The sequence below is a fragment of the Alosa alosa genome, chromosome 19 (genome assembly GCF_017589495.1).
Source record: "Alosa alosa isolate M-15738 ecotype Scorff River chromosome 19, AALO_Geno_1.1, whole genome shotgun sequence".
Lineage (NCBI taxonomy): Eukaryota > Metazoa > Chordata > Actinopteri > Clupeiformes > Clupeidae > Alosa > Alosa alosa.
The window spans coordinates 13,674,714-13,818,892 of NC_063207.1; the positions used below are offsets into that span (position 1 = coordinate 13,674,714).

The window sequence follows — 144,179 nt, forward strand, 5'->3', positions numbered from 1 at the left end:
CTAGAATTGTTGAGAGAATTGCTTTAAAAAGCTTAAACTGTTTACCATGTTGTTAGTCGCTTTGGTTAAAAATGCGTCAGCCAAATGTAATGTAATGTAATACAAAAAACACAACTCAACTCTCAGGGCTTGGTCAAAGTCTGGGTTCCATGTGTTTGGTAGTGCTTCACACCCACCAACGATGATATGCATAGTGGATTCAACGCAATTAGTGCAATTACCATGATGCTTCCGGCTATGCCGTGTCACTGACAGGGAGTAGATGACCTTGGAAGGTTAATACTTTATCCCATTAAACCAAGAGCAGCAAGCTGCATTAGCTGCAGACACAGCCGTCCCTCAGAGCTGAACACCAACATGGTGAGGAAACAATGAGTGCTAAAGTCAATTTGGGTCTTACCACAGGAACGACCTGTGAACCACGTGGAGGAATACGTCACCGTAGAGCAGCCATTAATTAGAGTATATCGTGCTAGAAATGATCTCACATACTACTTTAACAGTGAGTTCACATCTGACCATGCCAACAGAGGCATAACGATAGACATCCGATAGGACACCCAATAGTCTAGACTGACCATCCACCACTGACCAACCGTTTGAACCCTCTTCGTGTCCCCTCATGGCATCTCCCAGCCCACACAGGCCAGACATCACAGAGGTCCAAACATTTTGGCCGATGAGCACACAACAGGCATCTCGAAGATTATCCAGGGACAGGACTCCACATCAGTTAAATTTCAGCCATTTCAGTCCAACTGAACTGTTTGAGGGGCAGGCGTGGCCTAATGGTTAGCGCTTCGGACTTGTAACTGGAGGGTTGCCGGTTCGAACCCCGACCATTAGGCACGGCTGAAGTCTGCTCCCCGAGCGCCGCTGTTGTTGCAGGCAGCTCACTGCGCCGGGATTAGTGTGTGCTTCACCTCACTGTGTGTTCACTGTGTGCTGAGTGTGTTTCACTAATTCACGGATTGGGATAAATGCAGAGACCAAATTTCCCTCACGGGATCAAAAGAGTATATATACTTATACTTATAACTCTATCCAAGACCATTTTGTCTCTGACTAAGATATCCTCTAGAAGTACAGATATACTCACTCATATGGGTCACAGGACACGGGCTAGTCAGGAAAATGATTACTGCCATTACTGATTACTGTTGTTATGGACACATAACAATTCCAAACAAATATTTTTGCTCTCTGGAAAGGTCTTGACAGATTTTGATGTGAAATTCAAGGGCATAGATTGCATTCTGCATAGAAGAAATCACATTGAAACAACAAACAAATCTCAGACAAGATGACCACATCATTTCACTATGGTTGTAACATCACTAAAATTATGAATGTATGTGTTAAACTTATGTAGACTTACTCACACGTGGTTTTTACAAACACCCTAAAACATTTTCAGTTAAAAAGACTAAACTCACTGACATAATGGATCAGGTAAATATTAAATATTATGGCACATATAGGGCACAATCTAAAACATTATTTTGAAAAATAAAACCTTAATTTTTTTTCAACATTTCACAAAGGACCCCTCCCCTCCCTCAAAACAACCAGATATGCCAAGTATACCACAGATATAAGTTAACATATATAACAATTGTCATCATATAAAAAAAAAACTCTCTTTGTATAGAAATCTTCAATAAATATGCCATTTTCCTTTCTGTACATGTTTATCTTGGCTAGAAGTTACTAGCTCTCTGTGCTGTTTAAAAAAGCACAGCAGAAATCACTTCACTCTAATTGTTTTTCGTCCCTTTTTGATCTCCAAATCAGCCTTTTCATTTAATTAGCTGATCCTGTGTGTGTGTGTGTGTGTGTGTGTGTGTGTGTGTGTGTGTGTGTGTATGCGACCTGGCACTCTTACACACTGCCAAGGTGAAAGGATGGCACTGTGACAACTTGCCTCTGCAATGCCACGCGTGCAACAGCAGACCGTTAGCATGCTGCTGGGCACAGACACACATGTATACTCATGTACACATAGGCGCATAAACGCAACCCCGTAGCAGAACACACACAGACACGTTTCCCTGATGAAGTCACTGTTGGAGTGGTCTGGCCTGATATTATTAGCTCTATTATTTCCACCATGGGCTGAATGGTTACTACGGCGATGTTGTACTGTTGTACGAATAACGGCACACCAATACAGAATTGTGGGTACGGTTGTGACAGTACCTTTGTGTCCCTCAGTTGAGCTGCTATGAACTAGCAAGTACCTTAAAAAAATCCGATTGCAGGACACACTGGGTCAGCTGCCTGTCCCTTGCGTACCACAGCACACTCATCTCCTTTGTTCCTCACTCAGACTACACCATGATGAACTGTTGCTGTATTCTGAACTAGTTTTGGTCTTTGATTTGTCACCGTCTTTCCTCAACCTGAATGGCTGACAATAAATGCGTGCTAGATGAAGTAACCAATCAGCGAACAGCTACACACCTCTACCTTAAGGTAAACCAAACGGAGCCAAGGAGAACAGTGCCACGCAGTTTGATTCTGTGGCAACCTGCTTGGAACCATTCAGTCTGCTGGTGGAAAACGAGCCTATTGCTAAAGGTGAACGAAGCGTGGGAGACTCCGGCTCCTGGCATGCATTTGACCTGTGTGATGTGTTTTGCTTTTTGTTTTTTTGTTTTGTTTGTTTGTTTGTTTTTTTGTTTGTATTTTTGCAGGGAGGCGTGTGCATGTTCATGCATGCTGGCTGAAGGCGACAGCGCATGCAGTCGAGGTTTCTACTATGGAGGTTAAGGATGGTGGGGCCAGGCGGTCAGTCCCCAGGGAGGACACCCCCCATCTGAGGGAAAAGAAAAAGCCCTGCTGTGGTCACCAGAACCCATGCTGGAAGACCTCGCTCAGAGCGGTGTAGGCTGGTGAGATCCTCGCCCATCCTCCTCCTCCTCGTCTTCCTCCTCCAGCCCTTTCCCCCCCGCCACCTTCTCCTCCTCGGGGCAGAGAGCCAGCGACGTGCTGGTGGAGGGGCGCGGCGCGGACTCCGCTGCCCCGTCGGCGAGCCCCATGGCGGGGGAGAGCTTGTCGTGGGACTGCGAGGAGGAGGAGGAGGAGTGCGTGCTCTCGCTGGAGCTGCTCCGCGTGTCCGTGCTTGTGCTGGTCTTCTTCATCTTCCGTCGCTTGGCCAGCGGCGCTTTGTCCACCGTCTGCAGCCGGAAGCCCTGGCGCTTCACCTTGTTGAAGGCCTGAGGGAGACGCCAAGCACATGGGTCAGACACACGTCAGGGCGGACTGGACACATTGACAGTGTCTAAATGGCTAAGTGACAGTCTCTAAATGGTCTTCTTGAAACAAAATAATTCATAATTGGCTAATTCTGGCTCGTAATTTCATAAACAACTTGGCCGTGATGCTGATCTATCCTCAAGAGAAAGTAAACAGTCACCGTTTCCCAAAGTCAAGGAAGCATAATCAACGGCGGCCTTTTCAAAGATGCTACGTCATTGAACTCAGCCGAAGTACTGTTCCAATGTCAAGCATCCATCAAATTCTACCAAGGACGAAGTACTTTGTTTTTCCAAATTTTCGAGGATGCATGTGTGTATCCTCAGTGTGCTGGGAACACCCACAATCCTGTGCACACATTTATTAGAGGATTTAAGATCTGTACTAAACAAGGCAGGTCACTATGTATTTAAATGTAAACATTGTCTTTATTGTCACGATGTCAAATAGCCTAAATGAAGTATAGGCCCAGGTCATTTTGACAACTTTGAACTCTCACACCGTAATCGTGTAAAGAAGGCATTAAGGAAGGGTATTTATACCTTTTCCAATGAGAGCGATTGAAAGCTAATCAGTAAATCAGCTTAATGGTTGCTGCTCTGTAAATTGTTTTAGCAAACAAAAAAACAAAAAGAAACGAAAAGAAACGAAAACGTTTTTCAAAAAGAAGGCGGCAGGAGGCATGATTTTCAATGATGCACACCTGCAGCTTCCTACACACTCGCTAGTCTGTTCCATTGTGTGTTTTTCGAATGCTAAGAAGAAGCCTTGTCTCGTCTTTGAAGGACTTGACTCGGAAGGGCTCAGCTCTACCAAGCATGAATCCTCAAGGATCCTCGACTTTGAGAAACAGCCAGTGACATATTTGTTTTCATTCCATCCATGTCTGGTCCTGTTCCCTCATCTCACATCCTCCCTCTGCCTTCCAGCCCCCTTTCTACCCTACACGGTAAACATAAACGGCTCCACAAACTAATACCAATTCCTCCAGGAATTTGTGAGCTTGCAACAACAAAAAAATTCAAAGATTTCCCACAATTGTTCTACATTATTACAGTAATATTTCCACAATAAAAGTCATGGAATTTCTGTATTACTTTTTACGTTTACTTTATGTTACGTTTTTATTATCAAAATTTCTTTATCAAGAGTTTTTTTTTTTTCTTGACCAAAATCCAGGTGGGATGGTTTTATGGCATTTTCCCAGAACTCCACACCCTCCACTCCCCAATCCCTCCACCTCACACCCTTCTGCCCCTCCCTCTGCAGCCCCCTCGCTCCCTTACGTTGAAGGTGGCTTTAACACAGGTGTGCACCGAGGCGGTGGACGAGCCCAGGATGTCCGGCGTCATGAGGGGGTTGGACGAGAGCTGGCTGTCGTCCTGCAGCCAGGCGTTGTAGCGCAGACCGCACATCTTTATCCGCTTGTTTGGGTCCACCGTCAGGAGCTCTACACACACACACACACACACACACACACACGCAAACACACATTAACACACTTGCACACAATAAGATTACAGTGGTTCCTTGAAAAACCAGTTCTGTGTGTGTGGTTGTGTGTGAGAGATCATGTTCCACGATCCAGAAATAGCATGCTCAACATTCAATGTGAGAACAGATGATTACATCAGTCTCTCTGAAGAGCTCGGTGCTTTCCCAGACAGTCCAGGTCTACCCCTCACCTTGGATCAGGTCCTTGGCCTGCTGGGAGACACTCTTCCAGGCCTCCCCCTCGAAAGAGAAGTCGCCCTGCTTAATCTTCCTCATGATCTCCTCGGCGCTCGTGTGGGTCAAGCTCTTCTCCTGGCATTGGAAGGGCACCTGGCCCGACAGCATGGTGTACTGGAACACACACACACACACACACACAACACACACACACACACACACACACACACACACACACACACACAGGAGTGTAAGAGAAGACTGTTTATTCAGGCACATTGGCAACATCGTAGTATAATCTCTCAGGGTTTACTAGGTAGCTCACAATGCCTCACAGCCAAGTCACATGCTCTCAGACCTAGATTCTGCACACAAATAAGCAATAAGACAAATCACATCACGTATGCTCCAGCCTACTGCTGCCGCCTTGACCCAGTAACTTGGAACATCACTTCATGTTCCCTGGCAGAGGCGAATTTGCACACACTGTTCTCGTCAACCCTGTTGCTTGAGGGGGAGTAGTCACACTGCAGGTTTACTCCTGTACACCCCGCACATCACATCTCTTAATACCCCTTGATTAGCGAGGTGTGTTAGAATTACCTGAACACTGCAGCCGTACCAGACAAAGCTGGGAAGACTTTACGCAAATGACCAGCACGGCCAGTTTTAAGTGACCGTCACCGTTTTGGGAGAGTGATGCACATGTCATAATGCTCATCATGTCGGGGCCTACACAGAGCACATTGTTCCCCTGTGTCCAAATCTAAACCAGTAGCACCAGACAAACAAGTTCCCCCAGTCTGGAGAAACCCTTCACAGGGCACAGCAGCGTTCGCTCCACTGCGTCCTCAGCAGGAGTGCTCCTTTAGTCACCCATGGCCATTACTGTGATTTATTTTCATGAAAAACACTTATATGTACTGTACAAACATGTTTATTTCCTGGGCCAGCTAGTAATTTTTGATTTCCTTCTCAGCAAATTTTGTTCATTGAGTCTGCTCTTTGAGCGGGCATTTGCCATGAATTGTCATTGCTCACGACGGTTACGCTCTGTGAACAGAGCATGTTTGTCATCTCCGGCTAACTCCACTGGGCCCGAATGAGTCTGGCCAACACCATCATCATTTGCACATGAATAACAAAACCAATAATAATAGCCGTCCCTCACAGAGGCAATTTAGCATTCTCGCTGAGGTCTGAGCCAGCCCAATGGCCCTTCTGTCTGAGGAGCCATTTCAGAAAACATGAAATGGCTCAACTAAAGAGGGTGAGTGGGGAAGTGGAGGCAGGGCAGAGAGACCGCATGTGTAGAGTGACTGAGTATGTGTGTGTGTGTGTGAGTGTGTGAGTATGTGTGTGTGTGCGTGTGTGTGTGTGTGTGTGTGTGTGTGTGTGTGTGTGTGTGTGTGTGCTGTGTGTGCTGTGTGTGCTGTGTGTGCTGTGTGTGTGTGCTGTGTGTAGTTTGAAAAGTGTGAGTGTGCGCAGTGTCTGTGTATATAGTATGAAAAGTGTGTGTGTGTGTGTGTGTGTGCTGTGTGTGTGCTCTGTGTAGTTTGAAAAGTGTGAGTGTGCGCAGTGTCTGTGTATATAGTATGAAAAGTGTGTGTGTGTGTGTGTGTGTGTGTGTGTGTGTGTGTGTGTGTGTGTGTGTGTGTGTGTACACAGTGTGTTCAGGCTGAAAGCCCCTGTGGGGAAGACTGTCCCATGAGAGGAGCGCTCCTACTGCCACCTCATAAAACTGGACAGACTAACTGTGGTCACCGGGTCATGCTTTGTCAAATACATGTTGGACACTCTCTCTGTCTTTCTGTCTCTCTTCTCTCCTCTTCTCTCCTCTTTGCTATTCTATTCACACACTTCCCTCATATTCCTTTAAAACATGTCCCTAGATAGTGGTCCATCTCACACACACACACACACACACACACACACACACACACACACACACACAGTGTGTGTGTGTGACCTGTGGTGTGTGCATCTCCCCGAGGGCAGGGGAGGAGCAGCGCTGTTGTGCGTTCTGTGCTGCACTGGCTTGCGTGCTCTGATGTGATGCTCTCAGACAGACAAGCCTGAAGCAGAGGCACAGAAGAGGACGCAGCTCAACATGCAGGATTAGTCAAGCAGATCACACCCACACACGGGAACACACTCCCACACACTCCCACACAATCTCTCTCTCTCTCCCTCTCCCTTCGTGTGGGAGAGGGCCCCTGTCCCGTTGGCCTGGCTGTGGGGGCCAGAGGCCCCTGCTGTCTGGCTCGCTCTGGAGCTTCACTCCCTGAGGGTCCTGCTGGAGCCCAGTGCTCCCAGCCAGCCTGCTATCAGGGGCGCCAGCACGCAGGCCTGGGGGTTGACCTGGAGGGTCAGGGCCTCTTGGAGGGACAGGAGATCTCAGATCTACTATGTGGATGCATGAGTGCAAAGCCAGCTAGACCCCATCTAGACTCTAGTACAGGTCAAGTGGAAGTAAATATGGTACACACAAGCGCACACAGAAAGAACCACACACACACACACACACACACACACACACACACACTTTCCCACACAAAATGGCTCAAAAAGGCCTACCATATCCATCCAACTACAAGTATTGCTTAAAAAAATTGATCCCTAAATTGATCATAACAACTTTGCATGGGTGAAAGCATCTGCTATTCCATGGGCTACATTTAGACATTTTGTTAGACATTTTCTAATCATTCTATTCAGCCTGATGGACTGTCAACCAAAGACTCAAACTCGCATGTTAGAAACTTGCATGTTAGAAGCATCTTCAGAAGTGGCTAGAACATTTCCAATTGTGACAGTTAAAGCTGCAGTTGGCAAGATTTTTTAAATCATATTTACTGAAACCGACACTATGCTCCGACAGAACAACATAAATCAGCCGGTTTTAGAAAAAAACCCGCACTCCACCTAGAGCCTGTTATTTGTTTTGAAAAAATCCACAGCTCCTGGTTCTTCTGGTCCAATCAGAACAGGGCTGTGTGAGATCTGACTATCAATCACAGCCTGGTGCAGTCTGGCAGACTGGATTTGGCGAGCACAAACTCGATGAGAGGGTGCTCGGTGGTAGTGGGGGAGGGGCATGAGAGTTGTAAACTTTAAAAATTTTGGCTAAGTCCCCTCAATCTGTCAGACTTGCCAACTGCAGCTTTAAGGAACACCCTGACCACACCAGACAAAAGCAAACTATAAGCTGATACAGAGATGAAAAGTGCAATCCCTGATTGGTCAACTGCCAGAGGAGGCATTATATTATTTAAAGGTGCAGTCAGGGATTGCACAGGAAGTCGTGTTTGTTTGTGTTTATGTTTATATCTAAATTTATTAGCAGACGCTTTTGTGCAAAAAAACGTACATTTTAACCAAGGACCAAACGATACACGCCAGAGAGGTAGCTCACCCCTACCTTCAGTATTCCCAGAGAAATTCCATGAAGGGTTACGTTTTTGTTTGGGGGACAGGCTGCCCCCACTTTGCTTGTTTCCAGTATTTGGAGCCTGGGCTGCCTACAGAGACCTGATATTTTTACAGTGTGCTCACAAAATGGGCAGCTAGCGGTCGTGAGAAGATGATTACTGAATGTGACAAAAAAAAAATTGTATGGGCTTGAAATCGCGTAAAAAAAAACCTGACTACACCTTTAACTTGGAGCATCATTTACATCAAAGGGGCATCTGCAGATTGTGCAACAGACCGCGCCCGTGTCCTGTCCCACAAACACGCTACTGTGATCTATGGCCATACTGGCGTCCTTTCACTAGGCCTCTGTGACGTTGATCAAACATTTAGAGCGGATGTTAGGGGGCACTAACTTTATTTAAAAGTAATTGTTTTGCCATTATTCATTACTTCCCTTCCTTTTTCCCCCTCATTCCAACACACATCCAGGGATTTATCAAACTTCTTTGGAATTAAAATGGCATGTAGTCCTTTATAGCAGGGGAGTTAACTTCACCACAGCACAATGGAAATTCACTTTTCCTCATAACTGGGACTAACTGTACTAAGGTTTGAAACAACAGGTCAGTAATGTGATGTAAAATCTCTATAACATATGTTTATCCAAAATATAAACAGGTGAATGGGAGTTCATAACTTCTCAAGTAGTAATAGCAAACTGCAGTGAATCACTACCTGAACAGATAGAAAATGAGACCTACTTATGGTACCTTTGGCTGTCCAATTTTGCGCGCAAACACACACACACACACACACACACACACACACACACACACACACACACAGACACAGGATGAGACACCAGACACACAGATGACAAACCCCTAGGGCTCACCAGGATGACCCCTAGGCTCCAGAGGTCGCAGGACTCATCATAGCCATCGTAGGTGAGGATCTCAGGCGCGGCGTACTGCAGGGTGAAGCAGGGCGTCTTCAGCAGCTGGTTGTCAGGGGGCTTGAGCCGGCGAAGCCAAAGTCGATCACCTTGATCTCCGAGTGTTCACCATCATCCGTGAACAGCAGGTTCTGTGAGCAGGAGCGAAATGGGTCACGATCAGAGGTGGCTCAACTGGATCATGTACAAGTGATATAAATACATTTGCCATGCATGCATGTTTGTGCAACGGATATCCAAGTTGTTGTGTGTGTGTGTGTGTGTGTGTGTGTGTGTGTGAACATGGTGGAAATACACTAACATACAGTATGTGTACGCAACAGCACGACATGAACGGGAGTGCGGAACATGCGAGATGTGTAATCATCCATGTGAACACAGATGAAGTGTTTCTCCATTCGTCTCGCTTTGTAAGGGGCATGTGACTGCTTCTGTGTGTGTGTATGTGTGTGTGTGTGTGTGTGTGTGTGTGTGTGTGTGTGTGTGTGTGTGTGTGTGTGTGTGTGTGTGGGGACCTAAAGGTAAAAATGAATACCAATTGCAGAAATCGTCATTGTCGTGGCAGGTATAACTAGATGTACCGCATAGCGGTACAAAATATGACCGCCGCTCAGTCTTGTACATCCATTCCGCGAAAATAAATCACACTTCAATTTGTCTCCATATTTTACTCCATCCCCCACTCTTGAAACTTTTGTGTATGCTTGTTTGGCATGCCTGAGTGTGTGTGTGCGGCTGCACAGAAAGTAGCCTACTGGTGCTGAAAAGGTGAATAGATTGTAGAATAGCCAAAGAAGATGTAGCATTGTTATAAAACCTTTAAAATCTCTAAACAATCACAAGTAGGGCAGTTCATCACAGTTCGTCCATTGCAACTGGATTGATGAAAGGTCACTTACACCTGTAGGCTACATTGTATTTGGGAAAAGCAAAAGGTATCAGCATAATGTTATTTATTTATTTTTTATGTATTTATAAAAAAACATCTCTGTCAGTTCCATGTCGTTTTCAACAGCTATCAAAAACAAAGGTCATTTTTTTGGATGGATGGATTTTTTTGAATGTTTCTTCTTCTACATAAGATTTTAGTCATCTTTAGTTCATGTAATAATTTTATTGTCAATGCACAAATTAAGTAACAGTAGTCTGAAACGAAATGCTGTTTTACATATAACCAGTGGTGCAAATAACTGACATGTCCAAATGGGCCTTGATGAAATGCGCGCCGCTAGACTGTTCATACACATTTTAACGGGCCAAAGTTGAAGAGCTGTTGTCCGTTATTGTTCGTGCAAATATAGGCTGATTCATGTTCCCTTGCATTGTGTAACTGAGGTCCATGGCTAGTCTGGCTTTCATCAGACCAAGCTCAATCTTTTAAGAAATCAAAAATAAATAGTAGGCAGATCAGGTGGGTTCACCCAGCCTAGTCCATAGGCACCCGACATTGTTTAATTTTCAGATTGAGATATACACGCTCTGGCTATTCTAAATGCAAAAATGCATCAGGGAGTTATGACAAAACTGTAACTAACAAACTAGATCCTAATAGAAAGCTGTTAGCTCCCCTAAGCTACAGGTAGGATTATAAGGTAGGCCTATTTACAACATAAATTGTCAATAGGCTATGCTGGCTTACACAAATAAAATCTCATTTGAAACCAATGGCTTACTTAATTTACAGTATCAAGCAGACTTAAACTGCCATATCATATGAAAGTTGTAATAACATTCACGATTCCATGAGTCAAGGAAAGCCTTAATGAAGTAGCCACTTCTAAATGGGACCCACTACAATGTAGTTAAGGTGTGTTGCTAAAGCAGCCATAATGAAATGAAGGTGTCATTGTTTGATACTTCACAACGTGCTTTTTAATTTCACAGACTACAACTACCAAGCTGGAATCAAAGCATCGATTCCCCTCTCACACCCTGCACGCACTGAAAAACAAAAATAAACAGGCGCCTCAGTCTCAATGCATGTATAGGCAAAACTGTATCAGACCGGGTGAAACGTTGGTAAATCTTCCATTGCACAGAATGATTTTGTAGCACGTGCAATAAATGACAGTCGAAAGATACAAACAGTGCTGCTATCAATTTGCTTGGAATAACCGCATTTATAGTTTTCTACAAATGCAATCAATCAAATGGGCCTCCATCACTCAACCAACGCTTAACGGTAACATTACCTAGGTCCTTATTGATATTACAAGATTAACGCATCTGCAGTAAAACCAAGCATGTCCGATAAACATCCTCAGATTTATTTCGCTTCAAGAAGAAATGGGAATTACACTTCATGTGAACATCGCCCTGTCCTTATTAGATGTTCGCTGTGTAAATTACAGTCCTTGTAGGAAGTGTCCATTGTTTTTCCAACCCACTTTTAACTTCCAACAAAATTACGCCTCTCACTGCAACGATGTCATCTAGTGGACAAACACTACTTATCGCCAATACTGAAAATGCAGCCATGATGATGATGATGATGAAGAATATTTATTTTGGCTTTCTTTTGATCCTACTGAATTTGTAATTATGTATCGGGCCGCTCTAATACCAATAGTATGTGGGTGCCTGTGTGTGTGCATGTTTATATGTGTGCACCGCCATTTACAGGCCAATGAGTGTACAGTCACTAAATGTACACATAACCTAATTTTTTAGACCCCCATGGATGAAATTCTACTTAAACTTGGCATACCCCCCAGACCCCCAGAGAATGCCAGGTCAATCATACACATAAAATTTGGTGCAGTTCTGAACATCTTAACTGAAGATAGGGCTATTAAAGCAGAATAATATGGCATTTTCATTTTTACCAGGGGTTGGGTGCAAATCACAAATGAGTGATTATGAGCCAGGTTGATGTGGGCCCTTGAGACCAACATACCATAAAAAAAGATTCACAGAGAACTGTGTCTGCCCTACCCTCCTTTCGGGGTCCAGTCCAGCGGGGGCTGCAGATCAAAACGAAAAAATGACGGTTCCATGCTATCCATGTGGGGTACATGCCCACCAAGTTTTGTGTACCCCGGTCTTTCAGTGTCCCGAATCTTTGTTGGTGTACGCCACTAAATGTACACATAAATTATTTTATTGTAAGGCCCCCATGACCGAAAGTACACAAAACTTGGCATGCATTCAGAGGGTGTCATAATGATCCTACACTTTTAATTTCGTGCAGTTTTGACCTTGTCAGCCAGAGATATTGTAATGAAAACACCTAATTTTTTGCTTTTTAATTTTTAACTAGGTGGCGCTATACATGAAATAAGTGGTAATGGGATGGGTTGACATGCCCCTTAAGACCAACAAACAAAAAAAGGTGGACCTCCTAGGCCCTACGGTTCTTGAGATATTCACAGAAAACTGTCTCCGCCACCTACAGGCCAGTTGGTGTATAGTAACATAAATTAATTTATTGTGTGGCCCCCCATGAACGGAATTCCACAAAACTTGGCGTGCATACAGAGGGCGTCATAATGATCCTACACTTCCAATTTCGTGCAGTTTTGACTATGTTAGGTCACAGATACCTTCAATTACAACACCTCATTTTTACTTTTTTTGTGTTTAACTAGGTGGCTTATACATGAAATGAGTGGTTATGGAATGGGTTGACATGGCCCCTTGAGATCAACATTAAAAAAAAAAATGGTCCTCCTAAACCCTACGGTTTTTGAGATATTCACAGAAAACTGTGTCTGCCCTACCTCCTTTCGGGGTCCAGTCCAGCGAGGGGATACAAAATCAAAACGAAAACAATGGTTCCATGCTATCCATGTGGGGTTACATGCCCACCAAGTTTCGCGGTACCGGGAATCATTGGACGGAAATTTGGGCATGCGAAAAAAAAAAAAAAAAAAAAAAAAAAAAAAAAATCTGACTAAACCTATATGACCTATACGCTTCGCTGAGCACTCATAAATAATGAGGCCTATGGGTTTAGCTGAAATAATTACTTTTCGGTGCAGTTTGTTTATTCGCATGTACCGTTAAACAGAATTATGGAAAAACTACTGGCTCTACAACCATGAAATATAGTTTCAATGTTTGACAGAGGTGGTGTGTGTGTGTGTGTGTGTGTGTGTGTGTGTGTGTGTGTATATATATATTTTATCACCTCAGGCTTGAGGTCTCGGTGCACCACGCCGACGTCGTGCATGTGGCTGACGGCGGACACCAGGCGCCTCATGATGCGGCTGGCCTCCGTCTCGCTGAAGTGCTGCTTCTGCCGAATGCGCTCCAGCAATTCCCCTCCCCGCAGCAGCTCCAACACCAGGTACGTATGCAGCTGGAGAAATCAGCACACACACACACACACACACACACACACACACACACACACACACACACACACACACACACACACACACACATTCACATGCACACACAGGCAGGCAGATGTATGCACACGCACACAGATAAACACACAAAGACAGACAGACAGACGCACACACACACACACACACACACACACATAAAGACAGACAGACAGACAGACAGACACACACACAGAAGGTTTTAGCAGGTTTCCTAACCCAATATTGAAATTCAAAAAGATTGAAATCCTGCCTCCATATGCTCAAAACATGATCACAAAAGCACATAACCATTAAAAGACTACATGAGAAACACTAAAAAGAAAAAGGTAAAGGAACAAATAGACAGTTAAGAGACACATAAGAGACATTAGTCTGGTCTTTACTGCCTCCTGGCAACAATCACTCACAACCCACCCCTGTGCGTCCAGATTTCAAGCCACATAGACCTTAGGCTGCATCACATCACAAGGCAAAAGAGATGCAATTTGGGTAATTGGACTATATAGGCTACATTACTCAAAGAAATGGTGGTGATAATGTTAACATGCATCGGCCAAAACACACCGAGTACTGATGACCTAATTTAAGAGGCACAATCTGACGGTCCCAGTCTCCATCTCTCTCTGAACACAATGGATGCCTTCCAGCCCAGTCTTCCAGAACAGTCTTTCAAGTGCCTTCCCAGGTCTGAACACAGATTCAACCCATGTCAATTAAGAGGGCAATTAACCGCAATAAACACGCGAATAAATAAATAAATAAATAAATAAATAAATAAATAAATAGGAATGTAGGGCACCTCAAAAGGAAAAGGAAAAGGTTTTGATTTCTCTGACTGTGCCCTAGATTGGTACACCACATAAGTAAGCCTGTGGCGCTGTTTGTGTGTGTGTGTGTGTGTGTGTGTGTGTGCGTGTGTGTGTGTGCACATGTGTGTGCGTGTGTGTGTGTGCCTATGTGTGTGCCTGTAACAGTAGAGGGTACAGGGGAGATTGGCCTCCATGCACTACAATAAAATTCTATGGAGGGTTAAAAAAAATAACTCTAATACATACACCACTAACACAGACACAGAGGGTTTTGGACTGCAAAAACTGCACTAGTGAGGCACTCGATTTAAAATGTGCATCTTTCAAACCGGTCTGATCATTAGAAGGAGCATCTGACACAAAATCTGTTTTTCAAGGGCACTTTTTCCAAACGCCTAAACAGTGTGGACCATTAACAAGAGACACTGTAAGCAAGCCATTGATAACATACTGTTTGCTTGACCACAGTGAATGGCATGAAGAGGAAAGGGAGTGCTAAAAAGGAAAAACATGAAACCTCACCTGGTCATGGTAAATTTCATGCAGCTTAACGATGTTCGGATGCCCATCGCACAATTTCAGAGCTGCCATCTCCTTCTGCGACTGGGCCTCCATCCTTCAGAAAAACATTTTTTTTTAAAAATTTAAATGATTTAAGAATAATTAAAAATAAAATAATAATATTTGTCAATTATTGTCACTGTTTATAACTATTATTATTATATTGCACATCTATAATAAGTTATTTATCTTTAGTGTTGAACTTGTGCAAAAATCAAGCCGAGTCTCTCAACACTGGCAAAAGTGGACTGTTATTACAACAGAACCTGTCCTGCAGGCTTGACCTGTGCGGTCTAGTCTTTATTGAAGCTGCCATCACCTCTTACTGACGATCTTGACGGCGTAGCTTTGCCCCGTCTTCTTGTGGGTGCACCGCCTGCAGATGGAGAAGCTGCCTTCGCCCAGAGCTGACTCCTTCAGGTCCACCTCATAGTTTAGGTAGAACGGCGAGTCCTGGCCAAAACAGTGAGACAGGGCGTTGTAAAAGGTTTTAGTACATATGCACGCATAAAACTGCACATCCAGAGAAATAATCAAAAGACCCCACGCACCATGGCTTCAAATAACTGATCAAGCTGACATCAACAAATATCCCTAAGGCCTGTAGACTGTTGTGAACAAACAAACACACAAACAAGGCTTTTGACCTTTATCGCCATTGCCCCTGTGTGCTGCCTTCAGACTCTATCTGTCTCAATCAGACACTTTAAGATTCATCCCCACACGCTGACACTTCCCCAGAGAGAAGTCAGAGTGAAAGTATCATCTGCTTCCTTCCTCTTGAGACTACTGAAGAGAACATTTACATTTATTCATTTAGAAGACGCTTCTATCCAAAGCATATTGTCATTTATATTGTCCTTACATATGTCAATTATAGGGCCACTGTCCCCAGAGTAACTCAGGGTTAAGTGCCTTGCTCAAGGTGGAAGACGGGTATTGAACCCACAACTTTAAAAGGTTACTGCATGCTAGCCCAGCTCCTTAACCACTACGCTACCACCACCCCACCGGAGTCTGACTCAGTAGTCTGGGTGCAGGTTCAGAAGGTCTTTTGCTCACCATCCAAGCTGATGGACCACAGTGTGGTGAGAAATGGATAGGCAGAGAGATATTCGGTTTGTACAAGATGGGCGAATGGGAGGAGGGGACACAGAGGCGGATAAAGAAATAGGAATGGATGGATAGAAATGGGTGGATGGATAGAAGAAGAAAGAACTAAAGGTAGAGACGGATTGTTGGTTGAGTGAGTGAAAGACAGGAGATGGCGTGTGCGGGTCACCTTAATCATGGCGCTGCGGGCCACAGCAGCCGAGCCCGGCCTGTCCGCTCCTCCTCCACACAGCTGGATAGGGTCGTCCATCACCACGTTCCTCTTGAACAGGATGGAGGGACTCATGAACGAGTAGCCCTGGAAACACACACACACACACACACACACACACACACACACACACACACACACACACACACACACACACACACAGCATTATCAAAACGTTCTCAGGTGTGAATGTTAACTGTACACATCTCATTTAACTCCCATAACAAATCTATGAGTGTTTTACGAGTGACTATACCAAGGAATGCAACAATAAAAAACCTGCTATAAAAGAGAGTAGCTGACATAAAGGAGAAATTCTGCCAGCATCATTAACACATTACTGCAAGGGCTCCAGCAACTACAAGGCTTTCATCGAGACCGCCTCTCCCTAGAGAAAAGCATAATGCCTCCCAGTTGCGGCTTCAAAGTCTCTGGTGACTATGTGGCTGCCAGTATGCCTCAACCACTTCCTCTCCTCGTTTCAGCTCACTGCCATGCTCATCACTGATACCATCTACATCTCTAAAACCATACCAACGACATCTCTGAAGGGAGCAAAAAAAAAAAAAAAAGACATTAGAGGATTTAAGGCTAGCAGATTGACCATTTTAGCATCTAATGAGGGCATCTCCTTCAGACTCTATGGGCATGGGTGACCGGTCTTCCAGTGACTGCATCTCAGCCCTGAAGAGTGTGTGTTGACAAATCGGGAGAGTTGTGGGGACACATCTGCTGTCTTCACACATTTGTGTCATCGCACGCTTCCCACAATGGCGTCCATTTTTATTTCCTCGCAGCGTCTTGCACTCAGCCAGCCCCGCCGTCTATTTTTGGCTACGGGGAGAGACTCTGAGGTGGTATTAATTCTACTCTCACTCTCACACACACACACAGACACACACACACACACACACACACACACAGACACACACACACAGCTGTGACTAACTACAGAGAAATGGAAGAGACGGCTGGCCGGAAGGATGGAGCAATGAAAGCGCTCTTAATTGCTAAGCTGCGGCATGTGATTGCGGCGCTTCACAGATGACATCTTGGTCTTATAATGTGACTTCATTTAGTTTGCGTATGCGTATACGGCAGGCGACTGGGTACACATTAGATAAATATATGTGGAGGAGAAAAGAGAAGGACTGACACGACACAAACACTAAGGCAATAATCACAGGCATCATGCGCACACACAAAAAAACCTGCCCCAGGCAAATTAAAAGGAGAAGTAAGAAATTAAGTAGAGGTAAATAAATAAATAATTAATTAAAGAAATGGCTAAAAATGCTCACAGGTTTTTTAAAATGAAGACAAAAAGCCAGACGAGGCGTGAGATGAAGTTGGCAATCAGAGGTTTTCAGACGTGGTTACGCGAACCTCTCATTTTGAAGTGCTGTGCGCGCCACGCTGTAATGGGGGTGGGTGGTGGGGAGGGGGGTGTGCTGCGGGTTATTGAGGAGGCGGCTGGAGCATCCAGAAGGCAATCACGCGCCCGGTGGCCCATTCAGGCTCCGCCACCTCCACCGCCACGCACATCAGCTGGCTCAGGAGTGCCAGGGGCCACACTCCAGCAGCTCAAAAGGCTCCTCCAGAAAGGCCACTCCCTCGCCCATTCACCACTGGTGCTCCTCACCCTCCAGGCAGGCAGGCAGACGGGCAGGCGGCTTGGTGGGTGGGTGGATGGCTGGAAGGCTGGCGAGCGTGGCTGTAATTACATGCTAACTTTACCAGCACCCCGCGGCTCGTCTGATTTGAAGGGAGGGGGGTGGGGTGGGGTGGGGTGGGGGTCTACCTGGCCTTGACTCCGGCTAGACGGGGAGCCCAGACAGTCCAGCCAATTACAGTGCTTGTTCTTCATCAAACAGCAGTAGTAGCAGCAGAATTATCATCATCATCATCATCATCATCCTCATCACTGTTGTTTTCGTCAGCTTCAATCATCATGTCCATCAAAAGAATGAATGCAGATCGATGGAGAGATTTAAACCGCTGGCCTTCAAAACACCTCCATTAGAGGGAGAGGGAATTTGGGGGAGTGATGATACCTGCTACAACCAGCTATCACTATTACACTCATTTCGATACTCCAGGGCAGCGCGAGGCGAGGAGGTGAAATGAAACCCATAAATATACACACACACACACACACACACACATACACACACACACAGAGACATACACAGACACATACAGACACACACAGGCACACACACACAGGCAGACACAGAGAGACACAAAAACACACAAAAACACACAGACAGACACACATAGACACAGATAGACACACACAGACACACACACTATTGGTGTATCCTGCTCACCTGGAAGATGCGGCCACAGTTCTGTGGCAGGGCTGCTGGGGAGTAGGTGGGATCCATCTCTGTGAACTCCTCGGCAAAGTTGCTGACATCCAGCTCATCCCGGATCACAGGCTTGAAGGGAGCCGGAACCTTCTTTGCTGCAAGATCTTCCCAATTGATTTTCTGCATGTGAAGGTATGCTAATTAGTAATGTGCTCCTCTTATATAAATACAGATATATTTATGCGTTGATTTTAAAGTAAGGTAATATATAGCAATATGCACTCACATGAGTAGGGCAGGCACTGAAATCTGTACTAATTAATTACATCTGTATAATGTAGTGGGGCAATTAAATAGGAATAAATATTTTTTGTCATCTTATATGTATAAAATGATAAATGGCCTACAAGATCACAGGTTAGGTGTGAGATTATCTGATATTCAGGATGAGTGTTCTTATGATATAGTGATATGTGTGAATCTACATGATGGATATGAGTGAATATCAGTGAATAAAAATGTGTGTATGAGTATAGGTGCGTCATTCATTCTTCGATCACTGTGATCTGCACACCTGGTAGAAGGGGTGACTTTTCACAGCCTGGGCCCCTGAAGGCCCAGAACCCAGCCTCTTCTTTGGGTCTTTGATGAGGAACCTCTGCATGATGTCTTTGGCTAGGGGACTCATGTCCTGGGGGAAGGGAGGCTCCTTCTTGAGGATGCGCCTGTGTGAGACAGACAAAAAGACATGGTCTCTGAGACACGTGGTGGGGTGAGTGAATGTGTGCAGAGGTGATGTGTAAGTGTCTGTGTGTGTGTGTGTGTGTGTGTGTGTGTGTGTGCTTACTTGGCGATGTCGGAGTGGGAGTTCTCATCTCCGTCCACAGTGAAGGGGGAGCCTCCCGTCAGCAGCTCATACATCAGCACACCCAAACTCCACCAGTCCACTGCCTGCAACACGTGCACACACACACACACACACACACACACACACACACACACACACACACACACGCACACACAGCATCTCAGTTATACAGCTTGCAATGCAAATACATTCATCTATTTTGTATGCTGTACACACACTTTAACTCATTGTCTGACACACATATACACACAAACTTAACCCATCACACATCTTACTGCCACTGCACACACACGCACAGACACACACGCACAGACACACACACACACACACACACACACACACACACATACTTCAGCTAAGTGGAGCATATGATGATAGAGTTGTTTATATGCATATCTGACCTTGTCGTGACCTGATTCTCCTCCCTCCACAATCTCTGGGGCCATGTATTCAATGGTCCCACACACAGAGTACGCTCGCTCTACCTAGAAACAGAACACACACAGACACACACAGGGACACACACACACAAATGAAAACAGAGACATAAAATACATAAAGGCACACACACACACACACACACACACACACACACACACACACAAGCAATGTCATTATCGGGTTATACTGCATGTTCTAACTACTACAGAGTGTGCCCTATATGACACTAACCTAGTGCCATTGCACATCACACCTCCACTGGAGAGGTGATGCAGTATTCTGGGAAATATGGCATCAGCTGCGATTCTGCTGGGCAGACAGGAAAAGCTGAAGGAATTTATTTTTGGTTGCGCAAACTCCTGAGTCAGTTATTTTTATAATGAAGGCTTGTTTTTTAATATATAAAAAAAAACTGAAAGCTGTCCAAATTTTACTGGGCCAAGAATGCTCTGATATCTCCTCTGGCTGTTTTGTATGCACACTCCCCACGCCTTCTTCTGCCCAGCATTCACATTCTCTCCCTTCATCTATCTCTCTCTCTCCCACATACAGACACACAGACACACACAGACACACACACACACACACACACACACACACACACACACACACACACACACTCTGGGTGGCTATGAGTAAAAGTAAACACTTCTCCATTAGCAAGGCAATGAGCCTCCCGGTCTCTCTACAACAACTCAAACAGCCTTACCTCTCTCTGTCTACAACAAACAAACCCACACCAGCACAAACCTCCTCTCAATGTGACTTTTGGCCAGAGCCTGCTTGTCTGGCCATTCATATACGTTCTAATGGACGTCTAAACATTAGCTGATTAATGACCAATACTGAACGTCTGCATACTGCGCTCAGGCAGCCAGACAGGATCAGAGTCCATATCAGGGTGGGGGAACTTGTGGTCAGCCCTGTGGTTTATGGGCTAGGCTTCGTTTAGAGTGGCCAGAGGCAGAAAGCAATGTTGTAATGTTGTAAGTATTGTAAAAAACTGGTGTGGAAGCCAAAACTGAAAAATGGTCAAGTGTTCTTACTTCGTGGAACTCTTTGCTGAGGCCGAAGTCTGTGAGGACGATGTGACCACAGGAGTCCAAGAGGATGTTCTCCAGCTTCAAGTCCCGGTACACAATCCCCAACTGGGTGAAAAAGGAAAGATTTAAAAGAAAATGGAAGATTTACATTGATTCATTTAGCATTTCATCTATCCAAAGTGACTTACATAGGTCATTTATATTACAAGGGCCACTGTCCTGGGAGCAACTGGCATCCTGGCTTCTACCGGTGTACTCAAGGGCACAATGGTAGAAGCTGGGAGTTGAACCCACAACTTTACAGGTTACTGTATTAGATTATATTAAATTCAACTTTATTGTTTACATCTTTACTGTATGCTAGCCCAGCTCTTTAACCACTACGCTGGGAGCTGGTAATAGAACCCACAACTTTACAGGCTACAGCATGCCGCCCCGACGATATTATTTGAAATGCAACAGTTATAAAAGCATCACCATTAATGCTTTGGAATGCTCTTCTGAACTATTTATTACCAGAATCTGGAGGAATGTTATAAGAACGAAATAGGAAGAATTAAGAAGAATGCCTCCTAGACAGTTCTAAGAGCATATCGTGTAAGACTGAAGTCCAGCTGAAACAGATGACCCCTGACCTTGTGCAGATGTTCCAGGGCCAACACAATCTCGCCACTGTACAGCGCCACCTCCTGCTCTTTGAAGTGGACCCTCTGGACCAGGTGTGTGAAGAGCTCCCCTCCATTCACATAATCTGTAAAGTGGGCGACAGTATGTGAACACACCTCACTTTACTTTGGTATATTTTGCATAAACAGTGCTTCAGAGTACCTGTTTAACCTGAATAGCTGCAATATCAGCACTACTTCTGGTGCTATTTGTATTTAGGATGCTCTCGATCTCAGCAGGAAGGGTCAGAATGTTCTTATAAAAGGTAGTCATTATACAGGCTTGTCAAGACAAGCACAGAGAAGGGGATAAGGAACACCAACCGGTTATGACCTTCATACTCTTCCTGTGGCAAGCTCACTAACAAAGCCCTCAGTACAACAAAGTGTTCCGAATTGAGCTGGATGCTTTCTGTTCTACAATGGAGTGTACTCATGAATATTTGCATTCCACTGTTCCGTTGTAATAGCACATTAGTAGCATTATTATCATCCTCTGATTACCCAAAAGAGTCACATCAATCATCCCAACATGGTTTCCATTGCAGGAAATATCCTGCCAGATCTCAACTATAAAAAATAACTATATATCCCACAGCTAACCTTAACCCAGCATATACAGAACGTAGGATGGAGACAGAGGAAATCTACACCAGCAGCAACAGCCGAATATGCAAAAGCTTAAACTGTAAGTCTCCGATAATAATTAACATGAGATTAAACATCAACCCCTTTTTATTTATTTGGAAAGGACAAATGTACACACTGTAAGGACAATAAAGCATTTAGTGGCATCATTATTATGGCAGCCCAGGGTGTGTGTGTGTGTGTGTGTGTTTGTATATCCAGGATGAGGATGAGCTTGGTGTCTGTCTGGAAGGCATAGTGGAAAAAAGAATATGTGTGTGTGTGTGTGTGTGTGTGTGTGTGTGTGTGTGTGTGTGTGTGTGTGTGTGTGTGTGTGTGTGTTTACCCAGGATGAGGTGGAGCTTGGTGTCTGTCTGGAAGGCGTAGTGGAGGGTGACGAGGAAGGGCGACTGGCGGATGTGCTCCAGCACGTGCCGCTCAGTACGTGTGTGCTCTGCCGTCTTGGCTTTCTGGATGATGGTGGCCTTCTTCAGGACCTTCATGGCGTACAGCTTCCCCGCGTCATGGCCACTCACCTTCCTCACCAAGAACACCTTACCATACGCTACAACAGGGCATGATTAGGGCTATGGATACGTATGGTTGTTTAGCAGAAACCTTTTGTGTAATAGACCTTAAAAAACATATTTCAAAATAGGAGTGTGATGCCACAGGGTATGAGTGAACTTAAGAGATAGGGAGCCATATGATTTGCTGGCAGTAGAAGAGATAGGGAGCCATATGATTTGCTGGCAGTAGAAGAGAAACATTTTATCATAATCTGGAATATCCTTAAGCTAAACAGTACATCAATTGAGTCTGACTGAGATAGATGCCTCTTAATGTGTAAATCATGAGCTACAGCCAAAGAAGATGGTCTTCAGAGAGGGTGAGAGGTAGTGGAGGGAAAAGTGGTTTATCAGGGGGAAACGCATAGTGCTAGCTTAATTAAGCACTATGAAGCGGCATAAAGAGGCATAAAGCTATTTAAAAACCCTGCTCTTAAATCTGAGGTAGAGAGCTGACCACAAGAGGAACTTTTTACATATCAAGCAATGCCCGGGGGAACTGGTAAAAACTGATTGCTTCATCGTCGGCCTCGCCAGCATAGCACAAGTGTGAGTCGTTTTGTATGCCCCACCAAATCAGAATAGGACTCCGCGGGCCTGACCAGAACAATCAGCGCGAACAACGACAGTGGGGCCTGGGCTAGTCTCCAGCAGCACAACGCTGGCACGTAGACCAGCTCAAGGGAGAATCTGCTCCTTTAGTGCCTACAGAGAGAAGGGTGGCTCCCCGTCCTCCCCTGTCAGTCTCTAGCACTACGGCCACGGTCTATAGCTACTTCTTCATCCAGTCTCTTGTCCAGTTGAGGGCGGTAAGACTGGCAGTGACGGAAGCTTAGCGGTTTCACTGTCGACAGGTCATTTTGTAACCCAGTGGCTAATGCCTCAAAAGTGTTGCCATAGAGCACTACTAAATATGGCCGTGTGGATATGAAGTGACAGAGACAACAACAGTAAAAGGCAATGCAGGGGGTCCATAATGTTCATCAATAATTTACTAGGCTATAACAGTACGGGGGTGGGGGGGGAAACAACCTGCATGACAGACTGCAGACAGTCTTTATTATGAAGAACTATGAATGACTATTGCAACATTCATTAAAAACTGCAAAAACATGTAAAGGGAAACAGCATGAAAGAGACAATTGTATGAGGAACTTGAGGATGTCAAAAACACTGGTAATTCATCAAGAAATTAACAGCTGTTTCACACACCCCTTTTTAAACAACATAACAATGGTAATAGTTCCTATTCTCTGAATAATGAAAAGCAAATGAATAAATGTGCAGTCAGACACCTGAGATGTTTACATTCCACAGTTTCCAACTCTATAAGGTGAGAGTGCTTGCCTGTGTCCCCTGTAAGTCTTCAAAAGATAATCAAAGGACACACTTTGTGAAGCTACACGATCATACGGAGTGCCTCTGCACTATCTCTCTGGAGTGCCTCTTATCTGACTTAAATCCTCTTGGCCTCATCTCACAGCAGGTCAGTAATCACAAAGCAACCGGGGTCGAAGCCAAGCACTCTGTGCTCTGTGCTTCAGACTCCAGTCACTGGGCCCAGCTGTCACTCACCTCCAGTGCCGAGGACTTTCAGGAGCTCGAAATTCTCAATGCCGACTCTCTCCACATGGCCTGTGAGGTTGGCTGAGGAGAGAGAGAGAGAGAGAGAGAGAGAGAGAGAGAGGTGTAAGGAGCAGTGCTGTATTACCAGAGCAGAGATTACTCCCTGTTCCAAGTACAACAATTTGCTGCTTGAACAATTTATGAAAAAGCATGACCCAACGTTACTGAGAGAAAGCAACTGCTCTAAGCTGTATGTGGCTTCTCCTAACATGACACCTCTAGGTCTTCACTAATGTGGTCACAGTGACTCTGACTGCTAACAGAATCTTGTCCCATCTCACTCTGAAGCAACATTCTGCAGAAAAAGCTGCCGTGTCCACAAATACGGCTCATTATGAGACCATCATGAATGATGCAAGCATATGTACGACTGTAGAGGAAGACACAAAAGCGAGTGGAAATGCTCTGTTATCTCTTGCCTTCGTTTGCCTGCGTTTCCTCTCCTCTATGCCTTCAAGGGCATGGATTTCATTAGGAGTGCATGCTTGAGCAGCACATCATCACAATTCAAAACCCTCATCTAGTATACCCTAGCACCAATTAACCATTTATTGTTTAACGCCTGCACAATTGTTTCGAGGCAAACTCACTGCCTACACCGCTTCAAGCATGGCTCATTACAGGTTTTAAAGACTGATGAGAGATGGTCTGCCTCACAGGGTCTAACTGAACATGTTCTAAATGCTATGGATTGAACATGAACATGTTCTGAATCAGATATTATAATGCCTAATAATATCTATGTTCTGAATGGTATGAATGGAACACACACTGAATGGAATGCACATGCTAAAGTTCTCTGACATAAAATTATGCTGACTGTTCTTAAATTACTTTTGGCACCCAAGAAATGTTATCAGAGATCTGAACTGACTTCCTTTCCCTGTCTGGTGTTTGACACCGTTCTAGGCACGCACACTTCAGAAAGCCCTAATAACAAGCTGAAAGCACAGTGTGCTTTTTATTTGCATGTGTGTGGGGGGTGAGTGCATTTCTCATGGACAAGCATGCTTTGTCCAAAATAAATAGCTTTCACTTCCTAGAAGATTGACTAAGAAAAGAAAGAGGCCATCACTGATACAGAGCAATGTTCTTCTAGTGTACACAAAGTCTCATTCAAAGCATTTTGTTGCCCATTATATGCATTATATAGGGCATGCGTGTGATAAATGCTATGCAATGCAATGACTTAACTTTGGTGAGCGCACAGGAATGTGGAGTAGCAGTCATGCATGTATGCATCGGAGTGGGTGTTCTGAGTATAGAGGTGCATGTGAGCATGTGAGAGCCGCTTTATGTCTCTGGGAGAGCATGCGTGAGAGTGCGCTCTCGAGCGCCAGCAAGAGCACATGTTTCCCCATGTGTCCGTGTCCTGGTGCAGGGCACTGGAGTGAACGCCCCCAGACGTGCAGTTGTTGTTGTTGTTGTTGTTGTTGACCGTGCAGGGAGACAGCATGATCTCACTCAGAGAGCCATATCTCTCTGTGTATATTGTGTGTTTGTGTGTGTGTGTGTGTGTGTGTGTGTGTGTGTGTGTGTGTGTGTGTGTGTGTGTGTGTGTGTGTGTGTGTGTGTGTGCAAAATCTGATAGATCAGCAAAAGACATTCCTCTCACTCGCACACAAGCAATCTGTTCCACATCTCTGACTAAATTGTTGCCTCATCATCTCTACACACACAGACACACTCCCAGACACATACACACTTGGGCCAAAAAACGCAATGCTGTACCCATAGTCAGCAACACTCTCTGTTGTACCTGCCAGGAGTGTGGGACTCAAACAAAACTTATGGCTCATGTTGCACAACACCCCCATCACCCACTCCTGGGGCCCTGTGGGAAATTAACGAGTTATTAATAGCACTCGCAGCAAGGCCATTCAGCATTGCTCCCCTGCTGCGTGACAGCACTGCTTGGGCTAGACCTAACAGTAGGACTGGCTGGGTGGGAGGTGGGGACATATGGCTATCTGCTTCTACTGGCATTCGGCATCGTGGGTAGTATTAGGAATTAGATGCTTGGCAGACTGGTGCCATGCCTCATATCAACGGGTTTGTGAGACCAATTTGATTGAGCAATGAGCACATCTGGAAACCTAAAGAGCATCTAGACATGTAGTTTCTACCACTGTTGCCTCTCCGTCCTTGTTTCAGACAGACACAAAAGCCAAAGTGGGTCAAGTTCCAGCATTATGATGACAACTCTTAACAGAAAAAAAGGAGAGGAGAGGAGCAAATCAGAAGGGGAGTGGCTGAGGGAAGAACGAGAGAAATAAAAGAGAGAATGATGCTTGTTCATGCTATACTCACAATAACAATCATCTCCTAGCCTATAAATATCTAAACAAGGACAAAGCCTATTTGCCTATTAGAAATTAGGATTAGGAACAGGCAAAAAGAACGTGCATTTTGCACATTGTGATGGAGCCCGTTGTGAGCCCATTGTGATGGAGCCCTTACCGGTCACCCAACATCTCAAGACGGACATGTGTGCTGTAAGTACACAGTCACTACAACTCCGCACTTTCTTAGTACCAGACTTAGTCACTGAAGGGTCAAGATAATGGCTGACTGTGTCACCAAAGAATAACAGTACTCAGTGGCAATTAAACCCCATTTAAAGGCCAAGTGTTGCACTGCTGTGCAAATGAATCACACCATCTAAAATGATCAGGTCATTTTACAATACATGTACCAGGAAGCTGGACAAAATTTACAAGGAAGGCAATACTATAAAGATCTACCAAAGTCCTGGCTGAACAAAAGAGAAAACCATTGCCACTAAGCAGTGTCTAATAGCACTTGGTCAGGTAATACTGCTCAAGGCTGACTTTCCGAAAATTACATGAAAGCAGCGCTTGGAAACAGGCTCGGTAGTAGTGATTTCCCTTGTGCCAAAAACATGCATTTGTAATCAATCAATTATAGTAACCTAATTTGTAACTCAACTGTGCTGTGTGCTTGCTGGCAGAAGACACAATCAACGACTAGTTTGAAAATCGCCCTTTTGCATGCTTTCGCCTTGCAGTTAACTCAAGTGAAGTTGAATATATTTCACTTGCTTGTTAAATTCCACTTCATAACACCTAATGTAAGTTACCATTAAGCTACGCAAGTTTTGGACTGCTAACCTAGCAACCTAGCATTGACATTGCCTGAAGCTGTCAGATCGGATGACCGGAGTTCATCGTCTTTCACGTGTTCATGTCTCATGTAGTTTTCAGAGGAACACATATGTTTATAAATCACCCGCTGTCTTTGAGTTAAGAGCCCCATACATTACTGTGCTATTGTTGGTTTTAATATTTAACGTAGCACTCACTCAGCCGTGCCAAGGAGTTCACTATCAATACACAGGCTTGCTAGCATTGCTAATACAACCTCTCCCACATAGGCAATGGCACTAATTCTCAGATCATACGTCCCAAAACCAAAAGGAGACATTAAAAATATTTATGATATTCCACTTACTATTTTTTAGCTCGTGCTTCACAGTAAACAGGTCACCTTCTTCTTGAGATGATCCTTCCAACGAAGTGGACGGCATCTTAACGTTACTCGGAAGGCTTATAGTATGGGTTTTTCACTGGGTTTAATTATACACTACCCTATGACCGAGGAGCTGATGGCACACTGTCGATTCTATTACCTATAGTTAAAATAATAGAGGCCGAAAACGGCCCGATATCGTCCAAAACACTTGCATACTAGGCTAGAATCCTTGTCATTACTATCACTAAATGAATTCCTTAAAACCCAGCCCTCATTGAACGGTTATTGGAGTTGCTAGGCGAATTCGTTCCTAATGGTTGGCTAACTGGACTGTCATTTACTTGACACTCCTCCTGTCCTATGTTACTTCTGTCTCATTGGTGTGAAAATTGAGGAGCACCGCCTACATTAAATAATCGACCACGCCCACATTCTGCACTGCAGTTGAAGGCCAACTTGACAAGTAGCCTACAAAAAATGTTAATAAGTGGTTCCAGGCTCTTGTATGTCTCCCACGATAGCTGGACGAGAGCAGATGTGAGGGAAAGTAGTCCACATAAATGTACTACTAATAATACATAATTTAAGATTTTCTAAAGAGAATAAAAGCAAAGTGAGTTCTGTTTCCCTTCTGTGAAACGCTTGACACAACTGCAGGACCAAGTACATCCAGGCAGTGTGCATAAGAGTACAGCAGACGAAGCAAGACATTGTCGTCTTATGTAGCCCATGATTATCAGTGGAACTGAGTTATTTAAGTTTGTGAATACAGGTAAATGACTGTTCTGACTGGTTTGTTAAATTCCCTCGTCATTCATTTCCCATACACCAGCCACCGCATCACAAGCAAAGCACTACAAACATCTCAGTTTGAATTGGCTGCGTTTAAGCATTAACACATATCAAACAGGAAACATTGCATTTGCTGCACAGAGTCGGTATGCGTAGCACATCAGAGGAGGAAAACTACAGAAACTTTCCAGAGGAGGGGACGTCTTGAATTTGAACTTGCCCCTAGACCTATGGTCAAATAAGCCTGCCATTCGATGGCTCCAAAAAAGGAAGTGGACAGTAATTAAGTTGCCAGATTGGTTTTGCTGCTACGCATTCCCCATGCAGCCAATAATGGAAGAAGTTAGTCATTAAGTCAATCAATGTGTTTTAATGTGCCATAATACCTATGTCAAAATGTGTAAACCCATAAGGTAAGCATCAAAAAATAATTGAGATGTATACGAACATTTTTGGCTAGATTTGTATTTGACTGGTTAATGGGTTTTCTGCAGTTTCGGGCTTGTACCTGGCAACCAATCGTCTGGAGTGTCTCGGGGAGCAGTCTTTACTTCCTAGTTAGCTAAGAAAGTTAACGTTAGCGTGAAGCAGTTTAGCCAAGGCGTACTAGAAGGGCGAAATATTGTACTTTTATGTACGGGACGTGTTTCTGTATCACGACAGGTGTATCAGCTAACCTATTTCATACGCAAGGAAGAATATCATTTCTACGTTTTCTTTTCCGAGTGTCAGTGTTCTAGGAGAGCTGCCGCAGCAAGTTCTTAGCTAACAAGGCTGCTAGTTAGCTAACTAAGCAGACCGGTCAAAGTTACCTTTTATTCGCTAATTTGTACTGTCTGAGTGACTGACTTTGTCAGCTTAAATTCACGTAGTAATTTAATTAAAAAGCATGCTTCGTTTAAACAAAGCGAAGTGACATGCGATGACTTGATACTGATAGCTAGCCACTTCCTGACGTACGGGCTAACGCTGTTTAGCTGACTTTTGGAACTCAAGCCCTCCGCCTAGGTGATTCATTGGGTAAGCCAGCTTGCTAGCTAACGTTAGTTTATGTGTGTTGGCTGTATTTATGAAAGGAACTTCTTTTGCCGGAGCTCGTTGGGTAACTGCAGTTCTCGACACATGACCACAGCCTTCTAATATCAATGTTATAACGTTGTCATTTTTCACATTAGAAGTGTGTGACCACTCATTGATAACTGACTCTAAAGTTATATCAGTAAAGCATAATGCATGACCCCTGGTAATGTTGACGTGTCACGTCAACCTCAGATGCCATTTGTTAGCTTACTTTGTCTGGTTTAGAGGTTGGCGTCAGGAGACTGGTACCTTGTTAAATTAGTGCTTTTCCATTTGAAGTTTGTCAGGGCATCGCTGTATAAGATCTACAAATGGCGAAGAAGACATACGATCTGCTGTTCAAGCTCCTCCTAATTGGAGACTCGGGGGTCGGGAAGACGTGTGTGCTGTTCCGTTTCTCCGACGACGCCTTTAATACAACTTTTATCTCCACAATAGGTAATATGCCCAGTGATTTAATAACCTAGTAGAAAATATCATAATTTAATAATTATGCATCTTTAACATTTAGTTTCTGACAGGTTTTCACTGGGTTCACTCTTTTGACTGTTTACAACTCAATCTAATGTTATTCTTTCAGGAATTGATTTCAAGATAAAAACTGTGGAGCTGGAAGGAAAGAAGATCAAGCTCCAGATATGGTAAGTAGAGAAAAATCACCAATGTAAACTAGTCACTGAATCGTTTAAATTATGTTATTGCATCTTGTAACACTGGTGGGCATGATCAATATATTACAAATCTTAACACCTAACCCATGTGATGTTTTTTTCAATCTTGAATAGCTGGTCTCAACATTATGGTTGTGCTCTTGTATCTGAACTGTTCATTAATGGTTCATGTCCATGTCATGTCATGTCCAGGGACACTGCAGGACAAGAGAGATTTCACACAATCACAACCTCCTACTACAGAGGAGCCATGGGGATCATGCTGGTCTATGATATCACCAACACCAAAAGCTTTGAGAACATCACCAAGTGGTTGCGAAATATTGACGAGGTTAGTCCCTTTATTTTTGAACTGGCACTGAAAGTCTCAGGCCTCACTACGGCCATTTCTAAATTCCATAGAATTGTGCAGTAGATGTGTTTGTATTTAGCATGACATTTTGGGTTAATCTTAACTCTGGTCTGACAGCACGCCAGTGAGGAGGTGGAGAGGATGCTGCTGGGAAATAAGTGTGACATGGATGACAAGCGTGTGGTGCCCACTGCAAAGGGAGAACAGGTAAGCACCTAAATACAGGGGTGCTTCAGGTTTTATGAGGCAGCAAAACACAGGTTGGGTTTGTACATTGTGTAGTGTGGCTCTTTGGTGATGAAGAATGCTATTGAAAAACCGTCTCCTTAATTCCAAATGGAGACACAGAGTTGACCGGGTTGATCCAATGTAGTAAAGAGCAGGTAAAACTTGAGGCTGGCTTGCAAAAAAATAGTTATTTATTCTGGATGTTACAGCAGATCTCACAGCACAGTGTTGCAAAGTGAAGCCAAGACAATGAACTAACTTAGAACACTCATGGCCAGATTAATATAGTGACAGAATATGCATTCCTGTCTGGGGTCAGATTGGACCTTCCTGGGTAGATTAAATTAAGATGTCTTTTCTGGGGCGAGCAATTACTTAGGTACACCATTTGCCATTCTGTCTGCTTACTATACACATTCTGTTCTCAGCCATTTCTGTGGCTGAGACAAAAAAACTGTAACAATAAAACCACCAATATTCAACAGTTATAGACATATCAAAACTTGTCACAACCTTTCACTGTATTTTAATACATCTCACTGTTGACTTGGTAAAGCTGTGCTCTTCAGTCCCCCTTTCCGGTGACATTTTCACACATTAAACATTTGAAGTTGCAAGCTTGGATGTTAAAATTGTGACTACCCTTTGTTGGACAGTTGGCTTCTTTGCAGAGCTGAATCATGCACTTGATGATTTTGACCCAATACATTCTCTTAATGTGCTAACTAGTTTATCATGAGGCAGTGGGTCAAGTGAGAGAGTAGTGATTTAACTTGGTATAAATGACACATGTATAACTTCTTAAAGCTATTTTTTTTTTTTTATATTCCCTTGGACAAAAGCAGAACCATCATTCAGATGTATTCCATTGGTATATTTCTTAAGGAGCACAGTCTTTAATGTTCCTTTGCATTCCGCTCTCCCTTCAGATTGCAGCAGAGCATGGCATCAGGTTTTTCGAGACTAGTGCAAAAGCCAACATCAACATCGAGAAGGCCTTCATCTGTCTCGCAGAGGATATCCTGAGTAAGGTGAGTGGTGAACATGTGCCTATTCTTTCTCCACAGTTCAGCACTAGTATCACTACAAGGCAGTGCTGGTGCTGGTGCTGGTACACTTACCATCTCGTAAACAGGTTATGGTATGGAAGTTTTGTGTAATAAAAGTTGTGTTTTGGCAACTATGTTAACATTATTGGAATGGCTAGTAAAGGCCAATGCCCACTGGCGACGACATTCGTGTCTATGGATTTGACGCTCAAGAGAGAGAACAATTTTCTAAACTTTGCCATTGATGTGCGTCAGACGCCGCCGCCAGTGGGCGTTGACCATGGCATTGACCTTTACATTAAGGTTGTGGTTTTGCATTGGGACACAAACTGAAGCAGGTGAACACCCTCAAGTTGCAATTAATGGGTGACATCATAAACTCTGTAAATGTATGTAGTGTAACACTTAGTGTTGGTGTTAGTGTTTTGTAGTGCAAAAGCTACAAATAACAGCCTTACTACAAACACTCACTCCTAAACTAGAATCACATCAGACATTTAGCCATTGCTAAATGTGAGGGAATTCTAAATTGGTTATGTGCTGCTAAAGCCAGTAATGGAAGCAAACTAAAATCAACGTCTTCCACAGACCCCAGGGAAAGAGCCAACCGCAGAGCACATGGACATCAACAGTGGGAGCACGGGTGCAGGACTGAAGAACAAGTGTTGCTGATGACCTTTGACCTCTCAACTTTTCAATTCTTCTCTCCTACTTCTAAGTCTTCCTATCACGTATCATAGTATTACAACCACCTTTTTGCATATAGAGGCTATTGATTTACCCCCTAAATGACATCTCAGTGTTGACAAAAAAAAAAAAAAAATATCTAAAATATCATTTATTTTAAATGTTTTTTGAGTACACCTGGCCTTTATCTCATTCATATTTGTTTGGTTGTATTTGATGATTGTATAAATCTATGAACTGGCTCTTTGCTGGATGGCTTGGGGGCGGAGTGGTGTTCATATATGAGTCTGACCATCCTAACCTTCTGTGTATTAACAAAAACTGACCATTTATGTGATTGTTCTTTGGACTGATGGTATACTGCAGTGATTGCTCCTAGCATGACTGTCAATGCTACTCTCTAGTCTCTCACCCCTGTGCCTGACATGCTACTTACTCATGGGCATGTATGATAAGTCATGTTTGGCCATGTAGTGGTAGCACACAGCGTATTACACACACACAGCTGCCTTGAGTACCCTACTGCCTAACTATAGCGACCAGAAACCCACAACAACGGGTGCCTGAGGAAATAACAGTGTGTCTTTTAACCGTTTATGAATAGTCAGACTTTGCTGAAAACGTAGCTTTGTCTGAGATTTTGCCCAACCTTGTTGGTTGCGAAAGATTCCTGGAATGGTTTGATTTATAGTTTTCCTGAGTCAGCTTCACTGATGGGTCCTTCCCCATTCTGCATTTCTTGTGTCTCTGTTTGTCAGGGTTTTTTTTTTTTTTTCTGTTTGCTGTTGTTACATGTCTTGCACGGTTTTTGTTTTGTTTTTTTAGTGTGCAATCTAAAACTAAAGGGAATTCAGCATTGTATCATACCAACTTGATTTTGTCGTATTGTGTCCTTAACTTTTAACAGGTGCACGTACTGTCGACTATGCAAATTATCTTGTCACTAACTGTTTATTGATTGTATGGAACTTTTTGTTTTTTGTTTCTTTTCCAGTTTCATAGTGTTGCTTGGAAGTGGTGTTTATCTTCTGGTGTGAGTCTAGGGAAACCTTTTTGTGAGCACTTTTCACTTCTTTGTGTGAAAACACATTCTGGAATGAAATGGATGAAATCAACCAAAAAAAAGTTGTTTTTCATTCAAGAACTAACCTTTTCATAAGAAGTGCAGATGCTAGTAATGTCTCTCAGTATGACTGGTCTCGTTTACAACACCGCATGCACTTTGTACCATACTTTAAAACTGTGGGACCTATTCAGCAGAGTTTTGCCAGTCTCAAGTCTGAACAGGCTTAATTTGTCAGCTTGCAGAGGAGGATACTTCTGAAAATGAACTGCAATAAACGGGACGTGAATGTGTTTTCAAGTCGCTGTTGAGTGTTTTAAAGCATTATATTCATGGCATTTAGTATGAGACAGACACAAACTACTATCAGGTCCAATTCATCATTACACATTTCATAGATTTGAATATTTTATCCATGTGCATAATTATAGATCTGTTTTTTACAGTGATGCCTATTTAGGAGTTGATTATCACATGATGCGTGTTTACACACAGATGTCCAGGATTAAAAATATTAGTTTAAAAAAAACAAATCCACTTTTTCTTTTGTTCATCTGTACTGCTATTACATAAACACACACCAGGATTCAATATCAATAAATTGAAGGGTAGTCCTCAAACATTTTATAATGCAACTAAAAGATAGAACATCACAACAGTGCAAACTATTGGCAGATCTAGGGACTGCATTGGTTGAATGGTTCTTAGAGGTCAATGCAGTTTATTGAATTTGCATTAGGCAGTAATGGACAGGCATGCAACTGGCAAATTTATTCAGCTCAGTTTTATAATAAGTCCAATCTTGGTATTATAGTAAGACCAATCTTGTCAATAACCCTTTTATTTCATACCATCATATTTATGTGTATTTGTCACATCAGGGTGGAATGCTATATGTCCTAATTTTCCTGATCCAACACCATCCCATTTCTGTTGTCTTTATATGAGCCATAAACTAGTCCGTTTTTGTCTTTCTCTTGACTTGACAAAGACCAATTAAATACAGGCTGCAAAAGAATGATGCACACACATGAAAGTCAGGTTTTCCTGACAAAAAACTGCAGGAGCCATAGAAGTTTTAAATTCAAACACTTATTGTTTCTACCATGGTAGTTTATAGTGTGTGGGGAAGTCATGACCTGATTAGGCAATACAAATACAGTTGGACGAAACCAAGAGCCCTAATTTGAATGAAGAGCAAAATGTTAATAATTAAACAAAACTAATTTGCTAATTTAACACCATGGGTAAGACTTGCAAACATTGATGAGCCAGCTTAATGCTCCTATTTATGCCACACAATAGCTATAGTTTATGCATGAGAACTTTGCTTTTTTTTTTTTTTTACTTTTCGCCCCAAATGCTCATGCTCATGGCAACACATTAAGGAGAAAAGCACAGACATGAAAGAATTAACTAACTGAATATCCCTAATTGCCTATCAAAGGCAAGGTATAAAATGAAGCTTTTACGCATGTTCTCACTCAGGCACTTTACACAGAGACTTTATAGAGGAGTTTGGTTTAACCCAATCATGTATCATGCACACTAAACTGATAAATATGCAGTTAAGTTTACAACTTCACTGTCAACTTGTTAGGGGAGTGACTCATGAGTTGAACATCAGTATTTCATGTGACATTTATTATTCAAACACTTCTCTGTTTTTACTGTTTTCACATCAGTTTATTCACAAAAGGCCAAGTGCATGAAAACAGGCCCAAGTCCATACATAGGCACTGAAAAAAATTAACTTAAGTGCTAAATTCTTATCTTCTCAGAAACCATTTTTAAAGCCTAAATACATATATTAGCTATGTGTATACACTTACTCACAAGTGTATATACTGTAGAGGACTCTACAGATATTTTAATCTTTTTGCTGTCTACACATCGATATCGAATGGCCTTAAAAGTCCTTTGATCATTGTAGTGTCTGTAAACTGCTGTTATGAAAAACTGTCCAGTATGTAGTAGAAAATACAACATTACAAAAAATTAAAAAAAAAAAAATATATGTTTGTTAAAAGGCCATTTCATCAGCCAAAGGCTAGCTGGGTATCTGTACTGCTAAAGGCAACTAAAATTGCTAAGTTGGAGCCAGTCCTTTGATAAAAGAGGTGTGTCCTGTCTTGAGTAAAGCCAGGTCCCTGGGCAGAGATCCTCCTGCATGCCTAGCTCATCAGGGAGAAAGAGAAAGTAGTTGTCTTTGTACCAGTTGAGCCTCCAGGAACCTCAAGTCCAGCGGCAACAACAGCAACAGTGGTGGGCGTGGCACAGTGTGGTCCAGTCCAGGTCACTTGTGGAACTTCTTGCTGGGGTCCTTGACATGGTCCAGCAGCAGCTGACAGGGTGTAAACTGGTGTCCATAAACCTCCTCAAACCGCCTCATCTTGTCCACCAGAGCGCCTGCTCCAAAGCTGTCTACAAACCGGAAGGGACCTGGAGAAAGGGGTCGTTAAAGAGGCTTAAGGTTATCTCCCACCGATGCAGTAATGTGAAATCTAGTTAAATAATTAAGTTATTATCTTGGCTGCACAGCAGGGGATTTCTCTCCAAAATAAAAAAATAAATAATCACAGACATGTGATTAAAGGTATACTATGCAGGTTTAGGTACTTATGGCAACTGTAGAGCTCCCTCTAGAGTTGCAATATATTTATATTTTAGTCTGCTGTTGTAAATAGCAAACTTCTTGTGACTTGTCCCCCCTGTACACAATGAAAATGCTTTTGTTGTGGAGGTGAAGGATTAATAATAGACAAAAACTATCTCCAAAGAGCTATACTGACAAAGTAATGTTTCATGATTCTCACAAGATTTGTCGGGTCGCAGTTATTGAAGTTGCATGGCTGGTTTTCTAGGTAGCGACTCCCTACGTCTATGCTGTATAGCTATGCTAGGTGAACGATTCGCCTATTACAAGTTCGTTTACCATCAAATTTACTTAAATTAAGGTCAAAATCTTGCATAGTGTACCTTTAAATTATGATATATGATCATATAAGTTAAATCAAAATGGCTGTCTCGCCATGATTCTCGCATATAGCCTGCCAAATGACACTACAAGGTTGTTAGACTGGGAGAGGGAATATGTTCAGACTATCACTCAAGTCAAAGTCAGTTTGAGGTGGTTTTGATTGATTGATTGATTGATTGATTGATTGATTGATTGATTGATTGATTGATTGCATACCTCCAAGGCACGGTGGAAATCCAAGACCAAACACTGCTCCGATGTCTCCCTCCACTGGGTTAGCCAGGATGCCCTCTTGGAGGCACAGCACAGCCTCATTCACGAAGCGCGACACCAGCCGGTACTGGACGTCCGAGTCCGATGACCTGCAGAGAGAGTCTCAGGGTCAACATCAACATGCTTCAGTTTAAACTTTAAACTGCCTCCAAGATATTCAATTCATGCATTTGTGTACTCTAATCCTGTGTAATATCAAAACAGCTGAAACTACGGAGTACTTTATATCCACTCATGAATTACATGTGTGTTTTTTTTATTTTTTTTATCAGTACCAATAATAAGAAAGGCTTGGTCTGTTGTTGTTACCATGAGGATGGGAAAGGCATGGACACTTACACTGCTGGGTTCGGGGTCAGTCTGAATTTTTCCAGGATTTCCAGGGCATCGGGGTTCACATCTTTACTCTTAATTCCTGGCTGGTAAACATAACAGCCCTTTCCAGACTTACGACCTAGGTGCACAGTATAAAATTTAGAACAATGTTACATTGAACATTACTGCTTTTGCTTTCATCTTAATGTTATACTATACTCTTCAGATGAGATCAATGCAATTGTCTGAGGGAACTCAATGGTAAACTTAGAAGACCTATGTACAATGGTGTTGTACTGTTGGACTAGTGTACTGGTGCTAATTTGGTAACAGAGCACAAAAACAAAAACAAGAAGCATATAGCAAAGCTGAGGAGAGACATGTTATGGATACATGCAGACATGTTATGGATACATAGAGACATGTAATGTTAGGATAAGGCACCAGTTTTTTCTTACCCTTAAATCCTTGCTCCACCATGGTCTTCAGCACCTCAACATTGCCACCACCAAACCTTGAGCCAAACGCTTTGCCCAAGTCTTCTGCCACATGGGCTGCCACATCGATGCCAACCTCATCAGCAAGGGTTGCAGTACCCACAGGAAATCCAAAACCTTTGGTCAGATCATCCAGCTTCTTAGGGTCCACTCCTTCCTGGGTACAGTACAAAAAGAGCATCTCGGCTCTGTAAAACATGCAATACATGGCAACTTCCATAGCACTGAACACAGTATTTCCCCTTCCTGCTAGCTACATTACATGACTTGTGTCCATCAATCAATCAAAGGACCACCAGGAGTGATGGTATCAACCTATGATGGCAGCCTTGGACCTAAAGTCAAATGGACTTTCAACACCAGAGGTTTCCAATCTTGCTCTTTGGCTCTATTTGGCTCTATTGTACCTGGTCTAAGCACAACTGATCGAGTGTCAGGACTAAGCAGGGATAGGCAGTTAAACACCAAAAGGCAACTTTATTTCCAAAATTTATATAATCTACTCTACAGGTTTCATAAGGCCACGACTGTTCACATAAAAAGTGCATACCTGCAATACCCTCACTGCTTCTGCTAGCATGGGCCCCAGGCAGCGTGTTGTGTAGAAGCCTGGACCATCCTACACAGAAAGAAAAATACCTCAGTTATATGACAAAACAAAACAAAACAACAACAACAAAAAAACACTTTGAGCACACATTGGTTTAATGACAGGGAAAACTGATGTGCACTTCCAAAAGAGTATGGGAGATGGATGAAGGCATAGTCTGAGAGACAGCTCACCCCAACAACGATAATGACTTTGCCCTGTTTGAGGCCAACAGCAACAGCGGAGGCAGTGGTGTCATGTGAGGTCTTGTCTGTGGTGATAATCTCCAGCAGCTGCATCTTATCCACCGGAGAGAAGTAGTGCATGCCGATCACCTGAGAGACGGGACACAGAGTACACTTTCATGGACTTGGCCCAAACAGGCCTGTGTGTAGACAGGCTACCTCAGAACACACACACACCTGCTGTTGTCATAATAAGCACAAATCAGTCTGCCTAGAAACTCACTAACAAGTGGGTCTCAAAAAATTAGAATATTGTGGAAAAGTTCAGTTTTACCCCCTAATTTAGTTCAAAAAGTGGATCTTTCATATACCGTATTTTCCGGACTATAAGTAGCACTTTTTTTCATAGTTTGGCTGGTCCTGCGACTTATAGTCAGGTGCGACTTATATATGAAAAAAATTATATAATTGAACATGTTTTTAAATGTTAATTTATATTAACTGACATGAACCCTACATGAAACATTATCGTCTACAGCCTTGAGAGAGCGCTTTCAAATGCACAAGTCATGAAACACACGTGCATACTTAAATCCTCAAATTATGGCCGGGATTCTATTTAGCTGGGCCTCAGATTCGGACAAATAAAAGCCAGTATAATTTTGTTTCAATTTAACTCATAAAAGAGCTCTTCTTAATAATTTATATTGTTGGTTGGTTTAATATTGTTGCCAACGAAGTCATTGTCCTACATCAAGAGTCTCCAACAAGTTGCTCTCAAGCTACCAGTAGCACGCAGCCCCAGGTTAACCTACATTTAAAAACAATTGTTGCTGCCAGGCATCAGCTTGCGAATGCATAATTTAAAAAATAGCCTAAATTTAGTTATCTTAGGCCTCTTTGGCTATACGGAATAAGGTTTCCCTTGCAGCACAGCACACGTTCCATGAATGAATGAATGAATGAATGAAAGCGGCCTTATCTCGCAATAAGCGGATGGACATCCCGACACTCTTTCATACATGAAACTTAATAGTGAACCATTGCCATTGATAGCCTACCAGTATGCTGCTCCAAACTAAAAAGTACAGGCCTATGTCTCACAGTAAAACGCAAGAAATAAAAGCCTAGCTGACTCGAATAGGCTACAAGCCATGGTCCAAATAAAGGTGCTGTGCCCAGCCATAAATTCAGGATTCACAATAGTCTGTCCCCTAAACATTCCTCACCCGTTATCCAGACATGCATGAAAACATTTGAAAACAAAACTCACTGCCATGTAATATTTGATCTTGATTTTACGTGAATACACAGAAAGTGAAAGTAGGCCTACTATGCGCTCCGTGTCTGTAGCTGTCTGTTCACGTCCGCAATCGATTATAGCGTTCCTCAAATGGAGAACACATCCATGTTCTCTCGCGTTATATTATAGGCTGTCATGCTTCTGTGTTTGCGGTTCCTGATCGCTAAACTTTTGTTTTCCTTTCCTGTCGATAGCGGTTGATGTAGAAGCACATAATATAGGCTATAATAATTTGACTTTAGCAGTGACAAATCCTGCTGAGAGAGAGAGAGAGCAGAGAGAGCAGAGAGAGAGAGAGAGAGAGCAAAGAGAGAGAGGCACCCCCAAAGTGGTCCTGCATGCGCGCGCGTGTGTGTCTCTGCATGGGGTTCAATTGAAGTCAGAGTTGGTCCGCATTCAGGCCGCTCCATTATTAGATTAACGTCAGACAGCGCTGTAAAATGTGTGGGAATTTCTCGCATTATGATGGCTAGCGGGACTTTTATTAGTATGCTCAATACTTAGTAATAATTTATGCGCAATCCCGCGTTGAAATTTAGGCCCTGGTTTTAAATGCGCATCTTTTTTTCTCTCGCTCTCTCGGCGAGCATTTGTTCTGCTGCCAGCTTGTGCCAATAGCATATATCGTCCAAAATGCTTGATTGCATTTTCCACATTTTTAGCTAAAATTTCATGTACCACATCAGCATTTTTGTTCAGTGAATCTTTTGTAAATTGCTTTACAATAGCATCGGGCACTTGTCACTATTCACTCCTTTGTCTTCAACATTCCCTGTAGTATTCTCAATATTTTTGGCCTCAATGTGTCCAGTTACATAGTCTGTCTGTTCTTAGTCTTGGATTTTGTGAAATAAATTTCTAAATAGGCTATCACCTGCTTGCTGCAGCTTCGGTCTGTACGTCCTTTTAAAACCGCATATTTTTCTCTCTCAAGCATTTAATCTGCTGCCGGCTTGTCTCTCCACATTGTCCAAAATGCTTGATTGCATTGCATTCTCCACATTTTTAGCAACATTTTCATGTATCATATCAGCATTTTTGTTCAGTGAATCTTTTGTAAAATTCTCTTTACAATTACCGCCGGGCCTATATGCATTTTGTTCTATCGCCTGGCTTATGCCTTCATTCTTCGCCTAAAACTGCATCTTTTTATCTCTTGTGAGCATTTAATCTGCTGCCAGCTTGTGACTCCACATCGCCCAAAATGCTTGATTACATTGTATTCTCCACATTTTAGATACATTTTGGTGTACCACATGGTATTTTCTTTCAGTGAATCTTTTGCTTTGCAATTACCTTCCTGCCCTCCTCTTGGCTGCCTTCACTCCTTCGTCTTCATTAACATTAATCTTTTTGGCCTCAATAATCCAGTTACATAGTCTCTGTTTTTGGTTTTGGATTTTGTGAAATACATTTCTAAATAAATGCGACTTATAGTCCGGTGCGATTTATATATGTTTTTTTCCTGTTCATGATGTATTTTTTGACTAATGCGACTTATACTCAGCGACTTATAGTCCGGAAAATACGGTATTCTAGATTCATTAGATATAAAGTGAAATATGTCAAGCCATTTTTTGTTGTAATCTTGATGATTACGGCTTACCGCTCATGAAAACCAAAAATGAGTATCTCAAAATATTAGAATAAGGAGGTTATAATACAGAAATGTCGACCTTTTGAAAATAAATGAACTAATCTGACTAATTTGACTAATCTAAAATAGTACATTTATACACTCAATACTTGTTCTGGCTGCTTTTGCACAAATTACTGCATCAATGTGGTGTGGTATGGAGGCAATTAGCCTGTGGCACTGCTGAGGTGTTATGGAAGCCCAGGTTGCTTTGATAGCGACCTTAAGGTCATCTGTATTGTTGGGTCTGGTGTGTCTCATTTTTCTCTTGACAATAAACCATAGATTCTCTATGGGGTTCAGGTCAGACAAGTGGTCTGGCCAATTAAGCACAGTAATACCATGGTAAGCAAACCAGTTACCAACAGTTTTGGCACTGTGGGAATGTGCCGAGCCCTGCTGGAAAAGGAAATCAGGATCTCCATAAAGCTTGTCAGCAGATGGAAGCATGAAGTGCACTAAAATCTCCTGGTAGAAGGCTGCATTAACTCTGGACTGTGGAAACATCAAACTGGACCTCAAGCAACTTGGAATCTCTGCCTCTCCACTCTTTCTCCTGCCTCTTCGGACATTGATTGGACCCTGATATCCAAATGAAATGCAAATTCTGTTTTCATGTGAAAAGAGGAGTTTGGACCACTGAGCAACAGTCCAGTTCTGTCTCTTCTTAACCCAGGTAAGACGCTCTAACCTGGTCTCTGATTCAGGAGTGGCTTGAAACTAGGAATATGCCACTTGTAGCCCATTTCCTGGACATGTCTATGCATGGTGGTTCTTGATGCAGACTCCAGCCTCAGTCCACTCCTTGTGAAGTTCCGCCAAGTTTTTGAATCGACTTTGCTTGACAATTCTCTCAAGGCTGCAGTCATCCTTGTTGCTTGCACACCATTTCCTACCACACTTTTCTATTCCAGTCAACTTTCCATGAATATGCTTTCAGACCGCACTCCGTGAACACCCGGCTCACCTTCTGTGGCTTACCCTCCTTGTGGTCAATGAGTGCCTTCTGGACAACTATCAAGTCTGCAGTCTTTCTCAGGATTGGGGTTGTGTTTACTGAACCAGACTAAGAGTTCAAAGGCTCAGGAAACCGACATTTCTGTATTATAACCTCTTTAATCTAATATTTTGAGATCATTTTCTGGTTTCGTTTTCAACTCATTTTTGGTTTTCATGACCTGTAAGCTGTAATCATCAAGATTGCAACAAAAATTGTTTGAAATATTTCACTTTATATCTAATGAATCTAGAATATATGAACGAAATTATGGGGGAAAATGAACTTTTCCACGATATTCTAATTTTTTTGAGACCCACCTGTATATGATGACAAAAAGAGTAAATGAGCATGTGTAGAACCTCTGGGACTCCGTCATGAATAACAGATCACCGGTCATATGATTTAAAATGTTATTTACAATCAATGTATTTGTTATATGCCATTCAAGGTCTTTATGAATTATGTAAAGTGTTCATGTCAATAACTCGTACCACTTATGTCTGATTGAAGACAACAGCCTTGTGTGTTTAACTCTGCCAAAAGTAATGCATGCTTTGTTACTAAAGGTTACCTTTTCAGGCCGTTTGCTAGCAGCAGCAATGTCTTTGATGGGAAGCGCTGATGTGTTGGAAGCGAATATACAGTGAGGGGGAATAACCTAAGGGGAAAACATTCATGAGATCACAATCCATTACTGTATATTCACCATTAGGAAATGCAGAGAAAAATACAGTACATTTATGAAATATGCATTAGATGCAAGACACAGAAGATATCATTATATAATCACTGTTCAAAATTACATGAAAGGGATACTGTGCCTCTCAAAGATATTAGCATAGCATACTAAATTCACATTCTGTGGTCTATGCAATGCTGGCTTGAACTTACAGCCTCCACCTCCTTCAGCACTTTGTGTTTAATGTTGATGTCCTCAAACACAGCTTCTATGACCATATCAGCATGCTCAAAGCCAGTGTAATCCAGCCGGCCAGTCAGGTTACACAGAGTACTGTCCCGCTCAAAAGATGTGATGTTCTTCTTCCTGGTTTTGTCATTGAGTCTGCAGATGACAGGGTGTAGGGGGGGTGGAGCTTTTACAATCAAATTAAACAGCTAGAAAGAAAGAGGGCAAAAGGAAAACGTGAAGATGAAGATCAATCCACAGATGGATAAGTAAAGGGGCCGATGCCTCTTACCCTTTGTAGACCTGTTGCTGGCCCCGGTTCAGACCCTCTGATGTGGTGTCCTTCAGGATGGTGTGAATCCCCTTATCCACTGACACCTGGGCAACACCTGCCCCCATCAGACCAGCTCCAAGAATAGCCAGGGTTCTGTTGTTACAACACAGCCGATTTTACATGCAGCCATTTTTATCATGTATTTGCATACACACACAACTGCTGTATTTGCAACTGACAACTGCTGTATATCACTGATGATAAGCTATAAGAGGCTATTCATTTGCCCTCCCTATTTTACTTACTAGTGCTTTTTCCATTACACTCTGGGTAAGAAACTCTGAGAAAAGAATACAGTGACTCACTTCACTTCTTTCTCGGGAACTCCAAAGCGGTTCTTCTTACATGCTACTTGACCATGGTAAAGACCAATAAGAGCCCCTGATTCGGGGGTCATCGCCAATTTGCCAAAATTCTGTCAGTAAACAATAGGAACCAATAAATGAGAAGCAGGACATGTCAAATCAACCGCATTATTAAGATGCCCATGAGGTAAATAAATTCAGTTATAATTAAAATCATACCTGAGATTCGGCCAAGTATCCTGCATCTGGTCCCTGCTCAACTCCTGATTTTACACACTACAGGACAGAAAACGTGGTCAATATAGATGCCTTTCCACTGTAGAAACTAGTGGGCCATGGTCAACCCGCACTTTTGAACGCATTTCAACTGCAGACACCACTCCTGTGGGATAATTTAAAGCTTTAATTCATGAACAGTGGTGCTTTATTGAATAATTATATTAATGCCATTTACCAGAGTGTGCAATTACATAGCAACTGTCAAGTCAACCATATAGGAATCACAGAAGTTAATTTTTTATTGGTAATGTTAACAGTTCAATACAATGTACATTTTCACACACTAATGATTGCAGATTGGCTGAAAGGCCATCCACTAACCTATTCCTAGGGAATACCTACCTCTATGATTTTCAGTGGTGCTGGGTACAGGCCTTTGGTCTGTTTCATGACCTTGCTTTTAACTGTGTTGTAGATCTGCTTTCGCACAATCTCATAGCTCATGACATAGTCCTGAATTTCTGAAGACAAATACTTCACATCTTACATCTATTACATACACAACACACCGAACAGAAAGAGATCATCTCACGGTTGTCTGGCAACATATAAGAAAATTGAAGAAATTCAGGGGTGCCTTGATCCTATACTCTTAATCTGACATTTGAGTACTCACTTTGCATCAGGTTCTTTTCCTTGGTGAGGGGGACCGACTTGCTGGCAATGCCTCTAGCTACATCCACGGCCACCTCCTCCAGGTACTCAATGGTCCGCTCCTCTGGGCTCTTCAGTCCAGGCCCTACCAGAAACCCACCAAGACAGTTATAGAGAGGCCATGTATAGAGCTAAAAGAGAAACAACTCCAGAGTTCAACAAGTTGACAGGCCACACTTCTGTAATGTCATCATAGATGATTAAGTTCCAAAGGGACAATGCCTTTTCAGTCAAATTTTTACATTTTACTGCAAAAAGGTTATTTGCCTTAAACACACTTCAAGCCTTTCCATGGCTCATTCAAAATTATTTCTTATTCTGAGAACCTGTTAAAAACATAACATAGTCTCGTCTTATGAAACTTGCCTAGTGTATCAACCAGGTGGTGCACAAGCCCCATCTTCTTAGCTTTATCAGCACGGATGTTCCGTCCCGTCAGCATCATGTCAAAGGCACTGGGTAGACCAACCTGTGATGATAACAATTCATTAAATTAATCTAACTGGCAATGCTAACTTTTCAGTCTCAATAGCATTTTTATTGAACATGAAAAGCAAAATACTATCAAACAACTATATGCTGGTAGGTTAATACAGGGTCTTTATGTTCATGATCTTTAAAAAATAATAAAAAATCAAGTTATGTTAGGACATATTTGAGGGGTTCTTGTGGCTACACACCATTTTGGGGAGCCTCTGGGTTCCTCCAGCCCCTGGCAGCAGCCCCAGCATAACCTCTGGGGTGCCTAGCACAGTCTTCTTGCTCTTAGTGGCAATCCTGTACTGGCAAGCGATGGCTAGCTGCAACACACATGCCCGGAGATTACAAGGGATAGTGGAGATCTTTAGGCTGATTTAAGTTCAGCTGTACTACTAGAGTAAACTATTTCATACACAATGGATTCAGCTGACAAAATGAGAGTCAAAAATATATATTTTTTTATTTAAATATAAAACATTTATACATTTAAATATAAAACATTTAAATGTATTTGTTTATATCGGCATTGTAAAAAATATATATCATTTACAATGCCGATATAAACAAATATATATTTACCATTAAAAAGTTTGGGGTGAGACCAAGTCGTACAGAAAAAGCCATATCTCTGACTAGAAGGAGGGAGTGTGATGATCTGGGGAGTTTTGAAGGTAGCAAAGTGGGAAAAATGTACAGGAATCTTTAAGAAGGAAGACTATCACTTGCAGCACCATACACCACCCTGTGGACAGCATTTGATTGGGAAAAAATCCCAAAAAGAAGACAGTGACAAAAAGCACAGCTCCAAAATATGCAACAAACATGTAGGGAAGAAGCAGTCAGCTGGTGCTCTGGAATTGAACCGAAATTTCTAAGCGACACCAAACTTTTGAACGGCAGTATACAAACATAGTGTGAATAAAATTAGAATTAAACAGGTGTACTGCGTGCTCCCACCTCAAGCCCCCCTCCCAAGCATGAGCCATTGATGGCAGCCACAATAGGGATGGGTGACTTCTCCACTTTCTCAAACATCTTCTGTCCTTCCTGAGAGAGACCGGTGACCTCCTCTGCACTCTTGCAAGCTTGGATCATGCTGTGGAGCCAAGTTGGGAAAAAAACAAGATTAAAGCACACTGCTCTCTTGGAAAAAGAAGAGCAGACAAGCGGGAGAAATAAATGGACTTAAAATAAAAAAACAAAATAAACTTTTGGAATCATGACTACATTATGATGAACCAGACTGACTGGCTCTGTATGAAAGTTATTTGTTTTTAATTTACTCCATCATACTGATCAACTTTTGCATTGACTATTCATTATTAACTGTTGCATATAATCATTGAATAACAGTGATTGAGGTATGACTCACACACAGTACCACAACAAAGAAAACAACAACGCAGGGTTTGACAAGAGAATTCTAGGTTTTAAATCCTGGAATACCCTCAAATGGATTAAAGGTGTAAGAATATCCTAATCTAGGTGTGAGTCTATTAAGAGAGTATATTAGTCAGTGAGCCCAACTGACTTGATATCTGCTCCTGCGATAAAACAGCCAGGTTTGGAGGAGATGAGTACGGCACTCTTCACTGTAGCATTGCCCCAGATCTCGTCCATCACATCAGTCATCTCTGCCTGCATCTTCTCTGAAAGTGTGTTCACCTGCAAGAGCATGCAACATCAAGTTAATAGTTCCATCACTAATGTAATCAAGTGTTCATATTTCTTCTGACATTAAAGGCTGTTGTTGTGCTTTCATATATTAATGTAAAGATGCCAGAATTAAGTATTCCCAAATTCCACTCAAAATGTATACACCAATTAGATTTGAGTATTTTTAGTTTTCTTGATATTACCTTAGAATTTGGGTCGTTGATACGGACCACCGCAACATCCCCCTTGATCTCATAGTTCACATGTGTTCGAGCTGATTTAGAAAGAAAGAATCAACAAATAGACCAAGGGGTCTTTAAAAAAAAATTCTGACCCTGTATTGTCATTATAATAACATACACCATCAACAACACAAATTTAATCGGGGAACTGAAATTATACAAATGTCAATTGTAAAACTGATTTGTTTTTTTTGTTTTTTAACAAATCGGTCATGACTCGCTGGCATTGGTTAAATACACTGCATATACTTCAAATGTTCAGTAGCACTCCATTAAAGATCATTACTAGTTATTAACATAGGTTTGTCATAATATTTACCCATCACAGAAGAGGCCACTGTGAAATTGCGCAGACAGGGACCTACAGAGAGATATCTGTTAGTGCCATTAAATTAGACTGGACTTGAAACAAGAGCAGTTTATCAGAGGTTTGCCTGTCAGTGTGTGAGTCTACACGACAGCCTATGGACCTTTCACCTAGATTCCAAAAAAATGTCATTCAATCCCCTCAGTGGAAGCGATGCAGTACATCAAACGGGGGAATGCTTTTGTAGTACAAAGCACACTTATCGGAATTAAATGTGAAAGTAAAAAACCGCGTAGCATCTACACAAAGCAACTTTAGGTAAGTTAGCTGCTAACGTTACACTGACCTTCTACGCTCTGACAGCGACACCAGAAAGCTAACAAATGCTCTAAAGACTGACTTTGTGCTTCACTGTAACAGTGGGATTTCACAAGGTCCAGTCATAATTTTTCCTATGAATCAATAAACGTTAACGTTAGCCATAACGTTACCGAATTCATTAGCCGCATATGGCCGCCGCCTATAATTCCATTCATTCATAAACTGGTGTCAGCTGAGTGATTGTCCCAATGGGGATTGCTGGTATGTAGCTTAACGTTAGCCACGCTCATAGTGGCTGCACATAAACCTAAAAAGTATTTTTTTCCCCCGTAAGTTTTGTTTTTGATGTCATACCAAGCACAAAAGCTGAGATAAATATATCAGTCACGCCCCTAGTGCTAGTTGCATCCTAGAAATGGCTAGCAAGCTAACGTTAGCTAGTCTCACAGTGACAGCTATTCCATAACTCGACTGGCTAATGTAGAACCTCAGTAAAAGGTATAAGCATAGCTATTTCACATTCAGTATCCATAGTCAGTATAGAGAAGCACTGGTACCTGAGGGGAAGTGGTATCTCCTTGTTATAAGTCTGGAGAGTACACCCAATACTCGAACACCAGCCATCTTTGTGGGAAAGTGGCTACTAGAATTCTAGCTGCTACGTAAGTTTCAGACTGCTAGAGCGAACCCTGCCACCCGGAAAATGCTGTAGACTGGAGGCATGGACAGGAGGCGCGCACACCCCGTACAAAAACACTGCTGTGCTATGACCTATGTAGTAAAGTGTAGTTGTTTGTCTACTGTAGTTGTAGACTACATCTTCCACATTATCTTCTTGTGTCTTTGTATGGTTATGGTTATTATGGTAGGCATAGCAGACGCTTTTGTCCAAAGCAACATACAAATAACAACAATACAATAGTTATATCAGTAAACAATTTAAAATATTGTATGATATAAACTAATGAGTTGTCTGTAATCCGATGTCGCCACTTTCATTTGTGGGGAATCCAAGATAAAGCGAAGTCACTGTGAGAAACTGTGAGAACAGTTAGCCTATCACATCACATTGCATGTAGGCCTAGCCTACGCCTACAATGTAACAGGCTCATTGTAACATATGGGAGTAGAACCATATGCCACAACGCAGAGAGCATTAGAAATACTTGTCAAACGTCTTAAGAAATGATTATCCAATGGATAATATATTCTAATCTATATCGTTAACATCTCTATAGTTTTTAATGGGAAGATAGAAAATTATGATGTACCATAGGTGACATTTGGTAGCCTACAAGAGAGAAAAGAAGAAAAAAAACTTTGCTAAAAAGCACAATATTCATATTTGTGTATCATAATGAATGGGACTGCAACCTTACAAAAAGTAACGCTATTAGGAATCTTATAGTATTTTGGGGCATATATAATAACCTAGGCCTACTAGGAACAGAGTGTTATTATAGAGATGGCTTAGGCCAGAACATCATGTAGTATTTCTACTTTTTTCCGTATGCTGCACAGACTGGCTTCTAGTAAAATATATTTTCTTTTTTAGGCACACCTGTCACCCACTGAACAGCCGAAAGGATGGTTTCACGAGTTGGGTTTTGGAACTCGTCAGCTATCTGTTGTTGCTCATAAAGACGGCTTATTAATCACGAAGGCCAGGTCATCCCGGGGGGTTTTCTGAGACATCATTTTGATTTTGTTTATCTTGGATCATATTTTATTTTACTTTTATTCAGCCAAGGGCTGCCAAATGACAGTGGTTGCTGACTGACATGTAAAAAAACAGCATAATGCTGTATTTGCATGACGTTTGTTTGAAAAAAGTAATTTAGACGATTTCATGGTTACATGCTGATACAATAATGTGTGATGTCCTTAGACTGTCATAACAAACAGACATTTGTATCAGGGAAGACAGCATTTAGCGAATTCTTGCAAATATGACCACTTTCTCTAATTCAGCTGTTTTGCTACTTGCATCCAGTCACCACTAGAGGACAGCATCTGAGCATCTTGGGCTCCTGGAAAGAAGATAAGGTAAATATGACATCAAATGACAATTATAGAGACCTATGGTAACATGAAATAATTTTCATCTATGAAAATTACTTCAGAATTTTGGAAGTATTTGTACCAGAATAATTCAATGGGATGTGTAATTGTGAAATATCTACATATAACAACAATACGCCTATTTAACTTTGTGACTTATAGCTGATCCAATAAAACACTTTGCTCTGAATTATGTAGATTTGAAGGGTATTTGAAGTATATGGTTTAGTGGGAACTACCCCGGATAAATTGAGTAAGTTGTAATCCCTTCTTTAGAAGAGTCCAGCTTTGTTTTGCTAGGAGAATGAAGCCATTGTGTTCTTATTGGGGTTTACCATTCTTAGTTGACTTACCCAGACTTGTCACTAAACTGCATACTTAGAATCTGAAATCTGAATTCTGGTACGAATCAAATTCATATAGCAGAAGTTTGGACTACATGGCCCTTTAAGTGAGCATGCTTGGCAGCGCCCATGAAAATGAATTTGCATCTGCTTTGGCGGGAGATTGCTATGGCCACACCTCTGCACTGCAGAATGGAGCCGGCCGCGGGAAGAACAGTTATTGCAGCAGCCGGGTCTTGGCTCAGACACAATGCAGAGTCAGAGGGTTCCACTGTCCAGAAAATTCTATGATTGGATTCCTTCTAGGAGGGATCTGCATTCTTATCCTTTAACCAACAGGATCTGTTCAAATGTCTCCCCCAAGTTCAACACTATTTACACTGGTGCAGATGTGTTTAGCCTGTGCAGTTTTGAGTTATGAAGAACACTGATTATGCTCAAAATGTCAACAGAAATTCTCTTTTCAAAGATGGTCATCTGTCTTACATAAGCACAGTGAGTGAGTTGTCTGAAATTAGCCCTGTAGGTGATTACCAAAAGGAGCTGTGAGGTCTCAACACGTCAGATGTCATACACATTTCCACCACTATGGGAACTCAAGGTAACTTCCACAGCATGACTGGCGTAACCACAAGTAGTTTTAAAAGAGAACACCACGCACAGCCTCACTAATCAACAGACCCAACAGAGGAAGCCATCTCTCAGATCTACACACATGAAAGTGCACACACACACATACAGAGAGAGAGAGAAACACCAAATGCAGCAAGCAGGAAATGACTGTTTTCTCTGTGAAGCTCAGAGAGAGGCACAAAGTGAGCTGTTATATAACAGGCAGTAGTCAGCAGACAGCCTATCTGCACACTCACTCCCTTATACTGATCCTACTGACCTACATGAACACGCACACATTCTGGAAGCATGTACACATCATGTTTTTACTTGTCTCCCATTACCTTTTCACATAAAATCCACTCATAAACAAAATGGCTGTTTAAAGCCATTTACTTGAATTTTTCATGTCAATGTAATATGTCAATACGTAATAACGTGGTCATATTCAAATACATATAAAAGTATACATTTGTGCCAGACCAACTTTTGACATACATTGAAAATGCTTATGTGATGCTGTTATTGTAGCTATATATAGGCGTGTGAGTCCACAACAATGTTCCAATACACACTTACAGTGACCTAGAGACAGCTGGGGGCTTTACCCTTGAAATGAAATGTAATGCCTTCACACCCTGAACATGGTATTTATGCCTCTCAGTTGTAAAATTACACACATACTCCCTTGATTTTTCTCTATGTGTAAAAGAAACGGTTGACACAGAGACATATTTTGATGGATGATAAAAAAAACTATTTGGCTAAACCCTTTCTAAAATCATGTCCAAAGTGTTAAAATGTCCAGTTGAGTAGATCGCAACAGACACCTTCCAACTGCATTGTATGTGCACTGGTCTTTCTAACTGTAAAACAACTCTCTCTCTCTCTCTCTCTCTCTCTCTCTCTCTTTATCTCTCTGTCTCCCGCCCTCTATCCCTCACTCCCCATGATGCATGGAGGTTAAGGTGCAGCAGGGGGGTCATGGGTGAGGGGCTGTTAGGGTTAGGTTCTCATTGATGCCTCGTTACAGACAAAGAGCAGGAGGACAAAGGGATCTGTGAGAAAAGCCCTGCGTCACACCCATGCTGTCTGGCCAGAGAGGCCCCTCAGCCAATCAGGTGAGGCAAATTCAAACGATGCAGCCATCTCCCAGGCGACCACCAGCAGCATTAACAGTGGGGCAAGCTAGCACACAAAGCAACATCTGCTTGCCTGCAAGGAGAAAGGCACTCAACAGAAACTCAATCTCAGTCCACACGCTCTATTGCCTGAGACAAGGCTAGAGTCTGTAACAAGATCTCCACAAAGTACCATTTTCCATTCAAGCATTTTTAAGAGGAAGTGTGCCTCCACATGAGTTTCAAAGGCCATCAGTTAGCAGATACAGAGGAAGACTCCTCAAGTATTTTGGCTGTTGTCAATTACTGCTTAATGGTGAAATTCACACAACTGCACATGTGGTCATTTTATTTTCTCAATGAGGTTATGCCCTTCATACGATATTCCACATTGTGTCACGTTATGTTTTTATGAATAACTAGTTTTGGTATCATATTCAAATTAATTTTGATGGTATATTATCATATGTAAGACAGATACGTGTAATTCTTCCAGGACATACTGTAGTTCTCCTATACAGAATGGAACGCTGCTAAAAATCTAAGGCAAGCTTTCACTCCTCAACAATACCAAGTGTTGCCAGTTTAAGATGCTTTAATCAGTTCCAACTGCACTGTTGGTGGTTTTTGATTTTCCATGCCTTTTAGGTAGTCACTAGTTGCTAATTCTAGCACTTATCACCTGACTAGAACTGACACCTGACTGTATAAAAACAGCACTCACTGATGCACTTGTTCTTATTGTACTCTACCTTTAAATTGTTTTAAATTGTTCTAGAATTGTTGTCTACCATGTTGTAAGTCGCTTTGGTTAAAAATGTGTCAGCCAAATGTAATGTAATGTAGTTAGCTTGGAGACCTTAACTCCTCACTACTTCTTTAATATAAACTATATAGTGCATTTTCAAGCACATATGTTCAACAGGCACACAGTTTTGAGCAGAGGAAAGCTGGCACACCATTTACAGATGCATAGGCCTGCTAAAAGCACCCATACAGATGGCATATTGTATTTCTCTTGCTTTCCCTCACTCAGTCCATTACTCAAACACACCACCTTAAACTACCTTAGGAGGTGTGTGTGTGTGAGTGTGAGAGAGAGAGAGAGAGAGAGACTGAGACTTTGTGACAGTGCATGAAACATACACACATTTAAAATCTAATCCAACAGAGTAACAACAACAGGGAGGGAAAATAATACATGGGAGCAAAGATCAGAAGTTATGCAACCCAGAGCACATTTGTGGAAAAGGCTTAGAGACACAACAACAAGCCCTTTCTAGGTTTAAACTGTCAAATCACTGAATCTCCCATCATTCTCTGACTCTGATGCTGCAGAGGGGCAGTCAATGTAAAGCTGGCACTGGATCCTTGGTGACTTCATGACAGTAGCCCGGTCTGGTCAGGCCCAGATGGTGGTGGCGTTTCAACTAATGGGATTAGGATTATCTTCTGATTAGGTTGCGATGCTGGGAGCCAATCCCATCCTCTGACACGCTGACTGACTAGTCAGTTAGACTTGAATGTGTGTAAAGTCTCTATGTGTGTGTGAGAGAGAAAGAGAGATACTATTTCTGTTATGTCGTCCTCCTTCCACCTTTGCTGTTCTAGCTTTCTTAGAGTTGTCTTTGCAGCAAATCCAGCTTTGTGAGCCTCTCCTCTGTTTAACAAACTGGGGGTGTTTAAGCCTTTTCCTCTCCAATATCAATTATTCAATATATGAAAAGCGCTATCTCCACTTCACTTAGCAAAAAACATGGTCATAAAATCTTTCTGTATCCCTCTCTTTCTTTCCCTCCCTCACACACACACATAAACAAAAGCACAGAGACACACATATACACAGGCAGACCTTCCTGAGTATGCATAGCTGCAGCTAGGTGGATAGAACGCAACGTAACAGCACTTTGACTGCACATGAACCCAGTGATCCTTCTTACATAACACGGGCCTCGGGAAACAATGACCTACAGAGCACAGAATGTGTTTACAGTGTGTGTGTGTGTGTGTGTGAGGGAAAGAGAGAGAGGAGAGAAAGTGTGTGTGTGTGTTTGTGTGTATTCGAATGTGTGTGTGTGCTGTGCCCACAAAAATCTCTGATCTGTGTCGAACTTCTCCTCTGAAAGATGCACTGACAGGCTTTGTTTCTTGTTTTTAAGACAGCCGGGGCAGGACAGACAGTTGGAGAGTAATAAAACAATAGTAAAATCAAATGGCAACGGAAATCAGATAAGCCACCCAATTCCTGATGTGCTTGCAAGCCTTCTTTCTGAAAGACTTCCGCATTTGCGAACACAGGGATTGAATAACAACAGTCAGAGAACCGGGAGTAAACATAGAAAGAGCGGGAGAGACAGTAGATGTGTGAGGAAGGTGTGTGTTTGGGAGAGAGGGACAGAGAGAGAGAGGGGGAGGGATTCCATTGGCCTTATTAGGATCAGTGGACTGCCAGACTTCCTGTACCACAATGGAGATGGAATCTAGGTCAGTGGGCAGAAGTGGTGCTAAGAGGGCTGCACTTTGAGCGCGGGAGAGATAAAGAGAGAGAGTGGCAGAGAAAGAGATAGTTAGTTAGAGAGGGAGAGAGAGTAAAAATAGACACACTGAAGTATGTTTATCAAACAATTCTCACATTACACTAAGGTCTCCACACAGGAAGCTTGTAAGACAGATTATATAACTTTTTAACCATTTGTGAGCAGCACAAGTCTATTCTCACGGCACACAGGAACAGCAGGAGAAACTGTTCAAAAGCGCAACTTCTCCCAGCACCACAATGACACAAAACGGCTAGCGGGCTTCCGGAAGTGCTGATGTTTCCCATCAGTCATTCAATCCCTCTACTCCTCTCATTTCCTCCTTGTTCTCACCCCTCCCCTCTCCTCATCGGCTCTCCCACTTCACCAAATCTTTTTGGCAGTTAGTACTGGATGAAAACCTCAAATCATCAAAGGATGGCCAAAGCCCATGTTTTTACTTCCGTTTGTACTATGACAATAGACAATTGGGGCCAACGGACAAACTGAGAGAGAAATTACCTGGGCAAAGTCTAGGAACAGTGTAAACATTAAATCCAAAAGTGGAGCACTGGGAGTTGTCTCTCTCACACACACACACACAGATATTGTAATATACATCTGTAAGTAATACACTATCAAATAAGACCCCATGTTCCATGTTATGAATACAGAGATCAGTTGTGAAATCTTTTCAGGGAGTTGGTTGATTGGAAGTTGCACAATTCACACGTATATTGTCACAGCAGACACGCGTGTCGCAATCACAACACCCGGAAGCAGCCGGGGAGAAAGAGCCGCTTGTGTTGGCTTCTCAAAAGCCCACTCTGGTCCCCAGCTCCACCAGCAGACAGGAATGCAGCAGCTATTCAATGCATGGCATTAGGCGGGTTTTGTATAGGAGCTCAACAGGACAAACGCAGAGAAAGCAGGCGGTTGGAATGGAGTGTCAGGCTCCGGCAGCCTGCAGCCTGAATATGCATGTGGGCCGTGATCGATGCTGGAGTCTGGCAGGGGAAGTAGAAAAGCTGGTTGGTGAGGACAGAGGAGTTTAACAGCCTGGACTGAATGGCTTCACGCTGCACAACCAGACACGGGAGTTTGACTTAACCAGTGACATGGGATTGAAAGAGAAAGTAGATGTCCAACAGCAGCAAAAAAGAAAAAGTTGCTTTTTTCGTTATTGTGTCCTTTGCAGGATGTGGCTCCTAAATCTTGATGTTGTCTGATAATAAAGGGAGACGAATCAAAGTCTCTGTTAAGAGTATTGACTTGATTCAGACAATGGTGTGGATGGCTTCCTGGTAAAGAAGGTGAAAGGTGTTCTGCATATTCTTAGGTCTATGAATTGAAGGCACCCTCTCACTCTCCTCTCATTTAAATATTCCCATTCCCATAGATACAACATATTTTCAAGGTTCAGAACCCTTTCTGGTAAATCACTATCTAGAGTGCTACAGATTATCCAGTTTTTAATCCAGTATTTACAGTTTAAACCATCCCGATTCCCACCCCACAAAAAATTGTTTTCAGTATAAAACATTGTGTGGAGCAAAACATTCTTGTAAACATATCTGATGCACCCAAATAATGCTGATTAAGGTTTGACAAGATTCACAGGACCTTGGCACTTTCCAGCAGAATCTCTTTCCTGTATGCATGAGGGCAAATCATGACAGTTGGTTAAGTGATAAACCAGTAGATCAGGTCTCACACTACATTACCGGCGGTTTCCAACATCCACAAAAAGTTGCCAGAGCCACACCCTCACGAATCCAGCGTGCCTTTTCTAACACACACCTGCGTTTGCATGTGTGAAAATAAAGAGGGCTGTTGTAGGTGTGGCCGTGTGGGACAGGTGCTTGCAAAGGCTTACTCGCCTGCTTGATACTACCACAATGATCCACTCTCCGTATGCTGCAACTGTAACTTAATGCTGGCAGCACCTTGAGCCAAAGGCAAGCTCTCTCTGCAGCACAATGTAGGACCGTTGGCTCCAATACTCTTGCAGTCAAGTGGCCAGCTTTCCCCACTTCCCTTATGTCCTTTACATTGGAGTCTGATGGAGGAGTGTCTGATCAGACAAAAGGGGTCTATTCCATTAGTACTGAGACCAAAAACTTTGCTGGGATGATTATTCACATAATGGACACACAAAACCACACATACAAAAGTAAAGTAATGGTAGTGGATTTTATTTAACACCCATTCTGATTGGTGTTCTTTTTTTAGCAAAATATATTTCATCTTAAGTAGTCGTGTAGTTTCTATACAGGTCAAGAGGTAGTCCTCAGATAGAATCTGTATTTACAGTGGCATTTGTACAGATGAAATTCATAACAAAATGTGCAAGTTTCAGAGTGATTTTGAACAAGCTCTTCTCTATACAAACACACACACACACACACACACACACCTGTCCAACTGAAAACTCCAACTTGCCAATGGAGTCAAGAATCGACCCCATAGACAAGGCCTAAATCTATGGTTCACCGCAAAAGGACATCTTCCCACATAGAAGTCCATGGCCAGAGAATGTCCAATTAAATGTACAGCTCCCATAACAAAAACACAACCTTTTCTCCCCCAGCGTGGCACATGTCGAAAAGCAACGTCCGTTTAGTGCCTCCCCAATAGCCCTGTTGGTTTCACTTCAGCCCATGTTCATGTGTGGTCCTTGTGATATTACTCAGCAACCAAAGGCTCTTGCACTGTAGTTTGGGGAGGGCTGCTCTGGCATGTTACTCAAGTAGGGACTGTTAGCATTTAGCATCCAGCATCCCTGCTGCTCTAAGTGTTTGTTGTGGGTTTGCCCTTCAAGCTACTGAGGCGGCGCAGGAGCTGCTGTTGCCGGGCCCGCAATCGCCTCCTCTCCTGGGCCTGGGCGTGCTCGCGGGTGTGCAGCTGCAGCAGGTAGTCCACGGCCCGCGTGAGGATCACCACCTTGGGGGTCTTGGTGGAGTCGGCCAAGCTGGGGATCTGGTCGCGGAGGGCCAGGAAGCGTGAGCGCAGGTCCTTGCGCCGCTTGCGCTCCATGAAGTTGTGGTTGCGCCGCCGCTCGCCCATGGTGACATCTTCGGAGTCGGAGCTGTGCGGGCTGTTGGGCGACGAGGAGGAGGAAGAGGAGGACAGGTGATCCTGTTCCAGGTGGGGCCGCTTCCTGGATGGGAGGCCAAGGTCAATGTCGTCGTAGTCATCATCATCGTCATCGTCGTCGTCGTCATGGTCGCAATCACCATCACCGTGTTCTGCATCCTCGTGGTCACTGTCCGGTGATGGCGCCGCATAATTGTGTTGCTGCCGGTGCACGGACACGTGGAAGCGTTTGGTGCTGGGTCCATGAGGATCCCCGGTCACCGTGATGGTCACAGGGACAAGGGTTCTGTTTGGTCGGCTCTCCACAGTTACCACATCAATCTCATCATCGTCTTCATCGTCATCATCTGAGATTAAGAGAACACAAACTCAAAACACTGCACCGAAACCATACACAAGATTTTGATTGACGATTAGTAATGTTTCAATTCTAACAATCACAACAACTGCAAAAGTAGGTTTATTTAATCAAATCTGACATGCATTCTGCATCTAGCCCATAATATTTAAGCAATCAGGTCCTTGCTCAATAACATTCATATTTCTGGACAGCAGAGCAATTTTAAAAAGTAACACCGTTAAAAAGTACTTGGAGTGTCCATCGCTGATCCAACTGTTCAAATAGCTTTCATTTGGACATAAAGTGTGAGGTGCAACTAAAGTGGATTCCAATTTCTTTAGGTCTGCAAAGGGTGGGTCTTATGCAGTTGTAGACTACCATGCTTCCAACCCATCACAGGGCGTGGCTCTGTATAATATCTTAACTGGGTGTGGAGTTTGCGACTAAGCCAAATCTCTTGCCAATCAGTCAATATGTGCAAATGAGATGAGACACATGGCGGGATGAAAGTGCATTCGGTCTGAAACTGGTGCAGTTATTTTTAGGCTCAGGTTTAGGCGTTACTTCCTATAGTGAAAATCAACTGAAACGTAGTTGCACATCGCCTGTTAAGGCATTTAAGCTTTCCCCAAAGTCTGGTAATCTACTTTTACTGCAGGACCGATTTCTTACCGGACGTGTCAGCACGAGACTCTGACCCCGAGGATGCCATCCTCTTAAGGTTATTGCAGGGGATGTTGAGGACGGCAGTCGGGTTCACGCAGTCTCTTGCAGGAGCACAGATGACGGTCGTGTCAGCCACACTGTTAGTGGCCTTTGCGGTGAGGGCACTGGTTTGCATGCTGGGCAGAGGTCTGATCAGTGGGCGCTCACCCACGACTTTCTCCAACCGATGACTTGCTGAAAAACCACTCCACATGCAGTCCTGGATGATTATAGAACTAAGGTTTCCAAAAATGTCTTTAGAGTCAATTTTGTAGCACTCCTCAAAGTCTTCATCTTGTGCCAAAAGCTTGGAAGCCCATCCCAGTTTATCGGGTGACGGCAGCACAGCAGCGGCATCGAGTGTCCGTGTAGGAGACATGGGAGGGGTGGGCAAGAGTTCGAATTTTTTCCATATATCCTCGCTCGGCGCTGTAGATTTAAAGAAATCCTCTTCAGTGTCAAGGCGGTCGTAAAAATAATGTTGATAGCGGTCAAACTCCATTTCCCAATGATCACGAAACGGCGCTATAGCGTTGGCTCCGGGCATCTCATGGGTGGAAGAGCAACTTCAGTTCTTATCTGCAACTTCTCACCGTCTAAAGAGATAGAGTTGTATTTAGAGATCATCAAGATAACATTGAAGCTAGTCGTTCACATTCCACTTCTTTGTAGGCTATAAGAAAGGCCTTGCTGGAGCATGGCTTTAATTAAATAAACTAATGCGTCCTAATATGTGTTAGAAACAGAAAGGCTAGTTATGAAAATGCAGAGATTCCACATTCTTGCCAGGAATAACCTGCTCTCAATACAAATGTAACATTGTTGAGGGGTAAAGTTCAAAAATAATCTGGTTACTTAGTTTGCCTTTTGACGCAACTTTGTAGGTTACACGGTGTCCCACTGACCGGCAAAAGTAGGCGTTGCGATTAGCCTACATAGACTGCGTTCTAACTACCGGTAGTGCGACATAAGAGCAACACAATAAATTACGGCCGCTCCCATACCATATGCTGCAAGGTTACCTAAACACTGTAGCATAGAGATAACATAACGTTTGTTGTTAAACTGTATCTGTCTCCAGACCACACACACGATCATTTCAAAATGCTCTGAGGATTTGGAAAGTCCTGGTTGGCAGCTCTAGACAACCACTCAATTGTTAAAAACGTAAAACAATAGAACCCAATGTTCAGCAACTTAATGAAATCTTTGTACGGGATATGTTGCTTCGCACAATATTGAAAAAGACTGGCAATCTTACCGGGTCATTAGGGCTGCAATGCACCGTAACACAAAATATCTTATCGATGGTAAAAGCACATCCGCAAAGAAATAGTCAGCTGTGCGTAAATATACAATAGCTGCAACGTATTCCGTGAAGTCGCCCTTTGTAATACTTCGTCGATTGTGGGCTATTATAAAAGTCCTCGAGCAGTCTGCGAGAAATCAGTTGACGTTGACCAACGTCTCAAATAAATTCCACAACACGCTGCAGGTTTCCAAAAGCCTTGTGGTAATTATCAAATCCACCCCGATATTTTCACAGCTCCGTTTTCACCCACGCTCTGACTTTTACGCATATCGCATGCCGCGTTTTCCCGCCAGTGCGTCTTAGGCTTTGTGGAGAACAGAGCAAGTTATTTGCATAAAGAGGGCGGAGAATAATCTCCAACCGCGCCTATGTTTTAAAGAAGCAGCGCCTATGATCTTACAGCCGCAGTGAGTAGCCTGAAAACCGACGCCCTTATAGCAATGTTAATGACCCTTGTGATATTTTGGTCACACAACGTATTTTTTGGTTTTATTGTAACCAAACCAACCACAGTGAAAGGTACCATGTCTTAGTAACTTTTCTTTGTGGGTTGATCTCTGGAAATAATTTAAATGCATGCCTGAGATTTCACCCCATATTCATATTTCCTAAGATCGAGCTCACATGCGTACAACGTGCGTGTGTGTATGGGGAGGGGCTGCTTGGACACATAACCTATGTGCTCAGTAAATTCTGTCTGGCCCCCTGTTGAGAATATTGTACATCAACCGTCAGAATGTCCTTCTAGTATTCAGTGTAGAGTTGTTTCAGAATGCAGAAGGTTCAGAAGGTTCATTCAAATAAATGAGTTGAGTTTTGAGCATGAAACTGACAGGGTTTTCATAATTCCATTGCTTTTGGTACTCTCACACATCTCTTCACATTTAACAAGTTTCCCCCTTATTTCACCCTTATAATATGACCCTGATTGCACTGAGCATTCCGATCATTTTATTCAAGATAATTGAATTGTCTTCTGAGGTCATTTATGAGTCCCCAACTGTTCTCCAAGTGCTCTTAAAAAGCTCCATGCATGTGATGTGACTTGTCAATTAGGTGCTAATTAGGGTTCTTTACATTTGAGAAAGGACCACTGGCCCTCTACCTCTGCGCCCAGTGTAAAAGCTATAGAACGAGGATGCCTGGGCGGTATGCCCTGTTCACAGTGGGGTGATAGGAGCAATGGCAGGTATGTCAAGCTACTGAACTGAAAGACAAGCAGTGGAACAGAATGAGAATGTTTTTTAATGGTGAATTCCAGGTTGCTTTTTAGCTGTTCTCTAATATCATATAGCTGTAGGCTGAAAGTCTTGACATAAATGTCTCTTATTTTGAAAAGAAAGCATTTTTGTACCTCTTTGCAAATTTCACAGGATTTTGCTTCAGTTGGAAGGAAATGTGAAATATCACAACTCTGAGACATGCAGGCTCACTAGGTCACTGAGTTCTCAGCTTCTCTCTATAAGAGTTTAGTTTGTTTGAAAATTGAATAGAATGCCATGTCTTCCCATCCCCCAACATAAGCCCTCATACTGGTATGTACACACACACACACACACACATGTACACACGCCCATATACAACACACAAGCTAACGATTGATGACAAACCGTTGTCTCGTGCGGACCTCATGCCTGGCACACCCCCTTGCACACTCTGCTTCAAGCTGTTACCCCAGCCACAACAGAGTTGACCAGACAAAGGTCAGGCAATAGACCAGCGCAGGGGTCACCATTACCTAGCCACTGACTATAGACTAACAGATTTTGCTTAACACATGGTTCAGTTATTTTACTCATCAGATTCACCCCATATAGATCCATCACTTGACGCTACAATGGTTGAGGATAAATTAAGACACTGTTTTTTTTCCCCCCAGGTCATTTTTCTCACTGTTTAAGTATTAATTCCAATGATAGCCAACATTACTTGGGTTTTAGTGTGACTCAGATTGGCTCAGATTCTCATACCTGAACAAAGTGTGCACAACAAATGTATTTGGGGCTACTGTTTTCATATCTTAAACTGGCAGATTATGATCCTTATACCAAACAAAAAATGCTAATTAAACTTGTGCATGACAATGTATTTCTCCCTCAATTAGTTTAACCTTTTGACTAAATAATGCAACACATATTGAGACATATAGTGTTGCACTGAAAGAAGGGACCACTCATGGTATGATAGAAAAAAAACATTTTACAGTATTATTCATTGTTTTTGCAAACTAGGGGTTTATGCCCATTATCCACAGTGAAAGCTACTGTGTAAATGATCAAGACAATCTGATGTACTTCACAACTTTAGAATGTAGAAAACTCAGCAGCTGCTTAAACTCTCATACTCTCCACTCTTCCTCTATTCTCAATCTCCATAAGTCTCTCTCTTTCTCTCTCTCTCTCTCTCCCTCTCTGTTTGTGCCACCACTTCTTTACCCTGCAAAAGAGAAACACGCATACTGAATTGTTCTTCACAACAAAGCTCCAAATCAACAATGCCCTCAAAGGACCCATCCAAGACCTCCCCTCCCATCCCATCCCCCCAAACCAGCTACAGCTGATGCTACATCCTACTCCTTCAGTCCCGCACCTTCCCCCACGCCTACCCACTTCTGGTGAGCCCTGTGCATATGAACAAAGGGAGGCGCTGGGAGAAGAGGTGAGTGGAGAATCAGCTGTGGAGGAGAGCCCGATGAGGCCACTCTCATGGTTTTTCACAGTTACTCACAGGTTTTTACTCATCTCCAAAAGATGTCAATAGATGAGCTCCTGATGGGGAAAGCTGGTGTGAATCTTGTCGCCTTCAACCAGTGTGATAAAATTCACACAGAGCTATAAACTGTTGCGTTGATGATGTGTTTTGCAAAGAGAGCTCATCGGAATACATATGGACCATATCATCACTTTATCATGTCAATATTACCTCACATGATTGCCTTTGCAGAGACTTCATAGGAAAATCACAAATGGAATATGTCAAATACCAGAGAGTAAAGAAATTATGCTATATATCATAAAAAAAATAACCAAAGGCACAAACTTAGCTCACTGCTTAGATTGGCAAGCTAGGCACATGGAGAGTAATGAACACTCATATGACTGTTTAAATATTTTATGACAAGGACAGTGTTTGTACCTAATGAGGGAGAAAATCCTTTCTATGGTCATTCATTTTGTGTGTGAGAATCAGACTGAAATTTCTCCCATAACCTCCAACACCATGGTCTTTCACCTCAACCTCTCACCCCTGTGACACCACTACCACCCACTCTAGATGTCATGTTAAAATGACCAAACTACCAGCACATCGAAGGGGAGAGACCACGAGGGCAGAGAAAGACAGATCCTGAGGAAAGAGAATCCTCCATAGTAAAGACAACAGATAGGTCCTAAGGGGCATTCCTCCACATGGTGATTGCCCGTCTCAACAAAACAAAGACCAATCTCAACAAAACAAAGCCAAATCATCCCCCTCCCCCTCCATAGAGATGCACTGGAGCTTCACACTGATCTATTCATTTCAGAGTCCTTTTCAGACTGATCGTTGACATTTGCATTTATTCAAAACATATCCATGAGTGTAAACAATTAAGTCTATGGCTAATCTTACTTAAGGTTTGCCAGTTGTGCCAAGTACTGTAGTCACAAGTGTCCTGATGTTACACTGAGTAATCAAACAAAGGATGTGGAACCACCCTAACAGGAAATCTGTTACACAATACTCTTCTGGCAAACCAACAGACATACTAAGATTTATGTAGTTGTAAAAACAAAAACAAAAAACAGGTTTGGGCTTAATCTTAATTAAATATGTTTGAACTAGAGGTGGAGGTTTTCTCTTCGTTGAGGCTTTGTCTGTTTGCTTGGCTTTGTTTTGTGTTGAAGGTGCCTAACAAAGCGTTCTCTTTCAGTCTCACTCTTTTGTGGAGACCTCAGATTTACTTAAGTCTCATCTTAATGTATACGCTGTCCCATACAAAATGTCCTGTGTTTAAGATACATGTTTGTGGTTTTGGGGAGAGGGGTACCAAGGGCGAGAACTGTGGTGTCTTTGTTGGCTCTCACAAATGCCCTTAGTGGAGCAGCTGATTGCACAGTTCAAACTCTGACCAGGAGGTGGAGCCAGTTTCCAATCTTTCACAACCCTGCTGATCCTCATTAATACCTCACAAGTGAAAACCCCTGGCCAAAAAAACTGACTAACTCTATTATATATTATTATCTACTATTTTATTGGATCACTCTTGACTATAATTATGACACATTCATACATTAACCATGTCTTGTTTCCTCACAACATTTGCTTTTGTGTTGTTTTGAGTTGCACTACTATTTTGTCAGGACCTTTTATTAATCACAGGAGACTCAATCTTCTTGACCACATTCATCAGTACACCCCATATACAATGGGGCTTAAGTCAGGACTCTGTTGTGGTTAATTCATCTGTGAAAATTATACCGCATTCTCCCTGAACCACTCTTTCACAGTTTGAGGCGATTGGTTTCATTCTTCTTTAAATCTGGCCATGCCATCAAGAAAAAAGTGAAACAACCACAGATCATAACACTGCCTCCAGCGTCTTTTACAGTGAATACTATGCAAGGTGAATGTGTTTCAATTTGGTTTCAACACAATTCAATAAGAACTCATAAATAAAGCAAGGCGTACAAGTTTATTCATATAAATATTTCATGTACAGAGGTCATTTTATGTGCTTTACATAAATAAAAACAAAGAATAATAAATAGTAAAATAAAAGCATAAAATAGTATGTAGAGGGGTTTTCAAACGTTTCTGCTTTAAGGTCCACCTATTCATACGTGTAACAGGCCAGGGCCCAATAAAAAATGTCCCCAATTTGGACTAGATTTTTTCTGAAGCTGAAGTCTGTTTTCCTTTCCTTTTGAAGCAGTCAATCGGCTTACCTGCCAGAGTTGGGTATCATCTCCAGATGCCGTTTCAGTTTTGAAGGCTTTGGCACCTCATTTAACATCGATAAGCCATACTCACACATTGGGCTTTGGGCTCAACATCATCACCTCCATTAACAAAACCATATTTTATGTAATCCGGATTGTATTTTTGCAGAACCTTAGTAGTTTTTGGTAAAATATTAAGCCTATCACTGAGTGCCTCAATTTGAGGATGTAGTTTAAAGTTGGAACAAATAATATAGCCTACTTTGATAGTTGTTACTTCTAAGTTTAACATGGTTACTCTATAACATCTCATTTCCATTAGAAGTTTGCTTCAATTTGAAAACATTTTCGTGCCCACTGGGTGGCGCTGCATGGCCTACTAATGGGCCCCAGCCCAGCTGTTGAGAAACACTGATGTAGACAATACATAGACAATTAGTTTGAACATATAAATAAATTAGTAAAAAATACTTTTGAAAAAGTAGTTTTAAAAAGTAAAGTGCATAAAATAGAATAATTAAAATATATAAAACACATAGGACTGGTGCTGTGTAGTGATAAGTAAACCACCTGTAAAGCTAGTTGAAAAGAAGGCAGCATGTAGGTGGACTCTGGAGCAGTGGAGAAAGGATATCTGGTCTGATGACTCCTGGTTTACCCTATTCCAGAAAGATGAGCATGTCAGGATAGGAAACAAAGTGATGCACCCATTATATGTTGTATTATTATGACCGCCGCGCATGTCCAAATTTCCGTCAAGGATTCCCGGGACACTGAAAGACCAGGGTAGACGAAACTTGGTGGGCATGTAACCCCATATGGATAGCATGGAACCATCGTTTTTCGTTTTGATCTGTAGCCCCCCCCGTTGGACTGAACCCCCCGAAAGGAGGGTAGGGCAGACACAGTTTTCTGTGAATATCTCGAGAACCGTAAGGTTTAGGAGGACCATTTTTTTTGTATGTTGATCTCAAGAGGCCATGTCAACCCATTCCATAACCACTCATTTCATGTATAGTGCCACCTAGTTAAACACAAAAAAGTAAAAATGAGGTGTTGTAATCACAGGTATCTGTGACCTAACATAGTCAAAACTGCACAAAATTGGAAGTGTAGGATCATTATGACACCCTCTGAATGCACACCAAGTTTCGTCGAATTCCGTTCATTGGGGGCCACACAATAAATTAATTTATGTTACTATACACCAACTGGCCTGTAGGTGGCCGGAGACAGTTTTCTGTGAATATCTCAAGAACCGTAGGGCCTAGGAGGTCCACCTTTTTTTTGTATGTTGGTCTTAAGGGGGCATGTCAACCCATCCCATTACCACTTATTTCCTGTATAGCACCACCTAGTTAAAAATTAAAAAGCAAAAAATTAGGGGTTTTCACCACAATATCTCTGGCTGATATGGTCAAAACTGCACGAAATTGAAAGTGCAGGATCATTATGACACCCTCCGAATGCATGCCAAGTTTTGTGAACTTTCGTTCATGGGGGGCCTTACAATAAAATAATTTATGTGTACATTTAGTGACCGCACACCAACAAGGATTCCCGGGACACTGAAAGACCAGGGTACACGAAACTTGGTGGGCATGTAACCCCACATGGATAACCATTGCTTTTCGTTTTGATCTGTAGCCCCCCGCTGTACTGGACCTCCCGAAAGGAGGGTAGGGCAGACACAGTTTTCTGTGAAAATCTTGAGAACCGTAGGACCTAGGACGACCAATTTTTTCCGCATGTTTGCCTCCAGGGGTCATGTTAACCCATTCCATGTGCACACATGTGCATAAACAGATACACACGCACACACATACATTTACAGTAATCATACGTATGACACATACTCACATAGTAGACATATGTACGCATGCATGCACATGCACAAACACACATACGCAGGCAAACACACAAGCACGCACATACACACACACACCCACACACATAAACATAAACTTGTACACGCACACATGCACACAATTCAAGAATTTCTCAGAATTATGAACAGGCAAGATGGGGGTGGGGTTGTATAAAATGAATTTTACATGTGAAATCTATAAACTAATCATGTTTTGGTACTTGTTGTCTAGCAGATACCAGTGAGTGTGAGTGTGGATAATGCAATTTAGTGAGACAGTTAGAATCATATAGGCCTTTCAGCATGATTTATTTTTGTGGAAAAAATGGGCTGGACTGGGCGGCGGTCATATTTTGTACCGCTCTGCGGTACATCTAGTTATATTATGTATATGTACAGCCTTCTGGAGACAACTTCATGCTCAGGGGTTGCCTCAGTTGGTCAGGTCTAGGGTCATCATCAACATTACGTGGCTATCAAATGAAATCAGATGACTAGCTGAATGTACTTAATGACCATAATCCCATCAATGGATTTTTTCTTCCCTGACGGCACAGGGATAATACAGGAGGATAATGTCAGAATTCAATTGACTCAAATTATAGGTATGCGGTTTAAGAGACATGAGGGATGGTTTCATCTTATAAATTGGCCACCTTGAAACTCTGAGGAACTGAACGTCTTGAAAAGACTTTATGCGGTGGATCAACTTTCATGTCATCCATATCACTATGAAAAATGAATGCAGCAGGATGGAAATAAGTGTTGTGATGCTGTACTGTGAAAACAATGGCAAGTCAAGAAAAGGCCATGGCCAAAAGAAGCTGTTATCAAGCTAAAGGTAGTTTACAAATGACACAATGGAAAATTGTTAGAAAGATGTATGAATCTGAATATGCTTTTATATGAACTTTCTTACCAATAAATGGGGCTTGGGTATGCTATCAACATTTTAAATTGATACTGTAAGCTTCAAAATATGTGCCTTTGAAAATGAATTCCAGGGTCTGTAGAGTGAAACACCAGGTTTTAGACCACAAATTATTATAAGGTGCAGGGCTTCTTGCAGCCAATACAGCATATTTTTTTCTTGAGAATGACAAGTCCTAAACAGGGGCCAGAGAGCTTTTGGACAATTAAATAACAGTGGCTAGGTCACTGTAATGCAGCAAAACTTTCCAGACTCACTTCTCCAAAATCACATCACAGAACAATACCTGTTTCAATTTTGTACAGTTCTTATTGGGAGAATTGTTTTAAAAAGCTTTAAACTGTCTACCATGTTGTAAGTCACTTTAGTTATAAATATGTCAGACAAATGTAGTGAAATGTAATGTTCAGTAATTGTCCACAGCCCAAGATTTGCACTGCTGACACCATTGAAACTGATCTTTCCACAGGTGGCAAAGATTTGGTTATTGTAGCCTGACCATGAATATATGGAGCTCTCTGAACAATGTTGGTTGAAACAGGAGAGTTGAGGTGAGGTTATATGTTTTTTGGAAACAATCCGGATAAGTATCCGGACATCCCTTTCAGACAGCTTCCTCTTGCATTGACAGTTATGAATGTGGTTCATCCTTCTATGGTGGTATGCCAACTTTACACTGGATACCGTGGTTCTCAATACACAGCTGATGTCCTGGTCACAGATGCACCAGTGAGATGCACACCAAGAATGTGTCCTCTTTTGAACTCTGATATGTCTCCCATTTTGTTGTGTGGATTGTAATATTTCATGTACCGCTGTGCTATGCTAGTACAACCTCCACACAGTGTTTCAGTTTCATTGGCAAACCCTTGTAGTATTCCTTCCTTAATTAAGTGGATTTAGTTGTGAACTCTACACAGTGAACACTGATCGGATGGATACTTTACGTGTTGTACTTTAAGTATGCAATACCGCCATTACCCAGAAGATGGCAGTAGAAGCCTGTCACATGTAAACATAACACACAACACACACCATCAATGTGTAGCACCCACCTGCTGCACGGCAGCCATTATGCACTAGAACACTCACCACACACCAGCTTGAGGGGAAGAGTGAGGGAGTGAATGAGCCAATTACAGTGGGGGATGATTAGGGGGCCAGATTGAATGAGCCAGGTTGGGAATTTAGCCATAAACTCAAGTAAGCTCGACTACACTAGATGGGATAAACACCCCATAGAATCCCTGCATGCAGAATTTATTAGAAATATAAAGGTCAAAAGGAAAACACCCACATATGCATGCAGGGCAGAATTAGGCAGATTCCCATTGGCTTTGAAAAAAAGATCATTACCATACATCTGAAATCCAGTGCAGAAAATACCATAAAGTTCAAGCAGTCAAAACCCAAGAGGTCAGCCCTGAAACTGTCAGTTGGTTCTGAAGTTAACTAATACACTAACCCATCTATCTCAGACCAGCACTGCTTTTCAAAATCAGATCAAAGTAAAACAAATTATGAATCAAAGTAAGAAAAAATATCTGGAACACTGGGATAATCAAACAAAATCACAATCCAAATTAGAATGCTACTTGTCAATAAAATAAGATTATGAAAAAAGCATGGCTTCCACTGGTGAGGTTGAGACAGAGATGCACTTTCTCCAAAGTTTGAACAGAAAGGGATATTTTTTCCAATTCTCCAACAAAATTCCAAATTTATCTCCCTTAAAGACTCTTGGCCCACCTGCTAGGAGAAGGACTGACTGGTACGCTAGCTGCGAAATACGTTGCAGCTTGCCATGACATGAGGGACAGTGAGTCGGACACCTTGCCACAATGTCCAACCTAATGTCTGTACTTACAGTATGTTTTGTAGACTGTCTGTGTGTGTGTGTGTGTGTGTGTGTGTGTGTGTGTGTGCGTGCGTGCGTGCATGCGCGCGTGTGTGTGTGTGTGTGTGTTAATGTTGTCAATGTTCTAATTGTTACTGTAAAAAATGTTATGCTTTTTTGCTTGTGCTTTGGCAACACTGTACCTGTCATGCTAATAAAGCAAACTTGAATTGAATTGAACTGGTATCACTGTGGATCACATCTGCTATATACTACCGGTGAACCCTTTTGCAATGCAAGCATCTGAAAAAGGCTGCCCTGATTAAAAAAACAATCCAACTGATTTCATGTATTCTGTCTATAATGGAGTGGAAAGTAAATTTCTAAGTAACCCCAAACTTTTGACCAGCAGTGTATGCATTAACATGCCTCTTTCATAAAATACTGTACATACAGGCTCTGACATGAGTTATGTGGCAGCACGCCAGATGCCGCTCACACAAGCCGGTCTTTCAGACAGAAGACAGAAGCCTGGACAGTGGCACTGCAGTGAGCTCTCAATGCAGTGCTGTTTCTGCAGGACCTCTGGGAGACTCTGAGCATACAGGTTATGTGAATGTTCCAACCTGTTAGTGTGGGGGCCAAAATGAAAGGCAAGATGTCCTTCATGCAGGGGCTGGATATGTGAAACTAGCCTTACATCATCAGCTGATGCCCCCCCCAAATCCCAGCGTTCACACACACACACACACACACACTCTCTCTCTCTCTCTCTCTCTCTCTCTCTCTCTCTCTTTCTCTCTCTCTCTCTTTCTTATCACATACACAAACACCCACACCCACACACATACACACACACACACACACATGCTCTCTCTCTATCTCTATCACACACACACACACACACACACACACACACACACACACACACACACACACACACACACACACACACACACACCGCTTGTGAAATTGTATGCCTATGTAAATTCAAGAACCTATGTAAATTCAGCGAATGTGCAGTTAGGCCCACGTTCCGCACCTATATAGGTGCCCCTCTATAGGTGCCCCTCTATTTGAGCTGTCAACACCAGCAGTGCACATTGCTATGGTAAAGACCGATCAGCCCCCATAGTCTAGACAGGGTCATCGTACATGTTTTAAAAGCCCACGTGGCACATACGGACAACTTAAACTTGACATTGAAGAAGACCTGCCACTAAAAGTATACTCTTTTGATCCTGTGAGGGAAATACGTGAACACTGCAATCACTGAATCGGTAAAGTTACTTTTCTGAAAAAGTTACATTGTATACACAAGGTACACTTGAAAGAATCGTGGGAAATAAAAGAATAACTAGACTGCATTTCCGGCGGGAACTGCGAAAGTGTGCTTGCCCTGGTCCGGTCTGCAACGTGAGCAGACAGTGGCATACGCTATGCTGAACCTGGCTTGATCCAGGCATTGTAACGGTGCCTTTCAGTGTTGGAGCAGTGGCAATATCCCAAAAGCTCTAGGAGAGGGCTATTCAACTATTGGCTTGCGGGTTGAATGTGATTCGTTGGATTTTACCTTTGGCCTGCCTTCGAATTTAGCTTCTATGACTGAGATCAAATCAATAAAATAAAATGACAGCAGTGATTGGCTGCAAAAATAAATAATGTCACGTGTCTTGCGCCTCTCAAACTGGGCTATCAGGTAACCTACAGAGGAATTGAAATTATGAAATATGACCAAGGCATTAAAAAGCTACTTGTTTGTCAGGATACTTTTTCACTGATTTATTTTAAAAAAAATATGAGCTATGAGTGTGAATGTTATATATTCCATCCCACAAATTATGTTTTACTGGTTTATTTGACAAATAATCTATATGGATTTGCTCTATAAAGACCGTATGTCTGTTTGGGATTGTTTTGTGAGCCTGGGGTTGTTTTGAGAGCCTATTGACGTAGCCTATCTCAGAATAAAGGAATACTTCATATTACTCTAAACCACCGTCTGTAAATCAACTGTATACTACTGTCTACATTGCACTATATTTCTTGACCTGTCTCTGTATGTTTCATCACCTTTCTATACTTTTGCCTCACATTGCAACACAGCTCAGATCTTTGGTTGCTATGAAGGCCAGTTGTTCTAAATGGATGGTTGCTATGGCCAAAGGCCAGTTCTATCTCTGCCGTTGTCAAGCGGGCATATAGTAGAATTCTGATTAACCTTATCTTATTTAAAACATCTCTATTTTACTTATCCCACTTCCATACAGTGGGTCCCATTAAGAAGTGGCCACTTCATTCGCGCTTACCGTGATTCACACAGCAGCATTAATAAATTAATCTGTCACCATATGCCTATGCTTACGTTTGCAAAGAAAACATTTTAATTTGATCCACATGAAACGTTACATTTCATGTACATGTTGACAATGAGTAGGCTAGTTTTGGTTGTTGGTGGTGTTATTGCATGCCTACAATGCAAGTTCCCTCGCGATTGGAAGCTCCTGTAGACAATAGTAGACGCATTTCAAAACATCGCGTTAGGAGTCCTTGCCACTTCTTTTAAGCCGTCACAGACGTAGGTGCTACTTTTAGGGCTAAAGTGCTTCGTGAATTACTGTTAGTAAAAAAAAAAATAGCAGTCCTAAAGTTACACGTGACGAAGTTACGAGTGCAAGCATCTCATATCAAATGACCATGGCATTACGCTAAACAACATAAATCCCAATTAGCAACATAGCACTACATCTCCTCCTCCCTATAGCTAGCCACACAAGAAATTAATGATACTAAATCTCTGCTTAGCATGCTTCTCCGCTTAGCATTCTAATAACAGAAGGGGCACATTTATGTTGACCACTACAACATGACTCATTATGTCTGTAACGTTAACTGTATAAAACACTTACTTTCATAAAGGACGCACACCATCCAGCACATGGAAACCGATATTTTAGGTTCTTGGCCACAAACTCAAAAGCGTGTCTCTCTGACCCTATTCTAGAATCTTTGCTCTGAAGGCTGTGTTGCTAAGGCAACATCAAATAAACTAAAATGATAGTCTTTCAGTATTAAATGTGTGCGTGTGATTCGAATGGATGTGTGTGGTTTGCAATTAGAATAAACAAGAAATAACATTTCCAATAATTTCCCATGATAAATTACATAATATGTGCACCTTCCTTACTTGGGAATCTCACACACCGTATTTCAAGTAGGCTACACTAGTGAAATGGAATACAACGCGTTGCCACCTAAGCGTTCAGATAGTTCTAGGCTATTTAACATTAACATTGACATTGATTGTTTATTCTTTCGTCAACTCCATGCTTTTAGGAAAACAATCTTTTTATCATAGTACCCTCTTCAATGAGCGATTACCAGCTCGTTTTTGTAACAGAGATAGCTGTTTATTATCCCTAGATTTACAGAAACACCTATTCATATTAATACGTAGCCTATGGAGTGCTGCCGACCACTGTTCATTACGGCCCAGAATGCCTTGCATGTCTTTACAACAAAACAACACAGTAAAACCTAAATGCCCGTAAACATATGCATTTGCATACTTGTAACATTTTTAATAATACTCTCCCATCATGATATTTAACAATAATGAAAAATTTAATTTGAATACCGTCAATGTGAAAACAACTCTATTATGTAAGCCATATATAGCTACTGTTCTCCTTGCTCTTACAGTTCGTAAGGCCATACTATCCCATGGCAGAGCAAGGATTTCACGATTGGCCAAAATTGTCTGGAGGCATTGTGTCTGCTCTGAGACATTGTGCATACATGGAAGGTATTGTGATAGAAGGTGAATGGTGTGAGTTACCAAATCCCAGTGGGTAGTTAGCCAAATGATGGAACCTTTTGGAATATTTCTTTTTTTTTTTTGCCTATGCACCCTCACACTGGAGTCCCCAGTTCATATACAAAATTTGGTATCGATATGTGACAGTGTTCCTGAGATATGGACGACTTCCTGTTTCGAGCCGCCCGATTTCGTTTGGCTGTGACGGGCAAACGCTTTTCGAAAATCAAAAATCCTTCCGCTAATATTTGTGAGGCTTGGTCCAAGGATAATGTACGTCAAGCCAAGTTTGGCGTTCGGACCAAATTTGTGACCTGTGAAAATTTAGTTTCGCTTTCTGTTCAATCCAATATGGCGGACGAACGGCACGCCCACCTGACGTCATCTTCGCGACCAACTTACACCGGTACTGACCGGACGCTTTAAAGTTGGAACGGTGTCTCTGTCTCAAAGGGCCTAGGCTTAGGGCTGACAAAAAATTAGGGAGACGGGAAAAATAATAATAAAACTTAAGAAGAACAATAAGTGTGCTGCTTTGCAAGCACACTTAATAATGACAGCAGAGGTTATTGCATGTGAAGCATATTTTCCATGTGTCCTGGAACATTGTTGTTGCTATATTGAGTGTGAGCATTAAGAGATATACAGTATAACATAAATCACACAGGAGCACAGCATGCCTACCGAGTTGTGAACTGATATGGTGACTGAGTATTTGGGGGGCGTGTTAGTGACGTTGATATGTGTATGTGTCTTTGACAGGAATGGAGAAGGAGGGGGAAGGGTATGTGTATCTTATTTCAGGACCTTCTGGCCCACTGTATCTTATTCTAGAGGGTGGTTGCTCTGTGAACTTTTGGGCTACACTATCTTTTTCAGAAGTATGAATTAGGATAATACATTAAAACTAGAAAATGTAATTTCGATGAAATTACCAGTGCATGAAAATATAAACATACTATATAACATAAAATGCCAAACAAACTTTTATTTGGAAACAGTTGGCAGGAGTCATTGTTGATAACAACTGACAGTTGAAATGGCTGAACAGTTAAATAGTTGAGTAGTTTAAATAGTTAAATTATTTAATAGTGAATTATTGTAGTGAGGACATTTATTTTGAAACAGTTGTGGGCAGAGGAAATAGTAGTCTTAAGAGAGCCAGATTGTATGCTTAAAGCCTGAGACAGAGTATATAGTTTAAAAGTTGAATTTAGATAGTGTAATGGATGTTGATAGACAGAACGTTGAATGGATGTTGATAGGCAGATTGTTTAATGGATGTTGATGGGATAGTTTAATGGGTGGATTGAGAGTTGGCCTAGTTGAGCAGAAAGCAGTTGATACAGGTGCAATCAGTTTAACTGGCCCTTTGATGGGTCCTAGTTGAGCAGCTGGAAGTTGATACAGGTGCAAATCAAGTTAATTAGCCCATTGTGATGTCATCAACCCAATGTTAAGTCAATGGGGAAAAATAAGCTTGTTTTTTATTAATATCTCAAAAAGTATAAAGTTTACAAAAGTGAAAAATACATTCCCCAAGTGTCCTTTTCAAGACCTACGTTACAAAGTTTGAAGAAGTTTCTATGTTAAACGGTTAAAGCTGAATTAGAGGCAGAAATTTGGTGGGAAGAAGAAGAAGAAGAAGAAGAAGAAGAAGAAGAAGAAGAAGAAGACTTCGGATAACAGAACAGTGCATTTTCATGCACTGTAATTATAGGTTATTTATGAAAACGGACATGGCGTCCACATACAATGTTGTGTTGTTGCATCAGCAAGGTTATCAGCAAGCCCCTCGCTCTCTCTCTCTCTCTCTCTCTGTGTGTGTGTGTGTGTGTGTGTGTGTGTGTGTGTGTGTGTGTCGCGCGCGTTTGAATGATCCTGAATGGCCTGAGTATGGGGCGGAGTCTCTTAAGACTAGTAAGCATCATGACAGCCCACAGAGAGAAAGCCACGTTTGAATGAGTGCCGGTGAAAGCTGAACAACGGTTCTGACTTCGGTGCAGCCTGACTTTAAATTTTACTTGAATTAACAATTTAACAAGTTAGACTAGGCTACTCAAATTTTGGACATAATATGGCCAGAGGGGAAGGGGCTGAGCAATATTCAGCTACAAGTTTATTACCACCGAAACCAGGACAAGATGATGAAATTAAAATCGCTAAGGTAAGACTATTCTTCAAAGATCGGTAAGGTATTTTTTTTATGTGGAACACGTTCTGGTATGCGCTGAAAAGGCTATTTAGGCTAAGCCTGACTGTGTTCGCGCTTGGTTTAGATTTCATAAAGCTGAATTCTTTCAAGAAATGTTGCCAAGGCTGTAATTGTAGCCTTGGCTAGAGTAGACTTCATCTTGTGAAGACGCCCACATATTGTGTGTATCTGCATTTCATTAAAGCCTAGGTTAAGTTAACCTAGCTCTCTGTTTTCTGAAAACCGTTTGGCAAATGGTTTGGGTACGGTTCTAATGAGATAAGTGAGACCACCTTGCTCTATAATACAATGGCGGTTAACGTAAAAATGCAAATTTCTTCCAATCCATTCAGCTGGTGGTCTGTCGTCTGCATCGGCATTACTAAAAGACGCTACGCTACATGCCGGTTTTAAAGCGACAGGGTTTCATTTTATTTAAAGTCTCTGGTTTAGTGTATCCTATGTTGCATCTGAATTTACGCAGCATAGTCTATTTTTTGATGACTGACAATAAAATTATTGTGGTGGGACCTCGATAATAAAATGATGGGAGCGGGCGGGAGGCTGATAGAGCCTGAATATTATGCATAGACCTTTCGTGAAGTCCTTTCGTTCGTTCCCCCATGAAAAACACAAAATGCGAATATTCCTCGTCTTCTTCTTGCGCTACGTGTCGAGAGGTGTAATATTGTATCAGTTAAATAAATTGGGTTAAGTCGTGAATTGGTGGTATGGGTGTGGCAGACTATCCATTTTTAGTCTTTATCATCTCTCTTTAAAGCTCTAAACACTGCACTGACTTTTCAGACCGCTAAATGAACCTTCTAATTTAGCTAAGCGCAACCAAAATTCCGTTTAGGGACTACCACAATTAGCCTAAACCAGTGTTTCTCAAAGTGTGGTCCGGGGACCACTGGTGGTCCGCAAGATATCCCAAGTGGTCCGCGAGCAGACGTGGTAAAAAATAGTATAGATGAGTTGTTTGCAATATTGAACCAACTTGTATGTAAATCTAAACAGTTCTGCAACACTGCCTATGTAAGATATGCCAATTTAAATCATATGAAACCTCTGACACAATAAGCAAAGTGCAAAGACAATAAGCAAGGTGGTTCAGTGAGTAGGCCTATTGTGTCTATTAGCTAGGTGGTCCGTGAGGTTTTTTTTACTGGTCCTTGGTCTGAAAAAGTTTGAGAAACACTGGCCTAAACCATCATCATAGCCTTCTCTAAAACACAAGGTATGTTAATTGGTCCAAAGCCTAGGCATTGCTTTTTAAAAGCCCATTTTAATCCAAATGCAGGTAGACATGATATAGGCTAAATTACATTTTCATTTAGGGAAGATCTAATTTATTTTCTCTCCTCACCCATCTTTATGTATGCCAGCAAATGTAGCCTAGTTATAATTGAAGAATTCAGATATCACAAAGGGTATAATCTGTGGTTCAGTCATGTGCTGTTGTTACATGACACAGATTTTGACTTTCCAAGTCAGATCAACTAAACTGCATCTGCAGTGTGTGTATCTACCTTGTGCAAATAGTAGTTCAGTGTAAAATATTTGGCAGTGTAGTGAGATTCTCATGCCACATTTTCAGCATTAGTTTGTTCACAGCCTTTAAGAGAGGTGTTATGCCAACATAGACAGGTGTCTTCCAGAGGTCTCTCCATATGTGTGTTTGCTATGTACATACAGTGGACATACCATAGCTCTTAAGATCGACCAATGGTCAGTGTGCATTAGTCAGCAATAAAGCAAGGCTTCTCGTAGTAGACTATACAGTAAGCCCACGGACAGCTTTTGAATAAGAAGCTTGTAGCATAGTAGGTTCACACTCAACTCAAGGAGGATTGGCCGGGCCATCAGACTATCGGCATATCTTTTGGATTAAGATCAGCGAGCATTTCTTAATTGGCTGAGAGCGGAGTACATTCTTGTGCCCATTGGCCAACACGAGAGGGTGTGAGCCCACCTGACACTGGGCTGACCATGTCTCGCACCCCTTGGCCCATGGATGGAATTTCAGGCTGATCCAACATCCCATGCTGCGAGCCAATGGGGAGCCCTTGAAGCTGACCATGCTTTGCAACACATGACTTAGAGCGCCCCCCGCCCCCACACACACACACACTCTTATCACAATGCACTCACACCACTGTGTGACATCAGAGCATTGCGGATCGCACCACTGTCGGGGAATCTCCAGGGTGGGCTCGCAGTTGACTGTAGACGTGTGTGTGTGTTTCAAATTTTTCGCCATATGTGCAATTAGACTTGTTCGGGGGACAGTTGTTACCAAATGTTGGGTCTGTGATTTATAAATCATAAATGTGTTGATTTTCATAAGACAAATAATAAAATAATAATAAGATAAATAATAAATAATAAGACTGCATACCACTTGCAGTATTATTACAGTCAATAAACTTCAATAAACTTATTGTTATGTTAGCCATATAATCATTGTGTAGAATTTTCTTTCTTACAGATTCGAGTTCAATCCTATGTTTTTTGGATGCACATACACTTTTACTCCCCTCTTAAGTCGCTTCCCCGTGATTCAGTTTATGACTTGGTGGTCTAAGCCTTTTGAAAGCTCAGTGAACTGAACATCTGACACCACTGTACCCATTGCCAAGTTTGTTCTCCCCCTGTGGACAGTGTGAATGCTGAGAGGGTGTAATCCTTTGGCTCTTTGTTCTGTCTGTCTGTGCTCTGCAGAGGGAACAGAGAAGGGACCATTTGTCAATCTGCAGCAAGATCTGCTACGCCATCGGCGGTGCCCCTTATCAGATCACGGGCAGCGCCCTCGGTTTCTTCCTGCAGATCTACCTGTTGGACGTGGCACAGGTGAGTTTCCTTAACGCCTCCACTGTGAAAGAGAGAGCAAGCCAGCTGCCTGACCCTGTGTGAAACATGACCTAGTTAACAATATTATTCTCCCTGCCACTGTTATTGGGCGTTCTCTCTACCAGGTTTTAGGCCTTGGTGTCAGTGTTTGGCCTTGAGACAGTGGTCATTGTTCATGCTGTCATATTTCTGAATGTTAAGTTGTAAGGCTTGGCTTGACAGTGTTTGGAATTAATCTGATATTAAGTAACTATTTTCCTAGAGTCTAGATGGTGCCAAGTTTTTGTGAGCAAGGTCATGAACGAAACTAAACGTTCCCAAAGTATTTCGTGATCAACTGAACACTGGGACACTGTTGCAACTGGACTTTCATCATAGACCTTCACTGGCTGACTCGAAACAGTGACCCTGTCTCAAAGACTCAAATGCTACAGCATGATTCATGGTGCCTGACATATGCCAAAGATCTTGGTTATCAGACGCCTGCTGTGTAACATTGTTACCATGTTAGAGAGCACCACAGGGATCTCAACGTCACGACAGTCAGCAGGGCTGAGTGTACGTGTGTGTGTATGGGGTGAGGGGGATGACCTTAGCTAGTCATGACTTAATTAAATTAACTCGAGTAGGATGATGTTAACAAAGAGGATGAGGGACCTGAGATTTATCTGTTTTTAGAAGCCATGCATACATTCTGAATTTTTATTAAATAAAGTATTATTACTTATATTTATATTCTTTGCTTCCCCTCTCTCTCTCTCTCTCTCAAGTTGGACCCGTTTTATGCCTCCATCATTCTGTTCGTGGGTCGGGCATGGGATGCTATAACAGACCCAGTTGTCGGCTTTCTCGTGAGCAGGAGCCAATGGACTCGTTTTGGACGCATGATGCCTTGGTACGTGTCTGTTTCATTACTGAATGTAAAACTGTCAAATGTGGAAGCTATAGAAAAACAAGCTGATCCAACCTGATTTCAACAAGATGATCCAAGGTGATTATTTCAGTATGAAAGGAAATGAAAGACGACCGCAGTCAAACTAGATCAACAGTTAAACACAAGTCACAGGTGATAGCATAGCATAAACATCATCTTGTCCTCTAGTTTAAATTTGTACATTTCAAAGGTTGTTGACTTCACTTCCCATTACAATTAAAAAGGAATTGACTAACTTGATTTGACTACAGTTCTGTCAAACATGTCATTGTTATAGTTGTGGGTGTTTTCAATGCTCAAATAGTTGGCACGGGATGTTTTTTGTTGTTCCTGTTGTGGGTTTTGTTGTTGTGCATTCCTCATATGAGGGTCTACAATGATAAGAATGCTTTTTCTTCTATGCCAGCATGTGTGGAAGAATGCTTGGAAGAATTGTTAACATGTAGAAGTACACTTTATCTCTGATCTCTGATGCCACTGCATTTCAAAACGTGATTCAAGCCGTTTTAGATGTCGGGAGGGAAGTGCCTCTGTCTATTGTGCCATGTAGCAGGAAACTGTCAGACCTCAAGCACTGACCTACTTTACAACAAACGTGTGCTGACAATATAAGAGGTATCTAGCACGCACCAATAAAGTTTCATGCCTGGACAAGTACTGAAGTCTTGTCATCTCAGCATTACAAACTTTGGAACTTTACATGCGTGATTCATATTGGATGTCTTCTATGTCCCAACACTATGTCATGGATTTTACATTTAAATTTGAGTTCATATCCGCATAATACCAGTTGCATGAGATCAATTGTTTTCTGAGACAAGTTCTAGCGATGCATGCTAGAATTGATTAGGACTGGGCAAAGGACACGAACAGCGGATCATATAACCAAACCTTCAGGGTGGAACAGTGAGGGTAAACTTGGGCCAGCTCCCAGATTGATGTGCTTTAGTCACTTCACTATTTTGAGTCTGTCAGCTGTGGGACACGTCAGCATGAACTTGGCCATACTCTAGTTGAGAACATGCTGTGGCCCACAGTAGCACTCACAGAGGACTGTTTGAGCACATCCATATTTACATCCCCCTTATCATCACTTCCAACATCTTAACCAGCACTAACACTCTTAATCATCATTTTTTTTATGTCTGTGCAAAGTGCTTCTGGTTACTTTTGTACCTGAAAATGTGCTTTATGGATAAAATTTACCCACTTACTGAGTCATCTCACTCCATAGTCTTTGTTTTGTTTTTATGAGAAGGGTTAACAGGAGAGATTCATGAAACCAGCTTCTTTATCAAGAATCAGAATCATTATTTAACACATGGGAACACCCCAAGAATTATTTGAAGCATGACGCATGGAGGAAGGACAGGTGATTGAAACAGATTACTGGAAATTCATATGAAAGGCAAGAAGTCATGGGAGCTCTGCGACGGAAGCACCGCTCCCGACATGTGTTGTGAGTGCGTAGAGCAAACAGCAGGGGGGAGGGGTAAAAAGACTGGTGGCTTTCTGATTGGTCGAGCCGCACCACACCACCAAATGCAGCCAGTCAGGTTTGGAAGAGTCATTAGTGGCTTCGAAGAATGACTGTTGCAGTGGGGGCTCGACTGATATGGCTTAAGGTTACCATCGGTCAAGTGAAGGGCATATTCTTGGCTGAGTCAGTGGGTTCATTTTTGTCACTGTGACTGAGAGGGATTTTTTTTTTTTTTCAGTTTTATTGTTAATGCCTCATTAACCAAAGGCTTTTACCTTAAATCACAGATATTCAATAATGATTTAGGTCTTTTGATGATTAATATATTTTAATTACATAATTAATGTGATTAAGCAAAGATATTCTCTGACATCCACAGTTATTCCATATTGATTATTTTCAGCCATAAAGAAGTCTTTTCCCCCATATTTTCCTGTATTGTAGTTGTCAGTTGTAGTTGTAGTTGAATTTTAAGATGATTTATCTTAGTGAAATCATGTCTACTTACATTTTCCTTTGATCACATTAATCTAGTTGATATTAAGCAATTTGACACATCAAAGTGCTCCCGGCAAATCTTTTCCAGTCCACCCCTCCACTTGCCCACCCACCCCACCTTGTGAAATTCTACCTCATGGGTAGCAGCTGACTTCTTCCAAAATAAATATAAGAGTCTGTTTTGGAATTTGTCAGTGGCATGTGTATCCAGGTTGAGGTCAGTTTTGTATAGATTGTAGTGTGTTTCCTCACGTGGTGATTAGCACAGATTTTCTGTTTGTACACATTTAAACACACACTACACTACACTTCACTAAGTCGTATGGCAGAGGATGCTTTGATCTCCTATGTGAGAGCATGGGTATGATCTGAGTTTGCATGGTTCTATAGTACAAATACTTTTTTGTTTTATCTCAGCTGGGCGTGTGTGTGATTTGTGCATGACCTTTTCACTCACACGTCCTAGTCACATGTCCCTAAAGTTATATAGGTTGGTTCAACTACACATGCAGAAATTATCATCTGACGACAAAGCATAAACATTCAAGCTATGTTTGGACTTGATCTACATTTCATCTCAACTTCAAAGTATTGAAAACTCTCTGATAGTTGTTCAAACTTTAAGAACAGTCCAGATTTTGTTTCCTTTTTTTTTCTTTTTCAGCAGCTTTATCACACATTCAGATTTATGACGTATGATCATGTGAATCCTCTCAGTGTTTTGTTTCCACTGTCAAACTTTGGCCCCAAGCTAAAGCCACTGTAGCCAGTATACTTATCTGGAAAGCTTAAGATGGGCATCTGTGGAGGCCAGGTGAAGGCCATCTCTCTCTACCAAATAATTTCCATCTGTACCACATGCTTTTAAGGGAAGGGGGACTTCTGCGGTAGCTAGGTCTGGCAGAGGCTAGCAAACAATGCACAGAGAAGCTTTCAAGTTGCATAATGCTTAGGACTGCTGTGGAAGCTAATGAACTGAGTGCAGTGCTTGCCTGGTCTCTGCACCTCTGCTTTGTGACAAGGTTAAGTGTTTGCAGTTTTGTTTCCATCCACGTGAATCCCAGCGGACTTCTTTCCAAAGCAAGCGCAGACTCTGGAGGGGTTACAGACACCATTTCAGCCTGTGTGCACAGAGGGGAAAGCGATGCTCGTGTGAATACAGACCTGTTCTCTCGGGTTTCAGTATCCAGCCAGGACAGAGAACCTTTGTCCAGTGATGAACTTGGAGTGCTTATCCTGGTGCCATGGTGTTTTTGCAGCCTCAGTGTTCCTTTTGAGCAAATAGTGATCAGAGACCTACCATCAGATATAAGTTGATCGGCTGTTATATATATATATATATATATATATATATGTAATGCTCTCCCCATATTTCATTTGGTTTCACGTGGTTATCTGCTAACCTGTGTTATCTGAGCCCACTATTGGGAATGTTTGGACAAGAAATTCACACTGTTCCCTCTAACAACTCCCACTCGCCCACCTACAGATGATCAGTGATTGAATTTAGGTTCCCCGGAGTTGTTCCGCTCTTGCGTATTGCTCTTTTGCACGTCCTGTAATTCTATAGTAGCACTTTTTGTGTCCGCCCCCTTGTACAGTGGGCTCAGCTCCAGTTAAGTTGCTTGGAGTGGTATCTGACCTCAGATCAGACCATAGCACGATTCAGCAAGGCACCAAGCACTGCACACAAACCCTGTTGAGGATCTGTGTATAGCGTCCCTGTTATTAAACAATCTTGTCATTGGTACTTGTCAGCCTTCCGTTGCAGCTGTTTGTAGGCTATGACCCAAAAACAGACAGGCATGCATGCATGCATGCAACTGTGGCCAGGGCATTGTGTCTTGGCTGCAGGATGAATAGACAGTTACTATGATGGTGTCATTGGAAACAAACAATAGCCCACCAAGCACATTGATGTCTGTAGGGAGAGAGGTCAGACAGAGAGATAATGAACTAGCCCTGGTACTGAGAACTGTGAACTGCATTGTTGGTCACCCATGAGTGACACTTCCCAGTTACCACCATTACAAAAGCAGTCATCATTATGCTAGATGATGATGATTTTATTTAAGTTTAATTGATCTGTAGTTCATATCTATAGTATGACTATTATTTAAAAAAAAGTCCATGTGCTAGTTTATTCACTGTTTGTTCTCTCCGTTGTTTTCATGTCTGTTTCCAGGATCCTGATCTCCACTCCATTCGCTATAATGACGTACTTCATGATCTGGTTCGTTCCTCCGGTGGAGCAGGGGAAGGTGATCTGGTATCTGGTCTTCTACTGCCTCTTCCAGTCCCTCCAGACGGTGAGTTTAGTCTCATTTTTGTCTCACCTTTTTCTCTCACTAACACACACACTCACTCTCTCTCTCTCTCTCTCTCTCTCTCTCTCTCTCTCTCTCTCTCTCTCTCTCTCTCTCTCTCTCAAATCATACTCAAAAGAGTCATACTCTGTAATAGTCCCATGGCCTTGTGTTGTTAGATGTCTGAATGTTTGCTTTTATTTGCAGTGTTTCCACGTGCCGTACTCTGCCCTCACCATGTTCATCAGCTCGGAGCAGAAGGAGCGAGACTCTGCTACTGCCTACAGTGAGTCCCGTCCCAAACGTTGAGCACTAGTTTCATCATGTCCCAGCCTTTTAGTGCCCATAGCGTTACTTACATCTCTTGAAGGTGCAGCCTATGATTATAATATATTGCAAAATGGCGCAAATAGGGTAATCTGGTCTTAAGCTTTAGTGAATATGGTCTACTTTTGGTGGCACCTACCGCTTTAAGAGGTCTGAAACTAGGAATTGCACAGAAGAACAGTTCATAAGCAATCTCTTTACTTGGGTGCAACTGACAGGCACATCGGACTCTAATGTGATCCAACGAGTCTCTCTCTACATGCTGGCTTCATGTACTGAAAATAGCAAATTAAATTTAGCTAGCGCTCCAGTGCCTTTAGAGTTCTGTCCTTCTGAACTGGTCTTAGAATGGCATTCAATCCCAATACCCTTTCATATAAAGATGAAACCCTCTGAATTAGTAGTGGGCAAACATTCACTGACTTCAGTGTTTGGGCCGCCGCCCTCATTCCTGTGTTACATCCTTGTTGTTCTCATGTTACAGGGATGACAGTGGAGGTGTTGGGCACAGTGCTTGGCACTGCCATCCAAGGCCAGATAGTGGGTGGCGCGGTCGCCCCCTGCATCCGAAACAACCTGGAGGACCTGAACTCTACTCTGGCGTCAGAGGTCAACATATCGGGCATCTCCCTGAATGACACTGTAAGAGAGAGAGAGAGAGAGAGGAGGGCGTTTTCCCATCCACTGATAATTGCCCATGCTGCCTGCCCCAACCTGACCTAATTCATGCTTGGTTTCCCCATCTTGCCTCCTCCTTCAGAAACAAGCCTACATGATTGCGTCAGGAGTCATCTGCATCATCTATGTACTCTGTGCCATTGTGCTATTCATGGGAGTCAAAGAGCAAGAAGGTTAGTGAAGCACTAATGCAGCCACCATGTGTGAAGGAGCCAGGGGGCCATGTTGATTACTGAGCTGTGCCTCAGTGCACTTATTTTTTCTGTTTGTATTGTGTGCTGGTTTTTGCTGCTTTCAAAAGCAGATTTTTTTCCATCTATTTATTCATTTTTGTGTCAGTTTTGTTTCCTTTACACATTGAAATTACAGTTAGCTTTCAACATTCTCCCGATCTGTAGCTTTTGTTTTGTAGCCGATTTGTAGCAAGCTGATTTCTTTACCATTTCTGTTTCCCCTAGAGAGTGGGCATCTAAAGGCGGACCGCCGCATGTCATTCTTTGAAGGGCTGCGTATGGTGCTTAGCTTCGGGCCCTATGTCAAGCTGGTCATGGGCTTCTTGTTCACCTCACTGGCCTTCATGGTAAGAGGCACCTTGTGTGTCATCAGATACTGTATGCTCACAGCAAATAACTGAAGGAAGCCACACTCTTTTTAAAGACAAGATTGTATTTACAGCACATTGAGAAATGTAAACATGCATTGTAGTGGAACAGTGTTTGTTGTTTAATGTTTTAGATTTTGGATATGATTGTACAATTTGTTGGTTTTGTCTTTTGTAGCTCTTGGAAGGAAACCTCGCTCTGTTCTGCACCTACACTCTTGGACTGCGGGAAGACTTCCAGAATGTTCTGCTGGCTATTATGGTGAGTGCTCCAAACTTGAGGCTCAGGCTTCACTCCCTATTTGGTATTCAAGCTGTGCACAGCAGTTAGAGCCAAAAGTCAGCTTTGTTCAGGTCAGTCCACCCAAGTAGGCCCGGGTTGAAGGAGGATTCCCCTGTCTCTGGATTGGTTTCCTTTTGTCCTCAAAACAAAGCATGCTACAGTAGGAAGCACATTAAAACTGATTCTTTTATGCGTGAGGGGAGAGGCTCTGTGCCACTTGGTTCAGCCCAGGGACAGACGATGTCTGTTGGCAGTACTTTGGTGCTCGTTTGAGACAAGGTGCCTTGTCGCCATGGAAATGAAGTGCGAGATTTTCGGGTTGAGGGGACACATTCTAGAGACATCTGGGAAATAGTCCCCCTCTCACTAACACTCTCACCCTCTCACTGTCCCAGCGGGCAAGCAACCACGCAAGCGACAGACAATCACTGAGGCCTTTGTGCCACCACAGCAATCTGTTTACTTTGATTGAAAGGACAATTTCTTGAGTAGCTCTGTCTCTATTCCAATGGCCAATGAAAACATTTATTTGACAGGCTTAAAACACAGCTCTGTTCCCTTGTTGACCATAGACCATAGACCATAACTGAGACTGGTGATCATTCCACCCAGTTCAGAATATACGTCAGTGCAACAATATTTCCGTAACGAGTGTCTTTGTTGTGGCATGAGAACAAAAGCCGCTAGAACCACAACATAACACGTGCAAGCCCCCCCATCATACGCATCAGCTGACGGACCTCCAAATGGGGGAATGACCCTTCCTTGTTAGTGGTGGCGTGTCTTGTTGATGTTTTGGGGACGCACATGGAACATGGAACACGTGTGTGTGTGTGTGTGTGTGTGTGTGCTTGCTTGTACAGGGGGGTGTGTTTGGATGGGTGGGATTTGTTGGGAGTGATTCACGTGTTCTTTTTGTTTGTTCTTCTGTAGCTCTCTGGCACCGTTTCTATCCCATTCTGGCAGTGGTTCCTCTCACGCTTTGGAAAAAAGACTGCCGTCTACTTTGGCATCACGGTACCTACACCATAAATTAGTCATTCTTTTGTGTGTGTGTGTGTAAAATGGTAAATAAATATTTGTGTAGTAAGAATTACTGAATATTATTTTGATACTTCACTTTCTGTGTATTTAATGAGCAATGCATTTCTTTAGAAACTGCCTAGATGAATGTGTGTCTAAGGTTCCAGTCCACATTTACTCATATATGTTTAGATCAACACTGTGTGCTTGGGTGCGGATGTGTATATATTTGATCTCAGGGCAGTACAGTGCTACATATTTGGATCTGTTGCACACGTGTGTTTTTGGCTTGTGTGAGTGATGACACCTTTTCTCCTCTGACAGTGGGCTGCGCCCTTCATGATAATGGTCATCTGCATCGAGCCTAATCTGTATGTGACATACGTGGTGGCGGTGGCATCTGGTATCAGTGTAGCAGCAGCCTTCCTTCTCCCATGGTGAGAGACACGGCTGTTCGCCTGGCAGCTTTTTCACAGTTCATCACTTTTCATTAAGTCAGTCTTCTCTGATCCACGCTGCTTCTAAGCCATGCTAGTTATATGCATCTAATGAGTACAAAACATGCTGTATGACAACTCTTCTGATAAGGAACCAACTGGTAATCTACAGACAAAGTCCTTGTTAACTTAAGTGAATTGATGTTTTTATTATTCTGTGTAATCTGCGTAGGTCAATGTTGCCAGATGTTGTAGATGACTTCAAAGTGCAAAATCCAGATACTCACGGCCATGAAGCCATTTTCTACTCTTTCTACGTTTTCTTCACCAAGTTTGCCTCTGGAGTTTCTCTGGGCGTCTCTACCCTCAGCTTGGAGTAAGTTTTAGTTTCTCTCCTCCTCCACTCTCACTCTGCCGCTCTCTCACACCCCATGTCTATGGGCTCTGGCAAAAACAAAGACCTTTTGGTGTTTGTGTGCCTCATCACAGGCATACTGATTTTTGACTGTTCAGGTCATATAAACTAGTCCTGCATTTGGACTACCAGACTGGCCTTTAGTGCATCGTCCAGCTTTTCCTGCTTTATGTTTACTGTCCCGCTTTTAAGAGCTTAAGCTTCCTGATTAAGACTGTTTATGCAGCCAGGCCAGACTGACACAAAACAGTGAGCAAATCCTTACTCATTCAGCCCAAAAGCTCTTTGTAGCCCCTCTTTGCTTTTCTTTTTTTTTTTTTGTCTGGCCCGTACTCACCCCCGCTCACTCGCTTTCTCCATCATCCACAGTTTCGCCGGGTACCAGACCAGCGCCTGCACCCAGCCAGACTCGGTGAATTTCACACTGAAGATGCTGGTGGCTCCTGCCCCTGTGGTTCTCATCTTCGTGGGCCTCGTCATATTCAAAATGTACCCAATCACGGAGAAGAGGAGGCAGGGAAACCGCAAAGTGTTACAAGAGCTAAGGTGAGGCTCCCACGGATCACACTTTCACACACATTTTGACATGTGAGCATATAGACCCTTTCAAGAGTTCCATTATCAGCATCATAGTTGGCCCCACAAGACTTCCTTTTTAACATTCCATATGTTATCTTAATGCAGAGGAAGTAGATTGGGAACCAAATAGAATGTTCAAGCATTGTTTTTGTTTTTATTGTTGAAAGGGTCTATACACAAATATACAGGTGTTTAGAAACTGGGTAAGGAATGGTGAGGTGCATTCAGACAGGTTAGACTTTTTTTAACATCGAGGAAGAGGGGTATCTTCTCTTTCAGCTCCCAGCCCTCTGTGTAAAGGATTGCATAAAAGTTTAAAAGTTTATTAGTCTGTGTCTCCGCTAGATTCTAGTCTCCCATTGACCAGTCATTTAACAGCAACCTGTCTGAACCCAGCAGAAGGGCACAAAGTGAAAAAGAGTATTAAATCAGGCATCTTGATAAGCTTGCCTATTACAGAATTATCCTTTTCCCAGACAAGTTGAAAAATGGACTTTGGGTCCACAGGGCTGTGGATTAATGCTCTGTTACTGCTTCGAAAGGGTGGGAGTCATGCTGCATTGGAATGTTGACATTAGGAGTCGACCTTACAGGTTTTGTGTGTACTGTATTGCTGCATTTACTTTTTTGTTTCACACTGTTTTTTTTCTCCTTCTCTTGTTTCCACAAAACAGGGACAGTGACCAGGATTCACAGACAGACTCTACAGAGCTGGGAAACATTGTCTAAGGAACAAAGGGAATATTACATACTGTTTTTCACACGCACATACATTACCACGTCTGCATGTGTTAGTACACACACAAACCTCAAAGGTCACCACTTTGTGACTGTTCATCTCGGCTGTCAAGAGTTTAAGGTCACCTTCAACGGCTGCCATGGCTATGCATTGAGGTATTCAGCGGGAGATTTAAAAAAAAATTGAAGAAAAGTTCTGTCAATGCCGAGACTACAGTCTCCACATCTGTGACAGTGTCATCAGCCAAAACATGGGATGCTCGTTGGAATAAGCTCATCAATCTTTTATTACAAGTACAAATGAAAGGATGGTTTGACCTGATCGACGACTTGTGTTACCAAAGCAAGTCGTCACAAGCACAAACCCTATGAATGCACAAATGCAGCAGCATTTACAAGCGTGTGCCTGTTGTTTGTTATTTCATTTTAAGCTTTGTATGCAGAATACACCTCACGAGACGAACTAAACTTCCGTTTTTGTTGCAGGTTTACCTGTAGTGGTACAAGCTCACTAAATTCCTTGAATTAAAACAGCTAAAAGCAGTTACATGTAAAATAGTATTTATATGAAGCAAGATAACATTGTACTGTGATGGTCAATCTTGAGTAAGGATTGTCATTTATTTAACATTTGGACTAACACCGTCAGAGTGAGCTGCTTTGGCAGCTTCTTGTGTGTGCCCATTATGGTTGGTGTTTCAAAGGTGCTATTGTCATTTCAATCATTCTGATATAAGGCTGTGAATTTGTTTGTAAATATATGTAGATGTACCGTCTCTCTGTGTCTGGTATCCAGTTGTTGACGGACTTTGAAAAAAAAAAAAAAAAAGAACACTGGAGACATTGTCAGGCGACTGTGATGTACGGTGATATTTGTTTTATGATACTGTAAAAGGTTTTTTGGAGAATAACTTTATTGCCAGAGAGATTTTTGCACATTTAAATGAGGTCATGGGCAACACATTTTTCAGACACCTACCTGCTTATGTTGCCATTCATGGACTTTAAAATGCATGTTTTTTGGGAAAGTATGTTTAAACCTTTGATGTAGTTTTATTGCTGCAGCTTTGTGTTGTACTTGTGATGGCAAATCTTTATGGTTTACTTTTGCAGTAACTGGAACATTGTATTAAACTGATTTAGGCCTTTATCTGCCTGCAAAGGCAACCAAACAACAAAAAATGGCCTAGATTCTGAAAATATGTATATGTGTAAATACTTTAAGTTGTAAATACATTCAGTGTTATGTAGATTAAGTTTGCCGTAAAAGATGCTGCTAAGTCCCGGTACCGGACAGTTGGGTTGGGTACTAACTTGTAATGAAATGAAAATGTTTATGATTTAAATGAAAAAATAAAATAAATACTAATATAAATTCACTTTTTATGTCTGTTTCTTTCTGGGGGAACTGAAGGTTGCTTTTAGCCTGGCGAGCCAGACCCACATTAAAATGTAGGGTCTGGGCACTCACCGTTCGCAGTGCTCAGTCCGAGGGGCGGGATAATCAGTTGTCTTTCAAATTCCCTCCCGCGCTAATAGGATATTTGTTTTCAAGTAGCAGGGAATTCAAGCCAAACCGTTGCAACTCTGCCATCAATCATTATGTTAAGCCCACCAAACGACTCTATACATGATTTCAATGTCCTGATTAAGTTTCGATTTCTGGAGCTCACAAGCCAACGGAGAGTTGCTAGACTAGCCCTGGCAGCAAATGTAATTCTAGGGGCGCGTCTAGATTTCTAGGCTAGGTTGCTTTGGTAGGTCTCCTAAAGAGGCTTTCAAACTTAATAAAGTTGTGTAATGGAGATATAATGGCACCTAGGTGCCATCTAGTGGTAGCACAAAAACCTGCAGTGACTGAAGTTGTAGGCTACAGTACAAAGATATAGAGCCTCCAACGTTCTCCACATCTTAGCCTTCATTATGGTGATGGTATTGATACCCTACTCCGTATAGAGCACCCAGTAACAGCCATTGGTTGCTTGTTTCCTTTTTAAGGCCTTTGAGTAATAATAATGGCCAACTTTAAAAGAGCACTTGAACTTTTTAACATTATGCTCCCCCTGAGTGACATGCATTTGCTACTTGAAAACATTTTAATAAATGTAAATTATATTAATTATATTATTTGCGCCAGGGCCAAAATACAGTAGCCTAATATATTTGATAATTACAGTTTTTTCTGATTGCTTAAGCACATTTTTTGTAACTATGGCTTTTTTTGCAAAACTCTACACACAAATGGCAAAACCTCTCACCCAATCAGCAAAACATTGTAGTTCTCTTGCAAAAGCTAACACACCTTGCTTAACTCTTCACACCTTCGTAAAAATGGTGTTTTCGTATCTAACAGTAAACACAAGCCATCACAATAGTAAGCACACAATGTGCCAACAACACACTGATGGTATGAATAAAAACACATCTGGCTTTTTGCTTTCTCTGTGCACAAGGTAGACTATGTCAGTTTGAGGTCATACTTTTTGTCATAGTTCTGTAAACATACAGGGATCCCAACTTCAAGTACTAGTGTTTATTTACACACATCAAAACAAACACAAGTGTGTTTTTCCAAGTCAAAACACAAAATAGCATTTCACTGAGACAAAACAAATCAGTCTACATCGGGTCATCTCTCTCAAAATTCTGTCTACATCACATGCAATGTCCTAGTCCAAGGCACCGGAAAAATATATTCTGGAATGACGATCCAGGCCTGACATGACAATATCCCCACATGTAGACTGTTTTTGTCTGTTTTTTTCTCTTCTCACTCTTCCTGCTCACTCCATCGCACTCCATTGTACATTACCTGTGGCTTATTTATAGTGCTTAGGCTGATTGCAAAGTGAACTAATTATCTAAAACAGTTTTCACATGAGAAAGTGTGCCAGAGAGTTGGCAAAATAGTGTAAATAATAGCCATTGTGCCTACAGTTGTGCAAAGTGTGTGTTACAAAATTGCAAACTGAGTTCAAAGCAGTGTTTGTGCTTTTAGTTTTGCGAACTCAGAGAGTGGTTTTGCCATTTGTGTGTAGAGTTTTGCAAAAAAAGCCATAGTTACAAAAAATGTTTAAGCATTCAGAAAAAACTGTAAGATATTTGCAATGAATTACTTGTAAAATGCATCTGACTCTGCTTTCAAAAGGACAGATGGAAAATTATTGCAGAACATGCATTTTATGGGTGACCTACCGCTCCTGTCTGCTCAGATAAAGAGAACTGTCATGCTGCCACTGAAACTTAAGCAACATCAGTCGAATTCGCTATCGATTTGGTGCAATCCTCAGACCAGAGCTGAAATTCTCAAAATCACCTGATCACTCTCTACTTCACCTAGTCACATCATAAAACCGATTTATCACTAGTGAACAAAAAAAAACAAATACTTGTGTACATCATGTACAATTGTGTTCTGTATCATGCATATCTCTTGCTCATGTCCTGTTTGTCAAAATGCATAATACATATAGGCATTATTTCAGCATGAAAGTGTTGAACCTGTTGACATAATCTGTCAAGTATAATTTAGCCATTTCCATTACACTTGGTAAATGTCTCCTAAATTGATGACTTGCTCTCAGGTGAATTTTCATGAAGGGAAATGAAGTATTTGCACATTTAAAAGTCCATGTCCTGCACTGGACTGCACTGCATGTCCAGTTATGGGTAAGGAGTGTTTCATATGTTTACAGTTCTAATGTTGTATTTTTGGTCCATGTGTGCTATATGAATTGTTTAAAGAAAGAAACACACACACACACACACACACACACTGTTGTGCATACATTAATGATCATTTCAGAGATGTATAGCCACTGAAAAACTGTAATGATGTAAAAAACAGCCATAGACACCATCCCCAGACGGTTTCTACAATTCCAGATGTTTCAGAATCAAGAGAACTTTTTTACAGAATATCAGTCACTGCTGATGAACTAACATTTGGAGACACTTGCATAAGCAGCAATTTTCTAAAACTATTTGGTCATTTGATGTTCAAATCATAGACTGCGGAATCTAACGTGAGGTAAGTCTGAAGATAGTCTGTATAGGGCTGTGTGTGTGTGTGTGTGTGTCAAGTCAAGTCAAGTTTATTTATATAGCGCATTTCATACACAGAGGTCATTCAATTGTGTGTGTGTGTGTGTGTGGTCTAGGTTTGTGTCCAGGTCTCTGCTTTTTATTTTTCCCTAGAGGCCAAGTTATCTGTCACTCATTGCTATGTGGCACCATCTACCAGTGGCTCAGAGAAACACAGTATTATCAACAACTTTGGGCACTACAACTTGAACTCATTCTATCTTTTCATTTCAGGCTTAGTATTTCAGTCATTTCTCTTATGTAGGGTATTGTACCGGTATGTTATTGTATAACAGTTTGTCTTGATTGCTTTGATGCACTTAATGAAACTGGGATCCACTTGATCTTGAGCTTCACCTTTTTAGCACAGTAGACAGGGGCGTAGCACAAGATCCTGGGCCACTGCATAGGCAGTCCTGATGGGCCCCCATGTTCCTCAACCCAGGTAAAATAAAATATATTCCAGACTTTTCAAGGGCCCTCTCTCCCCTTGGGACCCTATAATCAATAGTGGTTTTACCCCCAGTCCGACACCCTTGACAGCAGAAGTCATCTCTTGCAAATTATTTTTCAAAACATTTAACACAGTTCTCTTTCAAAGACTCCAAACTCCATTAGATTAACTATGTGTAACAAATGGAAAACATTTATCCACAGCTAATAGATATCACTTGCAAACATATGAACTTGTAATGCCAATGTATGTCATGTAATGTCAAATCTCCTTTGCACAAGTCTTTAATCAGCAATCATTCATTGTCCATCAGAGATAAGTCTGTTCTGCGTTGCTATTTACAAGTATCAATGAAGGCACTGTATTGCCTAGTGAAGAAAACAGTACAAAAGCGGACAAGTCCAGGTGTTTGCTGTAGGTCTATTTCAATGAAAAATGACAAGGTGTAGTTTAGTGTATGAAATGTCTCTGAAATGAAATGTCCAGGTGCTTACTGTAGGTCCTACATGTCAATGGTAGATACATCTTGGGAGGAATGAATACAATTCATTTTTATTCAATACATTTTGTCTTTCCATAGTTTTTCTGAAATGGCACAGACATAGCCAAAATGAAGGCTGAAACTCCTCATTTTGAGAACAGTGTTATGCATTTTGTTGGGCAGTGTGTAATGGCTGATTAAGATTTGACTACAAGTTGTGTTGTTTGATGGCAAAATCTGCTTTTGCTGTGTGTTTTAAATGTTTTGAGAGTGTTGGAGTCTTTTGCAGGCAAAATGTTTCATTTTTACCATCAGTGCCACTGTTTCGGCCTGTGTGTTAACTGTTTTGAAACTTTGGAGTTTGAGATGACTGCTGCATCAAAGCAATCAAGAAAAACTGTATTATGGCCGCCACGCAGGATTTTTTCCCCAGTAATTTTGTGTCAGCAATTCCCTGGACAATGAAAGACCGGGCTGCACGAATCTTGGTGTGCCTGTAGCCCCACAAGGATGACACAGAAATATTGGTTTTCGTTTTGATCCATCACCCCCCTGCCACACCAGACCCCCCGAAATGTGGGTAGGGTGGACACAGTTTTCTGAGAATATCTCGAGAACTGTAGGGCCAAGGAGGACCTATTTTTTTGTATGTTTGTCTCAAAGGGCCATTTCAACCCATCCCAAAACCACTCATTTGCAGTATAGCGCTACCTAGTTAAAAATGAAAAGGCAAAAATGAGGCGTTATAATCACAGGTATCTTTGACTGACGTGTTCAGAACTGCACAAAATTTGACGTGTAAGATCACTATGACAGGCTCTGAATGCATGCTGAGTTAGTGGAATTCCGTTCATGGGGGGCCATACAATAAATTAATTTATGTAGGCTATACAACACCAAAACAGAAAAAGTTGGGACGTTGTGTAAAATGTGAATAAAAACAGAATGTAATAGAATGAGCAAATCTCTTAAACTCATATTTAGTAGCAAAAAGGACACAGACAACATATAAAATGTTGAAAATGACAAATTTGACTATTTTATGGAAAATATATGTTAATTTTGAATTTGATACCAGCAACATGTTTCAAAAAAAGTTGGGACGGGGGTAACAAAATGCTGGAAAACTTGTGTAATGATAAAGAAAATGAAAGGAAGAATGTTTAATTAGGGTAACTGGCAACACGATTGGGTATGAAAAAAGAGCATCCCAGAGAGTCAGGGTCTCTTAGAAGTAAAGATGTAGGGATATTCATCACTCTGTGTAAACCTGTGTGCACAAATGATGAAACAATGTAATTTTAATGCTTCTTAACATGAAATTGTGACATATTTAGGGAGTTCATCATCTACAGGACATAATATTATTAAAACATTCAGAGAATCCAGAGAAATCTTTGCAAACAGGGGAAATAGCTGAAAAACAAATTGGATGGCTGTGGTCTTTTGGACCTCAGATGGCACTGCATCAACACCAGACCTGTTTCCAGACCTGACATTGTATGGGCTCAGGAAAACCTCTGATAACCATTGTCTATGTGCCCAGTTTGATACTCAATTCAAAAACTGCAGCCAAAATTGTAACAGTTAAAATTGTGTTGAGACATGATACAGAAAATTCCACCCTCTTATCTGGGCCTGAGCTTATTTAAAATGGACTGAGGTAATGTGGGAAAAGGTCCTGTGGTTAGACCAATCAAAGTTTGCCATTCTTTTTGGAAATCATGGACTCATCTGGGCTAAAGAGGAGAGGGCCTATCCAAGTATCCAACCTATCCAACTTGTTTTAGTGCTCAGTTCGAAACCCAACATCTATGACGATGTGGAGGACCATTAATGCCTACAGCATGGGCATCTTGCACATTTGGTAAAGCACAATCAAATCTGAATGATGTATACAGGTTTTGAGCAACATATACTGCCATCCAGGCAATGTCTTTTCCAGGGATGACCTTGAATATTTCAGGAAAACAATGGCAAAATGAATTCTGCACATATTTAAATAGTATTTCTCTATAGAGGATTTGTCAAATTAGGTGCATAATGGAATGAAAAGCATGACTAAGAATACCCCATACTGTTGAGCAACTGAAATCCTATATCGGGGAGTAATGGGACAACATTTCATTATCAAAACTCTAGCAAATGGTCTCCTCAGTTCCTAAACATTTACAGAATTGTGTTGTTAAATGAAGAGGTGAAGCAGCACAGTGGTAAACATGCTCCCGTTCCAACTTTTTTTGAAACATGTTTGATGTTTGAATTGCCATCAACAGATGCCAGCAACATCAAATTCAAAATTGACATATACTTTCCATGAAATAGTCCAACTTTTCATTTTCAACATTTGATATGTTGTCTATCTCCTTTTTGCTGCTAAATATGGGTTTACGAGACTTGTATATTATGACATTCATTTTACACGTCACAACTTTTTCTGTTTTGGGGTTGTACATTTAGTGACTGTACACCAATCGGCCTGTAGATGGTGGTTGAGCGAAGGTTTGCACACACCCACGTACAGACGGACACAAACACACACATAACCATGCACACACAAATATAAACGCACACACATAAAGACACACACACATCCACGCACACAGGCACACACACACAGAAACACACAAGCACACACATAAGCACACACACACATGCACACAAAGACACACACACACACACACCATAACCCCCAAACACTCACAAACGAACACACACACAGAGAAGCACACATGTACACAAAAGAAAACACATGCACACACTCATTTACAAGCAAGAGTAGAGGATGGAGTAGGAGATGGAGACAAATTGACAAGTGATACAAATGTGGAAATAATGCAGGACTGGGTGGCGGTCATATTTTGTACTGCTCTGCGGTACTTCTAGTTGTATTGTAGTTTACAGAGCAAATGTTTCTTTTTTTATTTTCCCATAGATGCTATTGAAAACTGTTACCTCTACACAGCAGGGAAATAGGTAGAGAAATGCTCTCCTGCAAGCATCTCTGACAAAGTAATGGGAGTTCATCTCTGAATTCTTTCACAAACCAACTGTTTGTGGTTTGCCACTTTAATGGCTTAATCGTGGGTATCTGTGGCCAACTGATTAGGGACCAAATGGTGTCCGGATCAATCTATGACTGTGAGTCACTGCTTTGGGTATGTAAGTACGTGCTATTGGTGAGCTCACAGCTCCTGTGCGTGTGTCTGTGTGCGTGTGTGGGAGACATAAGGGCAGCTTCATACCAGACCGTCTGCAGGAATGAGTAAGTCATACCAAACTTATAATGGAGAACTCTGATGCATGAATTATCTTAGAGCATGAAAAAAACAAATATTCATTTTTTCAAAAATATGATTCTTTCAGAAAGTTATACAGACATGTTCACTACACTGGACTACATGTTCTTAAACACTCAACATAAACAGAACTAGATGTACCGCATAGCGGTACAAAATATTACCGCCGCTCAGTCCTGTACATCCGTTCCGTGAAAATAAATCACACTTCAATTTGTCTCCATATTTTACTCCAACCCCCACTCTTGAAACTTTTGTGTATGCTTGTTTGGCATGCCTGAGTGTGTGTGTGCGGCTGCACAGAGAGTAGCCTACTGGTGTTGAAAAGGTGAATAGATTGTAGAATAGCCAAAGAAGATGTAGCATTGTTATAAAACCTTTAACATCTCTAAACAATCACAAGTAGGGCAGTTCATCACAGTTCATCCATTGCAACTGGATTGATGAAAGGTCACTTACACCTTTAGGCTACATTGTATTTGGGAAAAGCAAAGGTATCAGCATTTATTTATTTATTTATTTATTTATAAACAAAAACATCTCTGTCAGTTCGTTGCAGTTTTCAACAGCTATCAAAAACAAAGGTCATTTTTGGATGGATGGATTTTTTGTGAATGTTTCTTCTTCTACATAAGATTTTAGTCATCTTTAGTTCATGTAATACTTTATTGTCAATGCACAAATTAAGTAACAGTAGTCTGAAACGTTATTGTTAATGCACAAATTAAGTAACAGTAGTCTGAAACGAAATGCTGTTTTACATCTAGTGGTGCAAATAACTGACATGTCCAAATGGGCCTTGCTGAAATGCGTCGCTAGACTGTTCATACACATTTTAACGGGCTAAAGTTGAAGAGCTGTTGTCCGTTATTGTTCGTGCAAATATAGGCTGATTCATGTTCCCTTGCATTGTGTAACTGAGGTCCATGGCTAGTCTGCCTTTCACCAGACGAACCTCAATTTTTTAAGAAATCAAAAAACGAAATTTTTCCGTAAAAGTCTAGTGGGGCTACATACCCACCAAATTTCATGTGTCCCGGTGGTTCGGTGTCCCGGGTATCGTTGACCAAAAATTCAGGAAGTAGATGAAAAAAAAAAAAAAAAACTTTGACAATCCCTATATGACCGCTTAGCGGCGGTCATAATAAACTTAATGGAAGAATGAATCAAATTGAATTTTATCATAAATCCATGAACAGTTATTTCATGTTATGCTTTGAAAAGCATTTAACTACTTTCACACACTTCAACGTTCTTTAGGTCGAAATAAGAAAGCAAACAGCGCTCGCAACTGTAAAGCTTCCATCTAAGCTTTCAAAACATCTCTAAAAGGAACAAACATACTCCATACTTCTTCAAGGGAATTTCCTGGACCATTCTATAATCTTCCCTATTCTTTGCTGCACTTGTGTTCTAAAAATATGATAAAATGAATTTTTTTACTAACACGAACTACATCTAATCTGCACAAAAATTGACAGATAATACACCAAAAATGAACTGAATTTCAAGATAAGATAATTAAGATAAATCATAATAAAAGATGAATAAACCACATGACTTGTATTGGAAATATACTTGCATGACGTCCACTATATTGGACACATCGTTAATCGCAATTTTAGACTTATTTGAAATAAAATTTTCAAAACTAAAATAATTATATTGTTCCTTAGATATTCCTGCATATCATCATATTTTTTTACCTCTAGGGTTCTTCTGGTATAGAAGGATTGACAAGATATCCCAGCAGGGGCCGACCGTGTGGCTGTCTGTCGGCCATCTTGAATTCAGAGGAGGTTTACTTGTAGTTCTAACAACCTACCACTCAATAAACCTTAATGAAAAGGGGCAGCAGAGAGCATTTTAACAACTGATATGGAATTCTACCATAGAAACAAACAATTGCATTTAGGAAGAAAATGACTTTTAAACAGCTGTCCACTGTAGTGCCCGCTATGCGCCAGAGGGTAAAGTTACTTTATTTGTCCTGAAGAAAGATTTTCTTTTGCATTTAACCTATCCATGGGTACTGTACACACACACACACACACACACACACACACACAGCTGCTGTGAGCTCACCAGTAACACACGCACACTTACGCAGTGACTCACAATTAGCCCATTTCACAAGATGGGGCCGCTGTGTAAACTTCCTATGGAACAGCACTGTCCCATAGACAGCAAAAGAAAAGTCCACAGGAAAGACACAAGCAGGAAGATGTTTTACCCTGCCAATTAAGGCCTCATTAACATCAACGAGGCCGGACACCTGGACACTGTGAAATTGGTCTATCATAGATTGATCCAGCCACCATTTGGTCCCTAATCAGTAGGCCACAGAGATACCCACGATTAAGCCATTAAAGTGGCAAACCACAGACAGTTGGTTTAGATGAACTTCCATCTCTTAGTCAGAGATGCTTGAATGAGAGCATTTCTATGCTCGATCCCGACCTCTTGGACAGATTGTGCAATTAGTTTTGCAATTGCTGCATTCCAAGTCATCGTTGATCCTGATGTCAAAGTATAGCTATGCTTGATTCAAGTCATATCGCTCCAAAAAAAATGGTAATGGTAAAACTTATTTTCGCATTATCTGGTTCCATGTTACATTTCCCTCCCAGTCCCCTGGATCTGATGTTACTTTAATTTAGATGTTGGTCTAGTAATGATTCCATTGTTTGTATGTGTTTGTTTTTCTATGTTCTTTATTGTCAATAAAGAAAAGCATTCATAAAGATTGGCACAAGAAAGACCAAATTCTTCCAGTCCTTCATGCCCCACCTGTCATTGTCTCTGTTTCCCAGTGGGGCCTCACAGCACTTTGAGAACCATGGCACAAATCACATGTTTACAGAAATCTGTTGCTTCGTGAGTAAGAGTGAGAGAGTAGTCAAAGTATTTCCTCAATGCCATCTCAGAATACATTTTAAAATCTCCAGGAAGCTTAGGAAACCCAACAAAGTCTAATTTGTTTTCATTCCAAGCCTGCTGGCTACTTCCCCCCTTTTTTGTTGGCAAGATACTTTTCATTCAACTTGTTCTGTGAGCAGTGGAACATTTTCTCTCAGTTTCCCTATGTTAAAATTAGTGTCACCAACTCCACATCCACTTATGGTGATATCTGGTTTGAGGTGAGGTCACAAGGACGGATGAAAAGGTGGAAAAGTATTATCACAATAGTCACAATTGTCACAGTTTCCGATACCATGCCAAATCTTGCCTTTCCTGAACCACTGGTTTTAGTGTGTCTGAGCCAGAGTTGGAGGAGATCTTTAATTCTGTAGAAAAGGAAGCCACTGACTGGACTGGACATCATCTCTAATCATTGATCAATGCCAGAAACAGGAAGGAGTTGGACTTTGGGAAAGGGATGGGTCATGGTTAGTTTGAGGCCTGCTGAGTGTGTACTCACACTGGGCATGGTTCACTTGTACCGTGCCGGAGTACAGTTCTCTCCTGTTCTTCTCCTGATCTGCACTCACACTACATACTATCAAATTGTACCCAGGCACGATTGAGCTGCTGTGCTCTATATCTTTGCATAGACGCGATCACAAGCCCAACCGCACAGTGCCCAAGTCCACCTCCTCAAAAGCGGACCCGGCACGGATAAGTGTACTCGCATGGTACAAGTGAACCCTGCCCAGTGTGAGTAGGCTACGCTCTTAGACTTGTCCAGGCATGTAGACAGAGATCAGAAGTAGCATTATGACATGATTGCTTAACAATGCCTAAAGGACAATTATACACAGAAGGCTCTTAAGCCAGTTCATTTATTTCCAGTGGAGCCTAGTGTGTTGTAGCCGCCACTTTTGGTAATGTAATTATTGTCTACACCAACCCGGGTCTTGCACTTAGTGAATCAGCGGTGAATTACAGTGAATTGTCTACACCAACCTGGGTCTTGCACTTAGTGAATCAGCACATTACGATGCCTACAACCCCAAATCAGAAAATGTTGGGAAGTTGTCTAAAATGCAAATAAAAACAGAATGTGATAATCTGCAAATCTCGTAAATTCATATTTACCTGCAAAAAGGACACAGACAACATATCATGAATGAATGAGTCATACCAAACTACCAATAATGGAGAATTTAAATTAAGTTACTTTATTTGTCCTGAAGAAAGATTTTCTTTTGCATTTAACATATCCATGGGTATATACACACACACACACACACACACACACACAACTGCTGTGAGCTCACCAGTAACACACGCACACTTACACACCCAAAGCAATGACTCACAGTCATAGAATGATCCGGCCACCATTTGGTCCCTAATCAGTTGGCCACAGATACCCACGATTAAGCCATTAACGTGGCAAACCACAGACAGTTGGTTTGTGAAATAATTCAGAGATTAACTTCCATCACTTAGAGATGCTTGCATGAGAGCATTTCTATGCCCGATCCCGACCTATTGGACAGATTGTGCAATTAGTTTTGCAATTGCTGCATTCCAAGTCATCATTGATCCGGATGCATTCACTTATTGCATTTTGGTTTCACTTCAGGCCTACAGACTAGCTGTTTGTAGAAGCACCTTCAAAGTATAGCTATGCTTGATTCAAGTCATATCGCTCCAAAAAAAATGGTAATGGTAAAACTTATTTTCGCATTATCTGGTTCCATGTTACATTTCCCTCCCAGTCCCCTGGATCTGATATTACTTTCATTTACATGTTGGTCTAGTAATGATTCCATTATTTGTGTGTGTTTGTTTTTCTATGTTCTTTATTGTCAATAAAGAAAAGCATTCATAAAGATTGGCACAAGAAAGACCAAATTCTTCCAGTCCATCATGCCCCACCTGCCATGTCTCTATTTCCCAGTGGGGCCTCACAGCACTTTGAGAACCATGGCACAAATCACATGTTTACAGAAATCTGTTGCTTCATGAGAGTAGTCAAAGTATTTCCTCAATGCCATCTCAGAATACATTTTAAAATCTCCAGGAAGCTTAGGAAATCCAACAAAGTCACATTTGTTTTCATTCCAAGCCGGCTTCCCCCCTTTTTGTTCAACTGGTTCTGTGAGCAGTGGACCAGTTTTTTCTCTCAGTTTCCCTCTGTTAAAATTAGTGTCACCAACTGCACAACACATCCACTTATGGTGATATCTGGTTTGAGGTGAGGTCACAAGGACGGATGAAAAGGTGGAAAAGTATTATGATGTCACAGTTTCCGATACCATGCCAAATCTTGCCTTTCCTGAACCGTTGGTTTTAGAGCAGTGTTTCTCAAAGTGTGGTCCGGGGACCACTGGTGGTCCGCAAGCTAGCCCAAGTGGTCCGTGAGCAGACGTGGTAAAATATAATATAGATGAGTTGTTTGCAATATTGAACCAAGTTGTATGTAAATCCAAACATTTCTGCAACACTGCCTATGTAAGGCATGCCAGTTTAAATCATATACATTCTCTGACACAATAAGCAAGGTGCAAAGACAATCAGTGAGTAGGCCTATTGTGTAATTTACTGTTGAAGTAGGTCTACTTTTTTTTTTTTTAGCTAGGTGGTCCGTGAGGCTATTTTTATTGATTAAGTGGTCCTTGGTCTGAAAAAGTTTGAGAAACACTGTTTTAGAGGGAGTGTCTGAGGGGCTGTGCACACGACGCCGGTTTTTGTGAAACCGGTGAAGTTTTGTTAACGGTTACGCCTTGCATGTACACGACGCCGGCAGTTTAGGAGACTGAAACCGATAGCTTTTGAAACCGGCTTCCGAAGTGGGGAACTTTTGAAACCGCCGGGCTAACTTTCGCCCGTGTAGGCGCCTTAGGTGCGAAGCCGGCAACTTTATGACGACATAGCCCCACCTCTCAACTCAGCCACGGCACTCGACCTGACATGTTGCTTGTCAAAACAAACCAAACCATTTATTTATCATATTAAAATGTTTTTCTTTCCCCTGTCATGATCTATGTGCACAATGTAGCCTATCAGCCTTCAGTGGCTAAGTTAGAAGAACACGTTAGCTTAACTTAGTTAAACATTAGCTTACTGCATGTTAGTGTTTTCTCCAGTGGTGCTCAGACCTAATGCAATGCGTAGGCTAAGCATTTGAAATTTCACATAGCAGTCACATACCTTGAAAATTAACTTTATTAGTTTAACAGTTGAAATAAAAACCGAATTGTCTGTAGTCTCCTTATTTCATGCGACTGCTTAAAGGTCCAGTATGTAGGAAATAATGGAAAATAAACTGTAACCATTCAGAAAATGATCACCATATGTTGTCAGAGAGTAAGGAAACACGATGAATTGACGTAATGGCTTATTTGACAACATTACTCTAACCCGTAAAACCCCGTAAAACCCATGAAAAAATGAGTTTCTGGGCGGAATCTCTTGGAATTTTTCGTTTATGTTTTGAGCGATTCATTCTAGAATAGCGTATTAATAATGGGCTATACGTCCTCCTATTTGGGTTGCCAAATTAGCAAAGGCCAACTGTCAACAGCTGTCAGTTGTAGTCATGAACGCTACGAGGAGGCAGGCAAATTTACAAAATTAAAACAAGAAACAAATTAAGTGGACATCGGAGGAGCTTCCTGATATGGTGGCGTCTTCGTCAAATGAAGAATATCAAGTCTGGCCTTAGAGCTGGCCATATTTCTCCCACAACAGGTAGCCAGCTAAACTTCATCTGCATCGCTGACTTCAGCTAAATATGTTACGTTGGTTAGAGAAGTATTTTTTGTTTTCATTGTTACCTTAATGTGTAGCTGGGTCATGGTTGGAGAAACGTTAAAGCAGCTGCAGGTCAACTAACGTTAGCTAAGTCTTCATTCCATCTGGCAACCCAGAAGAGGCTCGCGTCTGGTAGTCTTGAGAACGTTCACCAGTGTTTTGATTTTGGCCTACAGAACGTTCGGTAACAATCCTACAAATCGCACCTTTAACCAGAGCACTTATTAGACATTCTATGACTTAACAAACGGTTTTAACAATGTTTTCTTCTACGTGATTCACGCGAAATTATCGTGAAGCTTCTGCACAGCGGCGCCAGACTGGTCTGGCATATGCACTACAGCACATTTAACCGGTTACACCTCTGTGTGTACACGCAAGGTTTTTTCTTGCCGGAGTCGTTAAAGGTGTGAAAGCAGTAAGCGGTGTCGTGTAAACGGCCTCTGAGCCAGAGATGGAGGAGATCTTTAGTTCTGTAGAAAAGGAAAAGCCACGGACATCATCACTAATCATTGATCAATGCCAGAAACAGGAAGGAGTTGGACTTTGGGAAAGGGATGGGTCATGTTTAGTTTCCCAAGAAGGCCTGCTGAGTGCCTACTCACGCTGCATGGTTCACTTGTACCGTGCCGGAGTACAGTTCTCTCCTGTTCTTCTCCTGATCTGCACTCACACTACATACTATCAAATTGTACCCAGGCACGATTGAGCTGCTGTGCTCTATATCTTTGCATAGACGCGATCACAAGCCCAACCGCACAGTGCCCAAGTCCACCTCCTCAAGCGGACCCGGGCACGGATAAGTGTACTCCGGCATGGTACAAGTGAACCCTGCCCAGTGTGAGTAGGCTACGCTCTTAGACTTGTCCAGGCATGTAGACAGAGATCAGAAGTAGCATTATGACATGATTGCTTAACAATGCCTAAAGGACAATTATACACAGAAGGCTCTTAAGCCAGTTCATTTATTTCCAGTGGAGCCTAGTGTGTTGTAGCCGCCACTTTTGGTAATGTAATTATTGTCTACACCAACCCGGGTCTTGCACTTAGTGAATCAGCGGTGAATTACAGTGAATTGTCTACACCAACCTGGGTCTTGCACTTAGTGAATCAGCACATTACGATGCCTACAACCCCAAATCAGAAAATGTTGGGAAGTTGTCTAAAATGCAAATAAAAACAGAATGTGATAATCTGCAAATCTCGTAAATTCATATTTACCTGCAAAAAGGACACAGACAACATATCATGAATGAATGAGTCATACCAAACTACCAATAATGGAGAATTTAAATTAAGTTACTTTATTTGTCCTGAAGAAAGATTTTCTTTTGCATTTAACATATCCATGGGTATATACACACACACACACACACACACACACACAACTGCTGTGAGCTCACCAGTAACACACGCACACTTACACACCCAAAGCAATGACTCACAGTCATAGAATGATCCGGCCACCATTTGGTCCCTAATCAGTTGGCCACAGATACCCACGATTAAGCCATTAACGTGGCAAACCACAGACAGTTGGTTTGTGAAATAATTCAGAGATTAACTTCCATCACTTAGAGATGCTTGCATGAGAGCATTTCTATGCCCGATCCCGACCTATTGGACAGATTGTGCAATTAGTTTTGCAATTGCTGCATTCCAAGTCATCATTGATCGGATGCATTCACTATTGCATTTTGGTTTCACTTCAGGCCTACAGACTAGCTGTTTGTAGAAGCACCTTCAAAGTATAGCTATGCTTGATTCAAGTCATATCGCTCCAAAAAAAATGGTAATGGTAAAACTTATTTTCGCATTATCTGGTTCCATGTTACATTTCCCTCCCAGTCCCCTGGATCTGATATTACTTTCATTTACATGTTGGTCTAGTAATGATTCCATTATTTGTGTGTGTTTGTTTTTCTATGTTCTTTATTGTCAATAAAGAAAAGCATTCATAAAGATTGGCACAAGAAAGACCAAATTCTTCCAGTCCATCATGCCCCACCTGCCATGTCTCTATTTCCCAGTGGGGCCTCACAGCACTTTGAGAACCATGGCACAAATCACATGTTTACAGAAATCTGTTGCTTCATGAGAGTAGTCAAAGTATTTCCTCAATGCCATCTCAGAATACATTTTAAAATCTCCAGGAAGCTTAGGAAATCCAACAAAGTCACATTTGTTTTCATTCCAAGCCGGCTTCCCCCCTTTTTGTTCAACTGGTTCTGTGAGCAGTGGACCAGTTTTTTCTCTCAGTTTCCCTCTGTTAAAATTAGTGTCACCAACTGCACAACACATCCACTTATGGTGATATCTGGTTTGAGGTGAGGTCACAAGGACGGATGAAAAGGTGGAAAAGTATTATGATGTCACAGTTTCCGATACCATGCCAAATCTTGCCTTTCCTGAACCGTTGGTTTTAGAGCAGTGTTTCTCAAAGTGTGGTCCGGGGACCACTGGTGGTCCGCAAGCTAGCCCAAGTGGTCCGTGAGCAGCAGACGTGGGTAAAATATAATATAGATGAGTTGTTTGCAATATTGAACCAAGTTGTATGTAAAATCCAAACATTTCTGCAACACTGCCTATGTAAAGGCATGCCAGTTTAAATCATATAAATTCTCTGACACAATAAGCAAGGTGCAAAGACAATCAGTGAGTAGGCCTATTGTGTAATTTACTGTTGAAGTAGGTCTACTTTTTTTTTTAGCTAGGTGGTCCGTGAGGCTATTTTTATTGATTAAGTGGTCCTTGGTCTGGAAAAAAGTTTGAGAAACACTGTTTTAGAGGGAGTGTCTGAGGGGCTGTGCACCACGGCACCGGTTTTGTGAAACCGGTGAAGTTTTTGTTAACGGTTACGCCTTTGCATGTACCGACGCCCGGCAGTTTAGGAGACTGAAACCGATAGCTTTTGAAACCGGCTTCGAAGTGGGAACTTTGAAACCGCTAACTTTTAGCCGTGTAGACGCCTTTAGGTGCGGCCGGCAACTTTATGGCGACATAGCCCCACCTCTCAACTTCAGCCACGGCACTCGACCTGACATGTTGCTTGTCAAAACAAACCAAACCATTTATTTATCATATTAAAATGTTTTTCTTCCCCCGTCATGATCTATGTGCACAATGTAGCCTATCAGCCTTCAGTGGCTAAGTTAGAAGCACACGCTATTTAACTTAGTTAAACATTAGCTACTGCATGTTAGTGTTTTCTCCAGTGGTGCTCAGACCTAATGCAAACGCGTAGGCTAAGCATTTGAAATTTCACATAGCAGTCACATACCTTGAAAATTAACTTTATTAGTTTAACAGTTGAAATAAAACCGAATTGTCTGTAGTCTCCTTATTTCATGCGACTGCTTAAAAGGTCCAGTATGTAGGGAAATAATGGAAAATAAACTGTAACCATTCAGAAAATGATCACCATATGTTGTCAGAGAGTAAGGAAAACGATGAATTGACGTGAATGGCTTATTTGACAACATTACTCCTAACCCGTAAAACCCCGTAAAACCCATGAAAAAATGAGTTTCGCGGGCGGAATCTCTTGGAATTTTCGTTTATGTTTTGAACGATTCATTCTAGAATAGCATTATTAATAATGGGCTAGCATCGCCCTCCTATTTGGGTTGCCAAATTAGCAAAGGCCAACTGTCAACAGCTGTCAGTTGTAGTCATGAACGCATACGAGAGGCAGGCAAATTTACAAAATTAAAACAAGAAACAAATTAAGTGGACATCGGAGGAGCTTCCTGATATGGTGACGCTCTGATCAAATGAAGAATATCAAGTCTGCCTTAGAGCTGGCCATATTTCTCCACAACAGGTAGCCAGCTAAACTTCATCTGCATCGCTGACTTCAGCTAAATATGTTCGTTGGAGAAGTATTTTTTGTTTCATTGTTACCTTAATGTGTAGCTGGGTCATGGTTGGAGAAACGTTAAAGCAGCTGCAGGTCAACCAACGTTAGCTAAGTCTTCATTCCATCTGGCAACCCAGAAGAGGTTCGCGTCTGGTAGTCTTGAGAACGTTCACCAGTGTTTTGATTTTGGCCTACAGAACGCTCGTAACAATCCTGGGCCAAATCGCACCTTTAACCAGAGCACTTATTAGACATTCTATGACTTAACAAACGGTTTTAACAATGTTTTCTTCACGCAGGATTCACGCGAAATTATCGTGGCTTCTGCACAGCGGCCAGACTGGTCTGCATATGCACTGGCACATTTAACCGGGTTACACCTCTGTGTGTACACGCCAAGGTTTTTCTTGCCGGAGTCGTTAAAGGTGTGAAAGCAGTGGCGGTGTCGTTGGTAAGCGGCCTCTGAGCCAGAGATGGAGGAGATCTTTAGTTCTGTAGAAAAGAAAAGCCCACGGACATCATCACTAATCATTGATCAATGCCAGAAACAGGAAGGAGTTGGACTTTTTGGGAAAGGGATGGGTCATGTTTAGTTTCCCAAGAAGGCCTGCTGAGTGCCTACTCACGCTGCATGGTTCACTTGTACCCGTCCGGGTAGCAGTTCTCTCCTGTTCTTCTCCTGATCTGCACTCACACTACATACTATCAAATTGTACCCAGGCACGATTGAGCTGCTGTGCTCTATATCTTTGCATAGACGATCACAAGCCCAACCGCACAGTGCCCAAGTCCACCTCCTCAAAGCGGACCCGGGTATGCGGATAAGTGTACTCGGCATGGTACAAGTGAACCCTGCCCAGTGTGAGTAGGCTACGGCTCTTAGACTTGTCCAGGCATGTAGACAGAGATCAGAAGTAGCATTATGACATGATTGCTTAACAATGCCTAAAGGACAATTATACACAGAAGGCTCTTAAGCCAGTTCATTTATTTCCAGTGGAGCCCTAGTGTGTTGTAGCCGCCACTTTTGGTAATGTAATTATTGTCTACACCAACCCGGGTCTTGCACTTAGTGAATCAGCGGTGAATTACAGTGAATTGTCTACACCAACCTGGGTCTTGCACTTAGTGAATCAGCACATTACGATGCCTACAACCCCAAATCAGAAAATGTTGGGAAGTTGTCTAAAATGCAAATAAAACAGAATGTGATAATCTGCAAATCCTAAATGAAATTCATATTTACCTGCAAAAGGACACAACAACATATCATGAATGAATGAGTCATACCAAACTACCAATAATGGAGAATTTAAATTAAGTTACTTTATTTGTCCTGAAGAAAGATTTTCTTTTGCATTTAACATATCCATGGGTATATACACACACACACACACACACACACACACAACTGCTGTGAGCTCACCAGTAACACACGCACACTTACACACCCAAAGCAATGACTCACAGTCATAGAATGATCCGGCCACCATTTGGTCCCTAATCAGTTGGCCACAGATACCCACGATTAAGCCATTAACGTGGCAAACCACAGACAGTTGGTTTGTGAAATAATTCAGAGATTAACTTCCATCACTTAGAGATGCTTGCATGAGAGCATTTCTATGCCCGATCCCGACCTATTGGACAGATTGTGCAATTAGTTTTGCAATTGCTGCATTCCAAGTCATCATTGATCCGGATGCATTCACTTATTGCATTTTGGTTTCACTTCAGGCCTACAGACTAGCTGTTTGTAGAAGCACCTTCAAAGTATAGCTATGCTTGATTCAAGCCATATGGCTCCAAAAAATGGTAATGGTAAAACTTATTTAAACATTATCTGGTTCCATGTTATTTCCCTCCCAGTCCCTGGATCTGATATTACTTTCATTTACATGTTGGTCTAGTAATGATTCCATTATTTGTGTGTGTTTGTTTTTCTATGTTCTTTATTGTCAATAAAGAAAAGCATTCATAAAGATTGGCACAAGAAAGACCAAATTCTTCCAGTCCATCATGCCCCACCTGCCATGTCTCTATTTCCCAGTGGGGCCTCACAGCACTTTGAGAACCATGGCACAAATCACATGTTTACAGAAATCTGTTGCTTCATGAGAGTAGTCAAAGTATTTCCTCAATGCCATCTCAGAATACATTTTAAAATCTCCAGGAAGCTTAGGAAATCCAACAAAGTCACATTTGTTTTCATTCCAAGCCGGCTTCCCCCCTTTTTGTTCAACTGGTTCTGTGAGCAGTGGACCAGTTTTTTCTCTCAGTTTCCCTCTGTTAAAATTAGTGTCACCAACTGCACAACACATCCACTTATGGTGATATCTGGTTTGAGGTGAGGTCACAAGGACGGATGAAAAGGTGGAAAAGTATTATGATGTCACAGTTTCCGATACCATGCCAAATCTTGCCTTTCCTGAACGTTGGTTTTAGAGCAGTGTTTCTCAAAGTGTGGTCGGGGACCACTGGTGTGGTCCATAAGCTAGCCCAAGTGGTCCGTGAGCAGGCGTGGTAAAATATAATATAGATGAGTTGTTTGCAATATTGAACCCAAGTTGTATGTAAAATCCCAAACATTTCTGCAACACTGCCTATGTAAGGCATGCCAGTTTAAATCATATAAATTCTCTGACACAATAAGCAAGGTGCAAAGACAATCAGTGAGTAGGCCTATTGTGTAATTTACTGTTGAAGTAGGTCTACTTTTTTTTTTTAGCTAGGTGGTCCGTGAGGCTATTTTTATTGATTAAGTGGTCCTTGGTCTGAAAAAGTTTGAGAAACACTGTTTTAGAGAGTGTCTGAGGGGCTGTGACACGAAGCGCCCGGTTTTTTTGAAACCGGTGAAGTTTGTTAATGCTGGTTACGCCTTTGCATGTACCACGGCGCCCGGCAGTTTAGGAGACTGAAACCGATAGCTTTGAAACCGGCTTCGAAGTGGGAACTTTGAAACCGCCGGCTAACTTTTACCCCGTGTAGGCGCCCTAGGTGCGCGAAGCCGGCAACTTTATGGCGACATAGCCCCACCTCTCAACTCAGCCCACGGCACTCGACCTGACATGTTGCTTGTCAAAACAAACCAAACCATTTATTTATCATATTAAAATGTTTTTCTTTCCCCTGTCATGATCTATGTGCACAATGTAGCCTATCAGCCTTCAGTGGCTAAGTTAAGACACCCGTTAGCTTAACTTAGTTAAACATTAGCTTACTGCATGTTAGTGTTTTCTCCAGTGGTGCTCAGACCTAATGCAATCATTAGGCTAAGCATTTGAAATTTCACATAGCAGTCACATACCTTGAAAATTAACTTTATTAGTTTAACAGTTGAAATAAAACCGAATTGTCTGTAGTCTCCCTTATTTTAAATGCGACTGCTTAAGGTCAGTATGTAGGAAATAATGGAAAATAAACTGTAACCATTCAGAAAATGATCACCATATGTTGTCAGAGAGTAAGGTAAACACGATGAATTGGCCGTAATGGCTTATTTGACAACATTACTCTAACCAGTAAAACCCCGTAAAACCCATGAAAAAAAATGAGTTAATGGGCATGGAATCTCTTGGAATTTTAGTTTATGTTTTGAGCGATTCATTCTAGAATAGCGTATTAATAATGGGCTAGCACGTCCTCCTATTTGGGTTGCCAAATTAGCAAAGGCCAACTGTCAACAGCTGTCAGTTGTAGTCATGAAAAGGCATTCGAGGCAGGCAAATTTACAAAATTAAAACAAGAAACAAATTAAGTGGACATCGGAGGAGCTTCCTGATTATGGTGGCGTCTTTCACAAATGAAGAATATCAAGTCTGGCCCAGAGCTGGCCATATTTCTCCACAACAGGTAGCCAGCTAAACTTCATCTGCGCCGGCTGACTTCAGCTAAATATGTTACGTTGGTTAGAGAAGTATTTTTTGTTTTCATTGTTACCTTAATGTGTAGCTGGGTCATGGTTGGTAACAATAACAAATCGCACCTTTTTATTAGACATTCTATGATTTAACAAACGGTTTTAACAATGTTTTCTTCGTGATTCAAGCGAAATTATTCTGCTTCTGCACAGCGGCGCCATCGACTGGTCTGGCATATGCACTACAGCACATTTAATCGGTTACACCTCTGTGTGTACCGCGCAAAGGTTTTTCTTGCGGTCGTTAAAGGTGTGAAAGCAGTAAGCGGTGTCGTGTAAACGGCCTCTGAGCCAGAGTTGGAGGAGATCTTTAATTCTGTAGAAAAGGAAGCCACTGACTGGACTGGACATCATCTCTAATCATTGATCAATGCCAGAAACAGGAAGGAGTTGGACTTTGGGAAAGGGATGGGTCATGGTTAGTTTGAGGCCTGCTGAGTGTGTACTCACACTGGGCATGGTTTACTTGTACCGTGCCGGAGTACAGTTCTCTCCTGTTCTTCTCTGATCTGCACTCACACTACATACTATCAAATTGTACCCAGGCACGATTGAGCTGCTGTGCTCTATATCTTTGCATAGGCGATCACAAGCCCAACCGCACAGTGCCCAAGTCCACCTCCTCAAAGCGGACCAGACGCGGATAAGTGTACTCGGCATGGTACAAGTGAACCCTGCCCAGTGTGAGTAGGCTACGCTCTTAGACTTGTCCAGGCATGTAGACAGAGATCAGAAGTAGCATTATGACATGATTGCTTAACAATGCCTAAAGGACAATTATACACAGAAGGCTCTTAAGCCAGTTCATTTATTTCCAGTGGAGCCCGGTGTGTTGTAGCCGCCGCTTTTGGTAATGTAATTATTGTCTACACCATAGGTTCTCAAAGTGCGGCCCGGGGGCCAATGGCGGCCCGCGGAAAAATTTCTGGCGGCCCGCGATAACATCTGATAACATCTGTAAAACTGTTAAAACTGTACAACTGTACTGTGTGCTTTGAAAATAATTCATCTCTGTTTAGTGGTGTTCAGTGGCCGTCAGCTTTTCCTGTGGTGCTTTGGTAGCTGGAATTGGCCCTGAATAAGGCCAATGCTGATAAGAAGCAAGGCACACTGAGACTGTTTGTTCTAAATAAGTTTGTACTTGAAATGGACTGTAACCAGAACTGTTATATCCCAAATTTGTCTGTTGAGGGTAGAGAACCCCCGGGATTGTGTGTGCATTGCAATTTTTCTTAAGATTTTCACAAGTTTTGCCAGGTTTAGCCTCAGTTATTAATTAAAATGTGTTTAATGCAATAAATATAAACTGTAGAGATGCAACCTGGTCATTAAAATGATTACAAATGGGATTTTCTTTCCAGGTTTTTTTTTTTTCTCCCCCGCCCCTTTGGCGGCCCCCAGTTCAATGTTGGGTTCCTGGATTGGCCCTCAGCAATGAAAACTTTGAGAACCCCTGGTCTACACCAACCCGGTTGGGTCTTCACTTAGTGAATCAGCACATTACGATGTCTACAACCTCAAATCAGAAAATGTTGGGAAGTTGTCTAAAATGCAAATAAAAACAGAATGTGATAATCTGCAAATCTCTGCAAATTTATATTTAGCTGCAAAAAGGACACAGTATCAAATGTTGACAAAAGTAGAAATGTGAACATGGGACAATCTCCTTAGGGAAAACTGTACATGCAGTGTTGTAGGAATTACAGTGCAGTCTTCCTAGACCTCCTGATGTTCCTGTCTGTTGGGCCACAAATTCTAGTTATGGTAGTTATGAGAATTTCAAGAAGAGAAATGTACCAAAGATTGGTGTTTTAAAAACAAACGTTAAGGGTTGTTTTAAGGATATGTTTCTTTGTGCATGCACATACCAGCCATTCTGAAGCAGTCAAAGGTGATTCAAAACAAGTCAGAAAGTCGAGACAGGACCCATCGTCAAAATTTCGGTGTCCACCACTCTAGTTCATCAAAAACAAACCAAAAAAGGGACTCAAAGTGCTAAATACCGGAATTATCCTTTAAGAATACCCCATACTGTTGAAATCCTAGGAGGCAGGAATGGGACAACATTTCATTTTCACAACTCTAGCAACTGGTCTCCTCAGTTCCTAAATATTTACAGAATGTTGTTAAATGATGAAGATGTAAAGCAGCACAGTGGTTAACATGCCCCCATCCAACTTTTTTTTACAGTAAACATGTTGGCATCAATTTTCAACATTTGATATGTTGTTAATGTCCTTTTTGGAGCTAAATGTGGGTTTATGAGATTTTAATGTCACATTCTGGTTTTATTTGTATTAAACAAATAAAACTTTTTCTGATTTGTGGTTGTAGTAGGATTTATTTGTTTGTCAAATTTGTATTATTGGGCAAACATATTCAGTACGGAGTGAACGTGTAAGGAGCAGAATAACAGAAGATGCCATGACAACACAGCTTATGCTCCACTGGAAATAAAGGAGCTAGCTTAAGAGCCTTCTGTGCATATGGACCATTCACCAGGAGACATGGTGAAATTGAGCCAGGTGGACGAGACATTTTAAGTGAAATACAACCTGTGAATAATCCATCCGTTTATTTCTCACGCTCACAACAATGCATGCCATTGTTGTGTCTTTTTATGATGACTGTAGCCTTGACGATAAGATATCAGTGAAACATTCCACTTTAAAGTTTCATGATTACTCACATGAATTTTCTAGACAAAGTCTTATTGTCCGCATATTTTGCATTTATGGTAGACAAAATGCAAACACTCATCTATCTTGCAAACATAAAACTTTTATTCCAAACAAAGTTAAAAAATGCATATTGTATTTAAAACAGTGCAGAGGGTTTTAGCAGACATGCAACATTTCTGTATTGTGCACTAGAAGACATCACACAAATCGCATACAGACATAAACAGACATACTGTGATGCAAGAAACAACAATAGCCAATGTGAATGGTTGCAGCAGATCTTCAACATTACAAGCCATTATGCACTAAATACAACATTGAAATGGCATATGACAGTTATAGTGAATACAGCTCTATCTTATTTTGTAGGGTCACAATTCAGTTACTGTGCCTTATGATCCAAATTCAGTATGTTGAGCTGTGGGGAAAGCATTCAATTTGTGCTAGATTGGTGTTGTGAAATTAACAGGACAATTTAGGGGTGTTTTGTCCATATTACATGTAATGTATCGTTATCTGACACCTACATGTAGATAACTAATGACAGCAAGCACAATAGATACTGTCCTCTTACGATGATCATTGTAATTAACATTCTTCAAACAAAGTTGTCTCAGACTGAGGTAGGACACACAACAAAGTGCTCTTCCCGCATTTGTATGTCAACTCTTTGTTTGTAAACAGTTGAATCAGTGTTTGCTCTAATTTGAACAGCCATATTATTAAAGGTGCTCTAAGCGATGCCACACGTTTTTTTGGCTAAAACATTTTTTGTCACTTACAGCAAACATCACCACACCATCCGCTAGCTGCCTGTGTCCTCAATACACTGTAAAAAAAACGCAATCTCTGTGGACAGCCCAGACTCCATAAACGGCAACAAAAACAACCTGGGCAAACCTAGCCCATAAAAACATAACAAACTGTTCCAGCAAATCACAGACTAGATGCTTGTTTAGGAGAGTTTCAATTGCATTGGAGGGAGGGGGGGAAGTATCGAGCTAGCTATCTGTTTTTTTTTTTACATCAACAGAAGTGACATTACCCAGTATCGCTTAGAGCACCTTTAATAAAAGAAAATTAAAAACTGTACTCCTATTTGCATTATATCATATAGCCAATACATTGTGTAAACTATTAACTACAGTATGTATGAACTACACAAGGTGGAAAATCTATAACAAAGCAACTAGATTAAATTAAAATCTTTTTAAAAGGTCCATAAGCAGTCATCACTCATTTGAATATAGAAACGGAGTGTCTATTTACACCCCTGGTACGAATAGCCTTGGCCACACAGCTGAGCTATTCATACCCTGTGACATAACAACAAAAAGACGTTGCTTACGTGCACAAAAAACATTCGTTTTTTCGTCAGCAGAAAGTGAAGAATTCTGAAAGGTTTTGGCACTAATATCTGTTCAGATTAAGTTTTAGATTTAAAAAATTGTGTTTTATTGTGAACACATACAACCATCAGTTTGTTCTAATACTAATAGGACACATTGCTGTGTGCACCGGGGTACGAATAGAATTCACTTCTTATTGCACCAGGGTACGAATAGCATACATTGCTAATTGTACCGGGGGTGCAAATAGCCTTACCCATATAGAAAACAACCAGCTCGACACCAATAAAAAACATTCAATGTAACTGTAAAAAATACCAGTTTTACAGTGAAGTATGAAAATAAATACTGTACCAGACAGATACAAATGTGGCATATTTCAGTTTTTTTCAGTAAAACAGAATTCATTTTCTCTGTAGAAAGTTTTTTCACTTCACATTATAAGCAAGAAGCTATGTCTATGCCCTTTGTAGCAAATAGTTTTTTGTTCAATGTTGCCATATCATTGTGTTGAAATGAATATACACTAATACTTGTAATAATATGAAAGTCTCCTGGAGGGTATTCCATCAAGCAAGCTAAAGGCAAATCCTGGCATATTTCGATTAGTCTCACTAATTTAAGTGAGAGTTCTGTTCCATTACTGTGGCTTACGGAAATTCTCAGTATCTGAATTCAAATTGAAATCCTTTAGTTTCCCTTACTTTTACAACATATATCTTCTTTTCGTCAATCTACTGTTTTGGGATATTTTTTTACTTGTACAGAAGCAGAAATGCAAGCTGACCTAAGCCTTGCTTGAATGAACTAAGGCAAGATGCTGCTAACTTGAGTTAATGGAACAGCTCAAGCCTCAAGTGAAAGTCTACGCAGGCTATTTCGGTTAAGCGCCGCTTTCATTATCAGCGTTGATGGAATACCCTCCTGTTCAGTAAGAAATGCGGAATCATTTCAAGCCCATAACATTGTTACATTCAGCAATCATCTCCTCTTGATCCACTAGCTGCCCATTCCATGACACTGTAAAAAACCTCTGTCTCTGTAGGCAGCCCATGCTCCAAAAACTGGAAACAAAGTGGGGGCAGCCTGTCCCCTAAACAAAAACAAAACCCTGTGTGGAGTTTCTCTGGGAATGCTAAATGTAGGGGTGAGCAACCTCTTTGGCTTGTTTAGTTTGGTCCTTGGTTAAAATATAACGTACGTTGTTTTGGACAAAAGTGTCAACTAATAATTTAAATATAAATATAAACTATGCATAGCATCTAGTCCTTTGTAGGGGTTTGAAGTTCTTCATGTTGTGCCACCATGACAAATACATTTTTCTGTCTTGAGGAAGATTTTTTTAGTTCTGTTTGACTGAAATAACAGAAATAATCCAAGAATAGCCAGGAAGAAAAATGTAAATAGTATAGGAAGGAGAATGAACTCTCTCTGCCGCTGAAAACCATGACTGCCGTTGGAAGTATCTTCTTCATATTCTGTTAAAAAGACAGGAAATATGGAATAGTTTATATATAACGGTATAATTTTTGAGCAAAGTAATGTAATGTCATCATAAAATCACATGCTGTAAATTTAGTCTCAATCTAGTTAATCAATATTTTTTTTTATAAAAGTCTCTTTAACTAATCATTCCCAGGTGGAACAAGATATTTAACTTCCCAAAAGGTGCTAACTTCCTGCTTTTACATCACCTCCTAGATATGTCTTTTGGAATTCACTCTACCTACCAGATAACAGACTGATGTTTCTCCTGATCTCCTGCACGAGATCCTCATTCTTCAGTATAAATGTGAGGGTGGCATTCGAGTTCCCTTTGAGAGTCAAAGAACTGGACACTGTATAAAGTCCTGACAGTGTATCCTGTGTGACATCTGTCTCTGTGCTGTTGGTGAGGTCTTCATGGTCTCGAAGCCAGTGCAAGGTGGGAGCTGGGAATCCTCCGCCTGCAGTTAGGAGAAGCTTCACACTTCCAGAACGAACAGAGAACTGCAGCACTGGCTCTGAATATGGTGCTGAAACGGAGAGACACAAGATTAAAGCTCACCCTGATAGGGACCATCATGCCACTGTCATGGTCAATACTATAAGTACAACTTTTGCAGTTACTTCAATTCAAATAATTCATTTCAAACTTTCAATTAAATTATCAATAATTTCAATAAAAGTAACACATAACAGTTTACAAACTTCATATAATGTGCAGTAGGAATCCCACCCCTGTCCCATGTACCCTATCCAGAGAGTGTGTTTATTGTATTTACCTGCCACTTTTAAGGGGAAGCTCTTCTTCTCACTGCCCAGCTGTGAGCTCACAGAGCAGACGTATTCCCCTACGTCGTCCATGGTGATATTCTCCAGCATGAGAGATGCGTTGCCCTTCTGCATCTCTGAGTGGTACAGGTGGGTCCGTTTGGCATAGTGTGGGCTCTGGCGCTTGAGCTGGTCCCGATTGTAATAAAAACTGTGAACCACTTCAAGTCCCCGTTGCCAAGTGATAACCATGCCTTCTGGCTGCCAGGCGTTCCCAACGGAGAAACTGCAGGGCAAGACCACAGGCTCGCCAAGAGTGACCACCAGGGAACTTGGAACTGTGACCTTGAATTCTGTTGAAAGAAATATTGAGATGAAAAATGTAAAAATGTAACTACAGAATCATAGCATATACTCTTCATTATACAACAATTGGGTTCTATGGAACTATTTATTTGTTTCTGATTGGCCGAGAGACGTTCCATGAGTTGGAATATCCCTGGACATTTCAACTCAGACTTTGCACAGCTAATAATAAATCACTCCGCGATACAATGCGAAGATTTGACACAATGTTCTCATCCCAGCTCTCCACTATTTTAAGCAATGGGTTACTCCTTAGCAAACCATAACGAAACAGTGCTTCACCACATCTGTGGATTAAGCTACACAGTCAACTCAATGTAAGTAAGATAAACGAGGATGCTAATTGTTCTCAGTATTGCCAGCATTGTGTAGGGCCTATAATATGATTGTCACTTGGAGGAGACTTGTAGATAACTAACGTTAGCATAGTTAGCTAACCGCTGCTAACGTGCTAGCATCGTGTAACAAAAACATGGGGCTGTGCACAGCAGTGTAACATTTATTCACCATAAATTAATAAAGTTGAGTGGTTCTGCAATGTAGGCTATGTTTCCGTTTTTGCAGTACCATGTCCCTTACATAACATGGCCCAGTGTCCTTGTAACATGCATGCAGCAAAGCTAGATATGAATGTGATTTCAGCCCGACTTTCAACATTTCTTTCAAGAAGACACGTAAACCACAAAGACCCGTAAAGAGGGATCTGGAATGTTGGTTACCTAGCAACCAAGACGCTGTCTATTGAAAAGGGAACTGTTTTTTGATGCGTAAGAACGATGTCGAAATTAACATTTTTAAACAATATTGGGGTGTTTTCAGATTATTTAGTTTGTGGTAGAATTGTTGTATAAAAGCATTGTTGTATTGTTGTATAAAAGCTGTTGTTGCCTGCGCCACTCGGCCGAACAACACCCGTGGGAATATCCATGACCAACCCCACTCTCACTCGTGCTTGCTTTTATTATTATTTATTGCTTAAATAGCCTACAGGCAGGCCTTGGTGTGCCGAATCTGTAATATCATTAGGCTACATCATTTGGACAAAAGCGTAACCATAACCATAATATCAAACCATCCCTAGCTTCATTTTGACAGGCGAATTCATGTTTATGACATGACACAATGACAACAATGTCAAGTCTTGTTTATGTTGTTTTCCAAAAGGCACCGAAACAAGACAGACTTACCGTAGGTGTACGCTTTAACGAAAAGTAGAGAGAGGTAGAGAACTTGAACAATCCATATACGTTTGAAGTGCATTCCACACTTCCGTCTCTTGAAAATAGGCCTAACTTAAAATAAGATTTCAGTTCACTTTGAAAAAAACGTTACTGAGAGGATTATTAAGTTGCCTAGACTTCAATGCTTCACTCACGAACTTCTTGTCAGACGGTCGAGTAGGCTTGCAATCAAAAATTCTAGAGCTCAGAATCTTTGCTTGCAATATATCCCAAGCAGAGCTTGGCTCTGATCCCAAGTCCGCCTTAACAATCTTACGTCATGGCAAGGTCCGGCATGTGATGAGCTATTTTTTACAGTCTATGGTGATGAGTCACAGTTAGCCTAGATTGTTGACATATTTTCTCATTGAGTTCACACAAATATCAAGAGCTTTTGTTACATATTTTCATTCTTTCATTCATTCAGAGTGGAAGATCTTTAAAATGAGCACAATATAGTAAGTGAGACAGAATTACCTTCATCTACAAAGACAAAATGAAAGAGCTGGTCATTCACACATCAAAATCAGCAGTAGCCTACTCAGACACATGTAACCATCCCATCAGCACACTTCCATACCTGTCCATCAAGAGTGTTTAAGTTCTGTATGTCCATTACTGCCACGGCCATCTAGAAATTCAATATAAATCTGGTTTCTCTGATGTCCACGCCTCTGATTAACATCTTTGGTGAACCTGTTTATTCTCAGGAACCTCCTTTCACAATTTGTTTTCATCATTTTGGCACACTAGACAATAAATATTTTGAGTATAATCCAGGTTGTGAGGGTAGTGACTGCACAGAAAGCGGCTGTGGTAGTACCAACGATCTAAACAATCTGCATTCCAAGACACACCCATGACGTGTGACGTATGACGTAAAATGCAGGACACATCTCTCACAACCACGCCTTCCTTTATGTCTCTTGTTTACATGTCTTAGCAACAGGATAGCTGATACCAATTTCTTCTTTAGTCCAGTTATGGAGCTAAAAATAAACAGGTTTTGTTTTTTACTTTGACAACGCCTCCACCAAAACCATATTACAACAGATTGTCTCCATGGAGAGCAACAAGTAGACAAATAAAATAATTGAATTATGTGGAAACTCAAAAAAGGATGTTAGCTATTGGCTATTGATTGCATTACATTGTTGTTTATTATTCTCCATTAATGTAGTCTTACCAACTTTTTAAAACTATTCACTGTTAATTTAACTATTTTGTCTTTGGACAAAAGCGTTTGCCAAATCCCATAACCATAACTATAAAAAAAATGCATGACATCATGGCTCTTTGATGTAGACTGGGAAAACATAAAGAAAAATAAAGCTTAAAAAATAAAATTAAAGCTACACATCCTTGTTTATCTTGTTTGCATAGTTTATTAGAACCCCAAATCAGAAAAAGTTGGGACGTTGTGTAAAATGCAAATGAAAACAGTAATAATCTGCAAATCTCGTAAACAAAAGGAGGAATGTTTCACATAACTAATTAGGGTAATTGCAACATGATTGAGTATGAAAAAGAGCATCCCAGAGAGGCAGAGTCTCTTAGAAGTAAAGATGTAGGGGTATTCTAGCCTGACGAGCCAGACCCACATCAAGATGTGGGGTCTGGGAACTTACCATTGGCACTGCCTCTGCACGCAATAGGATAGCGCTACAACTAGTCCCACGCATTTTCCCACCAGCGGAGCTAGTTGGCTGGTTGATCAAACTTTTGCCAATTTAAAAAAAGCTTAACTCGAGTCGCGATTCAAAGACCGCTGTTCGCCAGCAGCAGCACCCATCTTCTTTGTTTTCAAGTAGCAGGAAATTCACACGGAACTGTCGCCGACTCTATACACGATGTGATTGGCCTGATAGAAGTTCCAGCTTCCAGCTCCATTTTTCCAGCTTGCAAGCCAACGGAGAGTTGCTAGACTACACATTTTTCTGCCTCTAGGGTGTGTCCAGATTTCTAGGCTAGGGGTATTCATCACTCTGTAAACCTGTGTGGACAAATTATGAAACAATGTCATTTTAATGCTTCTTAACATGAAATTGTGAAGTATTTGGGAAGTTCATCACTGACAGTAGCCTACATAATATCCTTTAAAACATTTACAGAATCGTGTTAAATGAAGGAGGTGGTAAACATTCCCTGTCCCAACTTTTTTTGAAAAATGTTGCTGGCATGAAATTAAAAATTATCATATATTTTCCATGAAATAGTATTTTTTTTTTTTTTCAACATTTGATATGTTGTTTATGTCGTTTTTGCTGCTAAATATGGGTTTACAAGACTTATCACAATTTGTTTTTATTTGCATTTTACACACCCAACTTTTTCTGATTTGGGGCTGTAGGCCTAGGCTATACTCTTCTTATCAAATTTACAATCTTGTAAACTAAGGTTTCAAATGCTGTTGTTTACTCAATTCCAAAGAAATTCTATGCAGGGAAGTTCATATGGGTGTTAGACAGGAACATGGCGGAGCAAGATATCAGGAGCCGCTTGGGAACCCGGATCACGCGAGGGAGGAGGGGTCAAAACCTCCTTGATGCAGAGCAGAGGTATAGCGACCGACTGTTCGATTGAAATCTATGGCCATAGCTCAGAATTTCACCACATATGCTAAGCTCTTGGTTCTCTTGGTAAGCCTCCTATAATTTAATTATGCCCCCACTCACACACACACACACACACCAACACCCATGCTGGGTTGATGTGGTCGTTTTTAGAGGTAGGCAATACGATGTGAATATGTTAGGAATGTGAATTTCATGTAGGCCTACATTTTTAGCGTTTTGGGGCTTTCCAGAGAAAGCTGCTGTTGGCCGGTTGCTACGTACGCTCATCAATACGTTGACGACACCAGACATCCCAACCTGCAAAAAGCCACTTCAGGGAGGCTGAAGTCATAAGACTTCTTAATATTTTATTATATTGTTGGTTGGATTAATACTGTTGGCAAAGAAAAGTCGTTTTCCTACACCATGGGTGTCCCAACACTCACTCTCAAGCCCATGCGCTTGCTGCCCCCTTCGAGCTTGGCAGAGACCTACGAATTTAAGGGATAATGTATAGAACGCCGGTCATTATTGGGAAAATAAGTCCCGACAGGACGAACCGGTCTTGTTCCGCCCTGAAGGGACTTATGTTCCCAATAATGACCGGCATTCTATACATTATCCCGCTTTTTACACAGCTACTTGCCAAAACGAAATAATAAACTCCTAACGATAGACTTTAGCCTACATAGCCTAGCCTATTTGTTACCGTTCATCGTGGCATTTGCTGAAACAAATAGTTCGCAACAACACGCTGAACTTGAATCAAACATTCTTTAGAACACAGCTGATCAACCGTCAGCTTTCACTTTTTATTACACGGCTCTTCAGTGCTGCAGAATGCTCCATTCACTTGAATGGGCCTTCCCAACGTTCGGCGGTCTGCTAATTCTGAATAACAGACCGTTGCTAAGTATAACAGACCGCTGTCAAGGAAAATGGGCTTTGTGCTTAGAAGTCAATTCTTTCATATCACTACGCAAGGATTGGAACTTCATTCAAAAGTGAAAGCAGATAGGTCCCTTCAGGGCGGAACAAGACCTGTTCTACCTATCTCCCGACAATGACCGGCGTTCTATACATTATCCCTTACTGAATGAAGTTCCAGTCCTTGCGTAGGGATATGAAATACCTAAATTAGAAGCACAAACTCCGTTGCCATTGACAGTGGTCATTCTTTTTTTCAGAGGTCCTTTCCCAAGAAATAATGACCAACTTTGGGAAATCCCATTCAAGTCAATGGAGCATTCTACTTGCCTTGTGAAGATCCATGTAATAATAAAAAGTAAATCATGCAAATTTAAACAATAACTCAATGTAGGCTACTTGGCTACGCAAAAAGGTTTCCATTACAGCACAGGCACAGGCCCTATTCAATGATCGGCTGCCTTGTCTGCAATAGCCTACATGGATTTCTATGCAACATCACGAAAACATGCGTGCGCAACTAAGAGGCAGAAAGCCATAGCATAGAGCAGCATAGCAGTGCTCTTCATGAAAAGAAAAAATAGTTTTTGTGCTGAAAACTGCACCAATTCGAAATCACAATGGTTAGAGAATGTTCAATATGTTCAAAAGGCATGCATGTCTTCGACAAAAATGCCAAAAGACGATGCTATATTAATAATGCAAATGAACGACACACTCTGAAATAAAGTCTGAAATGAGATGTTACTATTAGGTATTATTAGGCCGACTATTAGGTTATATCGTCACCAAAAGCGTCTTCTGCCCCATGGCTGCGTGCATCTAGTTTTGTTGGTAGCCTAAATGGGAAACCCATAAACAGCGGTGGAAATCCGGACACTTTTTCAACTGCATGAAGCATAATAGTGAACCATCAAAAACCCCCCAGATTTCAGTGCCCATCATTCAGCAATAACACCAAACAGTCCAAAATTAAATCCCATGCAAACAAAACCGAAAATGTTATGCTTAGCTTATAAGTATGCCGCTCCAAACGAAACTCATGTCTTAACGCAGGTTAGAAACAAAGCAAAAAAAGCCTACCTCGAATACCAGCAGCCTGCCCCAAATAAAGGTGCTGTGCGCAGCCTAAGTAAAAAAAAGACCCCAGCCATAATTTGAGGATTTACGCTTAGCAAGTAGCCTGGATTATTTTATGATGCTGTTAGTAGACAAACTGGCTTCAGATTTTCAACAGAGTGAATATGAAATTGTGCAGTCTTAGATGGCTGTGGTTAGTGATGGGATGCTGGGGAGTTTTACATAGCTAGCATAAACCTATAGGTGATTATTTATGTAGCGTAGCCTACAGTTTTTTTCCAAAAGTGAGGGGGACGATACCAGCTGACTACCATAGGTTAGTCTTTATTACCTACTTAACACTTTATTGCCTACTTCACATTCACCCTGTAGCCTAATTCTGGTCTGTAGCCTATTAATTTGTAGGCTTAGGCTACCATTCATCTTTGGTCATGCCAGTGTTTCCCCTACAATGTATTCATCAGCGGCGCAGCGCCGCTCCTGGAATTCAAAGCGCCACTGCAAAAAAAGTTGGCTAATTATTTTTTTTTTTTTTTTAAAACACGCAAGTGAACTTCAGGAACAGCTGCCGTTCGTTCAGGTTTGATGTCAACAAATAATAGTAGGCTAACGTTGAAGGCGCAGTCAGGGATTCCACAGGAGATCATGCTTGTTTGTGTTTATGTTTATTAACAGATCCAATTTTGTGCAAAAAAACGTAGCCTACATTATGTTAACCAAGGAACCAAATTAAACACGCCAACGAGGTAGCTCGCCCTTACCTTTAGTAGCCTATTCCCAGATAAATTCCACGCATTGCTTCGTTTTTGTTTGTGATACAGGCAATGCTTTCAAGCCCTGTGTTGCTAAAATACCTAGGCTGTGAAACTAAGGTCTAGCTAGCCTATTGGTGGGTTTAATTGAATTTGAGTAATAGGATACGCAACCATTTACATCTGGAGATAGTTTGTAATTCCTGTAGCTCACCAAAGCTTTTTGAGCATTTATTTTACCAAATGACATGGAAAACATAATTCATTTCATCCACATATTCTTATGCACCATGCACAACAATGCTACTAAATTAGCTTAAAACCGTGAGAATCAAGCAAGCCCCACGGCCGTCACGGCCTTAAAGTGACAGGCACTCAATTCGACTTGCATAGCACCAATACAGTGTAATGACATGAAAGAGAAGTCTATATAGTTTATACAGTGCTGTGCAAAAGTTAATTTAAAAAAAAAATAGGACATCAATTATTTTTGAATGTATCATGTATCATAAATAATTCTAAATAGTAATAGTTTGTACAGTGGCCTACAGTGTACAGTTGTACAGTGGCTAATTACTAATAATGTAAATGAAAAAGGTGAAAGAAAAACATGAAAAATCCTGTTCAAGTACTGCAATAATCATGCTTTGTAAATGCTTGTGTTGATGGTTATGTCATAATTTGTAACACTCAATCTGAAAAAATCCACCAGAAGTCACCATTTAAGGAGTCATTTTTTCAACATTTTTTTTTTTGGGGGTTCCACGATCAACAGCACCGCTGCTGAAAACATTTCTAGGGGAAACACTGTGCTGACTAAGTCAAGTTCCCATCATGAGATTAAGTCACATTGCCAGTGAAACTTCTAGTGTGTGTTCTAGAGTTTATTGTTTACATAAACCCTCATGTCAAGTGCTGATATAGGCTAATTTTCCCAGTCATGGTGACACCACTTCCCAGAGATGAGTCACGGTCACGTTTGTATTGACATCTCAGTGAGTCACATATCAGCGTGCAAGATCTTTGAGCATGAAGTGGTGACATAGGGGTATTCATCACTCTGTGTAAACTTGTGCGCACAAATGATGAAACAATGTCAATTTAATGTTTCTTAACATGAAATTGGGGAGTCAATCATCTACAGGACATAACATTATTAAAACATTCAGAGAATCCAGAAAAAATCTTTGCAAACAAGGGAAAGAGCTGAAAAACAAACTGGATGTCCGTGGTCTTTTGGAACTCAGATGGCACTGCTTCAATACTAGACCTGTTTCCAGACCTGTCATTGTATGGGCAGCTATAATTGTAACAGCTACATTTGTATTGAGACATGAAACAGAAAATACCACCCTCTTATCTGGGCCTGAGCTTATTTAAAATGGACTGAGGTAATGTGGGAAAAGGTCCTGTGGTTAGACCAATCAAAGTTTGCCATTCTTTTTGGAAATCATGGACTCATCTGGGCTGAAGAGGAGAGGGCCTATCCAAGTATCCAACCTATCCAACTTGTTTTAGTGCTCAGTTCAAAACCCAACATCTATGACAGTGTGGAAGAGCATTAGTGCCTACAGCATGGGCATCTTGCACATTTGGCAAAGCACAATCAATTCTAAATGATGAATACAGGTTTTGAGCAACATACTGCCATCCAGGCAATGTCTTTTCTAGGGACGACCTTGAATATTTCAGGAAAACAATGCCAACATGAATTCTGCACATATTTAAATAGTATTTCTCCATAGAGGAAGAGTCCATGTGCTAAGATGGCCTGTCTGCAGTCCAGATTTGTCAAATTAGGTGCATAATGGAATGAAAAACATGACTAAGAATCAGACATGGGGTACTCGAGTCACATGACTTGACTCGAGTCAGACTCGAGTCACATTTTTTAAGACTTGAGACTTGCTTAATCAACATGTATAAAAGACTCGACTTGACTTTGACTTGCTATTCATGACTTGAGACTTGACTTAGACTTGAGACAAATGACTTGAAATGACTTGACTTTTAATTTTTTTTTCATAGATATTAAGGAGTTAACTTTACGATTTTAGAAAAACTGCTTAGTTGCTGTTGCATGCGTCACGCGAGCGAACCTGTCATTGTAGGCCTACCAAGTGACGCGATGATGCGACAGACCAACAGCAAGTGCTAGATCAAATGAGACAGACTGAGGTAGGCTAACTTGCAGATCTGTTTCGACCTCACTCTGACCGTCACTACGGTCTAAAAAAGGAATGATCACCTTCGTTCTGCCTATCACCGAGACCATATGTCAACAAAGTCATGCCCATGACCTCCGGAAGCAGAACGACTCGAGCTTGTAAATAGCGGAGATTGCTCCCGGTTCAGTCTCTCACCTTGATCGCCTCATCTGAGACCTGTGATACGTGAGTACGTACTTTCACTGCTTTCTTGCTTTGACTGTGTTTGTTAGTCTGCATGTGGCAGTAACCTGTGTTTTTTTCAGGAAACTTCATTTAACTTTGTTTAACTTTGTTTAACTTGTTGACGCCTTTCCTGAGTTCACTCCATACCACACGGCGGAGGGGCTAGTGTGAGCCTGCTGCCTGCGTTCGCGCACTGCTGCGGGCTGCCGTTTCAGTGTTTCCTTTTGTGTGTGCCAGGTTTCCGGGTTGTTTGTTAACTACTGTGTACCTTATCTGGCTTTTTTTTTCTGTTTACTGCTCTGGCAGCCGGAACCTGTGTGGGCCTGATCAGTGCGTATGTGCTCGACCGCTTAGGCGCTAATGTTACTGTGTGCTTCTTGTTAGCTTTGTTGTTGTGTGCTAGGCTACTTGCAAAAGGTAAGTTTAGCTGTTTGTGTCTGCTAGGTGCAGTCTTGAACGAGGTGCTGGCTGCTGTGTGTCTTTCTCCAGTTGTCCACTGGTGTGCGTCGCCGGCGCGTTCGGCTCACTGACTGGTGGCCTTCTTTGTGTATCTGTTGTGTACCCCGTCGCTGCTGTCCGCAGCTAGCTGGGCCAGTGTGAGCCTGCTAAGCGTGTCCGCACGCTGCTTCAGGCCACCCGTGTACTGTATTACACCACTGCTGTATCTCTTTACGGGCTGCTGCTTGCAGACCCAGTGCGTTAATGCGGCCAAGGTAAGTGCCTTATTGTATTGTATTGTGTTGTATTGCATTGTGTTTTTCTGTGGTAGGCAATGGCGGCACACTACTGCAGAGTCTGTAGGGCCACAATGGCCCCCAATGACGGGCATAGAGAGTGTCCCGCTTGCCTTGGGGCCGCCCACCTCCTGGAGGATGTCGACAGCCCCTGCAGTGCAGCCTGTGACCTTCCTAGGGAGGAACGGCTCCGCCGGGCTGACCAGGCATGTGGCCCGCGCGTGGGCCGGGACAGGCGGTGCTCACCGACCGACCATCCCACTCTCATAGGCATGGCCGTAAGCATACGCGCCTGGCGTAAACGGCAACATGAGTCCCCTTCCAGGCATGATCAGGTGGAGGTCCCTGGACCTGCTAAGCCGCTTCGGCTCCAGCTGCCGCGGACCGAGGGTAATGGCACGGAGTCGCTTCAGATTCTCTCAGCTCTCCAGGCTCTGGCTAGGAGGATGGACAGGCTGGAGGGTCTCCAGGATACGTCATCCCCTTCTCTGCCCCCTGGCCAGGAAGGTCTCTCCCCATCCAGGCCTGAGAGCCATGGTGCGGATGTTGATCTGGGTGATGTGGATGTGCTGTCGCTCCATGCCCCTCGTTCTACGATCAATGACGTAAGCGGGGACGGCCTTCTGGATGAGCTACATTCAGACATGGTGCAGCCAACTGATGAATCCACGGTGCCAGGGGAGGTCCCCGTCGGCTCCTTGATGTCACGGGTGTTGAGTGCCTCCAAGATCCTGGGTCTTCAGGCCCCTATGCCAGACATGGCTTCCCTTGGGGGCGTCTGGGAAGGCGTCTCGCACAGCAGCCCACCACCCTGTATACCCGTGGCAGTGGATTACACGAAGGTGCTGCAGACGGCATGGGGTAAGTCGCTACAGCGCCCCCAATTCAATCCAGGTTGCCGTCAGCTGGCAAAGGCTGCCTATCCGGCCAACTCAGGGCTAGGGGATATGCCACTGGTCGAGCAGTCCATCGCCGCCTGGACTTCCCTGGGGCCTGCCAATTCATCTCCCAATCCACGCTGCCCGCGTAAGGAGTGTGCCAAGACGGACCGTCTCATCAGTCACTGCTTTGACGCATCAGCACGGGCAGCCCGTATGGGCAACGCCCTGGCCATCACTCTGGCGGCTCTGCGAAAAACGATGAGCCCGGAGGACCATGATGTGCTCATCATGATCATCATGATGTGCCCATGTACGTGCTGTGCCGTAGACAGGTGTGGCTAGCCCAATCCTCTCTCCCTGATGCCATCAGGACAGACCTGTTAGGACTCCCAGGGGGTGCTGGACAGAGTGGAACAGGTTGGCGCTTCTAGAGAAACTGGTCAACGTGTGTGCCACAGGCGGGCTCCGGTTCCCCACAGGGCAGCATCAGGTAAGTATGGGCGGTGGCAGCACGCCTGAACACCACAGGTAAGTATCAACTATGCTGCCCCACGGGACTGGCGCTTTCATGCACCAGACCAGAGCTCAGCCCCAACTCCCTGGCCCAGAGGACAGCGAAGACCTCGACGGGGCGCAGGCAGAGGTGCAGGCCGCGGTGGCGGTCCTGCCTAGGGATCCGGGGCTGCCCGTCGATTGCCCTTCCCAGCTGTCCAGGACCTCCTGGGAGGGATTGTGCCAGACTCTTGGGTTGTGGCTACGGTGACTCACAGTTACTGCCTACAGTTTCGACGGCGGCCCCCTACGTTTTCAGGGGTCAAGATGACGTCTGTGAAAGACCCCCTTTTAAATTCCGTGCTTGTCAAGGAGGTCCAGGAGTTGCTTCTGAAAGGGGCCATCTCAGAAGTACTGCTGCACGCACGGCACACTGGGTTTTATTCCAAATATTTTATTGTGCCCAAAAAAGATGGAGGTTACCGGCCGGTCCTCGACCTCAGGCCCTCTGAACCAGTACCTCAAGGTGCTGCCATTCAAAATGGTCCACGTTGGAATAGTGATTCGTTCTATCCAGGAAGGTGAGTGGTTTACGTCTCTGGATCTAAAAGACGTGTACTTCCACGTCCCTATCTGCCCAGCACACAGGTCCTTCCTCCGCTTCGCCTTCCAAGGCAGGGTGTTCCAGTTTCAGGTCCTCCCATTTGGCCTTTCACTGGCCCCCCAGAATTTTTACTTTCGCATGGTGGCAGCCGCACTAGCCCCCCTGCAGGTCCAGGGCCTAAAGATCCTACCGTACCTGGACGACTGGCTAATTTGTGCCCCATCTCAGGTGCAGGTGGTGCACGACACCAACATGGTTCTGACCCATATCCAGGCCCTGGGTTTCACGGTCAACTGGAAAAAGAGCAACTTGCAGCCCCGCCAGCAGGCGGATTTCCTTGGTGTCCTCCTCGACTCGGTCAGCATGACGGGCGCCTCTCACACCACGGAGGGCAGACAGCTTGACCGAGGCTCTGACAGGCTTTCGGCTGGGCAGACTGGTCACCGCCCACAAAGTCCAGAGGCTGTCGGGCTTAATGGCGGCGGCAGCTCGCGGTACTGCCATTGGGCCTGCTGAAGGCACCCCTGCAGTGTTGGTTCAATGCCTTTCAGCTCCACCCGAGGCGACAGGCATGTGAAGTTGCGGGTGTCTCCTGCTTGCATCCAAGCCCTGCATCCTTGGACGGACAGGAGGTTCTTACTCCAGGGTGTTCCACTGGGGGCCTTCCTCACAAGAGGCAAGTCATCTCGACAGACGCTTCTCTGACAGGCTGGGAGCTGTCTGGGAAGGGCTGTCAGCGGGGGTGTGGCCTCCCTCCTGGACGTCAGAGCACATCAACGCCCTCGAGCTGAAGGCCATCCATCTCGCCCCTGCAGAGGTTCCTGCCAGGGTTGCGCGAAGCCAACATGTTCTGGTGAGGTCAGACAGCACCTCGGGCGGTGTATCATGTCAATCACCAAGGCGCACGAGGTCCTGGCGGTGCCTCCAGGTGGCGGAGGAGTTGCTGTCATGGGCATGGCCCGCCTGGCTTCAGTGAGGGCAGTACACGTTCCAAGTGTGGAGAACAGGGCGGCCGACATTCTCTCCAGGACCGGGCCACTCCCGGGGGAATGGAGATTGAACCCAGAGGCGGTCAGCCAGGTCTGGGCTCAGTATGGGACTGCACAAGTGGACCTGTTTGCGTCGGCAGAAACGACTCACGTCCAGTTCGCACTTTGCGGGCACCAAACTGGGATTTGCCCACCGTTTTAATGTCTCTTACTGAAGGCCCGTATGAGCCCATTTTAGATGCAGATCTGCGATCTTTGTCTCTGAAAACTAGCTTTCTCCTGGCTCTTTGTTCGCCAGGCACGCCGGGAGGCGCCCTCTCCGTCAGCTTAAGACTGCCTGAGGTGGCAGGCAGGGGGGCAGGTTGGCCTAATCCAGTCCTGCCAGTCAGCAGTCTATCAACCAGGTTCTGGAGCTGACCCAATTCCAGCCGCCTGCTGCCTCACAGGCAGAGCGCGACAAGTTGCTCACTCTGTGCCCAGTCAGGGCTTTGAGAGCTTATCTGGCCCGCACGACGCAGTCGTTGAGGAGGGAACACACTCAACTTTTTGTCTGTTATGGGGCTGAAGCAGGGACTACCGCTTCCAAACAGCGGCTGTCGATTGGCTGGTTGAGGTTATTTCCCATGCCTACCAGGCTCTGGGAATGCCGGGTCCCTTCGGGTACAAGGGCTCACTCCACCAGGTGTATGGCTACGCCTTGGGCTGCCATTAAGGGGTACCAGCAGCGATATCTGTGCAGCGGCTTCATGGGCTTAACGCCTTGCACTTTTACCAGGTTTTATAGGGTGGGCGCCACTCGCCCAGCCCGTTGGCGACGCTGCCCTCATGTCCGTGACCGGCGAGGTTTTAATGGTTAGCTTAGAGCTCCTCGCGACTTTTTTTTTGGTATGTGTCATCCTTTTTTAGACCGTAGTGACGGTCAGAGTGAGGTCAGGTGAGGTTACGATGTAACTATGGATCTGTGAGACCGAGGGATGACCATCACTATCCTTGTCGCCGGACCATCCTGAGGCTCAAGGTAGGAGACTGAACCGGGAGCAATCTCCGCTATTTACAAGCTCGAGTCGTTCTGCTTCTGGAGGTCATGGGCATGACTTTGTTGACATATGGTCTCGGTGATCATTCCTTTTTTAGACCGTAGTGATGGTCATCCCTCGGTCTCACAGATCCATAGTTACATGCGTAACCTACGATATGGAAGGCTCTACGTTTATACCAAAACATAATAATGTTTGGCTTTACAGATGATGTTTTTGACAAGTCAAAGGAGAAATTAACAGCAGTCTGCAAGTGTCAAGTGACATAACCACCACCACGTTGATTTTCATCCGAAGTTAGTCGTGTTAGAAACCTAACCTCAAATTTGAAGCATGAGTTGGCTTTGAATCTATGCTTTTTAGGTAACGCCATATTAGGTTAAAATGTGTGAAATGGCAAAGTGAAACATTTTCTTGTCTAAGTTTAATCCTGATATATAGCGAAAATGTTGCCAATGTAACCTAAAGTAAGCGCCTCTCTTTCTCCCTCCCTCTTAAACACGTCCCTGTTCCATACGTTACAGCCTAGTAGTAGGCTAATAACAGTAAGTAGGCCTAGCTAACTACCAGCAATCAGCATAGAAAAGTAGCTTATTTCACATGTTAGGCTTATGTATAATGTGATATAGCATTGACGGTCCTAAACCCTCCTAAAACCTATTGCGCTGTCGCGCTTGTCAAAGTTTGGCAGTGACGTCGGCGGCAGCGTTTGATTGATTGATTAGTTCACTTTTTCAACATTATTGGTTCCCTGGAGATGTGACAGGTCAGGACAGGTGTAACTTGAACTGTTGAATATATTTTCATGATTTGATGTAGCTTAGGCTACCTAATATTTGAGGCATATTGAAACAATAATAGGCTATTTTATAATAGGTCTACTTGAAATATATTTTTTTATTTATTCGTATACATCTTATTCTATAAACCGTTCAGATGTAGGCTATGTGGCTTGAATGAATGCAATGTCTAGTTGTTTGTTACAAATAAAACTCCAGCAGTTCATAACTAGCCTATTGTAGCTTATTAACAAGCAATAACTTGCTTGTGACTTGCACATGTGTGACTTACTCCCACCTCTGCTAAGAATACCCCATACTCTTGAGCAACTGAATCCTATATCGGGGAGTAATGGGACAACATTTCATTCTCAAAACTGTAGCAAATGGTCTCCTCAGTTCATAAACATTTCTAGAATTTTGTTAAATGAAGAGGTGAAGCAGCACAGTGGTAAACATGTTCCCTTCCCAACTTTTTTGAAACATGTTGCTGACATCAAATTCAAAATTAACATATATTTTCCATGAAATAGTCAAAATTTTCATTTTTAACATTTGATATGTTGTTTATGTCCTTTTTGCTGTTAAATATGGATGTACATGTATATTATCACATTCTGTTTTTATTTGCATTTTACACAATGTCCCAACTTTTTCTGTTTTGGGGTTGTACTATATATTATTCATTACATTTGTTGTCAGATATTGTCAGCATTATATTCATTCACTGAATAATTTCCATCTTGTTCAGACATAACCATATACTTTACACAGGGGTATGTACTTGTCACTTTGTTTGTATTAAAGTGTGATTGAATGCTTTTTGACAGCTTGGAGCAGATACAGGCTCAGGTACAGTTATGTTTTCAATAACTCAACTGAACAAAGGAAATAGTGGGCTCTGGAACATTTGACAAAGTGCTTGAGTAGGCTACCAGATGTGACAATTCAAAAACAATGTGCTGGTAACTTATGATACACTGCATGTTGCCAATGTCAGTAAAATTAAACTCTCGAGTAAAAGACCTACAAAGTCTTTTGAAAGAAACGTTCAACCAATCATCCACAATCTTTTTAATTAATGTATCTTTCTATTTTAATGCAATTCTATATATATATATATATCCACCTCTTAGATGTGCTAGATGACTTCACACTAACTGGATGTATCAGCCTTTTAAAATGCGCCCCATTACTCTGCTGACACTTAGTGGTACATTTGGGAGTGTGTCAGAGGGGGATATTTTGAGTTGTCGATGCTATACATGTATTAAATAGTCCATAGGAAAAAAATCTGGCTCTGGCAGTCCTAACCCTCTGTAATCCGACACTTGTTCAAAACTCCATAATCACAAGTTATACTTAAACTTAAAATTAGCTGGGTAATTATAATAATACATGTAACAACACACAATAATCCAGATACACCTATGAGAAAGGTGAATGTGTAGGAGTGCAGAAAAGGGGGAGTTATTAAAGTTAAAGGGAAACTTGGCAGGATTTCCCCCTCTGCTGGAGAAATTGTGCATTATGCTATTTCAAACTGGAAAAAGGTAACGATAAAGCACATGGATTTGTTTACAAGCTAGCGAACGGTTAGCATAAGTTTGGTTACGTAACACAATTTAAAACGAGTTTCTTGTTTCTCACTTCTCTTTCCGGGACGGTAAGTCTCAATGTTGCAAGGTTGGTTTTCCGCCTGGGGACGCTAAGCGCAGCGGGGAAAGTCACCATTTTTACCGGAACAGGTCATTTAACCATCCAAATGATTTCTAAACGGGTTTATTACGTTGAAATAGTTGCCAAGTCCCCCTTTAATTGTTTTCTGTGTACCAATGAGGAAAAAAAGAAACATGGTTGCCATGACACCCTATACCCATTACATCCCTGGCAAATGTACTGCATGTCAGTGCATGAATCAGTCTCTGGTCACATGAAACAACCCATGGGTCATGGCAGAAACAAGTCTTCAGTTGCCAGGTTGACAAAACCAGAATCCTTTTAGATCAATCGGAGAAGCCTCGTTCTCTCTCACTCACTCTCTCTCTCTCTCACACACACACTCACTTGACTCATGAAACAATGAGGCAGATTGTGAACATTCTCATAGCTACTCTCCTTGTAAAGAAAAAGTTTTCTGCCAAAGTTACAAAAAGTGACAGCTATGGGAAAAATGCAATGATATTTCTTTGTTTTTGCAAACAGTAGTCAGAGTTGATCCAGCTTTTAATCATCCTATCCCATTTTATCCTCATCCCTAGTTAGGGGGATGGTTGTTGAAATATAAAGCATCTGCTTCAATGTAGAGACCATGTTGACATTTAGGATTGAAAAGTAAACAGATCCTCATCTTGAATGCACTGATTCCATGGATGGATATGCTCTCTTCAAGTAAAAGACTGGAAAATTCTCTATTGCAATCAGCCACATTTCATAGGCCTACCTTCTTAACTATTACCAAACATGGAGTCTTGAGTGCAGGTAAGAATCTGAATGGAGAACCGTCTGAACTGACTGGCTGTTTACTTGTGAATGACAAGCTAGTCCAAAAAAGGTCACTTTGCAAATTTGACTTGTATACATTTTATTATGATGAGCAATAACAATCATGCATCAACTTAGGCATTAAACACATTTAGAACAAGAGAACGCTCATTTAATTAGGTTGGACATTTGTCAGTGACATGATTTCAAAATTTGTTTGACCTTTAATATCAAACGGAACAGAACTGTATTCAAACAAGCAGCCTGTTCCTCTAAAGAGTTGGCTTTTTAAGTGAATTCAGAAACTGAACTATAATGAAAAGACAAAACTTAATGCAACAGAAAAAAATCTATCCATAGCGCAGTTTTCAACATGGAAAAGAAAATAACTTAGAACAGGTTATGATCATTTTACCTTTTTTGTTAACATTGCAACTTCAACAAGAATATTACATTTTGTGTAAAATTAATGTAGAGAGTATAGTGCATATTAAAAGTGACTCTTTATATATTAAAGAAACATTTGAATTTAATATTTAGATAATATATATATTGTGATAAGAGAACAAACTTGACAGCACTTCTCACTCAAAATCATCAAGATGTAACTCCATTCCCTCTTGTCACCTTCTAGTAGTCCAGATTATTTGGGTCAAACAATGGACAGAAGAGCCTTACGTATTTAAATCATTACAAAAGCATACTGAAAACATCTCATGACCTAGCAAGTATTTAAACGATATGCATAGCATAGAAAACGGCGCCCAACTTTCACTGGTTGATTGTAGCATGGTCAGGTAACAATGATGGGCAGCTCTCTGACAAGTCCACACTCCTTACGCTGCATCTACAGATACAAAAGAAAGTGGTCAGTGCAAAGCAGATAATACCCTCATGATATTATCATGATCAAACACAACAGACGTGGATACAACACATACTGTATTGAGTGACACTGTACACCGACACTGTACATTTTCAACAAACACTTTGTGTAATTAAATCATTTTATATCATTATATCACTAAATCATTTACTACTTTTACTAGTAATTCATTGTAAGTTCATGTTACTAATTAATTGTCTCTTACTTCTTGTGTCCTCTGACTGTGCACCCTGGCCAGCAGTTTGCACGTCTGAAGTAACAGCTTCTTCACTGGACGGATTGGGCAACCCATTTCTGGGACTCTGACTCTTGCCTCTGGGCTTGCTAGCAACAGGTGGGGGGACCTTTTTTTGCCCATCGCCCTGATTAGACTGACTGGACACAGCGGTCAGCTCTGTTTGCAGGGTCTTTCTCAGGCTGGACTGGACCTCAGGAGATGTTGGTGTATCAATGACCACCTTCTTGGGGCTCTTGGAGAAAATGAAGCTGGCTGTGCTGGTGGGAGACTTGAGAGGACTGCCCCCTGCTGTGGCAGGAGGGGAATGCACACTGAGGCGCTTGGCAGGGCCATCGTTAGCCGACCTAGCAGCTGCCCTCTGGCGAATGGCCTCCTGGAGTCTCATGGAAGGGTTCATGGACATGGGGGAAGACTTGCTGGTTGAGGACGTTGAGAAAGGGGGTGTGTGTGTTTCAGTTTTTGGTGCCGTGCTGGCTGCCTGAGATGTTGAAATGGTAATTGTTGGTTGGGACTTGTTGGTAGAGGCAGTTGTCGTCGTCGTTGTTGCTGTTACTGTTGACTGTGACACTGAAGCAGTGGATACTGATTTTGATTCAGATTTTGAGACAGTTGGGTCAGGTCCAGGATTTGATTCTGTTGTTGCTGATAAAACTTCGGACTTTGGAACTGCTGGCTCTGGTTCTGATGTTGAAGTCACTGGAGGCGCTTCAGCTTTTGATTCTGCAGCATCTGATGCAGGTGCATCAGTTAAGACAGCTGGTTCAACGTCCGTCTTTGACATGGTGTCCTCTGCTTGAGCCACTGACAAACTGGATTCTGGATCAGGTTTTGTAGTATCAGGTTCCGATATTGGAGGTGGTACATCCGGTAGTGATTGAGATATTTCAGAAGTTTGTTCTGGCTCCGATTTTGGAACAACAGAATCCGTTTCAGGTGGTGAGAATGTTTGTTCGGTTTGAGCCACTGGAGCTTCTGCCTCTGGATTAGAATTTGGAGCCACTAATTCTGGAGCCACATCTGAAGTCTCATGTTCTGGTTCTGGAGTTTTTGAAATCTCAGTTTGTTCTGGTTCAGAGATAACCACTGCTGAAACCAGCTCAGGCTTTGATTCAGATTGTTTTTCTTCAGATTTTAAAACGGAAGGTTCAGTTTTACTCTTTATAGCAGGTTGTGAGTCAGAAATGGATATAGATTGTTCTAACGGAGTATTTGATTGCTCTGGTTTAGAATCTGGAATCGGTGGCTCAGGTTGAGATGGTAGTTCACTGGTCTCTGCTTGGGGTGTCGAGGCAATGGGTTCTGGCAGTGATTTCAAATCAGTAGCTTCTGGTTGTGATACAGAAATTGTTGAATCCACTTGAGATGTTACAGAAGGTTGTTCTGATTGAGAGTTCAAAACTGTGGTTTCTGATTGAGCACTTTTGGGAGTTGCTTCGGTTTTAGACATTTGTTCAGTCGTATCTGGTAGGGACTTTGGTTCATCTGCAATGAGGGCTGCAACATCGGGTGGTGGTTCTGCCAAAAGCAGCGATCTTCTGATTGGTTTTGGTGGTGGAACTTGACTCACTGCAGGTTTTTGGTCTGTCTGTTCAACAGTCGACTCTGGCATTTTGGCATTTTGCTCTGGTTTGGGGGTGGATTTTATGGACCGGAGTCTGACCTTCTGCAAGATGGATGGGGTAACCACAGGAGAGGAGGAGTCATCAGAAGTTGCAGGAGGGTCCTTTTTCTGTGGAGGCGGAACTTTTCTCAGAGAAGCCTGTGTCTTAAAGTTTACTGGCAGCGGGGGAGCCTTGGGGACGTTGGGCTGGGCAGGAGCCTGAGAGGCAGGAGACCCAGCTTTCTTGGGCGTAGGTGCCACCACTGGTGGAGGAGGTGGGGGATGTTGAGGTGGGGGTGGAGGAGGCTGCTGTGGAGGAGGGGGGATCCCTGCTGGTATCCCCTGGTACGTTTTTGCAGACGCATTAGGCAACACGGGTGAGAAGAGAGGTGGGGGAGGCGGCAGGTCTACCTCATCCAGGGTGGTCAAAGAGCAGTCTAAGGGGATCTCCAGTGGAGGCGGAGGGGGAGGAAGCAGGGGAGAAAGGGGTGGACCTGTTGGGGCATTCACCTGCTTCGCCTGTGCCCTATTCATCAATGGACTTTGCTGGACTTTCTGTAGCTCCTGCATTAGATTTAGATTATGTGGTAATGGACTAGGCTTTTTGTTCATGGATGGAGAGTCCTGCTCTGCCATAACTGTGGTAGTGTGTTTCTGTTGTGTGACTGATAAACTAGAGGGGGTTTCAGCTGAGGGAACCTCACCTTCCCCATGCTGTGTCTGCAGTCTATTGGGGGGAGTGGCAAACTTGATGTTTGCTGGTCCAGGGCCACACAGAAGGACAAATGTGCGTTGATTGTGAGCCCATGTCTCAGGAGGGGGAGGTGGGGGTGCAGTCACTTTCGGTGGCTGTGGAATTTCGAACAGGGACTTCAGGGCCAGGACAGCAGGCTTGGTGTGGTTGGAGGACACAGCCGCCAGCTCACTCTTAGCTGCATAGGGAAGACTGGCCCCTGTGGTGTGGGGCGTTCCATTATGGCTTGAATAGCCACTGGAGGGAGACAAATTTCTCTTGAGTCCATTCTCAATTGTAAGTGGATGCAGAGGTGAGGAGTGAACTACATTTGCACCCTCTCTGGTCGCCTGCTGTTGAGTCTGAGGGCTCGGCGCCCCAGAGCTGAAAGATTCCTCCTGCGCAGACTCGTCAGCAGAATATCCTGCACTTCCTCCAGAAGCTTTCTCTCTCCCACCTTTTGGCTTCACTCCAGAAATATCTACCTCAGCCAAGTCCCTGGACCGACGCTTCATCTTGTCTTTGTGCAGAGAGTAGGATCGACTAGGCGGTGGGGGCTTCTTGGCCCTCTTCATCACAGACAGACTCCGCATGAACTGACCAGTGGTCTGGTCTCTCGACTCCATCACCTTCACCTGGCCGTTGGGCCTCGGGTTCACCTTGACCTGCCTCGCCTCCACCACGCTGTCTTGCCCGCTGCTAGAGGCACGCGCCGTGCTGCTGCTGGAGATGGTGGAGGAGTTGGACACGAGCGTCTCCGAGGAGTCGGAGCGGCTCCAGCCGGAGCTCACGGAGCTGAGCGTGGGGCGTCGGGAGGAAGCGCGAGAGGAGGAGGCGCGTGAGGAGGAGCGAGAGGGAGCCGGGCTGGCAGACGCCAGGCTGCATTTGCTGACGGTCCGCACGCTGTTGCAACTCCTGTTGCGGTTGATCTCCACCACGTCCACCGAAGGAGGCAGCACTGCGTTGGGGATGATCTTGGACAGGTACGTGGCCTGGGGGGAGATGTACATCACAGGGCTGGGCGGGTGCTGAGGGACTCCCCCCGTCTCGGCTGTTGTCATCCAGGGCACCGCCACAGACTTGGGCCTCTCGGCTAAGTAGCTCTGGGGCAACACGCTCTGGATGAGTGCCAGGTCATCTTTAGGCCTTGCCTCTGGCTGGCAGGGTGCCTTCTGCTGCGCTGAGCTTGTCGACACAGTCCCATCAACAGCTGATGCTGCGCTTGGTATGACGGCCGCAATGCCTGTGATGTCGTTGCTGGGTACGGGCTCTTGTGATCTCTGGTACGCTGTCCATGCTGCTCGATCCAGCCCTGTGGAGTACAAATATATACAGACCACGGAGTAAGCATAACAAAGCATATCAAATTCTCTCACATCTATACTGTAAGTTGAAGTGTTCAGACCGTTTGGAGATTAAATAGCATTAATGTAAATTTATTTGACATTAATATATTAATTAATGAATTAATGTAAATGTCACTGCACCATCAAAAGTGCAAGGAGAAGTTTTGATAATGACCATTGACTGATATTATTGGTGTTATGTGTGTGTGTGTGTATTGGTGTGTGATGTATATAATATAATATAATATAATATAATATAATATAATATCATATACTCTACCTAGTTCTTTCTGGACATGCCGTGGTATTCCCACCACTGTGCTCCTCCTATGTTTCCTCCGGCCTCTTGTCCTCTCCTTTTTCCCTTGGTTAAGGGGTGTGAATGTAGACCCTTTGAAAGCCCATCAATAACATCAATCACATTTCATCAGATAGCGCAACTGTGTACCATTCTTCAACTTAAAGTTTTTAAATGACATGTAAATGATTTTCATACTGAACTTCTGAACACCTGTGAACTACTGTAGTTATAATACATAAAATTTTGACACGATTTCTGTGTGCAAAGATGTTAAAGGGCTTTTGAGCGAACCAAGTCTCTGCTGATGTAGCTGTTACCTTGGCGAGAGAGTGCTGACCGTGTGGATCGTGAGGAGATGGACTGTGTAGAAACTGTCGACATGCAGTCAGTCGCTGTGCTCTCTGATCCGATTGATCTCCTCCTTTCACTGCAGCTGCCCATCTCATTCCGAGAGGTTACACCACTCTGCCAAGGGCAACAAATCCCCACAATATAACATTAAAGATTCAAGAGAGATGTATGTGTCACATTCACAGTTATAGCAGTATAAAACTAGCAGTGAAATGTAAACCTGGTCAACACTGTGACTGCAAAATATTAAGAATATACATTAAAATACACACGAAAGATAAAACTGACAGATATAAATGGGGCATGTTGAGTTCACGAACATATACTCCAAAGTATACTGTGATATGAAGTACAATGAAAAGAGTTGTGATGTTCATACTTACAATTACACTTTGATCATCTTGATAGTCAGTTTCTATGTTGTTATCTGTCACAAAAGGGAGACACATTTAGAATCAACACCAGAAATGCATGAAGCTACTGGCAAATCAGCTGGAAAGTTTAACTGAATTAACTGCCTTTTTTATTATCTTACTATCTACCTATTGGTCTGATATCAATTTACCAAAATAAAAAAAATTTACTTTTTCAATGAACTCATAGCTCAATGCCATATTCATTCAAAGCTCTCAGTGCAACGACATATTATAGACATGCTGAAGGTTGACAAGACCAGGAATATAGGAAAAACACAATTAGTCTTTAACAGCTCAAACAGCCTCCAAGACGAATTTAAACTGCCCCTCACAAGTCAAGGCTCAGACCAGACACGTCTTGTCAGTTTCCATTCCAGTTTTCAACACATACTTCTTTGTTTAGAGGCTTATACGAATCACCCAGGATGGGCACGTCTACAACATGACTACAGGCGACTCAGCAGTTACCTTCCAGCTGTTTCAGCTTAAGCCCCTGTTGAGCCTCGGAGTGGACGTCCTCCACGTACTTGTGACGGCTGCCCTCCAGAAACACATTTTCCTGGAAGATTTGGGGGACCAAGACACGGACATCCTCTTCTTTAGAAGCTGTGTAAGAGAAAGGGGTATACTTTAATAGAGCATTATTGGTCTTTCATAACAGGGTAAAGACCGCTTATGGACCAGCTCATTGTCCAACAGACACATGTTTTAGTGCTGCAGAAAATCATAGGATTTAGCATAGAAGTTTGTGAGTAGCAGGGTACATAAACTATGTTTGACTGTATTTGAATGCAGTGGTGTAGTCTGTGATACGCAGGACTACGCAGTATACCCACTTAAAAAGCATCACTATCTCACTATACCCACTTAAAATAGGCAAGGACACATATTAACATTTGGGGTTGATCAGTATATCCACTACAGCTAACTACTACATCAAAATATATCCACTACAGCTAACTAGACTAGGCCTACACCACTGTTTGAATGGTTAGGCTACTCAATTAATTGCGAAGGGTAGACATAATGGCTCTAACAAAAGGAAAATCTATTAGGTAAGCTGTTAAACTCTTTATTTCAAGTGTACAAATGGGCATCTCTCTACAGAAGTGAATACCAAACTACTGTGAGTATACGTCTACAATGTCCACAAATGAAATGTTCAAATGATAAAAAAACAAAAACATTATCCCATTTGAACATATTATCCCATTTTTCCATGATTCTGTGCATGTACATAGTAACCAAAATTGTGTTATTGATATTTGGAGTGTTATACTGAAATCAGTTAGTCCACTATTCAATAACTTGTACAACCTTAACTGTGACGCTCACTGACTCAAGTTAAAATGTGCAACTGCAGAAAAAGTTTAATCTGTCATTAGTTGCAATTCACATATAGAATTCTAAGACCCCAAGACCACTGCATAAGTGACACTATGCTGTTGGAGTCATGCGTTCACTTCTTATGTAATGGATTCACCCGATTGAGTAGGGTTAGTAAGTTAAATAAGTCTAGACCTCCTTGTGTGCAGTTAAAGCTACAAAGCAGTGTCCTTAATCTGGTTTGGAACCACAAATACCAGCATAGAAGGTATTAACCTACAAACTACTAACAGGTATGAGATAACTTATTCAACATTTTGCTAAAAATATGGCATGAGTTCGAGCAAGCCAGGAATATACCTATTTAACATTTCTACAGTATTAAGAATAACAAACTCTTAACCTCCTCTACAAATCGACAAAAGTATAAATTGGAATACCACAAAAACAAACTATGACAATTTGTAGTGCAAATAAAATTACCAAAGATACTTACTAGATACTGTCAATCAATCAATCAACCAATAGCATCAACACATCAATAAATCCATCAATCTAACTGTACAATAAATACAATTATAATTTGTCGATGTCTAACCTGTCCTTTTCAACCAAGGGTATTTGTGTAAACTCACATCTTCTAGAAGCAGGAGACAGGCTGAAGTCTTTGTTCCTTGCACTTTTCTTCCCAAAGATTGACCGCAAACATAACACATCTTTACGCAGAAGAACAACCATGTTTGAACTATAATGCCATCCCTGTCCAAACAACAAAACAGTCTTCCGAACTGGACTTAAAAATGCCTCTGAAAGGAGAGGGCAAAGCACAAAATAGATCTTGACTCCAGAAGAAAGGGTGAAAGTGTCTTCATTCAGTACAATCAAGTGAAACACACCTTCACAAAGCCGTTTCACTAATAAAAGTGATTACAGATCTGGCAACAAATCATTAAAACCCTTAAACACATCTGTGGTCTTGAGAGATGAGATGACGTCTACTGCTGCAGATGTTTCTGTTTTTGTTGCTTTGGCGGCTGATGTTGTTTTTGTTGTTGACAATGCTGTATCCATGCAGACAGGAGCAACCAACCAGCCTTCACATTATGTGGCCATGGCCACTAATCCACTTCCGCCAGATTCCACTCATCTCTCCCTCACACACACACACACACACACACACACACAGCGACTAATACCCTACTAACACAGTCACATAATTACCCCCTAATACATAAACCCCCCTCCCTCCCTCCTTTATTTGCCCCTCACTGGCACACAAAGCCCATCTTGATAATGACGCACCCCACCACTCCCCCGGGAATCCCTCATGCCATCATCACCAACATTCTCTACAGCTTAATCCACAAAAAGCAGGCACACACACACACACACACACACACACTCTCTTCATCTCATTTTAATTTTTATTTGGTCTTCATCCTCTCCCCTCACATATTTAAAGGTGACCTCTGACTTGTAAATCACCCTCAGATTAGACACCATTGGTATGCTGTTGAGATTACTGCTGGGAGGCCACACACTTTAAATGTTGTTTTGCCTCTGGAATGGGTTATTGTCATATTTACAGATTGTGGTCTAAATGGTTGGGAATAACAACAAATATAGCAAGA

General features: G+C 42.2%; 7 protein-coding genes across 8 annotated transcripts in view; 2 read left to right on the forward strand and 5 right to left on the reverse strand.

The window, feature by feature from the left end:
* Positions 1 to 1,135: 1,135 nt before the first annotated feature.
* Positions 1,136 to 28,200, reverse strand: rps6ka5 (ribosomal protein S6 kinase, polypeptide 5). The gene is given in 18 exon segments (XM_048227491.1): positions 1,136 to 3,218; positions 4,545 to 4,708; positions 4,944 to 5,103; positions 9,239 to 9,369; positions 9,372 to 9,429; positions 13,428 to 13,598; positions 14,961 to 15,054; positions 15,319 to 15,452; positions 16,282 to 16,410; positions 18,654 to 18,815; positions 19,210 to 19,360; positions 19,483 to 19,586; positions 19,905 to 19,988; positions 20,991 to 21,092; positions 21,623 to 21,738; positions 22,626 to 22,844; positions 24,424 to 24,495; positions 27,946 to 28,200. Coding segments are annotated over 18 exon segments (2,469 nt in total). The 5' UTR covers positions 28,022 to 28,200; the 3' UTR covers positions 1,136 to 2,876.
* Positions 28,201 to 29,292: 1,092 nt separating this feature from the next.
* LOC125283888 (ras-related protein Rab-10-like) lies at positions 29,293 to 34,181 on the forward strand. Of its 2 annotated transcripts, none has more exons than XM_048227411.1 (7): positions 29,293 to 29,778; positions 30,118 to 30,276; positions 30,419 to 30,479; positions 30,702 to 30,840; positions 30,979 to 31,068; positions 32,019 to 32,120; positions 32,727 to 34,181. In XM_048227411.1, exons 2-7 carry the CDS (start codon positions 30,150 to 30,152, stop codon positions 32,808 to 32,810), a joined length of 603 nt encoding a protein of 200 aa, XP_048083368.1. In that variant the 5' UTR covers positions 29,293 to 29,778; positions 30,118 to 30,149; the 3' UTR covers positions 32,811 to 34,181. The 2 variants fall into 2 exon arrangements, with proteins under 2 accessions (XP_048083368.1, XP_048083369.1); XM_048227412.1 differs by lacking the exon at positions 29,293 to 29,778 and adding an exon at positions 29,842 to 29,860.
* Positions 34,182 to 35,542: 1,361 nt separating this feature from the next.
* Positions 35,543 to 48,885, reverse strand: hadhab (hydroxyacyl-CoA dehydrogenase trifunctional multienzyme complex subunit alpha b). Its single transcript, XM_048227410.1, has 20 exons — positions 48,709 to 48,885; positions 47,843 to 47,884; positions 47,485 to 47,555; positions 47,157 to 47,290; positions 46,583 to 46,721; positions 45,826 to 45,945; positions 45,512 to 45,614; positions 45,108 to 45,230; positions 44,834 to 44,952; positions 44,432 to 44,488; positions 44,213 to 44,322; positions 43,866 to 44,000; positions 43,558 to 43,729; positions 43,238 to 43,324; positions 38,737 to 38,877; positions 38,504 to 38,572; positions 37,915 to 38,110; positions 37,481 to 37,595; positions 37,085 to 37,230; positions 35,543 to 36,330 (listed from the first exon to the last, which is right to left on the reverse strand). Exons 1-20 carry the CDS (start codon positions 48,773 to 48,775, stop codon positions 36,185 to 36,187), a joined length of 2,292 nt encoding a protein of 763 aa, XP_048083367.1. The 5' UTR covers positions 48,776 to 48,885; the 3' UTR covers positions 35,543 to 36,184.
* An 8,099-nt stretch (positions 48,886 to 56,984) lies between these two features.
* Positions 56,985 to 60,615, reverse strand: mycla (MYCL proto-oncogene, bHLH transcription factor a). Its single transcript, XM_048270740.1, has 3 exons — positions 60,208 to 60,615; positions 58,914 to 59,542; positions 56,985 to 58,248 (listed from the first exon to the last, which is right to left on the reverse strand). The coding sequence occupies exons 2-3, from the start codon at positions 59,491 to 59,493 to the stop codon at positions 57,596 to 57,598; spliced, it is 1,233 nt and encodes a 410-aa protein (XP_048126697.1). The 5' UTR covers positions 59,494 to 59,542; positions 60,208 to 60,615; the 3' UTR covers positions 56,985 to 57,595.
* Positions 60,616 to 75,551: 14,936 nt separating this feature from the next.
* Positions 75,552 to 90,350, forward strand: LOC125284582 (sodium-dependent lysophosphatidylcholine symporter 1-B-like). The gene is made up of 14 exons (XM_048228576.1): positions 75,552 to 75,796; positions 78,548 to 78,676; positions 79,447 to 79,571; positions 83,774 to 83,897; positions 84,102 to 84,180; positions 84,706 to 84,863; positions 84,982 to 85,072; positions 85,358 to 85,479; positions 85,679 to 85,762; positions 86,717 to 86,800; positions 87,131 to 87,243; positions 87,476 to 87,619; positions 88,028 to 88,204; positions 88,912 to 90,350. The coding sequence occupies exons 1-14, from the start codon at positions 75,707 to 75,709 to the stop codon at positions 88,964 to 88,966; spliced, it is 1,575 nt and encodes a 524-aa protein (XP_048084533.1). The 5' UTR covers positions 75,552 to 75,706; the 3' UTR covers positions 88,967 to 90,350.
* Positions 90,351 to 115,940: 25,590 nt separating this feature from the next.
* On the reverse strand, positions 115,941 to 119,921 carry zgc:153911 (uncharacterized protein LOC768172 homolog). The gene is made up of 4 exons (XM_048228855.1): positions 119,612 to 119,921; positions 118,070 to 118,411; positions 117,536 to 117,820; positions 115,941 to 117,283 (listed from the first exon to the last, which is right to left on the reverse strand). Exons 1-4 carry the CDS (start codon positions 119,682 to 119,684, stop codon positions 117,096 to 117,098), a joined length of 888 nt encoding a protein of 295 aa, XP_048084812.1. The 5' UTR covers positions 119,685 to 119,921; the 3' UTR covers positions 115,941 to 117,095.
* A 15,513-nt stretch (positions 119,922 to 135,434) lies between these two features.
* si:dkey-157l19.2 (uncharacterized protein KIAA1522) overlaps positions 135,435 to 144,179 on the reverse strand; it is a 19,503-nt gene continuing 10,758 nt past the window's right edge. Inside the window, exons 2-7 of the mRNA XM_048228535.1 lie at positions 141,691 to 141,828; positions 141,190 to 141,233; positions 140,773 to 140,920; positions 140,435 to 140,545; positions 136,443 to 140,120; positions 135,435 to 136,198 (exon numbers count right to left, since the gene is read on the reverse strand). Of these exons, the coding sequence (XP_048084492.1) occupies positions 136,188 to 136,198; positions 136,443 to 140,120; positions 140,435 to 140,545; positions 140,773 to 140,920; positions 141,190 to 141,233; positions 141,691 to 141,828 (4,130 nt within the window). The 3' untranslated portion in view covers positions 135,435 to 136,187. The remainder of the gene's footprint in view (positions 136,199 to 136,442; positions 140,121 to 140,434; positions 140,546 to 140,772; positions 140,921 to 141,189; positions 141,234 to 141,690; positions 141,829 to 144,179) is intronic.

Coding starts and splice junctions, on each gene's coding strand:
- zgc:153911 (XM_048228855.1), bottom strand. CDS start 119,684: ATGCACTTCAAACGTATATGGATTGTTCAAGTTCTCTACCTCTCTCTA. Junction 118,412..119,611: donor CGTTAAAGCGTACACCTACG/GTAAGTCTGTCT, acceptor TTCTTTCAACAG/AATTCAAGGTCACAGTTCCA. Junction 117,821..118,069: donor CTTCCCCTTAAAAGTGGCAG/GTAAATACAATA, acceptor TCTCCGTTTCAG/CACCATATTCAGAGCCAGTG.
- LOC125283888 (XM_048227411.1), top strand. CDS start 30,150: ATGGCGAAGAAGACATACGATCTGCTGTTCAAGCTCCTCCTAATTGGA. Junction 31,069..32,018: donor CCACTGCAAAGGGAGAACAG/GTAAGCACCTAA, acceptor CTCTCCCTTCAG/ATTGCAGCAGAGCATGGCAT. Junction 32,121..32,726: donor CAGAGGATATCCTGAGTAAG/GTGAGTGGTGAA, acceptor CGTCTTCCACAG/ACCCCAGGGAAAGAGCCAAC.
- hadhab (XM_048227410.1), bottom strand. CDS start 48,775: ATGGCTGGTGTTCGAGTATTGGGTGTACTCTCCAGACTTATAACAAGG. Junction 44,323..44,431: donor GATACTTGGCCGAATCTCAG/GTATGATTTTAA, acceptor GTTTACTGACAG/AATTTTGGCAAATTGGCGAT. Junction 44,001..44,212: donor GTTCCCGAGAAAGAAGTGAA/GTGAGTCACTGT, acceptor TTGTAACAACAG/AACCCTGGCTATTCTTGGAG.
- mycla (XM_048270740.1), bottom strand. CDS start 59,493: ATGCCCGGAGCCAACGCTATAGCGCCGTTTCGTGATCATTGGGAAATG. Junction 58,249..58,913: donor GTCTCGTGCTGACACGTCCG/GTAAGAAATCGG, acceptor TCTTAATCTCAG/ATGATGACGATGAAGACGAT.
- LOC125284582 (XM_048228576.1), top strand. CDS start 75,707: ATGGCCAGAGGGGAAGGGGCTGAGCAATATTCAGCTACAAGTTTATTA. Junction 84,181..84,705: donor AGACTCTGCTACTGCCTACA/GTGAGTCCCGTC, acceptor CTCATGTTACAG/GGATGACAGTGGAGGTGTTG. Junction 87,620..88,027: donor GTCTCTACCCTCAGCTTGGA/GTAAGTTTTAGT, acceptor CATCATCCACAG/TTTCGCCGGGTACCAGACCA.